Consider the following 144,179-nt stretch of genomic DNA (forward strand, 5'->3'; position numbering starts at 1 on the left):
TCACACCTATGCTCATGCGCCACTTCCTGTAATACATAAAACTGAGTGGGTCAGGCTTGGGAGCCTGGTGAGCACATAGGGTTTTCAACCCACAATAAATAAGTTTATTAATTTCATCAATCAACAATAACCCGATTACCCGTTCCCGTTATCCTCACTTTACGTCCCTAAACACCTATCATAAGGGACCTAGCCTAAGGATCATCATCGGGACGGACACTACTGCTAAGGGGATTCCTCAGCAATAAATGTTCTAATAGGCAACCATGTGGGGGATGGAGTACACCGGTGAACACATCGTTCACAACACCTACAGGTTGCGAGCCTGCTAGTGTTCCACTGGACTGTCTAGAAGAGTCCATGGTCGTCATCTATACTCCGCTAGATGACTGGATCAACAACAACAACATCGAGGCCTCTCATCATTTTATCACACATCACCTATTACATCTACCCATGTTTTTCCCCAACATTTTCGTAGATATAAAATACATATACAGTTTAAATCATTGAAAACATATATAATAACGTTCATCTAGCATAGATAGCAAGTATTCAGATAATATGCACACATAGCACGTAAAATACTTCATATCTATGTGTAAGTTGAAGGTAACTATGCACTCACTTGATTAGGTGGTGACCCAGCACTCGGACAGCGCTTCGATACTCTCAAAATGATATTCCTTCGATAAAACCTAGTATCGATACCACTAGGGTTTAGTTTAATGATAACCGCGACACATTAATTAGTTTGACTATTATTAAGCATTAATAATGCTCAATATAACTCATAATAATAGCCCAAATAATTATTTTAAGGACCTAATAACATTCCTATAATTATTTGAAAGCTATATTAAAAATTGCGTACGCGTAGCATACTTACAACGAATTTTATTGAAAACCGGGACTCAATTGGAGCAGCGTTTCGAAACCGAAAAACTCCTTTTTCTCGGGACTACGGGAGTCTCGGGGCTTCCTTAGGGTGCTAGGGGTTCACCTAGACCTTAGGGAGGCTTCAAAACCTTAGAGAGAGAAAGATTTTAGAGAGAGAATGAGAAATGGTGTGAAAAATCCGGAGAAGTTCGCACCTATTTATAGGGGCCGAAGGTCGCCTCTACGCGGGGCGTACCGAGGGTACGCTGGGCGTACTGCTCGGATAAGGGCGCCAGCTTCGCACCAGCTGGCTCGCAACACCGGAGGCGCGAGGCGTAAGGACTTCCGACGCGAGGCGTACTCGGACGCGGGGCATTTGCTTCGTACGCGCGGCGTAAGGCGAGGTGTCGTGGCACGATCCGGAGCGAAGCCGTGGTCAGCAAGCGACGGTTCAGAAGCGGCCACGTCACCCGATTCGCAACAGGTCTCGTATTTTCGAGTCCTAACTTCAAAAATTCGTAACTTTCGCATACGAGCTCCGTTTTTGACGTTCTTTATATCCATGCGAAGGTGGGAATGTACTCTACAACTTTCGTTTAGACTTTGTCGGCTAATTTTGGCTTGATTTTAAATTTTATATTATTAACGGGCCGGGACACAATTGGTCCGTTAAATCCTCATAACTTCTTCATCCGACATCCGTTTTTACCCATCTTTTTCTCGTTACGCTACTCTCAACAAGATCTTCGATTCTCGTTCAGGTCGTGTCGGCTAAAAACCGCTCGATCAAACATTCGAATTTCGGGTAGTACACTGCTAGTCCGAAACTTCGAGAAAGCGTAACTTCTTCATACGAAGTCGGATTTGGGCGTTCTTTTTATCGATGTTCTTAGTTTAACATATTCTACAACTTTTGTTTAGATTTCTAGGGCTAAAAATTCTTCTATCGTAAATTTACTATTTTATGTCTTCCGGTGCCGTGCCGGTTTTGCCGTAAAACTTCGGCGGGCCATAACTTCTTCGTTATAGCTCGGATTTCGGCATTCTTTATATGTATGGAAACCTTGAGACGTATTCTACAACTTTATGTAGAGATATCGGGATTATCTCACACTTTAATTTTGATGCTCATTTTTATTCTTTGTTAATTGTACATTTATAATAAACACATAAACACATAGTTCACATAATACTCAAATATTTCATATTTATTACTTCAAAAAGAGTTACAATAGTTGACCTAGACTGTTATATTGACAAAATGCTTAGCCCTGAAAACCCGGGCGTTACAATTCTCTCCCCCTTAGGATGATTCTGTCCCGGAATCATGCATCAGCAAACAGATGTGGATAACGACTCATCATGTCATCCTCTGTTTCCCAAGTGAGATTCGGCCCATTCGAATGTTTCCATTGGACTAGCACTAAGTCGACCATCTTGCGTCGTAACTTCTTAGTCTTACGGTCAACAATTTCCTCGGGCTCTTCGATCAGCCTTTTATTTTCATCCATCCTTAACTCTGAGATTGGAATTATGTCGGGAATATCTCCCACGAATTTCCTCAAATAACACACATGGAAGGTGTTATGAATACCATTGAGTTCTTCGGGCAATTCCAGCTTGTAAGCTTGGTTCCCAATCCTCTGAAGAACTTTGAACGGTCCAATAAACCTTGGATTCAACTTTCCTCGTTTCCCAAATCGTATAAGTCCCTTCCACGGTGAGAATTTAAGTAAAACGAAATCCCCAACTTTGAAGGTTATCGGTCGTCTTTTCTTGTCAGCATAGCTCTTCTGACGATCCTGAGCTGCTAACATTCTTTCCCTAATCACCTTCAATTTCTCAGCAGTCTCATGGACTATCTCGGGGCCCATAAACTGCTTCTCTCCGGCTTCAAGCCAACAAGACGGCGTACGACACTTTTGTCCATACAAGGCTTGGTAAGGTGCCATCTTGATGCTCGAGTGAAAACTATTGTTGTAGGAAAATTCTACTAGAGGTAAGTGTTCGTCCCAATTCCCTTGGAATTCGAGGGTACATGCTCTCAGCATATCTTCCAACGTCTGAATCGTTCTTTCGCTCTGACCATCAGTTTGCGGATGGTAAGCAGTACTCAAACACAACTTCGTACCCAACTCCTCTTGTAGACTCCTCCAAAACCTCGACGTGAAACGACTATCACGATCTGACACAATCGTAAGAGGGACACCGTGAAGTCTTACAATTTCCTTCACGTAAGCATTTGCGAGCTTATCCATAGACCACTTCTCGTTGGCGGCTATGAAGTGTGCACTCTTGGTAAAACGATCCACGACTACCCAAATCATGTCGTGTCCATTCTTCGTTCTGGGCAGTTTAGTCACAAAATCCATGGTGATGTCTTCCCATTTACCCATGGGTACAAGTAAAGGTTCTAAACTCCCATACGGTTTCTGATGTTGTGCCTTAACCCTTGCACATGTCACGCACTCAGCCACATACTTCACAACATCGAGCTTCATCGTCGGCCACCAGTAGTAGGGTTTTAGGTCCCCATACATTTTAGTGCTACCGGGATGAATCGAGTACATGGTCTTGTGTGCTTCTTCCATTAGAAGATCTCTTATTCCTCCCGTCTTAGGTACCCAAATTCGATCTTGGAATACCTTCAGTCCTCGACTGTTCGTACCGAACACTAACGTTTTTCCCAAACGTTCTTCCTTTCGGTCATTCTTTTCTAAGGCTTCTTCTTGAGCTTTCCTGATACTTTCCACAATCGTCGAGACGACTTCAATTCTTAACGCTCTTGGCCTTTTCCTTTCAAGATTGACTTTCCGACTGAGAGCATCAGCAACAATATTTGCTTTACCTGGGTGGTAAAGTATCTCACAGTCGTAGTCCTTGAGAAGTTCTAGCCAGCGTCGTTGCCTCATGTTCAACTCCTTCTGATTAAAGAGATACTGGAGACTCTTATGATCAGTGAAGAGCTTGTACTTCGTGCCGTAGAGGTAATGCCTCCATATCTTTAAGGCAAATACTACCGCTGCCAACTCCAGATCATGAGTGGGGTAGTTCTTTTCGTGCTCTTTCAATTGTCGAGATGCATATGCTATCACCTTTTCTCTTTGGGTCAGAACACAACCCAACCCGACTCCAGATGCATCACTATAAACTGCGAAATCTTCGACTCCATCGGGTAGAGAAAGTATCGGTGCTTCACATAACTTCTTCTTCAGCTTCTCGAACGCCTCATTGTGTTTCTCATTCCATGTATATGTAGCTCCTTTATGGGTCAAAGCTGTTAATGGAGCAGCTATCGAAGAAAAGCCCTGGATAAATCGTCGGTAATATCCGGCTAATCCTAGAAAGCTTCGAATCTCCGTGGGATTCTTCGGACGTTCCCACTTCATTACAGCCTCGATCTTTGCGGGGTCAACCATTATTCCCTCTTGGTTAACAACATGACCCAAGAATTGGACTTCCCATATCCAAAAGTCGCATTTGAAGAACTTTGCAAAAAGCTTCTCCTTCTTTAACACTTCCAACACTTCTCGTAGATGCTTGCCATGCTCCTCCTGGCTTTTCGAGTAAATGAGAATGTCGTCGATGAACACTATCACAGATTTATCGAGGAATGGTTTACAAACCCTATTCATCAAATCCATGAATGCTGCGGGAGCATTGGTTAGTCCGAATGACATAACCAAGAACTCGTAGTGTCCATATCTTGTTCTGAATGCAGTCTTCTCAATATCTTGCTCTCTCACCTTCAGCTGATGATATCCTGACCTAAGATCGATCTTTGAGAAGTAGCTTGAACCTTGCAGCTAATCGAATAGGTCATCAATCCTCGGCAATGGATACTTGTTCTTCACCGTTGCCTTATTCAGCTCTCGGTAGTCTATGCACATCCTCATGCTTCCGTCCTTCTTCTTCACGAATAACACCGGAGCTCCCCAGGGTGATGAACTAGGTCGAATGAAACCGCTATCCAACAGCTCCTGAAGTTGTGTCATGAGCTCCTTCATCTCCGTCGGTGCTAATCGGTAAGGTGCCTTTGCTATCGGTGTTGTTCCTGGTAATAAATCTATACGAAACTCTACTTGCCTATCAGGTGGTAATCCGGGAAGATCTTCGGGAAAGACTTCCGGATAATCGCACACAACCGGTATATTCTGCACCTCTTTCTTTTCTTTCTTAGCATCGATTACGAATGCCAAGTATGATGCACATCCTTTGGACAAACATTTCCTGGCTTTCATCAGGGAGATGATTCCAGAATTTACTCTGCGTTTGTCCCCATACACCATAAATGATTCCTTTCCGGGTGGGTTTATCCTAACTATCTTCTTTCGGCATAATATCTCGGCATCGTTGGCGCTAAGCCAATCCATACCCAAAACGATGTCGAAACCGTTTAACTCTATGGGTAGTAGTTCCTCATGGAATTCGTTTCCGTTTAGGTCAATGACGATGTTCCTAATACGATTACTAACAGGTACGAATTTGCCACTGGCAACTTCTACAATCAGGGCATTATCTAGTTTTTCTACAGGTAATGCTAATTTCGCACCAAATTTATGCGACACAAAGGAGTAATTGGCTCCGGAATCAAATAGTATATTTGCAGGTAAACCATTTACAAGAAAGATACCTGAAGCGACGTCTGCTGCCTCCTTTGCAGCCTCGAGCGTCATCTGGAAGGCTCTCGCCTTCGGCTTTGGTGGTATGTTGGGTCTTCCTGCCTCCTTCTTCTTCGGGCAGTCCTTCAAAATGTGCCCTTCTTCATTGCACCCATAACAGGCCTTCTAGTTGAGGGTGCATTCGTTGGCATAGTGCCCAGGCTTTCCGTATTTGTAACAAGTGACTCCTCCATCACACTTCCCAAAGTGCTTCTTCTTGCACTTGTCACACCACTTTGCTTCTGATCCTCCTCCTCTCGAACCAGACTTTGAGAATCTACCTTTCTTACCGGACCTCGAGGATCCGTCAAATTTCCGTTTCTCTCCCACTTCCGCTCTCTCCAGACCCTTCTCTCGTATCTGGGTCTCCACATTCTTAGCAGCCCAGATGGCAGATTTTAGAGTGGTAGTTTGCTTGACCATTGGACCGAAGTCCGCTGGTAATCCGAGGGCAAATTTGTTAACCTTGGAGAGTTCAGTTGGGACGAGGTGAGGAACAAGCTTCATTTTCTCAGTAAAGCTTGCAGCGTATTCAGTAACGCTCATTCTTCCCTTCTTTAGATTCTGGAATTCGTTGCTGATCTCCAGAAGATCCTGCTCAGAGCAATATTGCATCTTCAACTGTACCAGGAAATCCTCCCACGACATTTTGCTTGCTTCACCTTTGGGCATTGAATCAGCTAATAGCTTCCACCAGCTTAGTACTCCAGATTTCAATAGAGGAACTGCAAGAGCAGTCTTCTGCCTATTGCTACACTCGCAACTCTCAAACATTGTCTCCATCTCAAAGATCCAGTTCATGACTTCTACCGGCGTCGGGCTTCCGGATAAACTCGGTGGCTTGGATGCCATGAAATCGTTGTATTTGCATCCACGTCCATCATTTCCTCCATCCAGGTGGTTTTGCCTAACTATCGGTGGGTTGGCTTGACCAATAGTCCCACTGTAGTTTCCTTCTTCAGTATGCCCTTCGTTCAACTCGGGCTGTTCGAGCTGAATAGTCGCTTCCTCTCGATTTTGCTGGAGCAAACGCCTGGTTTCCTCCATTTGACGATCCAACATTGCCTGGATCATCGCTTGCACTCCGGCCATCGTTATTGGTCCGGCAGCGGCTTCCACAACTGGTATTTGCTCGATCACGGGGAGTTGGTGTCTATTCCCATTTGCGTTTATGTTTCCGCTATGGGTCCTTACCATCTTGATCTATTCACCGAATAAGGCGAATTTAGATCTTTATTTAGGAGAGACGTTTTAAATCGTCCTTATCACTCCGAAACGTTTACATGCTAGTTCTAATAGCGTAGTCGTACGTTTAGAATCCTAAACACATAAGGTTTCCAGATCCGGTCGGCAACAGACCATAGATCCGAACAAAATAACAGCATATCATGCATAAAGCATTTAGCACCTATAAGCATTTTAGGCACAATTCCTAAAATAAGCTAGTGCTCAAACCTCACAATCATCGCTTAGCATTCTAAGTTTAAGTCTAGAAATCCTACAAATTCCTAGTTCGCTTAAACTAATGCTCTGATACCAACTGTGACATCCCCAAAATCACGGCCAGAAAAGACCGGTTTTGTTTATACTTTATTTCAAAATCAGAGTTATCTTTTAATAAAAGAATTGCGGAATTTGTCCCAAAACAATAATATGATAAAGATTTATCAAAAGCATTTCCATAGAAATGTATTTCATTAAAAGACTCGGGATGTCATGTTCGTACAGATCAAAAGTATAAACAGTACAATATAAGCCTTACTACATTATTTCATATCTACAGGCCTATATCTGTAATCCCTCGTCCAAAACATCACACCTATGCTCATGCGCCACTTCCTGTAATACATAAAACTGAGTGGGTCAGGCTTGGGAGCCTGGTGAGCACATAGGGTTTTCAACCCACAATAAATAAGTTTATTAATTTCATCAATCAACAATAACCCGATTACCCATTCCCGTTATCCTCACTTTACGTCCCTAAACACCTATCATAAGGGACCTAGCCTAAGGATCATCATCGGGACGGACACTACTGCTAAGGGGATTCCTCAGCAATAAATGTCCTAATAGGCAACCATGTGGGGGATGGAGTACACCGGTGAACACATCGTTCACAACACCTACAGGTTGCGAGCCTGCTAGTGTTCCACTGGACTGTCTAGAAGAGTCTGTGGTCGTCATCTATACTCCGCTAGATGACTGGATCAACAACAACAACATCGAGGCCTCTCATCATTTTATCACACATCACCTATTACATCTACCCATGTTTTACCCCAACATTTTCGTAGATATAAAATACATATACAGTTTAAATCATTGAAAACATATATAACAACGTTCATCTAGCATAGATAGCAAGTATTCAGATAATATGCACACATAGCACGTAAAATACTTCATATCTATGTGTAAGTTGAAGGTAACTATGCACTCACTTGATTAGGTGGTGACTCAGCACTCGGACAGCGCTTCGATACTCTCAAAATGATATTCCTTCGATAAAACCTAGTATCGATACCACTAGGGTTTAGTTTAATGATAACCGCGACACATTAATTAGTTTGACTATTATTAAGCATTAATAATGCTCAATATAACTCATAATAATAGCCCAAATAATTATTTTAAGGACCTAATAACATTCCTATAATTATTTGAAAGCTATATTAAAAATTGCGTAAGCGTAGCATACTTACAACGAATTTTATTGAAAACCGGGACTCAATTGGAGCAGCGTTTCGAAACCAAAAAACTCCTTTTTCTCGTGACTCCGGGAGTCTCGGGGATTCCTTAGGGTGCTAGGGGTTCACCTAGACCTTAGGGAGGCTTCAAAACCTTAGAGAGAGAAAGATTTTAGAGAGAGAATGAGAAATGGTGTGAAAAATCCGAAGAAGTTCGCACCTATTTATAGGGGCCGAAGGTCGCCTCTACGCGGGGCGTACTGCTCGGATAAGGGCGCCAGCTTCGCACCAGCTGGCTCGCAACACCGGAGGCGCGAGGCGTAAGGACTTCCGACGCGAGGCGTACTCGGACGCGGGGCGTTTGCTTCGTACACGCGGCGTAATGCGAGGTGTCGTGGCACGATCCGGAGCGAAGCCGTGGTCAGCAAGCGACGGTTCAGAAGCGGCCACGTCACCCGATTCGCAACAGGTCTCGTATTTTCGAGTCCTAACTTCAAAAATTCGTAACTTTCGCATACGAGCTCCGTTTTTGACGTTCTTTATATCCACGCGAAGGTGGGAATGTACTCTACAACTTTCGTTTAGACTTCGTCGGCTAATTTTGGCTCGATTTTAAATTTTATATTATTAACGGGCCGGGACACAATTGGTCCGTTAAATCCTCATAACTTCTTCATCCGACATCCGTTTTTGCCCATCTTTTTCTCGTTACGCTACTCTCAACAAGATCTTCGATTCTCGTTCAGGTCGTGTCGGCTAAAAACCGCTCGATCAAACATTCGAATTTCGGGTAGTACACTGTTAGTCCGAAACTTCGAGAAAGCGTAACTTCTTCATACGAAGTCGGATTTGGGCGTTCTTTTTATCGATGTTCTTAGTTTAACATATTCTACAACTTTTGTTTAGATTTCTAGGGCTAAAAAGTCTTCTATCGTAAATTTACTATTTTATGTCTTCCGGTGTCGTGCCGGTTTTGCCGTAAAACTTCGGCGGGCCATAACTTCTTCGTTATAGCTCGGATTTCGGCATTCTTTATATGTATGGAAACCTTGAGACGTATTCTACAACTTTATGTAGAGATATCGGGATTATCTCACACTTTAATTTTGACGCTCATTTTTATTCTTTGTTAATTGTACATTTATAATAAACACATAAACACATAGTTCACATAATACTCAAATATTTCATATTTATTACTTCAAAAAGAGTTACAATAGTTGACCTAGACTGTTATATTGACAAAATGCTTAGCCCTGAAAACCCGGGCGTTAATAATAATAATTTATTTCTCTCAAATATCAGTTGAAGGGACCTACACCATATGACCAAAAACTTCCGGTATCCACTACATATTTATCTTACCTTGATCATATGTCTTGCTCCTCCATTACCATCTCGTCACCGTCGATGAGCCCTCTTGTGAAACCTACGGTCTGCCACAATTACCGCTTCCCTGAAGCCATCAAAGGAAATGTGGAACAACTCTATTCAAAGCCCATTCACTAGCGTTTTCTTCATCAACATTCAATTTGGGTTTTCTCTAACTATACTCAGACCGGAAATCTCTGCATCGCCACTGCCTGCTTTAATTTGAAGAACCCTAGACCATACCTAGACCACTAGCGCCGTTTGCTCTCTCTCCGCTAAAAATTCCATCGTCAAACTCCTTCGAACAAACCTTATAGGGGTATAAATCTTCGAACCCATCTCACCAATCAAGCGTCTTAAAAAAAACTTCTTGAGAATCAAATCCATAGCCTTTGACGATATCATGTCCAACTTCACGATCATCAAAAAGCTATGATTTCCTTTCAACGTATTCTAAAGATTTGATATATGTGATTATGTTTTTTGGGTTGAATGTAAAATCCAGGTGTGATTTCGGTATTTGATTTGTGAATTTGATTTCTTGTTTGAGTAAATTTATGGGTTTGATTTATGTGTCTCATTTATGTTTTTTATTTTTGGGTTTGAAAGACTTTTTATTACTATGTTGTGGATTTGATTCTATTATTTATTGGTTTGATTCCAATCAAGGATCAATAGGTGTTTTCCGGTTAATTGAATGTGTGATTTGATGTTTTATTCTGGTTACAAATTAATTGAATTTTCTTTTCAGTAGCAAAAGGTAAAGACTGATAATTTACTTACACAAGAGGAAGAAGATAGGGATGTACCAGAGGGTGAAGTAAGGGGTGGTAACTTTACCAAATAATTATTTTAGTAGATTAATGATAAAAAAAACCAATAAAAAAGAAAATAAAAGGGCAATATAGTCTTTTATACCTAACAGGGACCAAAAGTGTAATAAAACCAAATTACAGGGATGGTCCAATTTAGAAAAATAAATTAAAGACCAAATACACAAATTAACTTAAACTACAGTGACCATTCGTGTAATTTACACACCCTTTGCATCCAAATGAATAGTTAAGATGCAAAATTCTATAAAGAAGGTTCGTGTTGAAAATCGTGACAAATTCGAAATATGTGCTTTTTATGATGATTTTGTTTTATTTCTTAAATTTTTTTTATCTTTTCTAATTTTGTTAAAGAAAAAACCTCAAACTCAATCCAACCAACTCCTCGTATCATCCACCAAGAGCTTCTAGGTCAGTGATATCAAATGTTGTTCTCTTTTTCTAAGGAAGAGAGTTAAAACATAAATGAATTAAAAAAATTATTTAGAATTAGATTTGATTTACCAATAAAAAATAAAAGAATAACTAATATCATCTCATATCTACATTCATCACGATTACGATTGAAATTGAAATCAAAGAATAATTTACAAGTAGATTAGACTAAAAAAACCCTCATATTATCCCCAGACTTACATCCATCTAGATCTGACAATGGAGCGAGTGTGGAGCGAATCGGACTTGATCAAAACTTATTAAATAAGTTTCAAATGTTGATCCAAATCCGACCCGTAACCTGCGGGACTTTGAATAATTAAACCCATACTCTTATCCACTAGATCAACGAATTTTCAACATTTTTATTCCACCCATTTACAATATTACGATTTAGCTATAATTATGCATTACACCATATATAACATGAATCCCTAAAAAGTAAAACGAGACAACATTCATTCCAAAATAAACTTTAACTATAGCTTAATAAATAACATTTTCAAAACAAAACAAATGTACTATTGCAAACTTGTATGATTTCACATAGTTATTTTTGGAGTCAACTAGAATTCAGCAATTAGGAACTGGGAAGTAGAAGTGGAACAATCGAACTCGTCGAGTCTTGTACTAAACATTGTATCGGTGATTGACAAAATGTATAACTTATAAATAATAAATTTATATTTTAAAATTTTAGACAGGACGAGTCATACACAGATTGGATCGATAGTGATCCATATCCGACCATTTTAATAAAATGGTTAACGGGTACGGGTCGTTAACAGGGAATGAATCATAAAATATGATCAAAACCCATTAACTTTGTACGGTTTGGAGCGGATCAGGGTCAAAACCCTCTCCAACCAGGTCTACATCCATCCCGATCACAATTGAATTCTCAATAAATTTGAATAGGACCCTATACTTTTAGCACATATTCTTTATGACAACATAAATAAATCTAAATTGTTTTTCTAATGTACAAAATACAAAAAAAATATATTTTTTTTAGTAGAAAATCTAATTATTCTTAATTTCATCTATGTTTTAAATGAGAATTAAACTCTAACGATCAATTTTATTAACCGATTTATTATCATGAAAAACCTAATTAAGATACACAACTTCTTAGTTTTGCAATTTTAGAACTAAGAATATGCACAATTTGCTTCAAACATATGTGTTTAGTTGAATCAAAGCAATTTGTTCGAGAATTATCTACTTGACATACATACTTAAATATTAAAATCGAATCATAAGGTTTGATTATCTATTTGACGTGAAAAATCAATTATCTATGTGCTGGTTTATATGTTTTAATAATATATTATAAGTTACAACCATGAATAGTAAATAGATGTTATTATATAACATTCCTTTGAATCCTATGTAATCATTGGTATTTTTCTTATTGCTTAAATTTTAGTTCAAATTATTGAATGAATGTATTGATATACTTATTGTTAAATATTTTTAGGACCGTTTAAATTAAATTAAATATATATTGTTATTCAAATTTATTAAAGAAGTTATTTAAAATATTTTTATGAAATTGACTCAAGATTTCTTAAATGGGATAATGACTTGAAAGGGTAACGAACTTTCGATTTTTGTCACATTTAGTCACTAAACTTTTTTTCGTTATCTATTTACCATTGAACTATTGAAACTGTTGCCGGTCATAAGGGTAAAATGTGAACAGTTTCAATAGTTCAATGGCAAATAGATAACGAAAAAAAGTTTAGTGACTAAATATGAACAAAATCGAAAGTTTGTTTCCCTCTAAAAAGTTCAATGACAAAATGTGAACAAACTTCCTCTTGTATTATGTTTTAGCAAATTATTTATTTTTATTAAATTGTAGCAACATTTGTTGATGAAGAAATTTATGAAATAGGAAGAAAAAAAAAAAAAAAAAACAAAACAAAACCCTGAAAATATATTTAAAAAAAAAACAAAAAACCAAAACCAAAATACAAAACCAATGGTTTGACATTTTCCAAAATAAAAAATCAAAATTTCCAATCTGATTTTGGTTTTACAAAAAAATGAACCATTCTCACCGATGTGATTTATGACCATTGGTTTGGCATGCGAAATTTGTGACATCCCATGAATATGTAGTTACAACATCGTCTGAACTTGTAATTCATAGTAAGGGGTTAAAGTATCATCGCATGAATACGTAGTTACAACATCGCCTGAACTCGTAATTCATCACCTACAGGTTATGGGCATGTTGGTGTTTCCATTGTGTTGTCTAGAATAGTCCGTGATCGTCATCTATACTTTGGTAGATGACTACATCGCCACATTGTTGGTTAAGGTTATGGTATCTCCTTTCATCCTACATCACATATTCATCATCATCTATATACCTAATTATCATCACCTTTCTATCATCACATATCTCTAATCATTTTATTTTATCACACACCAACTATTTCATCTACCCATGTTTCATCCGCAACATATTTGTAGATATAAAATAAATATACCGTTTAAATCTTTTAAAACATGTATAAAATCATTCATCCAGCATGGACAGCAAGTATTCAAATAATATGCACACATAGCACGTAATTTATATAAAATACTTCATATCTATGTGTAAGATGAAAGTAACCATATCTACCATAAAAATCCCATAAATGCTTCCTAACTTTGAACCCCAAGGTTTACTCTACTAAAGCTTCATATTCTTGGCTCTCTGAACCTAGAATGGTCCAGATCTATCACACCAAAAAGCTCAAGATAGCTCTTCCTCTCACTCTACACACTCAAGCTCGCTAGGTGTAACGACCCAATTTTCATGTCCAAAATTACATTTTTTTTAAAACATTACTTTTAGAAAACATTAATAAATAAAAGTATTGTTGATCACGCCATAACACATCGCAAAACATGTTTTAATATTCAAACCATACAATCCATCAATTATCAGAGTACAATCCCAGTGAATCTCGTAAATGCGGAAACCGAAGAGTGTGTGTGTGACATGCTGCTACCGTGCCGGCTCCTTTCCCCTAGCTGAGGAGGTACCTGAAACCAAAACTGAAACCGTAAGCACAAAGCTTAGTGAGCTCCCCCATAATACCCCATACCATACAGCATAAAACAAAACATGCAATTAGGAGATACGGGCCCCGCCCACACTCGTGAGGATACGGGCCCCGCCCACACCTCACTTTCTGAGAGATACGGGCCCCACCCACACTCGTGAAGATACGGGCCCCGCCCACACTTCGCTACCTGGGAGATACGGGCCTAGCCCACACTCCATTCTCGGAGGGATACGGGCCTCGCCCACACCCAACCGTCAACATATATCATACAAGTATCACGCAGACAACAAGTATAAACAGTTCTATCATACTGGTATATATATCACAATCAACTCGACTAATAGATACGGGCTCGGCCCACACTATAATACTAACGTCACATCTACACGGGCCGGCCTTGGTGCCTTAGACCCATTACTAATGAAAGGAAACTCACCTCGAAATAGCTGCTGGTCTGTGTGGGAACTGATCACCTACTACTGCTGCTGCTGCTCCGGAAACTCCCCGGCTGTAATTCCCACAATATACTTAATCATACACTGCTAACTATCCTTTGGGTAAAAAGACCATTTTACCCCTGGTCTAGCCCTAAGTCAAATCGAAGTCAATTATTAGTTTACCCGACTCGCCGAGTCCCTAGCAAACTATTGTCCTGGGTCCCTGATTCTACTCGTCGAGTTGGGCTATAACTCGACGAGTTCATCTTCTAAACTGACGTTCACCCTCTTCATCCTACTCGCCGAGTTGTATGAACAACTCGTCGAGTTCATCTTCATCCGAGGAACACTTTATGCTAAAACTCGCCGAGTTGTATGAACAATTCGCCGAGTCTGTTCTTGATCTATGAAGATTGCCTTGGACTCGCTGAGTCAGGGCATTGACTCGCCGAGTCCTATCATGGTTGAGTTCAGCTTCCAACTCACCGAGTCACCCCCTGTGACTCACGGCTCAACTCGATACATCTTAAAGGGACCGGTTCAGTGACTCGCGACCAGACTCGTCGAGTCACATAGATGACTCGCCGAGTCGCAGCCATGCATCCATCAAATACACCGATTTGCTCGATTCCAGTCCATGCCATTCACAGATCTGGGCTTCTAGGACACAAATCACACGTAAAGTTTCCAACTTTACGTGTAGATATTCACCAATATGAATTTTAAGGCTCAAAGTGCACCAAAAGGGGTAGATCTAGGGCTTTCATGCAATATGACCCCATAAAGGCATTAGATCCAAGTTCCAGGGACTAGATCATGCCTAGATCTAAAGGCTAACAACTTATTATCACCCACAAAGCACAAACAAGCTTGGGGAAGAGCCCAAGAAGGACTCCAATGAAGCAAAAAGGGATTACAAGCTTGAAAACAGAGGGGAAACGAGCTATACCTCAAGGAATACGTTGAAATGACACAAAGATGGCTGATCTCCTTCTCCTCTTCTTGATCTACTCCTCTTTCTCCTCAAAACCTCCAAGAACACACCAAGAACACTTCAATCTCCCAAGGGAATAAGGGAAAACGATGTTGGGGGAGTTCTGGGGGTGAATGGGGACGAGTTGGGGCAGAGTGAGGGTTTAAATAGGGTGCAAACCCTTGAAACTTAGGGTTTCATCCAGCAGCGGTGACTCGCCGAGTCCAGGATATGGACTCGCCGAGTCGCCCACTTAAATGTGTCCTGAGTCTCGTCCCTACTCGGCGAGTCGGACCTTATGACTCGCCGAGTCCAAGGCTAAAATAGGGCAATGCTCAAATAAAATTCACATACCGGAAACCAGGTGCTACAAATCTCCCCCACTTATTTTAGACTTCGTCCCCGAAGTCTGCTGCCCGGTCCTGAAACAGCTCGGGGTAATGCTCCATCATCTCGTCCATCGGTTCCCAAGTCCATTCCGAACCCTTGCGGTGCTGCCATTGCACCTTTACTAGCTCTACCCTCTTGCTTCTCAACGTCTTGGTCTTCCTGTTGAGTATTGCGACTGGGCGCTCAATGTAATTCAAGCTGTCATCAACCTGAATATCCTCCAACGGTACTACTGCTGAATCGTCCACCAGGCACTTTCGCAACTGCGAAACATGGAAGGTGCTGTGGATCTGACTGAGCTCGGCTGGCAGATCCAGCCTATACGCCACCTTGCCCACCCGGGCTGCAACCCTGAACGGCCCGATGAACCTTGGGCCCAACTTGCCCCGCTTCCTGAATCGAATGACACCTTTCCAAGGCGACACTTTCAGGAGGACCATATCCCCGACTTGGAACTCCAAGTCGGATCGACGTCTATCGGCGTATCTTTTCTGCCGACTCTGTGCAGTCTGAAGTCTGCTCCGAACCTGATGGATCCTCTCGGTCGTCTCTAGCACCACCTCGGTGCTTCCCATGACTCTCTGGCCAACCTCACCCCAACATATCGGGGTTCTGCACTTCCGCCCATACAACATCTCGAACGGTGGTCGGTCAATACTCGCGTGATAGCTGTTGTTGTAGGAGAACTCAGCCAAAGGAAGATAGGTATCCCAGCTACCACCGAAATCCAGCACACACGCCCGTAACATGTCCTCCAAAGTCTGGATGGTCCGCTCACTCTGACCATCTGTCTGCGGGTGAAAGGCGGTGCTGAAATGCAGACGACTGCCCAACTCGTCATGGAATTTCTTCCAAAATCTGGAAGTAAAACGCACATCTCTGTCCGAGATCACCGATACTGGCACTCCATGCCGTGCCACAATCTCCCTGATATAGATGTCGGCCAATTTTTCGGCCGATATGCTCTCCTGAATTGGAATAAAGTGAGCGCTCTTGGTCAATCTATCCACGATGACCCAAATCGAATCCACTCCCCGTGCGGTCCTGGGAAGCTTTGTGATAAAATCCATCGTGATATCTTCCCATTTCCACAGTGGGATATCCAACGGTTGCATCTTGCCATGCGGTCTCTGATGTTCAGCCTTGACCTTCCTGCAGGTCAAACACCGCTCGACGTACCATGCCACATCCCGCTTCATGCAAGGCCACCAATAATCCGGACGAAGATCCCTATACATCTTCGTCGCCCCGGGATGGATAGAAAATCGGGACTTGTGCGCCTCCTCCATCAAAATCTGACGCACGCCACCGTGATACGGCACCCACACCCTACGGTGTAATGTCAAAAGTCCTCTGCCATCATAATCAAAGGAGGAAACCTGACCCACCACACGCACGCTCTTCCGATGCTCCTCCTTGATAGCCTCCTGTTGAGCCTCCCGAATTTGCTCCAACAGGGGAGTCACCACAGTCATCCTCAAACAGACGTCCCTGATTGGCACCGTCTTGCGGCTAAGCGCATCGGCCACCACATTGGCCTTCCCCGGGTGGTAAAGGATCTCGCAATCATAATCCTTCACCACGTCCAACCATCGCCGCTGCCTCATGTTCAGATTCGGCTGGTCCATGAGGTACCTCAAACTCTTGTGGTCCGTGTAGATGGTACACCGAACCCCGTAGAGGTAATGTCGCCAAATCTTGAGGGCAAAGACCACCGCCCCCAACTCCAAATCATGCGTCAGGTAATTTGCCTCGTGAGGCTTGAGCTGCCGTGAAGCGTAGGCAATGACATGCCCTCTCTGCATCAGAACTGCGCCCAACCCCGAAATGGATGCATCGCAGTAAACCACAAAATCCTCGACACCCTCAGGCAGGGCTAGGATAGGCGCCTCACACAATTTCTGTCTCAGCATCTCAAACGCAACCTGCTGCTCGGGTCCCCACCGAAAGACCACGGCTTTCTTCGTCAGTCGTGTCAGGGGTACGGCTATCTTGGAGAAATCTTGGATAAATCTCCGATAGTAGCCCGCCAATCCCAGGAAGCTCCGAATCTCAGATGGAGACTTCGGAACCTCCCATCTCATCACGGCCTCGACCTTGGCCGGATCAACCAGAATCCCGTTCTGGTTGACGAGGTGTCCAAGGAATTGCACCTCGCGCAACCAAAACTCACACTTGGAGAACTTGGCATACAAGCTCTCCCTCCTCAGGGTCTCCAATACCTCCCTCAGATGCTCCTCGTGTTCCTCCCGAGTCTTGGAATAGACCAAGATATCATCGATAAAGACTATCACAAACCGATCCAGCATCGGTCTACACACGCGGTTCATGAGGTCCATGAACGCGGCAGGAGCATTGGTGAGCCCAAACGACATCACCACGAACTCGTAATGACCATAGCGCGTCCGAAACGCAGTCTTCTGCATATCCTCCTCCCTGACCCTCATCTGATGATACCCCGAACGCAAGTCAATCTTGGAGAACCAAGATGCTCCCTGAAGCTGGTCAAATAGGTCGTCAATCCTCAGAAGCGGGTATCGGTTCTTCACCGTTACCTTGTTCAGCTCCCGATAATATATACACATCCGATGCGACTCGTCCTTCTTCCTTACAAACAGAATTGGGGCTCCCCAGGGTGAACTGCTCGGCCGAATAAATCCCTTGTCCAGCAGCTCCTGTAGCTGCGTAGACAACTCCTGCATCTCGGGAGGAGCCAACCTATATGGTGCTTTGGCTATCGGAGCCGCACCGGGAATGAGGTCAATCCTGAACTCCACCTGTCGCTCCGGAGGTATCCCAGGTAGTTCCTCCGGGAAAACATCAGCAAAATCTCGAACCACCGGGACCTCGCTCACGGTCGCCTTACCCGCCTCCCGGGTATCCATCACATACGCGACATAACCCGCGCATCCCTGCTGAAGGTAGCGCCTAGCCCTCGCTGCTGAGCATACAGCGGGTCCACACTGCGGTCGCTCTCCATGAATCACTAACTCTCCCCCGCTTGGGGTCCTGACTCGCACTAGCTGCTGCGCGCAATCGATCACTGCCCCATTAGGGCTCAACCAGTCCATACCAATAATCACCTTGTTCCCACGCAATGGGATGGGAACCAAGTCTACCAGGTAACGCTCCTCAAACAGTCGCAGAACACAATCCCGAAACACCATCGATGCTCGCACCGATCGATCGTCAGCAATCTCTACCTCTAACGGGCAATCTAACTCGCCTGAAGTCTCATGAAATCTCTTGCTAAGAGCAAGAGAAACGAACGATCGGGATGCACCCGAGTCGAACAATACCTGAACCGGGATGCCGTTCACATGGAACGATCCTAATACACATGTATACACACAGAGCACATATCAATACCATAACATCATAAAACAAAAGGTAGAAGGAAAGAATCATACCCGTCACCACATCGGGCGCGGCGCGTGCCTCCTCGGCAGTTAACTAAAATGCCCGACTCCTCACCACTGGAGCCTCTGCCTTGCCCTGCCGACCATCCGTGATCCGCAGGGTCGCTGGAGCCGGCGCCTTCACTGGCGCTGCAACTGACAACTGGGGGCAATTGGCCTTCTTGTGGCCCCTCTGGTTGCAGTGAAAACACAGCAACTCGGATGTCTGAATAGCTAAAGCTGGAGCAGTACAATCCCTGCTAAAGTGCCCTGTCTTGCCGCACTTGTAGCAGCCTCCTGATCCCATCCTACATATCCCCACGTGCGTCCTGCCGTATTTCCCGCAGCGGCTAGATCCTGAATGACCTTTCGGTCTACTGTCTGGTCCCTTGGGCTTCTTCCCCGAAGCCCCTCCTGTCTGACCGTCCTCCAGTTTCCGTTTCCGGATGTGCTCCAAATCTATCTCCCTCTCCCTAGCCCTAGCAATCATGGAGTCCAGGGTGGGGCAAGCCGAAAAACTAACATGCTCCCGGATGTCAGCTCGTAGCATATCATGGTAACGAGTCCTCCTCATGTCCTCGTCACCGGCATACTGGGGCACCAATAAAGCCCTCTCACGAAACTTGGCGGTGATTTCCGCCACGGTCTCTGTCGTCTGCCTCATGTCGAGAAACTCCCTGGCCAGCTGCTGAAGCTCGACCGCCGGCACAAACTCTGCCCTGAACCTAGCCACGAAGTCCGACCAGGTCATTGCCTCGATAGCCGAGGCTCCCAACGAGTCACCCACTGACTCCCACCAATCCCGGGCTCGGTCCCGTAAACACCCTGCTGCGTACCTCACCTTCGACCCCTCGGGGCAGAAGCTGGTCAACTGGGCGGACTCAATATCCGCAATCCACCGCCTGGCGACAATGGGGTCCTTCACCCCGTGGAAATCCGGCGCACCACTGCCCCTGAAGTCCTTGAAGGACAGTGTGCGAGATCCCGACTGGCTAGAGGCCAAGTCGCTCCTGAATGCTCGTAGGCGATCCTCCATCAACTCCATGATCCCTTCCTTGATCGACCCAAAGATGATGGGGGTCGACTCAAGGATGCCCCTAGTGATCTCCGACGTGATGAACTCACGTAGCCTCTCATCAATCGGCTCGGTGCCTGATCCCGAACCTGATCCCTCTCCTGACCCGCCATCTGTCGGTCTCCGTCGAAGTACCACCATTCTGCAAAACATCATAATAATCATTAGTGGTACTGCTACTTTCTGAGGGATCTCAACTACTTACAGGTTCCTTGGTCTCGTCTTGGCCTTCCTCGGTTCGGGTACGGATCCTCTGCTTTCAGTAGTACGGGCCCATACTACCTTCCATATATATCCGTACCTTCTCCGAGGAATTCCTCATCTCCACCAGCTCCCCTTTACTACTACTACTCTCTGATATTCTCATCCTAGGCTTGCCCTAGGGAAAGCTCAAGTTCAACACGACTGGTCCTCAGCTGCTGTAGGTCTCCTCATAATGCCAGTTAGCCACCACCTAAACACCATCACATGTGATGAGGACTAGATAATCCTTCAAGTAAAAGATCCGTCCCTACAACGGTTGGACTCAAACAAGAGTTGCGCAATAGGGCCAGTCCCAATACTTTGGGATTATTCAACCCTGATTACATGTGGTGTGACGTGTTTACCTAGTGGCTCACTCCCATTACTCAGAATCCCACCAAGCACGAAGCAAGCAGCATTCGGATAAGGGAAAAACAGACTCAAGCCAAAACTATTCTTATAACAAGAAACGACACTTAACATGGGATGCTAAGCTCATATTATCAGGCATAACCTAAACAAGCTATCCTACTGCTGTCTACTTAATTCTAGCATGCAATATTCATAAAGCTGTAACACATAAGCAGGCACATAAGGCATCACTCCTAGATCCTTAGCCTATTCTAGCATGCAGTTCTACGTAAGCTGATAAACATAACATAAACTTGTATGGGTACTATGGGGAATACTTACTTGAGCTCGGCCGGTCGCGCACGTCACACACTTCGCTCTTTCTTATGACTCCTTTCCGAGTTTTAGAAAACATTTTCTTTTGTAAAATCTTTCAATCCCTCGATTTGAGTTCAGACACTCCCAAAGGCGTGTCCGAATCCCTCAAACCAGGGCTCTGATACCAACTTGTAACGACCCAATTTTCATGTCCAAAATTTCATTTTTTTTTAAAACATTACTTTTAGAAAACATTAATAAATAAAAGTATTGTTGATCACGCCATAACACATCGCAAAACATGTTTTAATATTCAAACCATACAATCCATCAATTATCAGAGTACAATCCCAGTGAATCTCGTAAATGCGGAAACCGAAGAGTGTGTGTGTGACATGCTGCTACCGTGCCGGCTCCTTTCCCCTAGCTGAGGAGGTACCTGAAACCAAAACTGAAACCGTAAGCACAAAGCTTAGTGAGCTCCCCCATAATACCCCATACCATACAGCATAAAACAAAACATGCAATTAGGAGATATGGGCCCCGCCCACACTCGTGAGGATACGGGCCCCGCCCACACCTCACTTTCTGAGAGATACGGGCCCCACCCACACTCGTGAAGATACGGGCCCCGCCCACACTTCGCTACCTGGGAGATACGGGCCTAGCCCACACTCCATTCTCGGAGGGATACGGGCCTCGCCCACACCCAACCGTCAACATATATCATACAAGTATCACGCAGACAACAAGTATAAACAGTTCTATCATACTGGTATATATATCACAATCAACTCGACTAATAGATACGGGCTCGGCCCACACTATAATACTAACGTCACATCTACACGGGCCGGCCTTGGTGCCTTAGACCCATTACTAATGAAAGGAAACTCACCTCGAAATAGCTGCTGGTCTGTGTGGGAACTGATCACCTACTACTGCTGCTGCTGCTCCGGAAACTCCCCGGCTGTAATTCCCACAATATACTTAATCATACACTGCTAACTATCCTTTGGGTAAAAAGACCATTTTACCCCTGGTCTAGCCCTAAGTCAAATCGAAGTCAATTATTAGTTTACCCGACTCGCCGAGTCCCTAGCAAACTATTGTCCTGGGTCCCTGATTCTACTCGTCGAGTTGGGCTATAACTCGACGAGTTCATCTTCTAAACTGACGTTCACCCTCTTCATCCTACTCGCCGAGTTGTATGAACAACTCGTCGAGTTCATCTTCATCCGAGGAACACTTTATGCTAAAACTCGCCGAGTTATATGAACAATTCGCCGAGTCTGTTCTTGATCTATGAAGATTGCCTTGGACTCGCCGAGTCAGGGCATTGACTCGCCGAGTCCTATCATGGGTGAGTTCAGCTTCCAACTCACCGAGTCACCCCCTTGTGACTCACGGCTCAACTCGATACATCTTAAAGGGACCGGTTCAGTGACTCGCAACCAGACTCGTCGAGTCACATAGATGACTCGCCGAGTCGCAGCCATGCATCCATCAAATACACCGATTTGCTCGATTCCAGTCCATGCCATTCACAAATCTGGGCTTCTAGGACACAAATCACACGTAAAGTTTCCAACTTTACGTGTAGATATTCACCAATATGAATTTTAAGGCTCAAAGTGCACCAAAAGGGGTAGATCTAGGGCTTTCATGCAATATGACCCCATAAAGGCATTAGATCCAAGTTCCAGGGACTAGATCATGCCTAGATCTAAAGGCTAACAACTTATTATCACCCACAAAGCACAAACAAGCTTGGGGAAGAGCCCAAGAAGGACTCCAATGAAGCAAAAAGGGATTACAAGCTTGAAAACAGAGGGGAAACGAGCTATACCTCAAGGAATACGTTGAAATGACACAAAGATGGCTGATCTCCTTCTCCTCTTCTTGATCTACTCCCCTTTCTCCTCAAAACCTCCAAGAACACACCAAGAACACTTCAATCTCCCAAGGGAATAAGGGAAAACGATGTTGGGGGAGTTCTGGGGGTGAATGGGGACGAGTTGGGGCGGAGTGAGGGTTTAAATAGGGTGCAAACCCTTGAAACTTAGGGTTTCATCCAGCAGCGGTGACTCGCCGAGTCCAGGATATGGACTCGCCGAGTCGCCCACTTAAACGTGTCCTGAGTCTCGTCCCTACTCGGCGAGTCGGACCTTATGACTCACCGAGTCCAAGGCTAAAATAGGGCAATGCTCAAATAAAATTCACATACCGGAAACCAGGTGCTACACTAGGGTTCTCACTTATGGGAAAGGTAGTGGCAATTGAAGGCCATAAGTGCCTTTAAATATGGCTCGGGCCCAAAGATTTAGGGTTTCTACCGACAACGCAGACTCGTCGAGTCGCCTCACCGACTTGTCGAGTCCAATCATTAATCCGAGTCATCAGTCGCGACCTTACTCGACGAGTTGAGGCGTCAACTCGCCGAGTCTCTCTTCTTAACTCAAAAGAAAAATACTTAAATTATGATACCTGGAAATCCGGATGTTGCATTTTGTTTTTTTTTTTTTTATTTCATAGATTTCTTTATCAACAAATGTTGCTACAATTAAACAAAAATAAATAATTTTGCTAAAACATAATACAATAGGAAATTTGTTCACATTTAGTCATTGAACTCTTTAGAGGGAAACAAACTTTCGATTTTGTTCACATTTAGTCACTAAACTTTTTTTTGTTATCTATTTGCCACTAAACTATTGAAACTGTTAACATTTTACCCTTATGACCGGTAACAGCCGGTCATAAAGGTAAAATGTGAACAGTTTCAATAGTTCAATGGCAAATAGATAACGAAAAAAAGTTTAGTGACTAAATGTGACAAAAGTCGAAAGTTCGTTACCCTTTTAAGTCATTATCCCTTCTTAAATTAATTACATATCAAACATTCACTTATACCTCCATTTATACAAACATGTGATGAGAAACAAAATTAAAAACACAAGATTATACATATAACATATGTGGGTCTATTGTTATAGGATATCAAAGAGAGTTTTGAGATAATGGAAAAATCAGATTCATAAATATTAATGAAATAGATATGTGATCGGTTTTTTAATTTATGTGTTTTTTTTTTCGTTCTTTTTTCAAAATGAAAAATCATTGTTTGATTTTTTTTTTCTTTTTTTAAAACAACAAACAAATTAAAAGAATTCTACTTGTAATATTTCAACGAACACTTCAGTTTCAAGTTTCTTTACGAAGCAAAATCAACCTATAGAGATTCTCAGAAATTCCTTCCTCACATGTGTCACCAGATATTAAAAATAACTAAAACTTAATAACATTATTAGTTAGATTGATTTAATAAAAATGAAATTTTCGATCGACTTGATTTATAAAATATCAACACATTGGGTGCAATTTTGGACTTTTCAACTCACTCAACAGCCCACATATCTTAAATAAATTTACAGTCCACGCCCTAAAACAACCAACTCGCCGCACACTTTCACTGTTCCCTAATCTCCACCTCCTCCAATGGCGGCCTCCTCTCTTCTCCGATCTTCACCTTTCTTCTCCTCTCCCCAACAACGAAACCCCGGGACCATCAACAATAGCCCTAGATTCCTTACAGTCAAGGCTACAATCTCATCTTCGGACAAATCAGTCGACACAACGCCAGTCATCAAATCCCACCGCCGCCCTGCAGATGAAAACATCCGTCAAGAAGCCCACCGCCGCTGCTCCACCGAACCGAATAACTTCTCTGCCAAATACGTCCCATTCAACGCCGATCCTGGGTGCACGGAATCCTACTCGCTTGACGAGATTGTTTACCGATCCCGCTCCGGTGGCCTACTCGATGTCCAACATGATATGGAAGCCCTAAAGGAATTTGATGGAAATTACTGGAAAAACCTTTTTGATGGACGAATCGGGAAAACAAACTGGCCATATGGGTCAGGTGTGTGGTCGAAGAAAGAATGGGTGTTACCGGAGATTGATTCCGATGATATCGTCAGCGCGTTTGAAGGTAACTCTAATATGTTTTGGGCTGAGCGTTATGGCAAACAGCATCTGGGTATGAACGATTTGTGGGTAAAACACTGTGGTATTAGCCATACAGGTAGTTTCAAAGATTTAGGTATGACTGTTTTGGTTAGCCAAGTGAATAGGCTGCGTAAAATGAATCGTCCGGTGGTCGGAGTCGGCTGTGCATCCACCGGCGACACTTCTGCTGCGCTATCCGCTTACTGTGCATCTGCAGGTATTCCAAGTATCGTTTTCTTGCCTGCTAATAAGATCTCAATGGCGCAATTAGTTCAGCCCATTGCAAACGGAGCGTTCGTGTTGAGTCTCGATACCGATTTCGATGGTTGCATGCAATTAGTCAGGGAAGTAACTTCTGAATTACCGATTTATTTGGCTAATTCGTTGAACAGTTTGAGGATAGAAGGGCAGAAAACAGCCGCGATTGAAATCTTACAACAATTCGATTGGGAAGTACCCGATTGGGTGATTGTTCCCGGTGGGAATTTGGGTAACATCTATGCTTTCTACAAAGGATTTCATATGTGTAAAGAATTGGGATTAGTCGACAGGATTCCAAGGCTTGTTTGTGCTCAAGCTGCAAACGCAAATCCTCTTTACCTCCATTATAAATCCGGATGGACTGATTTTAGTCCAGTGAAAGCAAAAACTACTTTCGCTTCTGCTATTCAGATCGGTGATCCTGTTTCAATAGATCGTGCTGTTTACGCACTCCAAAACTCAAATGGGATTGTTGAAGAAGCTACTGAAGAAGAACTGATGGATGCCATGGCTCAAGCTGATTCAACCGGGATGTTCATCTGTCCACATACTGGTGTTGCTTTAACTGCTTTGGACAAACTTAGAAACAGTGGTGTGATTCGTCCTACTGATAGGACTGTTGTGGTGAGCACTGCACATGGGCTAAAGTTTACTCAATCCAAGATCGATTACCATTCCAAAGCCATTCCAGAAATGGCTTGCAGGTTAGCTAATCCACCTGTGAATGTGAAGGCTGATTTTGGGTCAGTTATGGATGTTCTTAAAAAGTACTTATTGAGCAAAGAATCAAAGAACTAAACCTTGTGAGGAGTTTTTTGGTTGATGTAAGTTGTGTTTTTGGGGTTGTAGATTAGGTGTTGTTCTTAGTGGTGATAAATGTTTTGGGTAAGCTGGGAAGGAAGACAATGTAACTTTGGTTTTCTATTTTAGAAGTGTACTTTTGAATTTGTTTATCATTGCAGATCGACTCATGATGAGTGCTTGTTTGTAGTCTGTGGTTGATTTAATTAAAGATAATAAAATGCCAAATTTCAGTCGTTTTATGTAGGTTTACTACCAAATTACTCGTTAAGCACTTAATCGATTTGTTGAAAATCAAAGGTATGATAGGACTTGTTCACTATAGCTATGTAGTAACATCACTGAAGGATTTCAAAACATAATCACTATAACATGAATGAAACACACATGCACAATAATTATATTTTGTGTGTTATTACAACGTTTGGAATTAAAGTTGATAAATCAGTTAAAATTGTTGGCATTGAAAAATAAATTAATAACGAAACTTCCACTCCAAATGACGCATGCACATGTATCTTGTGGATTGAAGATTGCATTGACTGTTGCGCTAGTGACAAAACTCCATTTTGTTGTCTCGAAAAGTGTATATGCTTAGGCTAAGATTAGTTGATAGATTGGATAAAAAAAATATAATTGTATTTCCTTTATGAAATGATGATGGAAAAATATTAAGCATATCTTTTAAAAGAAAGTTTTTATGTAGCCTTATAGTCTTTGGTAACCTTAAATATTTAAGAGAAGTATTGTTTGTGGGCTCTCTTTCTGGAAGCCCAGCCCAAAATGAAGCATTCGGCGTAGTGTAACATAACAACGGTGAACCGGCGAATGACCGGATCATTCTGATCCTCACACTTGGAAGCATGTGGTCGCAAACTGGTTACCGTGACATCCTTTTGCCGATGTTCTCTCTCTAAATCTCACCCTTTTAGAAACACAACCAGAGGAAAAGAGACGGACAGACTGTTGTGTGGAAATGGTTCTCTGCTTCCGGCGTTCATCTTATTATGATTATTAGGTAAACAGAATGTATATGTTGATTGAATTGATTCGATTATACTATTTTTCTCGGTATTCATTCACTCTGATTGCGTAAATGTGACCAAATTAGGGTTCTTATTAGTTTTTAACATGAGAATTAGTAAGGCTTTATATTCGTATGTTTTTACTGTTGTTGTACATTTTTTGAATGTTTTGTAGCCTGGATTTGATCGATCGCTAATATCGCTTGCTTTAATCGTTCATGCAATGTGTTTTTTCTTCAGTTTTGTTAAGATTAAAACAGTTATGAGACGTCTTATGTTGTAACTGAAGATTTCCCTTTCACTATGCGAAGTTTTAAGCCAATTTTCCCGCTTGTCCATGTAATTATTACAGTTTCCATGGCCTGAAAATCAATTGGTTACGTTTTTAATGTAGTTTTATGTGTACGGATGGATGAAAGAAGAAAATATTATTTTGTGCTTCATTTTTGCAGGCATGGATGTTACCATCTGATAACAAAACAGAAGATCCAACAATATGTGGGGTTTTGCTTCAAACGCCATTGCAGGTAGCTCTGGACTTAAAAACAATCCTTCAAGACCCCATCATCCCTCATCAGACTGCTCAGATGATGATATCTCCATAACCAACAGTGGAGAAGAAGGTTTCGAGTGCCCAATTTGTTGGGAATCCTTCAACATTGTAGAAAACATACCCTACGTTTTATGGTGTGGTCACACCCTCTGTAAAAACTGTGTTCTTGGCCTCCAATGGGCTGTTGTCAAGCTCCCAACTCTCCCAATTCAACTCCCATTCTTCATATCTTGCCCATGGTGCAATCTTCTATCTTTTCGCCTCGTTTACAAAGGAAACCTAAAGTTTCCTAGAAAGAACTACTTCCTTTTATGGATGGTTGAAAGCATGAATGGTGACAGAATCAAGTCGCATTCCTCCTGCCCGGACCACCACCTGCCGCCAGTAACCTCCTGGTCATGGAACCGTGGTTGGGCGGCTAACCGCGGGAGCTCCGCCGTGGGCCCGTGTACGCGTGAGTCTGATCATAATAGTCAAGATGCTAGTGGGACCCATTCAAACTCTGAAAGATTGCAGTCTTCGATCCGTAAGTCACTGATCTTTTTTGTTCACTTGACAGCTAAGTTTCCGTTGGTGTTTATATTTCTGCTTATTGTGCTTTATGCGATCCCTGCAAGTGCGATCATCTTGGCTGTGTATATTCTGATTACAATTCTGTTTGCTGTTCCTTCTTTTCTTGTTCTGTATTTTGCATATCCTAGTCTTGATTGGCTGGTAAGGGAGATTATAAATTAGGGTTATGTTTGGTTCTTGTTTCTAGTTAAAGTTTTGACCCTTTTTGTTCAGTTTGTTGAACCATCTGTTTAAGTAGATTTGAGTTTGTAATTGATCGTTTAAGATGAGAATTTAATCTGTGAGCTTTTTTTTGTGGGTTGAATTAATTTTGTTTCTTGTTCATGTCTTTTGAACTTATACTGTGTTTGACATTGAGCAACATCTTTACTACCAAAATGCTATTAGAAAATAATAAAATATTTATAATGACATTCATTCCATTTCTAATATGACAGAAAAAGCCAACAATGGTGTGTGTGTGTGTGTATATGTTTGTTAGTATATATATACACACACGAGACTAATATTTCATACGAGTTACTATCACTCAAAAAATTGAAATTGTTATTAAACTAACTTGTTCTCATAGTAAAATCGTTGTGACATGTAAACAATCATTTTGAGTTGTAATATGTGGATAATTATTTCGATAAAATAATTTGGTATAATGAAGGACTTTGTTATAAATTAATGCTCATATTACATAGTATATTACCAAATGTAACCAACACATATAACTAAATTTAATCAACTCGTATATTTATGTAATGACAAATATAAGTTGCATTTAAGGGATATATTTTCTAAACATCTATCTTTTTTTTTCAAAAAAAAAATGAATATTTATCTTTTGGGCAAAAACAACCTGAAATATAAAAAACCAAAAGAACTCCAACGAGAGAACAAAGGCAGTATCTACGACACAGAGAAAGAATAGGCCGTGCAGTGCTGATGCAGTTGAAGAACGATGAACACGTGTCCCAATTAACCCCAACTAAGAAGCCTGCACAGAGAATGGATGAGGGAAAGAAAAAGAAAACAACGATTAAGAAAAAACGAAAAATATAACAAATAATAAAACAGTGGAGAAAAAAATAGAGAAAATATTAAATAGATGAAGAAGTAAATATCACGAACAATAAAAGAATGTTGAGTAATATGAAATAAACAAGAACTACACTATTGGTGGCTAATATGGAATAACAAAAAACTATGTTGTTGCTAACGTCCATGTATATTAATAAAGTATACTAATAGGCTTCAATTAGCAACAATGTATTCATATTTGAACACTAAAAGTGGCTCATCATTCGGTCAATGAATAACCTACTAACACCAAGGTTAGCCAAGAGATGTCACAACCATTCCATCACCGTCTTTAACTTCAATGGGTGGTGGCAGCAAAGACCGTTGAGGGTTTCATGTAAATAGACATACATACCTATGTGGTGGTCTTAATTCATGTTGGTTTTATGATAACTCCAACACAAACATCCTAATATTTGCAAACACAAGATTAACAACAAACTAGTTTTCAATTAAAAAAAAAATGACATTTTGTCCCAACATAGATCATATATGTTTAATTGTTTATATGTTTTTACTTTTTAGGGTATACATAATCGTTAACATAATAAGTATATTCTTCAATTTCAAACATGTTTTTGTACGAGTTCCGAGCATTTTCGAAAACCTTGAGTTCAAAATTTAAAATTTTAAAAATTTCAAATTCGGTGATTATTTTCGAATTTTCTATGTCATAACACCCCTTAACGAAAATGGGGTGATGTTCCTTGCGTTAAGACAACGTTATGGCTACCATCTCAGTCATAACGGGAGCTTAACAACACCATAATGTATGCTTTAAAAGATGATAGTTTCGGTGATTATTTCTTTGGGTTAATATCATAAAAATCACAACCAATAATATTTAATTTATTATTTGAATTGTTTGTTTTTTAATTATACTTTAAATACCAGTAAATGATATTTTGAGTTCTCATTACATTTATTATGGTGAATTTCAAACAAATTAATATCGAATCATATGTGGCCTCCATCGTATCATATAACATGTCATAATTTCTTCATCGATAACGTTCACAATAATATATATAACAAAATACAATAATATATATAACAAAATTCGAAAGAATTTCATTTCAATAGTGTAACTAGCAAAAAAAAATATTACTGACATATTAATTACGATTACGATTGTAGTATGAATAAGCTAAAAAACTATGAGGGTACATTTGGTTGGCATAATGAAATTCGAGGGAAAATGATTTCAATCCCCTCGAATTCATGCGTTTTGTTGGACTTAGAGGAGGGAAAAAGATTTCTAAATAAAATAAACTTTCCACCACATGGAGGAAAGTGAATTCCTTCTAAAGTTGGATGGAAAACATTCATTCTCATCAAGAAAAATGGCAAATTACAAAAATACCTTTTGTACTTATCAGAAAACTCACTACCACCACCACCACCACTAACCACTGACCACCACAACCACAACCACCACCACCACCACCACCGCTACCGCCACAACCACTATCACCGCCAGCATTGCCACCACCATCCACCATCACTGCTGCCGCCACTGCCTCCCCCGCCACCACCACTACCATCGTCGTCGCCGCCACCACCACCATCACTACCAACGCCGCCACCACCACGAGTCGCCACTGCTATAGCCACCACCATCACCGTCGTTGATGTCGCCACTAGCTGCCGCTGCCACCATCACCACCACTTCCGCTGCCACAATCAAGGCCACCGCCGCCACCACCACAACCATCACAACCACTATCACCACCACCCACCATTGTTGCCGCCACCACCGCCACTGCCCCCACCACGATTTCCACTACCGCCGAAATTTTACTGTTTTTATAATTTTCATAATGTATATTTATATATAAGTTAGAAAACAATATAAAATTAAACAAAAAAGTGTCAATTTACATGAATTTCAATTTGTGAACCAAACAAAATCTGAAATGAAATCCAATTTTATTTCTTGCCAACCAAACAACATATGGAAACGGATTTAAATTCGTTTTCCAATTCCAATTCAAATTCTTTTAGCTACAGTTCTTTCATCCTAACAATCTTGTTATTATATTTTTTTTTAGAGAAATGTTTGAATTTGAAAAATTAGGTCGACTTTACCCTTACTAACGTACCTTTTGTAGATCCGATTAAATAGAACACACTGCATTATCCCGCTCAGAATTCCTCTTCCGCTTCAAAACCCTTACGAGAAAGGGGAACCCTCCGGAAGATCAAAGAGGGGCGAATGGAATTACAGACTCTTGCCGTTGAAGCAAAGCGCAAGGCACCATGCGTCGACGTCGAGGATGCATCCTGGAAGGTAGCCAAGTGTCAAAAGCTCTCTTCAGAAAAATTCATGGTCCGACTCGAGATTTCTTCCCCGGATTCGTTCTCAGTAAAGCCGTTGAGCGTTGATGGTTACAGGTTCCCTGGTGATGCCGCTTGCTTTGAAAAATTAAGCGAATGCCTATCTAATGTATGTTATCTCATCTATGTTCTTCATTGGGTACATTCAAATGACAGTTATTTTTAAAATTGCTATGTGTAAGTCGATTAGTTGCGCATGTTCAATTCACCAATTGCTTAATGTTATAAGGTGGTGCCATCACATTACACACAAAACCATGGTAGTGGAGAGGCCTGTGTGTTCAAACTCACAGATTATGATGCAGTTCTTAAGTCATTAAAGAACGAGCGCATTGATTACCAAGACATCCCTTACATAACTCGTAGAGCTGTAAGCATACTGTCACGCCCTTATATTGAGGGGCGATGGGAACCCTGTAGACCAGAACATCTATCTGATGAGAAAGTAGACGAATTAATGGGGAAACTTCCAAAGTCCTTGTTGGAGGTACTTCTCCCTTTCCAATTTGAAGGTGTGAAGTTCGGATTGCGTAGGGGTGGCAGGTGTCTCATTGCTGATGAAATGGGCCTTGGGAAAACACTTCAGGCCATTGCAATTGCAAGCTGTTTCATGAATGAAGGTCCTGTATTAGTTGTTTGTCCTGCTATTTTGCGATATACATGGGCAGAAGAATTGGAGCATTGGCTTCCATCTTGTTTACCCTCTGATATTCATTTAGGTATCTCAACTATTCCTTATTGCCTTATCTTGTTGTTCAACAATTAGTAATGATACAACCATACTTCTTGAGAAACTTTTGGTAGCTGATGATTCTTCAATCACTTCATCTTCTCCAGTTTTTGGTCATGAAAACAATCCTATAAACTTAGCAAGGACTCCAAAAGTTGTGGTTATTTCTTACAAAATGCTCTCCAATTTGAAGAAGAGCATACTACAACAACAATGGGCTGTCATGATTGTTGATGAATCACATCATGTACGCTGTACAAAACGCGTATCATCAGAAGCAGGAGAGGTATAGTTTAATATTATATTGGCATTTGGTTGAACTAGATATCTAATATATTCTATCCAAATAAATCTTTTGAATCCTTATTCTCTTCCCTATTATTCACAGACACAGGCCTTGCTTGATATTTCAACAAAGATCAATCGTATAGTTCTACTCTCAGGGACCCCTTCTTTGTCAAGGTTGTGGCAAAAGTCAAAACAGTCTTTTAGTGTTCCATTCTATGTATCCTAATTTCTTTTGTTGCATATTTCTCCTAGGTGCTAATAGGCCGTATGACATTTTTCATCAAATAAATATATTATGGTAAGTTTTCTTTTTCTCATAGTAGTTTGTTTAAATTCATGGATAATTGTTGACAAATCCTGCCTTTGACTAGGCCTGGACTGCTTGGGAAAGACAAGCTTGCATTTGCAAAAACCTATTGCTCCATGAGTACTTCCCGAACTTATCAAGGGATTGTCTATCAGGTAGCATTTGTTTGGGTGTTATCCACATTCCACACATATCTTTCAGAATTCTGCATATCTTTTACATTCTTTTTGATCATTTTAGGATTTCTCAAAGGGTATTCGCTTGGACGAGTTAAATGTGCTACTGAAGCAGACTGTTATGGTCAATCACAAGCTCTTTCATTGTTTGCTTTATCTTCCTTTTCATTAAGATCTTGAAGCTTAGCTTCAGTATTCATATTCTTATATGTGATTTAGATAAGACGATTGAAGGAGCATGTCTTGATGCAATTACCACCAATACGAAGACAAATCATAAACTTGGTTTTGAAGCAATCAGATATCGATTCTGCAATAGAAATCTGTGGTATGCCAAATGATAATGCTTTTACAGTAAATATTGCCGAAGATGATGAACGTAAGATTTCGTAACTCCATTTGTTTGTTGCAAATTGCAAATTGCAACTTCTAAATTCTACTCATTCACCCGTAAAAAATTATTGTTAATCTAATTTCCATGCTTTCAGTGGATGATGTTGATGGCAACCCTTCAAAACCATCCAATCAAGCTATAGGTATCGCAAAACTATCAGGATTCAAAGAGTGGTTACTTATGCATCCAATCATGGCTGAATCTGATGATGATGAAAGTACTGGATTAAGTCAAAGCTCTCATAAGATGATAATTTTCGTTCATTATCATAAGGTTACAGATAGATTAGAGGAATTCCTGTGTGAGAAAGGGATTCAGTTTGTACGTATTGATGCACGCGATGCATCTGCCAGAGATAGACAACAAGCTATCCATTCTTTCCAACATTCAAAAGAGGCAAGCAAAATGTCTTCTTACATCAAGGATTACATTACAATGTTCATGAAATTATAATATTCTTACATGAAGTTTCTTATATAGTATATACTGTATAGTAGCAGTGTAACTTGAGAATTTTCAGGTTAAAATTGCATTGGTTGGGATACTTGCTGGGAGTAGTGGACTTAATCTGTCAGCTGCACAAAATGTGGTGTTTCTAGAATTACCTGAGAGAATATCTGACTTTCAACAGGTGAGTCAAAAACTCAAAATGTGGTGCTTTTGGAGTTTCTAGGTGTTGTGGTTGCTTGATGGAGTTATGGATCTTTGTAGGCTGAAAGTCGAGCACATAGGCGTGGTCAAACTAAAGCAGTCAATGTTTATATATTTTGTGCCAAGGTGAGATACATTACTTACTCTTCTATCTATATAGTTTTTTGGGTCCATTTATGATCAAGTGTTTTGAACTATCAGTGACTTTTTTACTTTTATTTCAGAACACTCCGGATGAGTCTCACTGGAGAAAACTGAATAGAAGTTTGCATCGTACTTCATCTACTATAGATGGGAAGTATGATTCATTGAAGGAGATCATGGTATCTTTTCTTTATTAATTTTTGGAATTTACTTTCAGTTACTAAGTTTATCATATGTTTTCTTGTGTTTCTGTAGGTTGACGATGTTGCTTTACTTGAAACTGTTGAAGAAAGAGAAATGGATAAAAATTTGTTCTTTTCAGGGGAATGTAATGATGAATCTTCTGGCAATGAGCTAGTGAGATGCTCTCAGTATTCATATAGTGGACAGATTCAGTCTGATGAAGTTTTTAATGGAGCCACAACTTCAAGAAGTAAAGATGCAAACCAAGATATTTTGGAAAAACCAGATTCTTCACACATGTCACGAGAAGCTGACACGTGTAATCCGATAGAAAAACCAAGTGAAGAGGACCCTGTTGACCAGGATGAAGAAGAAACAGGTTGCATCTCATCGCATTCTCTTCGCTTCGAGGTAATTAAATTCATAACCCAAATTTTAAAAATAAAAAAAAAAAAAAAAAAAAGTAATTGTTTTATTGTTTATAGTTAATTTGATTTTTTCCAGGTCAGCAAATACACAGGAAGAATCCACTTGTATTCATGTATCCAAGGAGTAGAAACAAGGCCTACCCCATTGTTCAAAAATTTCAAACCAGAGGAACTTGAGACAAAAGATCCAGACAACTCGGCTGATTCAATTTACAAACCTGCCCTTGTAAAATTTCTCAAAGAATGGAACAGTCTCAGACCTATTGAGCAAAGAAAACTCTACAGCAAGCCTCTACAACTTCCTTTGTCTGTTGAGTTGTGTTTAATGGAAAGCCAAAACCATGACAAAGATGTATATCTCAAAATTCTTCTTCATTTTCTCGATATGATTACGAGGGCGTTTACGTCTTTTGCCAAAATGATAGATAATTAAAGATCTTTTTGGGTGGGAGAGAAAGTTGCAACTTTTGTCCCTTTGATATCAGTCTTAAATCTTAATGCAGTACAAACTGTAACTAGAGGGGCCTAAATGTATGCATGCACATAGTTGAGGGTGGTATTTAAAATTATTATTATCCAACAGGGTTTGCTAAAAGGAGGAAGTAAGAAGCGTGGTACATCAATGGATGATATAAGCCACCCCCTCCCTGCAAATGCTAAATGGAGAAAGGTTTCAATTTTTCATGGCAAAAAAGAGAGACGATACATGCAGGGTTATACACTCATTAACGAACCACTCTGTAAACTTTGTCAAAAAATTTGCATGTAAGTCTCAGTGGCAAACTTGTAATTAATTAACATAAAGATTTTGACCATAAAATGCAATGCAACTACTAAGACAACATATTTCCAGGAAGAAGAGTGCAATGGAGCCTGAATTCTTTGAGGATTTGTTTTGTGATTTGGAGTGTCATGAAGAATATCGGTTAAGAACTAGTAATAGACTACTACGAAAAGTCAGTAATTTGATTCCAAATAAATATCACCATGAAATATTATATTTTATTTAAAAAATGAAATTTAATTTACAGATGCTTGCCCAAATTGAACATGGCGTATGTACAAATTGTCATCTTGATTGTCGTAAGCTTGTGAAGAACATCAAACCTTTGTCTCTTGAGAAGCGTAGAGAGTTTATTATGAGAGAAGCACCGAAGCTGGCTGCACGTAAAAATGCGTGAGTGTAAAATCTTGAAAACACGTAAATTATGTTTTTTTTTTTTTTTTTCAGTTTTTAATATGATAATTCCATTTTGTGATTTTGTGTAGACTTGAAAAGCTCATCAGTGATCCTACAGAGGGGAATGCATGGCATGCGGACCATATTGTGCCTGTATATCAAGGGGGAGGTAAATAAATGCAAGAAAAAGAATTCCTATATATAGCAATGTTATAGTTGGGTAGATTTATAATAAGAAAAAGAATAATTAAATATGTTATGCAGGGGAATGTAGACTAGAGAACATGCGGACTCTTTGTATTGCGTGTCATGCTGATGTCACGTTAGCTCAATGTTGTGAAAGACGCTCAGAACGAGCAAAGGCCAAGAAACAACTCAAGCGTTTGTTGGCCAACATCACTTTAGTAAACAACTGCAAGGAAAAGGTAAAACAAAAATTATTCAAATATTTTTTGAACATCGTTTATTTAGTTGGAAAAAAGTAGGGACCAAGTGTTAACCTTTTTTTATTTATAAGAATGTATATTTTGTGTGTATATAACATTTTTTATGTGTAGATGTGTAACTATATAAAAATATTTCAGGAGACAGACGATGATGACCTACTAGTTGTGAATGTCCCGGGAAGTGCCTACCATACCATACAACAAACATAAATAGGTGTACAAGTGAATTTTTCCTTGAGATTTTTTTTTTGTTATAATGTAATTTTTGTATGTAACTTGTGCGTTGAAACTACAAATAATGGTTACTAATGATATATATGTTGATTATAAGCAAATATTAGATTACTTGGGTTGATTGGTTTTAAGAAGAATATGTTGGTTGATTTTTTCATAGGCACGCATTTAATTGGTTTGTTCATAGAAACCATAAGGTCTTTGATTACTTGGGTTGACTGGCTTCAAAGTCCAATCAATGCAATTATTTTGTAATATATATATATATATATATATATATATATATATATATATATATATATATATATATATATATATATATATATATATATATATATATATATATATATCAAGGTTGTAAAAAACGTTCGACGTTAGCTAGTCGGTGGGCTAGAGTCAATGGATTAATCGGCTAGGCAGAGATTTATCAGAGGATTAATCGGGGCTCATTAATTGTTAAATTGTTGAATTTTAAAAAATTAAATATGACTAATATCATTTCAAAATTTGTAAATACCACTAATATGATAACAAAATAGGTTAATATGATTAATACAATTCTAATCATGCTTCAAATAGTTTCCAATTAAATAAAACTTCTTCAAAATGTTAAAATTTCATTGTTTTATAATGTTTCAAAATAAAACATCTGTTTTTAACTATGTATGTGTATCGATTTATGGATTTGGATCTAAATCTGGACACCAGAAACATCAATTTTATCCCTATTTGATTTAGTTTTTATTTGGATTTACAGGTATGGTTTGAACAACTTAGGCATGACCATTTTGATGAACAACAGAATTTGGAGTAAGTTGTAGAAGGAGGAACAACCGTTGAAGTAGTAAAAGTAGGAAATTTTTTATTTTTTGTGTGTTTGTATAATTCTCTGTTTTATTGGGTATGGGTGTCTGTTTTTCGTTTATGTGTTTTTCTTAAGGGAAAAAGGCCTTGCTCATGATGTACAAAGGATTATAGAGCAGGTTTGTCACTCCCATCTTTTTTTTGTTTTAAGAAATCAACCCAAAACCTTGTATTCCATGTCTCCTTATATCGATTTTTGTATCCTATTTATTGGTTCCATGTCTATCAGTAACTGCGTTGGATATGAACATGATGACCAATTTTGATCAACTATCTGGTTTTATCAACGTTTAAGTAAGAAATTAGAAATGATATCAAGCACAACTAAACCTGATATACTTTTTAATAGTTTAATAATTGTTCCACTTATTTTTATTGGAAATTTGTAATTGATTCTTCTGTTTGAATGTGTATAGTTTTGTACGTGAAATGCATGGAGACAACTTATTGCTTACTGTCAAACTCTTCCTGCTTCAAACCATATTTCATACAAGTGGTTTTTTTTTTAATCGGTTTCATATGAACCGGTTTGGAACCTAATGGAACCTGTTTGCAAAATTCACATATTTTTATTGATGAACCGGTTTAGGCTTGAATGGGTGTAACTTTGTTGATCTAACCTGAACCGGTTTGGAAAAAAAAAACCGGTTTGTGCACCTCTAGCTGCAGTTAGGAAAACTTCAGACCATTTATTGGAACTATGGTGGCTTCCTGATATTCCATTTGTCTTTGCAAGCTTTCTGGTCACAACGGTTTTCAAGTTGCTTTAATTCTTATTGATTTCACTTAAATATTGTTGGTTTTCATCTATATCTGGATTCTGACATTTTTTAAAAATTTATTAATTTTTTTTCCCAAGGAAGCACAATTAGAGTCTTACAAATGTTTGCTATGTCCACTCAAAGTTATATATATATATATATATATATATATATATATATATATATATATATATATTCATTTTTTCTTTCTACTAGATTGTTTTTATTTTATATTATTTTACTGTTGATGCTTTTTGTGTATGCACTTGGGAGGGGACTGTTGGTGATCAAGCTAGAAATGATCACAATAAAAAACTGCATAGGTCTGAAACAGAGGCGAGAATGCACACATAAAATTTTCTGAATTCTTCTTTATTTGACACTCTCCAAACAAACTACAAACTGATTGCAATTTATAGACTCTTATCACATTAAAATCTGAATTAAAAGTGCTTTTAAAACTACCAAACTATAACTGAAAACTTTAACTACCAGGTTAACCACAATGTGGTAACCGATTATTCTCTTTATTGCATTATACTCAAATTCAAATCAGAATTAACTCCAATACTCTCCCCCTAAGTCTGAATAGGGTCTTCAAGCTTCTCAACTCCCAGAAGACTTTTCATCTCAGCAAACTTCACTCGGGGTAATGCTTTGGTCAGAGTATCTGCTCGTTGCTCCTCTCCACTTATATGCTCCACACAAATTAATCCATTTTCCACACACTCACGGATGAAATGGTATCGAGTCTCAATGTGTTTGCTCCTACCATGGAATACAGGGTTCTTCATGAGTTCTATTGCAGATTTATTGTCTACATATAACTTGACCTTTCTAACCTCCCAGCTGATCAATTCCTTTAAGAGGCTTCTTAACCACAATGCTTGACAAGCCGCTGATGTTGCTGCCATGAATTCTGATTCACAGGAAGACAGAGCCACAGTCCTCTGCTTTTGTGAACTCCATGTGACCAGATTTCCTGAGAGATAAAATGCCATTCCAGTTGTGCCTTTGCCATCATCACGATCCATCCCGTGACTACTATCACTATAACCCACCAAGTTTCCATCTCCTCCTTGTCTATACATAAGACCATGATTAATTGTACCCTTTACATACCTCAAAATGTGTTTTACTGCCTTTAAATGACTTTCTCTAGGTGACTCCATGTATCGACTGACCACCCCAACTGAGTAACTAAGATCTGGCCTTGTATGTATCAAGTAACGCAAGCTCCCAATAAGACTCCGAAATTTAGTAGCATCTACTGTGGCTTCATCTTCACTCTTGGTCAAGCTAAGTTTTGGTTCCATTGGATATTTTGCCTCATTGCAATCTGCCATACCTGCTGCTGTTAGCAATTTCTTTGCATATCCCATTTGACTGATTGCTATACCCTTTTTACTTTGTTTCACCTCAATTCCAAGGTAGTAGGTTAGCAATCCCAAATCACTCATATCGAATACTTTCTTCATTTGGTTCTTGAAATCAACTATATTTTCTTCACAACTACCTGTCACAATCAAGTCATCTACATATACACCAACTATTAGCACCGCTTCTGCGTTTTGAAGTCGGTACACGGCCTGTTCTTGGGGGCACCTGTGAAAACCCATATCCTTGAGTGTTTTTTCGAGCTTAACGTTCCACGCTCTTGGAGCCTGTCGTAGCCCATAAAGGGCTTTATTTAATCGGTAAACCTGATTTTCCTTACCTGCAATAACAAACCCGTCCGGTTGTGAAACATATACCTCTTCTTTTAACTCTCCGTTTAGGAAAGCGGATTTCACATCAAGATGGTGAACTTTCCAGCCTCCCATTGCTGCAAGAGCTAGGAGTACTCGAATTGTCTCCAATCGTGCAACAGACGCAAACACTTCATCAAAATCAACCCCCTTTCGTTGTACATACCCCTTCGCGACCAACCGCGCTTTGTGTTTTATTACGTTTCCTTCTGGATCCTTTTTTAATTTAAATACCCACTTCAGTCCAATGGGTCTATGTCCACGTGGCAAATCTGTCAGATTCCACGTTTTATTTTTTTCAAGTGAGCCAAGTTCAGTTTTCATTGCTTCTAACCAGTCTTGATCCCGTGTTGCTTCCAGATAGGTGGAGGGTTCTTCACCAACAAACATTCGGTCTAGTTCTTCATCTTCAATTGGGTGAGTTTCACCATAGATCTCAGGTAGAGATCGAAACCCACGCACAGGGGTATTATCAAACATGGAAGGGCTTATTCCTTCGCTGTGTTCAGAAGATGTGTTTGAAAAATCAAACGTAAGAGGAGTCGAGTTTGTTGGATTACCTGTGCTCGTGCTTGTTGGTGTCGCTGAAGGAGTAACCACCGGCGACCGGAAAGAAGGATTTTCTTCATCACCCGGGTTTTGATACACTTCTTGTCCATCTGTCGGTGAATTAAAAAAACTTCTAAAATGCCCAGGTTGTTCATCTTGCTCTCCATTTTGGGCTTCACCCCATCTCCACTTAACTTTCTCCTCAAATATGACATCTCGGCCCATCATTATCTTATTCTCTTTAGGGTTGAACAATCTATAAGCCTTACTACCTGGTTCGACCCCTAGATACACCACCTGGATACTTCGATCACTTAGCTTGGTTAATTGATTTGATGGCTTCTTCATGTGTGCAAGGCAACCAAACACTTTGACATGCTGAAACGTTGGTTTTTTTCCTTTCCATCCTTCATACGGTGTCATATCTTTTACACCTTTCGTTGGCATTCGATTTAGAACATACACTGCATGACGAACAGCCTCCCCCCACAATCTTTCAGGCATACTCATAGTCTTCAAGAATGATCTCGTGGCTTCAAGAACGGTCCGATTGCGACGCTCAACTACACCGTTTTGCTGGGGCGAATACGGTGCAGTTAATTGCCTTTTGATGCCTTCTTTGCTGCAAAATTTCTGAGAAAAATTAGGAGGTGAACTCCCCTCCCCGATCTGTCCTGAGTACCTTTACCTTGTATGGACTCTCATTTTCAACCTGAGCTTTAAACTTCTTGAAGGTTGCAAAGGCTTCGTCTTTTGATTTCAGCATATGTACCCACATGTATCTGCTAAAATCATCGACCATTAGCATGAAGTATCTGTTACCTGCCAAAGTTTATGGTGTTATTGGACCACAAAGATCAGCGTGAATTAGCTCGAGAGGTTTACTTGCTCGCCACATTGCTTCTTTTGGGAATGGTTGTTTGACTTGTTTCGCGACCAAACACCCATCGCAAACTTGTGTCGGGTGTTTTATCTTTGGCACACCTTCTACTAATCCTTTCTCAACCATTGATTCCATAACTCAAAAGTTTACGTGCCCCAACCTCGCATGCCATAGCCAAGCCTCGTCATCAATACTAGTTGCCATACAAATCGGTTGTGAAGTTTTGAGAGTGATCTTGTACAACCGGTTCTTGGACCGTTGTACCTTCATTATCAATCTTCCATGTTCATCATGTACTCGTAGATACTGATGCAACATCTCAATCTTGTATCCTTCTTCTGTCATCTGCCCTAGACTCAGGATATTACAATGCAAAGCTGGAATGAAATATATATCTGGTACAAGTATTTGATCACCATTCTTGCACTTAAACAAGATTGTCCCTTTTCCTTCAATCTTCACTTTAGAACCATCGCCAAAATGCACCTGTCCGGTCACCTTCTCATCGAGTTCAGCAAAGAAACTTCTCATGCCAGTCATATGATTACTGGCACCATTATCCAAATACTAAAGGTCTTCACCACTGCTCTGCTGTCCCGGGAACACCTTGTCTTCATTTAGTAACACCATGTTGTTTGACTCTTCCCCAAGGATACTCAACAGAAGTGCTTCTGGTTCATCATCACGATTTTGAGTTTGAGTCAAGTTTACTTCATCTTTTCTTTCCTTTGGAGCTTTGCATTCTGATGCATAGTGACCATATTCTTCACAATTGTAACACTTTATATGACTTTTATCCCTTCCTTTTTGACGATTATTGTGTGAGTCATGAAACTTTGTAAAGCTTCCACGACCACCTCTGCCCCGTGTACTTCCTCTACCTTGTCCACCACTTCGACCACCTCTATCATGATGTGATGATCCACGTCCCTTACCACTCGAGAAGGACCCCCCCCCCTTTGAAGCCTTTTGATTGTTTTGACCTTCTGATCGGGTGAACAACAAACTTCCTTCCCCGGTTGTATTATTGCTTCGAAGTTTCAGCCGATCCTCATAGGCCTTGAGCCTTCCTACAGCTTCCTCGAATGGCATCTCATCCACATCTGAATATTGTTCAATGGATGCTACTAGTTGCAGGTAGTTATCTGGGACGGAGTCAAGTAGTTTTCTTACGAGCACACTATCTTCAAGGGTTGTGCCAAGACTGCTGTGCTTCGAGATCATTGCACCTAGCTTTCCCGCGAACTCATCTATAGATTGCCCTTCTTTCATCCGTAGGGTCTCAAACTCACTCTTGAGAGTGTGCAATCTTGCTTTTTGAACTCTATCAGCCCCGAGAAACCTTGTTTTTAAAGAATCCCACACTTCCTTTGTTGTCTTCTTCTTTGCCACCTGTAACAAGATGTCTTCCGGTATTGCTTGGAAAAGATAAGCCTGAGCCGACTTATTCTTTTTCTCATCCACAGCTTCTCCCTCTAATGGTTCAATGGATTCCCATACTCCCTGGGCATCCATTATAGCTTCCATTTTGATCGCCCACGTGGTGTAGTTCGTGGGAGTCAACATCGGACATTGAAATGGCACTCCACCATTCTCTCTTGTAACAAGTTGGCTAGATGACGACATGGATTTGTAACGGATATATTTGGGCATGAACCAAAAGCTCTGATACCAAGTGTTGGTGATCAAGCTAGAAATGATCACAATAAAAAACTGCACAGGTCTGAAACAGAGGCGAGAATGCACACATAAAATTTTCTGAATTCTTCTTTATTTGACACTCTCCAAACAAACTACAAACTGATTGCAATTTATAGACTCTTATCACATTAAAATCTGAATTAAAAGTGCTTTTAAAACTACCAAACTATAACTGAAAACTTTAACTACCAGGTTAACCACAATGTGGTAACCGATTATTCTCTTTATTGCATTAAACTCAAATTCAAATCAGAATTAACTCCAATAGGGACAATCTGGACTTTCAATGAGTCCTGGGGTTATAGAGAATGATTAATTTATGGTCGTTGAAATATCTGGGTACATTTATATTCAAAATCTTGTCAAATCTATATGGACCAATCTAGTAAAATAACATTTCATTAATTATTGTTAAGACAAAACAATGCACCAAAAGAACATAATCGGAGAAAAGAACGTAATCTCCGAAACAAAACAATGTGCCAAAAAGAACATAATCGCGGATACGAAAAAATAACATGCCGGAAAAAAGAACATAAAAATCGTGGCTTTTTGGATATGCATGTCTAATGCATGTCCCAAACACTAACTAGGGTGAAAAATGAGAAGATAACACAAAATCTCATGCAAGAGTCATAAAACTCTATCATATTCCAGATCTAGTATCTATAACACTCAAGAGACACTGAAAATCCATAAATTTGGCAACTTTATGGATTTCAACCACTACATCATCTCGGATATGAAGGATTTTGTAACACCCTGTTTCAAATCGTTTCCTTTTTGGGGTGGTGATCAAGGATTTGGGTATTAACAGGCTTATAACCCTTTAAGAATTGAGATTTGGACTCATTTGGGGGTGGATGATGTAATTTGGATGATTCGGGTTATCGGTTTGTGTTTGGAGCCAAATGGGTATTTTGGTAATATGTCAGCTCGAGCCTTTATGGGACTTGGATTTTCGCTCAGGATATGGTAAGGTGGGTTTAAGTTGATTTAAGCGTAGAGCTTCTTGTTACCTTTTCATGGATTTAATGATCATCAGAATTGGATTGATAATGTGGAAGTTATGGCATTCGGAGTATATTAAGGTTAAGGGGGTAAGCAGTACACGATGCGTATATATGTGTACACATTGCGTACTAGTTCTAAATCCGGTATGCAGGGCGTACAACGGTGTACGTGGGGCATACTGATGCGAGGCAGGATCGCGCCTTCGGGTACATACGTGAGGCGTACAAGGGTATACGCGGGGAGTACGTGCAACTTAATGAAAATGACCGTAGATCCGGGCTAGTCAATTTAGAGATAATAGGGGTCGAAAATGACTTTTCGACAAAATATTATTTAGAATAAATAATTTAAACCAAGTTTTAGCATATGTCACAAGGTATCCGTACATATAACGAACGCTGAAATCCGAGTTATAATGAAGAAGTTATGACTCGTCAAAGTTTCGCGACGGAACCGGCACGGCACCGGGAAGCGTAAAAAGTGAATTTATGATAGAGCGAGATTTAGCCTTAGTGATCTAAACGAAAGTCGTAGAGTATGTTAAACTGAGAAAATTTATAAAAAGAACGCCCAAATCTGACTTCGTATGAAGAAGTTATGATTTTTCTAAGATTCAGCTTAGTAGTGTACAACCCGAAACTGGAATTTTAGTTCGAGCGGTTTTTGGCTTATGCAGCCTAAATGAGAGTTGAATATATCATTAATAGGAACTCAACGGTAAAAAAACAGACAAAAACGGAGTCCGTATGAAGGAGTTACGAATTCTTCGTCGTCATTTAACAATCTAAACGCCTCGTACTGTTAAATTTAAGATCGGTCGAGAATTAGCCGACGGAGTCAAAATTAAAGTTGTAGATATTAAATTTACCTACGCGTGGATATAAAGAACGTCAAAAACGGAGGTCGTATGTGAAAGTTACGGATTTTAGAAGTCGGAAGTGTGCTGTGCGAAAATGGGTGATGTGGCACAATCTTGGCCATTGCTTTCTCCCCAAGTCTTGCCACTAGATGGTGACATGTGGCACCAAGTTCAGCCATTTTCACCCTATAAATACCACGTCTCCCACCCTCATTTTCTTCACACCTTTCCCATTCTTTCTTCTCTTTACTCTCTCTCTAGAACCTCTCTCTAGCCCCGAAATCCCCCGAAAAGCCTAGGGAACCTCCCTAGCACGAGGTGGAAGCCTCGGAGTGCTCGACGACTCCGAGAAGAAGAGCTTTTCGGCTCGGAAACGCTACTCCAAGCAAAGCCTGGTTTTCTATAAAACTCGTTGTAAGTGAGTTACGCCTACGCTATTTTTAATATAGTTTTTATTTAATTATATTAACGTTATTAAGAACATATAATAAATACTTGGGCTATTATTATGGGTTATATAAGTATTTTGTTAACGCTTATATAATAGTAATAATATCTAGACTATTAATTAGTCTCGGCGAATAATAGACTAAAATCTATTGGTGATAATATTAGGTTTCGTCGAAGGAAATTATTTTAAAGTAAACGAAGCGTTGTCCGAGTACCGAGTCACCACCTTCTCAGGTGAGTGCATGGTCCCTTTCATCTTACACATAGATATGAAGTATTTATTATATAATTTACGTGTTGTGAGTGCATAGTCCCTTTCATCTTACACATAGATATGAAGTATTTTAATATAAATTACGTGTTATGTGTACATATTGTCTGAATCCTTGCTGTCTATGCTGAGTGAAAGATTTTTATACATGTTTTAAATGATTTAAACTGTATACGTATTTTATATCTACAAAACGTGTTGGGAAAAACATGAGTAGATGAAATAGTTGTTTTGTGATAACACGATGGGAGACATCAGTGTTGTCAGTGATCCAGTCATCTAGTGGAGTATAGATGACGACTATGGACGATACTAGACGGTCCAGTGGAACGATAGCAGTTTCGTAACATGTAGGTATTTTTGAACTAGGTGCTCATTAGGTATTTTTGAACTGAGTGTGTTCACTACGTATCTTTGAACTGAGTATGTTCACTAGGTATTTTGAACTAAGTGTGTTCACTAGGTACTTTTGAACTAAGTGTTTACCAGATGTTTCGGACTACGTGTTCACCAGATATATTCTATAAGCCTTGGTAATGATGGACTTCGTTTCGATTCCTTAGGATGATCCTTAGGACTAAATAAACGAGGAATAGCTGATTCTTAGGGTAGATCCTTAAGACTAAAGAAGATAATGGGGATGGGTAATTGGTTTGATTGTTTGATTGTTTAAACATAATAATTATATTATTGTGGGTTGAAAACCCTATGTACTCACCAGGTTTCCCAACCTGACCCACTCAGTTTATTTATATCACAGGTGTTGATACGAAGTCACTTTACACTGAGAGATTTTAAAGAGATGTAGATCACTAGTGTAAATAAATGTAAGTTCTGTTTATGCTTATGTTTCTGTATTGACGATGACATCCCAAACGTTTTAAAATGAATAAAGTACGTTTCTTCGGAAATTTTTTAATAACGTATTTATCATGTTTTTCTGGGAACAAATTCCACAACATTTTTATTAAAAGAAGAACTCTGATTTTTATAAAGCATAAACAAAAATTGGTCTTTTCTGGCCGTCAAAATGGGGATGTCACACTATATAAGCTCATTAAGTCTTTAGGGATGGCCTCTTTATCAGCCTCCAAATTCTCAAAACCCTAGAAATTGTCCTTTAGCCTTCATGATGGTATTTTGAGCTCATGGTATCCATTTTTGGTTTTGTTGGGACATTTCGAAGAAGATGGAGTTTTATGCAGGGTTGAGGATCAAGGAAGAGCTTATGGATCTAGATTATGTGCTTCATTTCAAGCTTGTTTGAGGTAAAAAGCTTTGATCTTGTTCATGGATGTCTTAGGTCTAGCATTTATGAGATTTGGTTCCTTTTTGGCCCATGAATGTGATCTAGTGGCTTGATGCCACTCCAAGAGCTTTGAGTTTCCCCTCTTAGTGTTTATAAGGTTCAAGGTCCATAAAGTTAGCACCTTTAGGGTTTAAACCCATTCATGATTAAATTTGGATCCTTTTCATGATGGTAGAATGCTATATTTTGAGGTTGGGTCTTCTTGGGGCATGCAAAGTCACCAAGTCAGTGACTTTATGGTTCTAGACATTTATTAGACTCACATTTGTGGTTTAGACTTCCGGAACTATGCATTAAGAGGTTAAAGGAAGGATTTGATTTATCGGGTGAGTATGGTGGGCGACAAGTCTGTACGGCGTACAAGCCAATCTGCGAGTACGCTTAGCGTATAAATGGTAAGTCCCGTGTATTCTGCCGGGAAGGTTTTTCATGTTGGGCTTCGGTTCGGGCCATCTGTTGGGCCTAGTTATCTTGGGCCCTGTTGGACCATCAGGTTTTGGGTTGTTAATTATTTTGTGAAGGCCCACAATGGGTTTGGGCCCAATTTGAAAAATTAGGCCATATTTTAGGCCTTGTGGATTTTATGGTTTGGGCCTAAGTCTTGGTCTAAACTAGGTGAGGGGTAAATTGGTCTTTTTAATTTACCCCCGAGTATGGATTATGGATATGGTTTAGGACCCAAATGTTGATTGGGTGTTGTTTTGATTTTTTAATAGTTCGAGGATCGGTCAGCCAACAGCCAGAGATTTATTCGCGGGATTTAGCAATGCGAGGTGAGTTTCCTCACTATGTTTAGTAAGTTGAATGCACCAATATAGGGGTGTAAGTGAGTCGAGCTACTCGGGATAGACTCGTTAAAAGTTCGACTCGAGATCGAATTAAACGAGTTTGAGCCGAGCTCATGCCTAAATATGAGGCTTGTTTATTAAACGAGCTCGAGCCGAGCTTCAATTAATGGGCCCGTGAGCCTAGACGAGCCTATATATACATACATACATACATACACGCTCACACACACACACACACACACACATATATATATACATACATACATACATACACAAAGAGGCTCGTTTAGGCTCGCGAGCCCACTAAATTGTTCATGAGCCGAGCTCGAGCTTTATTTTAAGGCTCGAATCGAGCTCGAGCTTCCTTGAATTAAACAAGCCGAGCTCGAGCTTGGTCAGGCTTGGGCTCGGCTCGGCTCATTTACACCCCTACACCAATATCAACCCATTGTTTGCTATGTAGAGTGCTAGTTGTGTAAATGCCCAAAAAAATGAACAAGGGGCCCAAAGCGTATAGTTTATAAGGCTGTAAACAAAAAGGGCTATCAACATTTTCTAACCACACCCAAAAGTTTTATACATGTTTTTAACAAAAGTAGGGATTAGAAACATCCTATTCTATACTAAGGGGGTTGGATGAACTCATCCCCTTTCCATTCTTGACAGCTACCACCTTTTGCAACTTGATCTCTGTTATCCTTTCTGAAGGCTTCCTCCTTCTAACTTGATTTACTTTGCTCCTCTTTATGGGCCTCCTTCTGACTTGATTCAATTTTTGTGTGATAGGTATTTCTCTCTCACCATCCATCAGTTCATCATTTACCATTACCTCACCCATCCCCAGCTCATCTATGCCATCCTCCTCATTCATCATTTCCTCATCTCCAAGTACTTGAGTTATAGGGAGTTCTTCAACTGTTATTTAGCTAGCAATTCCAACATTCTGTAACAAGCATAACAAAAAGGCCATTTAACAATATTCAACATCGCAAAATGAATAATGAGAAAGCATACTTGTGACATAACAACATCCACATGTTCAATAGGTTGTACTTCTGCTTCACTCTATCCAAGACCTTCAATTTGCTGTAATTCTGCTTTACTGAGTCCAAGACAGTCCATGATCTCTTCTCTAGTGTAGTAATATTTCCTTAGTTTGTCAATTGTTATGCTTATGTCCATGTGAAAATCTGGACTTTCATCTTTTTCACTCACAACATTTGGAATGACTACATGTTGAGGCTCACATTTAGAAAACTCAGAAGTACCCTCCCCATATTCTGTTTGGACTCCTTCACCAGATCCCCTACAACCACCTCTATTTCCTCTTCCACTAGATCCCCTACCACCACCTCTACTTCTTCCTCCACCAGCCCTTCCACCAGCTCTAGATCCTCTTTTAGTTCCTAACCAATTAAGCAAATTAGGTTCCAACCTAGGCCTATCCATTTTTTTAGGTTGAGGTTCAGGAACCACTCTAGGATTCTTGCATGATGTTTTATTGTGTCCCATTTGTAGACAATTTTTATACTGGACAGTTCTACCCTTGCTTGAGACTTAAGAGTAATTGTCGTGATTTTCCGAAACATGTCTTCTTTTTTTAACACTAGGCCTTACTGACATCTTCCTTTCAATGGGTGGAAGGGGCTTAGTGTAACTTGTTTCTTCCCATAAGTTACTTCCATTAATTGGGAGTATATTCTGATCATAAGTTGCCTTGTAATTATTTTTTGTTGAACCAACTACTTATAAAATTAATTGGATCTTGATTGGTGTACAATATTTCCACTTGTGCATGCACACAAGGTAACCCTGAAAGTTCCCATAATCTACAAGCACACTTTTTTTCCTTCAAGTCAACTCCATAGTTTTGAAATCCATTCCTTACTTCATATTCATTCACTCCACTCGAAACTGCATACCGACTTCTGCAAGTACATAAAATAGAACATAAGATGTAAACACATATGATAGAACATGTAAAAACAAAACAATTGAAAATACTTACTTAATGTCTTCTCTAAATTCTTCCATCTTGTTACCGCGGAAGGAAAAACTTCACTAACCCAGTTTTCAGCCAATAGTTTCAGATTGAAAGCCTTTTCCATCATGTAAAACCTATTATCTTCAAGCATAGTCAGTAGAGGTTTCTTTCTTGCGTCTATAATGATTGCATCGAAACACTCAACAATCCCATTCTCTACAGCCTCACAAGCTAAGCCAGTAGAGAAATATGTCCTGCACCATGAAGTTGGTTCCCTTGCCATGAGGTGATCATAAGAAGCAGAACTTATTGCCCTGATCCTTTCCATATTAAAATTGAAATATCCTTTTGTGGTAGATTTTGCAGCAACCCAAAACATGTTTCTGAACTCCAATCCACTATACACTTTTCTGAAATTGGCATAGATATGCCTGGCACATTGCCTATGCTCAACATATGGTAGAATATCCTTACTAGCTTCAAGAAGACCCTTGATCATGAAAAAGAAAAGTTAATTAGCAACATCATACACTATTGTATATAATGAAAAATAAAGAGATAGTTACTTTACCATGTGTTGGTCACTGATTACACACACACCCCTTCCACCCTGCAATCCAATATCATCATTAACCAAATCCAATTGTTATTGTTCTCTACATCAACAACTGCCCATGCTATACGATACACCTGATTGTTGACATCCCTACCTATTGTAGTTAACAACTCACCCTTACATTGTCCCTACAGAAAAGAACCATCCAATCTTATTACCCTACAACATCCCCTTTTCCACCCCTCTTTTATTGCTTTAAAGCAAATGTAGAATCTATGAAATGTTGTGGTATTATCAGGGTTTACATTAACTGTAACCCTAACTGTGTTGTCTAGATTGGATCTTAGTAGCTCATGCCCATAATCCCAAACTCTTGCGTAGTGGTCACTCAATTTCCCATGAGTTAATGACAGTGCCCTCATCCTTGATCTATAACAATTTAACGATGAAATTTTGCAATGAAATTTACTTTGTATAATTACCTACATCTCCTTACATTTTAAATTAGGTTTCCTAATCAACTCCTTCACAAATTTTCTAGCTAACCAGGTAGGATCCATAAGCCTTGAATTGTTAAAATTCCTAACACATTTATGAATGTCCATAATCTTTTTGACTTGGAAAGACCTTTCGGTACTCATCAAGAAGCCCTAACCACAAATGGACACTTCTTTGGATCACTTCCACATATTGCCACTAGTCTAACATTATCACATTTTTTTAAACGGATTTGAAAACCCTTACTAACAGCATAGTTGGTTAAACACAATTTCAGTTTATGTGGGGATTCATACCTTTCACCAAATGTTGGTCTCATTTTGTTCCATTTCACCTTTGGATTGTAGGTGGAATACTCAAATTCCTCATCACTATCTTTCTCGTTACTACCTTCCAGATAATCTTCATTTGATTCTTCTTTAGTGATTCCAGTTTGAGCATCGTTTCCAGTTTCGGCATCATTTTCAGCTTTTAAAATCATATATTGTCTCGTAATCGTCTTCTTCACATAGAATATTGAGAAATTCGTCTTTGCATCGGGAAACTTGTTTCTTTTTGAAGTACGCATCCAACTCCACATTTATTGTATCAAAATCATGGATGTCGTCCATGATTTCAACTGCACGAGGGTAAAAGCCCTAGTTTACTGAGGGAGAATGTGAAACGAGAGAGTTAAGTTGTACTACGTGTGTATAAATGAGATCAATTAAACCCACGTAAGCAAGTCCTGACCACATAAGCAATTTTTATCGGCTAAATGATGGTCGCTGGTAAAATAGGGCCAAAATGTTCGATTTACTCGGTTTCTTGGGTTTTTTTTGTTCAAAAACAAAATTGGGACAAAAGTATAACTTTTCCCAAAAGTTTGGGACTTTTTTGAAGATTCCCCTAAAGAAAAAATGTAAAGTTAAAAAGGACCACTTATAATTTACTAAAAAAATAAGCTAATTTGAAACTGCCCTAGATGCACTACCCTACCACATTTCCCCTAATCCCCTTTTTAACTCTTCAATTTTATGTTGTTGCTTCGAATTTAACATGAGATAGTGGTGATTCCAGAAGGATTGCTTTCGATTCATACAACCGAAAGAGGTAAGTGTGTTTCTTTTGCTTTGTATTTTGCTTAATCCTGATATCGGTTTTCGGGTTCTTTGTGTGTGAGATAAAGAGCGTAATCGTTGAGTGCTTAACTGGTTTGTGATCGAATTTGAATTGATTTTGATTAAATTATGAGAAAACTATATGAATGGTAACAAGATCGTGTGACATTTTGGCCCAGCTAGTATTTAAAAGTAGATTCATGCAGTATGACTTAGATATTCAAAGCTATTGCATATAACTATATAGCTGATGGATTTCTTTAACTACCGTTTCATTATGTGAGTCCTATAGTGCCATAACAAAAATTGAAGGTCTTGTCATGGGTTCAAATTTCAATTAAGAAATAAAGAAATCCTTTTTTTTTTTACAACAGATTACTCAACAGGTCAACATATAACAGAAACTTAGAAACATAAGTTTTGTTTAATGATGCCTAATGTTCTAATTTGCTAACCTTTACTTTCGTTTTGTTGGTAGTGTAAGAGTAAGGAATATTGCGATTACCACTTGCTTCCGAAATATGATAATGAGATCTAAAAATAGAAAAATGATTAGATGAACCTAAACCATTTGATTATCTGTGGAAGGTTTAGTGTGATTCAAACACGTAAACAGTAAAACATATTTCCAATTTTGGCTACAAAAGAACAGAAAAGAAAGATTGCTAAACTTGCAACTAGTTCACACTAATTATGAAAACAATAAGCATAAGTTTTGATTCTAAAAATAGAACGTTTTATGTTCTTGAAATCTGAATCAAAACAAACCATTTAAACGTGGATTATTCTAGATGAATCTTCTATCAAGAAAGATACTCCTTGTTGAAAATCAACTTGTTTTTTGTTGGTTCCCACTTGTTAGTACTTAGTAGTTAACAGTTAGTTAGGGTCTGTTTAAATTGAAATCTAATTATGAAGAGTTTTTAGTCAAGAGAATTTTAGTTTAAGTTTGAATTGTTACTAGTTAATAATTTTTGAATATTTGACAACTTCAGACCCCTGTTCTTCCTCTTTGTATATTCAACAAACAACAACACTCCCAACATTCCTTATGGTAAGTGAGTCACCATGATTATGTGCAATTTAATGACTAAAATTCATATATTATTATTATTATTATTATTATTATTATTATTATTATTATTATTATTATAAATCAACATGCCTGAATTGTTTTCTATTTCTTTAATAATGGTAGGTGCGCTTACAGATTGACTCGTTTCTTAATGAACTAACTAAAGCACACTACAGAAAAAGGCTCTGTGTGGGTTACTCTCAAACACTATAAGTTTAATTTTTTTTTTCCAATTAAGGGTATTAATTGTCAATTTGATTATATGTTCCTCATCTGACAAGTCTAAGGTACAAAGAAATAAGATGGCAACTGCTGGTAAAGAAGTTGAGAACAAATGTCTTGTTAGAGAAACTGATGGAAAGAAGAACATTTCCACATTGGTAATTATTAAAAATCTTTCTTCTTTTTTGTTATCTTGAATTTTGATTGAGATTTCCTCATTGTAATATAAACAGGTTGGAATGAAGGATCATCAACGTTTTCAAGCATCTTATGCTACTATTTTGAAGACACGAATGACTACTTTGAAAAAACGAGAGAAGAAGGACAAGAGAAAGGCTGCATATGTTGATAAAGAAGCTACAAGTGTCAAAGAAACGTGCGACTACTGCTAATAAGCCCTAATCTTATCATTAGGGTTGTGATTTCTTTTACATCTCTTGTTGCATACTTTCTTTGAAAGATAATAGTGTTTGTTATATTTGAAGAATCATAGACACAAGTGAGTGTTATACTGACAGATACTCGGGTCCTTTTACAAGTGAGTTTTTGTTGGATAGGTTTTTTGCTTTTCTTGATCCTAGGGACATTGTGATTTTACAAACTTGGTTGCTATTTTTATATTTTCCATGCAAATTGTAGGACTTCTAAACATGGCTCTTAAAAGATTGATAGCATCTAAGACCAAGTTATCCTCACAAACATGTTATTCCTTTAATATAAAAAGCAAAAGAATGTGATTGAATTTTATTTCATATCCTATCAACCAAACCTATATAATTTATTCTTTTGATTTTGCCTATAGATGTTATGGGTTGTTCGATAGTTGTTGATTCTCTCTAAATTTGACTGAATAAGAGGTATATATGAGGAGCTATGACTGAGTCAGAGACTTTTAAGTGTGATATCAAATAGTTTGAATCTAACCGAGCACATTTAGTTTTTACTGGCTTACATATCAAACAATCTTTTAATATTTGTTGACTAGGAGGTTAAAGATATATTGAGATTATAAATTTACAATCATAAATATAATATAGCAAAAGTTCAAAACTAAGAGAAATTACTATTGCAACTTTCAAATTAATATAGAGTATAATATAATGTGTAATACCACCAATTCGACATTTCAGTCTTTTTTTGTAAGTAGGACTGTGGCAGGGTGCAAACGAAGTAGTTCTTTTAACATTGGGTACTAAAATGCATTTACTTCAAATTATAAGTTAAAACATAAACTCAGAATATCAAACGGAAGGGAAAAATCACGCATAAACCCTTTTTTCTCAATCGCCGGATAAGAATGGCGACAGCTGTGCCGACGCCTTCTCGGACGGAAATCATCGCACTTTTCCGGTCGCTTCTCCGTTCAGCTCGCCAGTTTCCTGACTACAACATCAGGGAGTACACAAAACGCCGTACAATTGATGCTTTTCGTGACAACAAGACTCTATCGGAGCCGTCATCGATCGCTGCCGCCTTTACCGACGGCAAGTCTCAGCTTCAGCTTGCCGAAAGACAAGCTGTTGTTTATTCACTCTACGCTCCGAAGATCAAAAGCATCATGGATATCAAACACTGATTTGTTTAAACGGTATTTGTTTTTTTTTCCTGTTGCTGTTAGGGTTTCTGGCTCGATTGCCATTTCATTTGCATTGAGTTTGTAGACTTCCGGAGTAATGTATTTATAGATTTTGAGCTTATATTAACTCTAATAATTTGCGTACTTTCTAATTTACTGGAAATATAAGTTTCTTTCAATTTCCAATACATACCGGCAATCATCTGTTTGAAAGTTCCTATTTAGAATCCTCCTACAAAAAAATATATATATAAATAGTGAAGCTACTAGAAGTTGTTGAAGATGTTTGAAGGTACTCGAATGGTGTAGAACTTTCAGGTGCCAACCTTCTTCGTTAGGAGTACTTGTAAATTTAGCTTCAAAGTTCCTGTTGAATTTCTAGAATCCGAACCTCACAGTCACAGCAGATATGGATAAACGAATTCCTTCTCCTATTTATATAGGACCATGTACAGAGTAATAATTAATAGTTAGTCGTGTCCATCACAAGGTACATAAACAAAATTTATTCAAACATTTTGAAAATCAATGAGCATAATAAAGCTTTATAATGATCGCTTGTAGTTAGACACAGTAGCAACAACAACTGATTGTATAATACGATGATACTATATTTAGGACTTAGGAGAAAGTACATAAAACAGTAGATTTGGTCTACTACACAACATAATAATAGAATTCAGTTATGCAGAGGGTTAGGTCCACCAGGAACAAATCGCTTCTGTATGTTGAATCTTGTATCCATAGGAGGAGGTAGAATAATAGTCTCATGTAATATTCGACACCTGATGCAACAAAAGCAATGAAGAGGCTGATGATGATTCTTATTTTTGCCTTGTTGTTGATGTTTATCGCTCAGAGTCCTTCCTTCCACTTTCATTGCTGCAATTAGGCAACAAAGAAACACAGATGCCAGAATCTTGTGTCCAAAAACTGACCTCTTCATGTTCATGGTGGAGTGTGGAGTGAGAGTGAGAGTGATGGTTTGTGGGGGAGTATATGTTATGAAGGAGACGACTCATAAATAAGATACATTGGGGTCAGGTCACAGGTGGATTAGCCTAATTCTGGAATGTGTTTTTTGAGCTTGTTTAATGTGATCTGATTCTGGAGTCTGGGGGAGTTTGTTGTAATTTTCGTTTGTGTTTGATATATTGACTTGAAGGAAACAGTAGTGTAGCTGATTGCAGGTATGATGACAACCTACAGTGTCAATGGCATTTATGATTGATGACTAGTCCTAATAAGGACAAACAGATATCGTTTTTGTGCCTTCTGCACTTATATACACACGTATCTCTATTGTTATCACTTTTTGCAGGGTGAAAAAAGCTTACTGTTTTTTTTTTTTAACTTCAAAACTTTAAGTTAAACAATATAACCTTATGTTATTTTTAATCATTCATTTGATATTCAAGGAATGGGCTGAGGAGAGGGGGTTGACTGCATTTACTAAGAGAGTCAAAAAAGCTTAACAAAAATGGTCATGTATAAAGCTGCTATAATCTCTTTTTGTTGGTTGGTTAAAATTTTGAATGCTTCATTCTTTTCAATTTTTTCTTTCTAAATCGTGTTCTTATGTGGGGGTGGGTCTTTAGATGTGATGATTCTTTTGATAATCATATCAAGTGTTTAAAACGATGGTATATATATATATATATATATTTTGGTTGATTTTAGAAGTCAGTTATAATAGTTTTGCTTTGGCAAACATGGATCGTAATTTGGCTTAAGAGTATTTTCTTATAGTCATATATTTTTGATTATTTGCAGAAACATTAACTAATTCCTAAAGTTGCAATATTGATGTTGAGAATCTTGTTACAAAATCCTTTATATTTTCCTTCTACAACTTTTGCTTGCATTATATTGTTTGTAACTTATGAGCATTTTGAGAAGGTGTTTTCTAGGCTGCCAATATATTCTAATAAACTACTAATATTCATATGAACACTGTCAAAATATCTTCATCTTCATAAAAGAATAAATACGTATGGAGTAAAAACTTAACGGGTAAGTTGCATTAGTTTCGAAATAACAAATAATAAAAACAAATATTTTTGAAAAATAAATGGATTTAAATCAGTTTGGTGGGTTAAATTTTAATTTAAACGTATAAACAAAAAATAAGAGACCCAAAAAAACGTTCGGAGTTGATGTTTTCGTTTATATTTTTAACTTATATACTGAAAATCAAGTTGATTTGACATTTATATTTTTTACTATGTTCTCTCAATCATCATTTTGAATGATTAAAGACATAAGTAAAAATATAAAAATATTACCTCCTTTTGAGAAATATATAAAAATTGACAACCGCGGTGTAGAGATGGCAAAAAAAACCGTACCCGAGTTGACCGGGTAAATCCTCGATTTGACCGAGAATGAGTATTACCCGAATGAAAAAATCAGGGATCGGGATGGGGATGGTTATACCTGTCGGGTACCCATACATGTATCCAAAACTGATCCGATGGGTATCCGATATATATATAGTATTATTTATGTTTTTATTTTTAATGAATCCATAAATATTAATGCATAAGTGTAAGTAAGTCACTAGTCATAGTAAGGTTTTTCAACAATCAAACATGTAATTTTTGGAAGATTTTTTTTATTTTTGCAAAATAACGGTTTAATTTGTAAACTTGAATATTACTGTTTATTTCATTTTTGCAAAAAAACGGTTTAATTTGTAAACTTGAATGTTACTGTTCATGTTGGAATAAATTCGGTGATTATAATGCTATATATTATTTCTTTTAGTTTTTGTTTTGTTGGGTAATATATAACTATACATTATTGGGTGTTGATGTGGACACTCCACTCTAATCTAGTCTAATACACTCTAATCTATATAGGTTGTTATGTTACCTAATATTTTACTAACTTTTACTATTTATTATCTTATTATTATATAATCATTTTATTAACTTTATTTATTTTTCAATTATTTGGCACAAACTTTTAAAATTCATGGTAACGTTGATCAAGTTATTGAATTATATATATATATATATATATATATATATATATATATATATATATATATATATATATATATATATATATATATATATATATATATATATATATATATATATATATATATATATATATATATTGAAATTGGAATCGAAGCAATATGTGTTCGTACTTTGACGTAAATGAGATTGGTTCCAATCACAGACCAATTAATTTTATTAAGTTTATTTTTCAATTATTAATTATTTCTTACAATTAACGATTTCTATTAATCTTATTATTATTTAAATAATAGTTTATAAATAAATAGTAACAAATATGACTTTTCTTTTTCTATGTACGTCGTATTTTTTTACAGTAACATGTTTTAGTTTTTAACTTATTATTGTGATTTACATATGTTAATACAACTATTTAAAAAAAAAATTGGACCATTTATTCGTACGTTTATAAGATAAATAAGAAAATAACGATATAAATTTCAAAAAAAAAATACTCTAAACAAATCCTCACCAATCTTTTTTTTCTTTTAAATTTTAAATATTACATAGCAAAAATTTGATACAAAACAAGCAACAACTAATCACTTATAGTCATAAAAGATCTTTCAGTAGGTTTCAGATGCTTATAAAATTCTAGCCGTGACTTATATATAGTTTGCCATTCGGTTGCTGACGGGGCTTTGTTGCGGATCCACAATGCCGCAATGGGAGGCATTGGGTACTCTCCTTCCAATTGTACCATCACATAATGATTGGTGTACACAAGTGCAAACGTAAGGACCCGATGATTTTGAAACTCTCTAGGACCTCTCCAAAGAGGGAAAAAAGTTACGGGGCCTTCAGTGGTCAAAAAATGAACGATCACACCAAACCTGTTGGCTATCAAGATGCCTGTCTCAGGCATAAGCATCCAATGTTCTGTTGGTGCTGACTCATTTTTCGTAAAGAAAGACAATGAAGTAACTACTTCATCACATCCAACGAAAACTCTTGTATAGTCGTCATATGAACAAAATAACTCGTCTAACAATTGTTGACGAATGTAAAGCCACTGATCTTCACCATATCCAAGACAAACGGCTACTGATCGAAAACCACAATTTCCATCACCCAATACATTTTGTATATGTGTGATGTATGGATGAAATATAGATGGAATTTCATCCAACAATGAATTATGTCCCAATGGTGGTTCCTCGTTTAAGTCAATCTTGTATGAACATTGGCCTATCGGATCCTCGTTCATGTCTGTCTGGTATGAACACTGCCCTAGTGGTTCCTCGTTTAAGTCTATGTTGTATGAACATTGACCTATTGGTTCCTCATTTAAGTTTATGTTGTATGAACATTGGCCTATTGGTTCCTCGTACGAACCCATGACGAATGAACTATGTCTGGCCGGATCATCGTTCAAGTCCATAAAGGATGAACTATACCATGGTGGCTCCTGGTTTAAGTCTGAACAACTGTATCTGTGAGTAGCTTGACTTTGATGTTGGACACGCTTTATTTTTGGGCGTCCACGGTTATTTTTCTTAACCAAAGGTTCATTGATCAAATTCGTTGATGGATCAGTTATCTCATCCATTCTCCTTAAATAATTATATTTGATATGATCTGGTTGAGTGTTGTATATCTCTTTAAACCTTTGCATACGATGATCAACATTAAGATCACCATATTCCACAGATATAGAAGGCGTCAAATCAAGCTTTCTCCAAAAAGCATCAACCGAATCTAATGGAATAGGTGAACCTATAGTTAAACAAATAAAATATCATAAAGTGGTTATAAGTATAAAAATGTCAATTTAATCCAATAGATTAAACATACCTGTACCGACATACATCACAAGTTCGTGAGCACATGGTAATCCAAAACATGTCCGCAATTGACATCCACAATTCTCAGGAGTTGGTACAAATCTTTTTGACCGATGAAGCTCTTCCAATATTTTATCCATAGCATGCACTGAAACACGTTTTCGCAGTACTTCGAATATCTGATCCTTAAACCTTGGCATATAAGTGATTATGCAGCGTGTGAAAGTTTCTTTGATAGCGGTTTCTTGTGATTGTACAACTTTTTCAATAACATGTATGAATTTGTCCAAATCACATTTCGCAGATTCCAGGTGTTTTTTCAGCTTGGCGTGTTGGCTCTCGACTCTGTTTGTTGTTGAATTTCCAAAACTGACATGTTTGTCAGTCCACAACGATACAAATCTTTCAGCATACTTCCCCAACCAAACAGTATAAAGATAATCAAAAACATCTAAAACGTGAAAAAAACAAATTAGTTTGAATGAATTAATAATAATTGTTAAACAAATTAAGACTTCAACAAATATAAGAATAATACCTGCATGTTCGAACAATAATGTTTGAAGGTCTGCATAATTTTGCATATATGCATTTAGTGTTGGAGATTCGACTAACTTCGTCCACTTTAGATGAAAAGAATTCCAAGTCTTTTGTGGTTTGATTCGTTGTCTGCAATGCTTTGTTATATCGTTGAATATATGCCACCTACAAAGTAAATGATTACTTTGTGGAAAGACATCTCCACATGCTTTCATCAATGCCAAATCTCTATCAGTGACGATAACACGAGGAAAAAAAGAATCGTTAATCGTCAATTTCAAACAAGTCAATGCCCATATATAGTTGCTCGTTTTTTCATTATGCATGAATGCAAAGGCTATGGAAAATGTCTTGTTTGTAGAAGTGACACCAACAATTTCTAGAAAAGGAAGATTATACTTGTTTGTTTTATATGTAGCATCCATCAACACCACATATGGAAATGCTTGCCACATCTTTAATGATGTTGGATGAATAAAAAATAGATCTTCTAACTCGTTAGTAATCGTGTTTGCACGATACTGTAAGTTGTACCCTTTAGTTTGCAAAATGTGCATAACATTCTGCATCGGGGTTCTACCTTCTCGCCGAGATCTCCCCAACTTCTGGACAAAATTATATATAGTTCTCAATGAAGACACATTATTTTGATTTTGCGCTTTTAGTGTTGGCAAAATATTTCGCGGTTTCACATCCAACTCTGTCAAATCTTGCACCAAACGAGCTTCTTTATCTGAGAAACGCATTGCAAAAGGATGACCCTCCATGTACATTGATGGTTCGTGATTGTGTTCGTCACGTACGACCCTTAACTTCCAACCATCGTGTGCTTTCAAATAATTTCCTATCAATTTGAATGGACAATTAATTTTTTTTGTTTGCGCATCTTTATTCCTGGCTACGCCACCACGATCACAACCAAGTACTATTTTAGAAATGAAGTCCTTAGTTATTGCCTTTGATCGTTTAGTGACGATAACGTAACCTTGTGAACGTGCCACATTTTGCACCCACATCATTAAATCCCCACGAGAACTAAAGACCTAACAATTGAAAAAAAACCATGTTAAAAAACCAATAAAATACATCAATTAATTACGAATAAGTAAATAATAAGATTAGAGATATACTTGGTCCGTTGAAAATTCCGAAATATTTTCCATTTTTTTCCTGCAAAAATAAAAAAACAAAATAAAAATATTAATTAATAACCTAAATTTTATTTAAAAATATATATTATTTTATAAGTTTGTGTTAAGTAAATGTAAAGTGATCATGAGAACTTCAAATAGCATAACCAAAACAATTATTTTATAACCACAACAATTATTTTATAGCACCACCTGATTAATAACCAAAATAATTATTTTCGTTAATTAAGTTTAGAAAATGGACACCTTGGTCCATGTTGCCATTGGGCCCATCCTTAGGCTTAAAGAATTGTCTAATATATTTATAAAAAAACCCTAGTTTTCCCTAAATCAGTTTCCACACCATCTAACATTTCGTATCCCTCTTCCATATCTATCTCGCCGGATTGTAGACCTCATTGGCCACCATGTTGCCGCCACAATATATGGCACGTTCCTGTCACTATCTCGACGGAGCATTGCAGCAACCAACTCGCCGTCTCGTCGGATTTTCGATCTTGTTGGCCACCATGTCGCCGCCGCAAAATGTGGCCCGCTCTCTCTCTCTCTCTATGGAGCACTGCCACCACCAACTTACCTTCGTTTTTTTTTTTTCCGTCGGAGAACTGCCACCACCAACTCGAATGGCAACATCTGACGAACAACATATAAATGAAGATACGAAGTTGGAAAGAAAGAACTTACCGTTTTCCGGCGAACAACGACTCCGTCGACTATTTTCCGGCAAACATGTTTTCTTTTCCGGCAGCTTGTATAAACTTTATTGATTTTGTATTAAGTTTACTGTATTAAACTTCTATTAAGTTTACTGATTAAGTAAACAAACTTATAGCCATTGTAAATTTAATTAGTTACTGTTTTTTGTGTTTTAACTTTGGAAAATAAAAAATTAAGCATGGGAAAGTGGAGATTCTTTTGTAATAACATTTAATAGAAAAATTATATAAAAAAAGTAGAAAATTATGATATATAAAACAGGAAAGGGGAGATTCCTTCATAATAACATTTAATAGAAAAACTATATAAAAAAAGTAGAAAATTATGATATATAAAACAGGAAAGGGGAGATTCCTTCGTAATAACATTTAATAGAAAAACTATATAAAAAAAAGTAGAAAATTCATAAATGGATTTCATGACCCGATAAAGTTTGTTTCTTAATATTCATGGTTTAAGGCGTGGAAAATAAAAATTAAGCATGGGAAAGTGAGTAATTTTCTTGGAAATAGTTCTGGAATATAATCAAAAAGCCAACAAAAATTTGTCAAACATTCTACTAAAAAGGAAGTCAAAATAGCGTAGACTGGAGTGTTTAGAGAGTGGAGTGTAAAAATAATATGCCTACATTATTTTTTATAAAAGCTCAAAACTTTGTAATGAGAAAAAAAATACCTAATTACCCATTGAAAATGGGGATAAATTTTTAATCCCTCATGGGGATGGGGCCAAGTATGGGGAACACGAAACCGATATACCGGTACTCGTTGCCATCCAGATGAGTGAATTTTGCATTTGATAGATGTCATAAAACTGCAAAAAGAAAGGTATTAACTACCTCCACCAACCACCTTCTAAAATGTTAAAACAAAACAGCTTTAAAGGGTTGTACCATGCGTACGTAAGATTTGTACTATAGTAATGAATTCATGTTTTGTCTCCGGATCTTGTGTTCCATCATTGTCTCCATATGCATGGGTAACTGAAGTTTTATCTTAACCAAAGTTTGTTCGACTCTTCAACATAAATCACTCAAATTAATTAGCATACGAAATTACTGCGAGTTATCTTTTTTTTTTTTTTTTTTTTTTTTTTTTTTTTTTTTTTTTTTTTTTTTTTTGTAAATATCCAAAACTACTTTGTTGTATAACTAGGTATGAGGCCCGTGTATTACACGAGTTTATTAAAAATAAAAATTTAATATCAATATTTAAACTTTAAATTTAAAATCAATATTTAATATCAATATCAATTTGAGAGCTCTCATTAATTATGACATTTATTACATTATAAATATATCAATTCTTTTTCAAGGAAACATTTATTTCTCTCAATATTGTAACCGAAATAAGTTGTGATATGTGAACAAATCAGAAAATTACATGTGAAAATAAGTAAATTTTAAAAAATCTATTAAAATGTCATGTGTCCAAATCAATGAGGACATGACATGTGGCAGAAAATAGGTTTTATTTATTAGTATAGAAGCTTGAGGGTGTGTGGTAAAGGTTGTGGTTTGTCATCTCACTCATGACACCCTACAGCCTAAGTTGGGGAAACATATTTGCAATGAAAATTTTATGAATGCATTTTTAGTTTATATATATATATATATATATATATATATATATATATATATATATATATATATGGGAAAAATGAATATGTGGTTGTTATGTACCTAGACTTATGTATAGAACCTTTTAAATGATGCAGTTTTAAACAAAACAAATCCAATTTCATTTTATCTTTGTTTTGTTTTAATAGAATAACATTGAATTAAGTTCAATTATGGAATGAAAAAGATCAATTATATATTTTTTTATTGCAAATGATTATTGAGTTTATAAAGAAAAAAAAATAGTTTTTAACGAATATAACTCAAACATTTTGTATTTCAATTTAAAAACTATATCTAATGATTTTATAAAAAGCTTGATTGAGTTATGACATGTTCTTTTATATTTTATACTATTAGTTTTCATTTAGAATTTAGTAGGGTTGATTAAATTGTCATGACTTTTAATGCTTTAAGTTCTTATACACAATGAAGAAAAAAAACATAAATTTGATCGATTTAGTAAGTCACATGATTAATGAAGAATAGTCAAAGAGATATCATGATTAGTTTGGATATAAATGGATCAAAACTACATTATTTGGAGGGTTTTATATTTAAACTTAGGTACATAACAGCCACATATTCTCTAAGCTCTCTCTCTCTCTCTCTCTCTCTCTCTCTATATATATATATATATATATATATATATATATATATATATATATATATATATATATATATATATATATATATATATATATATATAGACACACACACATACGGTCCGAATTTGATGATGACTCCAAATTTGGTGAGGACTGTGAGTATAATTCTCGACCAATCATCTTCATTAAGTGCATTTATGTCCATGTAAAACCAGAATTGGTTGGGGCTAATAAGGAGTTGAAATCAAGTGTGTCATCGGGCTACTAATAAGCTACTGTAATAAGGTGTGTCATAGGGCTACGAATCATATCCTAGTCTTCTTCGTCTCATCGACCTGAAAAGCTATTCCATCCTTGAAGAAACGATTACATATATCATCGTAGGATCCTATAATCTGAAGTTTCAAATTCGATCAGATTAGTTTACATTAATTATAATAACTTTTGTTTGATTGATTTCATTGAGAAGGTTAATTACGAGAATATGTTAAGTTTTTTTTTTTCTAATTACGAAAATCGGTTTTTGAAATCACATTAGTTCAATTAACAAAACTTTTTGTGCTTTTATGGAAATAACGTTAATTCAAACTGATATTCGATATGAATTAGTGTAATTGCTTTTTTTTTTTTTTTTTTTTTTGAAAAACATGATTTAAACTTTGCTTCATGGTTTTTCATATTTAGGTTAAAAGTCGAATTTTTAATTTCAAAAATGATTTAAATCGTATGGAATCATGAGGAAAACGAAAGCTTTTCCAGTTCTTTGATAAAAGCGTTGAACCAAACTGAAATTCTATGTTAAAAAAAGGCTATTTTGAAAAAGTATGTTCTCGTATGCTATGTTTTTACTCCTAGGTTAAAAAAAGCTTCTAATCATTTGATTCAATTTATAGATGTGCTTCTTTGATGATCCTTATATATATATATATATATATATATATATATATATATATATATATATATATATATATATATATATATATATATATATATATATATATATATATTCTGATTCCGGTGAGGACTCTTTTTTCGGTGAGGATTCGTAATGACACTTTAAAAATTTTGAAAAAAATTAGAAAAAATACAAATCATAAAATAACGCATAGTACTATATTGGAGAAAAAAAATTGGAATTTTTTTTTTTCTTTTTATCATTAAAATTGAATCATGAATAATAAAAGGTGAACCATAGATCATAAAAATGATCCATTATTTAATTTTAATAATCCAAATTTTTTTCCCAAGTTTTTTTCTCCAATATAGTACTATGCTCGGTTTTATTATTTGTATTTTTTTAATTTTTTAAGATGTCTTCACAAGTCCTCGCCGAAAAAAGAGTTATCACATGATCCAGTTTATATATATAATTCATACAGTTATATTAAAGGTTGATGAAAAAGTTATTAATACAAGTTTATGAAAATATTCATCATTTTGGATCATAAACCATCATAAGTTTAAGAAGATATACAATCATGCTATATGTATTATCAATTGTATCTAAAAATCATATGTTTGGAACTAGATTTAATGCCAAAAATTAAATGATAAAAGGGTTATCAACTTATGTTTTATGATGACTTGCAATTGTTTAATGAAACACCTAAGAGAGTTCATGATTTTCTAATCATGTTCATTTTCCGATTCTTTTTGTGTTTAGTATGTGTCTTTGGGATATGTTTTCATTTAATGGTGTGGATATTTACCGGTTTCATGGTGTTGTTCCTGAACTTACAGATGGCTTGATGATTCTACTTACTCTATAGTTGATGCTCTTGATTTTAAAAAAATTATGTTTGGTGATTTTTAAATGTTTGTATAAGTTTGCTTGTAGTAGCTCCCTTTAGGTGTTGAGGTGTTTTGGTCGTGGTTGATTTGAGTATGTAAACTTGAGCATTTTTATGGTTTATCACATGTTTGAATCAAAACGGTTGGTATCAACTCCATATTTTGATATTTCATGTGTTATCACATGTTTGAAACTTTGAATCATAAAAGTGTTGAAATTGAAGCATTAAGTTATTGATCATAGTACGAGTTTTGGATCATTTTTTTTATCATATCATTGCATTTATTATACCTTTTGGGATTAGATAAAATCATTTATTTATTTGTTTATCAACTTATTTGTAACATTGTATAATACATATTTCAAATCGGATCATTGTAGAGTTTAGGATCATAACACGTTTGTAGATATAAAATTGGAGCATTTGTGGTGTTTTGGATCATAACATATTTGCATCATATAATTTTGGATCACAAAAATCAAGTTACTATTTGTATTTGGATCATAATACTTTTAGATCATAATGTAACATACACATTTAGTTATCGTGTTTTGTAATGAATAATATTATGAAATATTATATGGAATTTGAGTATTGAGTTCTAATAGATAGTTTTTACTTGAAATGAAGTAAAACTATGTTTAGAATCACTCGAAAATTATTGAAAGTCCTATTAGATTCCAATCAAATGTCAAATATTAAAATTTCACGAAAATATAAAATTTGAAATAAACAAAATTTTATTATTGAAAGTTGTAAAGAATCTCGTTAGAAACATTTAGGTGAAAACCTCATCGAAATTCGAGTTATAACGAAAAAGTTATGACCAATCGAAGATCCACGACAAAACCGGCAAACACTGTTTAGCGTAAAAATTGAGTTTTCGATAAACTACTTTTTAGCTTTAGTGATCTAAATGAAAGTCACAGTATTCGTTAAACCGGGAATTTTCATAAAAAGAACGTCCAAATCTGACTTCGTATGAGGAAGTTATGATTTTTCTAAGTTTCGGAATAACAGTAGACAACTAAAAATTCAAAATAAAGATTGAGTGATTTTTAGCCGACGCAGCCTAAACGAGAATCGAAGGTCTCGTCAATAGTAGTACAATGGTAAAAAGACAGACGAAAACGGACATCGGATGAAGAAGTTATGAATTTTTAACGGACTTTTCATGTCCCAGCCTGCTCAAAATATAATAATAAAAATAAAGTCAAAATTAGCTGACGGAGTCTAAACGAAAGTTATAGAGCATAATTTCACCTACATGTGCATATAAAGAACGTCAAAAACGGAGCTCGTATGCGAAAGTTATGGATTTTTGAAGCTTAGGACACAAAAACCGAGAAAAAAATCCAAATCCGAGGAATTTCGCATGGCCAGACTTCGGCCACGTCACCCTCACCCGCGAAGTGCCCCGTGTCTGATGCCGATGAGTCACCTAAAGTGAGGTCCAATCTGGCTCAACAACGTGTCGCATCTGTGGCGCGTCTAAAGTGCGACGCGTGTCTCACATCCGAGACCGACGTCCCCCCCCTGCATCCAACGCGTGTCCTCGCCACTTGCCTCGCTTCGCTGCTACCACGTGCTTCTCCCTTCCCCCCCCCCCCCCTCGGTCTGAAGTTTAGCCTTTAAATAGGTGAGTGCGAACCCTCCCGACTAATGTTAGAAAATTCACACTTTTTCACCCTTAAACCCTATTTTAAGCCACTTTTAATCCCCCGAAGCCCCGGGATCATACCCAACACCCGAAATGCGTTTCGAAGTGCCAAAAGATCCTGAGAAATTTATCATTTCGGTTTGAAGCTCAACCCTCGCAAGGCCCGGTTCTCAAGAAAGCTCCCGGTTAATTTTCATCGAAGAAAGTTAATTATAGTAACGAAGTACTGCCCAAATTACTATTTTAACCTCCACTTATTTCACGGTGAGTTCAATATATAGGAACAATTGTATGTTATGTGTTATATGTGCTATGTGCTTTTCCGTGTTATTATTTCATGCTATTATGGTAGCAAAGCTTTACCTTTGACCATGTGATTAGTGAAATGACTTAGATTCACGATGGTATTGGTATGTAGCCTCTGGCCGTGTAGAGCATGCCTCGTAAGAGAATGATTTCTACCCTTATGGCATTGGCAGAAGGTTAGATAGGGCTAAAAGCCTAAAATCTACCAAAATGTTTAATCAGAAAGTGTATGTCTTATGTACCATTTGGGTCGAAACTTTATTGATGTATATCAAGTATTGAAATTGTTATGTCTCATTGATTGTATATCTTTGAATCAAATCATTGATTGATATGGAAAGCTTGTCACATGATTCACATATGCATTTGTTGTTCCTTGTTCCTCTTTGCTTCTGCCATATGAAAGTATATATATGACATAACGTTATATTGCATCTATTATTGAACTCACTAAGCGTCACCGCTTACCCCTCTCAGTGTTTAACAATTGCAGGTAATAAGCATCCAGTATAGTCTTATATTGTTGGAAGATATAGATTAGTTTATACTATTACTTTTATACTTGGGTTTATGTATGTACATAAATACTAGATTCCTGGGTAGTTATGTAATATACTAAAACTTAGTTGGTTTGTATCTAGTCTTTTGTAATTAAACTATCAATGTAAAATATTATTTATAAATATGTATGTAGCATGCTTTGAAGTAATTTGGAGTAACTTGGAATAATAATGTTTCAATTATGAAAGTGTGGGTCTTTCAATCATGGTATCAGAGCAGTAGTGTAAGTGAACTAAATACCACAGATTGGTATTTAGACTTAAACCATGGGAAGTTCAATATATGAACGGTTTCATTGTAAGTATATGGATACAAACCATAGGAATGATTTGAGTGGGGTATTGGGTAGTGATAAACCCTAGTATTCAAAAATATTAAGTTACTTTAAAATTTAGAGAATTAGTTTAACTGAACTAGGAATTTTGAGAATTTCTAGACTTAAACATGGATTGCTAAGGGATGATGATACGACGTGTATCTGGTATATTTTAGGTTGAATACCTAAATGGAAAAAAACAGTAAATATTAGAGGAGATATGCCCTATATTCTAATTGTGCTAAATGATAAATGTATATAACATGCCTTAGGTTGCTAACTTATATTGCTATTACTTGAGAAAGTTTAAGGTCTGTTGCCGACCTTGGTCTGGAAGAAGAAATTTTAAGTATTCCAGATTCTAAAATTTATGTGTTATAACTGATAAGAAACTTTTCGAAGTGATAAAGAGACTTATGATAGTTGACATCGATAATTTTATAGATAAACGATCGAGGGATATCGTAAAATAATATTTATGAAGTGTTATCGTAAATAGTGTATCAATACCTATAGAGTGGTATTGTATATTTAAAGTGTGTTTGATGAAATAATAACATCTTTGGAAGAACGATGTGCGTTTGAAACACATTTGGGCGAGATAAATGTGTTGGTGCAATCTATGAAGTTGTTCCACCGCTATCCAGATTAAAGCAGTGATGGGTTATAGAGTAAGAAGAACCGAAGATGGTGATCAATACTTCGACAGTATCACAATTGATGTTGTGAAAAATTTATAAGAATTAAATGAAGATCAAAGGAAAGGCTAATGAAATTTTCATACTCAATAGGCCAAGACTTTGCTTAAACATTTTGATGTAGTATGTAGTTTAAGTAGTAACCCTATACAGGATGTTTAAACTTAGTATTTAATAATACTGAGTAACGATTGACTTCTATCACATCCTTATGGAAGTTCCACTGTGTGTTAAGCCGACTTTAACATACATGATTAGGATGGTGAATTAAGTCATTTAGTGGTAAAAGGTTAAGTAACTTACTTGTCTAACTAAGGTATAATGCTTAGTTGAAGAAGGAATACACCCATAGTATTGTATGAGAAGAGATATTGTAGTTAGGAATGACAGAGAACCAAGTTGAAGCTAGTAGAGCTTGCTGAGATGCAACTATAATGCGCACTTCCTAGGATAGACTCCTATTAAGTAGACATAAAAGATACAACCATGAGAAGAAAACTTACTCATATATCAGTAGAAGATGATGCAGGTAGTTGAAGACCGTTTGTCTCCATGCTGCTAGAGTAAATTCTGGTATAGTATGTCTTGCAGAGTAGACACTACCCGAGAAAGAATTTATATGAAGAATTGGAAGTAAAATTGCTATCAACCTATGAAAAAGTATTAGAATATGCGAGAGCGAGCATATGTATGAGAAGAATCCTAGAAGGCGAGTATAGGTATTCCAAGATATGTTTGATAGAAACGTGAAATCCCTAGTTGAGTCTAGGAGAAATTGTCGTATGTACTTGTTTGAACACATTTGTGTGTGATAAGTCGCTTTGTGGAAACTTTTCAATGGTGACATGGAAAACTGCAAGAGAATACTTGGGATGAGTATGGGTAGGTGTGAATAGTAGTAAAGGCCTATATTACTGGAAGTACAGGACTAACACTTGGATCAGGGAAAGTCACAAGGTTAACAAGAAGCTAGAAATTGACCGTTTTTGTTCGAGTATGTCATTACCTTCGTTTCGGTGATGACTAAGAAGATGATTTCCGTTCATACCTTAGTGGTCATAAAGAATCGAGTCCAATTAATATAAATCTACGAAGTGAGTCGATTGGTTCAGAGAACCATGTTTTGGTAGTGACGAAACTTCATTCGGAAGATTGAAGAAGGAGATTGTTGTTGGATTAATGTCTAAGTCCATAACTATAATTGGTAAGACTTGACCCGACCCGTCATGGTCCATTTGGGTTGCATGGCATCATGCATTTAGATAGACTATAATGAGAGAAATAACACTTAAAGATTATTAATATATTATAAGTTCTAATATATTAATAGGATTATTTAATTAGTATTGATCAAGAATTAATTTAGAATTAATTAAGTGATCAAAAGAAGACTAATTAAATATATGGGTTGATTGTGTAAATCATCCATACTTGTATAGTGGGCTAATGCTCCATGGATTATCAAGTTGGGCTAAAACCCATAGGATGCTCCATGGATGCTCCATGGAGTATTTGAACCCATGGATCCAAGGAAATGGAAAGCCATGGCAATTAGGGTTTACCCTAAGTGTGACACTATATAAATATCATGTTGTTGGGAAAAATCAGCACTATGTGTGAGTGTGAGGGCTAGACGATTTCAAGGAGTGTTCTACATTTCTCTCAAGGTTATTCCAAAAGCATATAATGTTGTGTGAACCATTTGAGGTGTCACACTTGGGGCACTAGGCACTCAAGCTTCATGAAGATAATCTACATCAAAGAGGTATGTAATTCTAACTTGATATATTCATATGAATCATGTTATTATGCTAGTTAGGATGAATAACTTGGAAAGTTCATATTTGCATGTATAATAGAGAAAACATAGATACAAGGTATTTAGGGTTGCATGTACACTTAGGAGTGTTAGAATGCTCAAAACCCAACAATAGTATCAGAGCCTAGGCTTGTTTTCTTGTTATAATTGCAAAACTACTTAAAAAATCGAAGTTGTTGTTGTCTGGGCATCAGACTCGGCGAGTCCATCAGGAGACTCGGCGAGTCCATGCCTAAAAAGTGATCAAAACAATCCAACTCGCCGAGTTGGTTCATGCACTCGACGAGTTGGATCCCCAGACAACATAAATTCGACTTTTTTGGCTGGAATTGGACTAGGAACATTACCCTAAGATGTTCTTGAACTTATAAACTTGTTTTTGATGTGGTAATGTTCATGCTAATCCAATTTCAAAGATAATTTTCAATAGATTCATGTTTTGTATTAGTTTAAGGTTTAGACTAATTACATGAAAAAGTTTAATTTGAATTAACTTGTTCTTATGAGTTGCTTAGATTAATAGAAAGGTTGATTGATTGAGTGTCTTTGATCCATTTTAATCTAAGAATTGAGTGTAAAATGTGCTTGTGTAACTTATCCTCAAGTTACATGAAGAGTCACATTAAAGTCTCTTAAAACTCATAAATATTGGCAAAGGTTACAAAATGAAGAGTTTTGATTTCATTAAATATTTTTATGACTCCATAACTTATTCTCAAGTTATGGAGGTTGAAGAGTCACTTCATTAAATCATTAAAATGTGTAACCTTAATTATTTCCATAAGTTACAAATAAAGAAAAGTTGTATTCATATTTTTAGTTTAAAGTCTTCCATAACTTGTCCTCAAGTTATGGAACTTGAAGAGTTTTTGAATTAAAACTACTTTAAACTCATAAGTTATGGAATTAATTAGTTTTGAATAGTTTCAAAACTTGCCCTCTAGTTTTGGAATTTGAAAAGTTTCACTTATGAATACTTTAATTCCAAGTTAGCCCTTAGAATTTTTAAAGTTAAAATTCAACCCTTATACTTTATAATATTATAAGTTAATAATATTTATATATATATGTATAAGAGTAAAGTTAGTCTTACCGTTAGCAGGCCTCATTCACGAAGCCGATCTGTAAGGGGGGGTATAAGGTTACTGCCTATAAAATGGCAGTTTAAAATGTGTCATCTCTCACCCACCGCTTCCTTGATTGGTGGAGGGTCGTTAGTCGAACGGGTAGGACAATGACTATAATTCTCCCTTCATTTAAAGTATTACTGATAAATACTAAGTAACTAAACCTTTTATAAATACCCAATCTTAGTTACTTAGGAAAAAGTGAATAAGGTGCAAACCCATGAAATTACACTTTGCACTTTGCTTAAGTCGTTAGTGGAGCGTGTGTGGTTAACCGACACACTAACCTGGACTTAACAAGGTAGGCAAAGGGTAACTTAATATTTATCATAGTATCGGTGGAGCCTGTGTGGTTAATCGGCACATCGATTAAGGGGTAAATATTAAGGGTACCCAGTATATTTGCATGGTTACTTCACACCTTGTTTTATGATCCTCGGCATCCCAGTCACAAAACCTGAAGGGCACACTCGAGATTGAAACATGCAATTGAAAAGTTCAATGAATCTCAAAAGATCTAGGAGTTTCAAATCCAATTAAAACCTAATAATACATTTTGTTTATCTTGGTGGAAATTGATGAATCATCATCCACCTACCTTCAAATATTTTATAGCTTGGATTACGGCATCCCTCTTCTAAGTTATAAAATAGTTTATTGGGCCCTAGCCTTAATATTTCATATTGGGTGTCATATTAAGGACTTTAAATCAACTATCTTGAATATCTCCCAAAAAGATGTTTGGTTTAGACATTTATGATCTTCCCAAATCTCTTGAAACAAGCTTTCCTAAATAAAGATGATGTCCCATGGATATCATACTTCTTTCTCCTCCTCCAATTATTCTCCCTAACCAAAAAGTCCCTAAAAATTTTAAGGTCACTCAAGCCCAATTGGCAAGGCAATGTCTAGGTGTAATCACATCTTGGAGATGTAGTCACATATTGACAAGTCGGGAGAGTTGGGTGTCAAAGTCTTGAGAAAGTTGGTGGCTCAACTACTTTCTAAGTCACATAGTGAGATCTTTTGGGAATCCTATGAAACAGACTAAGACAAGACCCTTAATGATCTTATCTATTTGCTAAGATCAACTTCCTAAAACGCTGTGGACATTGACAATGATGACATTGGATATCCAGTAAAGCTCTCTCTTCCTAATGGAAAGGGATCGGCCATAGTCAACTCGGTTGACCAAATGGTAAAGAGAAATGCTAAGTTTGAGATAGTCACATTATCAAGGGTCCAAAGGTAACTATTGCCAAAGAAAGGGGCATTGGTTGTGAAGGTGTCAAATTTACCTAAGGATGTTAAAGTTAATAAGTTTGGCTCTACTTCAGGTAAAGTCCATTATCTAAGGTGTTGTTTGTTTTTTCGAAGCGAAAATTCATAAAGTCTGCAGACCACCTCTTCAATCCTCTGTAGCAGAAGAGGTGGAACAAACGGCTGCAGTCTATAATAAGAAGCATGTTTGTTTTTTAACATTTGCAGACTGCTGCAGTAAACTAAAATTTAAATAAACTAATTTTATAAACTGAAAATAATTCTCAACACTGAAATTTAATAATTCTAGTCTTAAAACATTGAAATAATAATAACAAGAACATGTAAAAAACAACAATATAAAACTTTTTTTAAAAAAAAACATAAAAAATGTAAAAGAAGCTAATAGTTTTATTCTAGAAAAAAAATAATTTTAAAAAAAACATTAAAAAGGAAAATAATAAAAAAAAATTAAGAAAGTATTGCAAACGCTGTATACAAAGTTCGTAAAAAATTACACACGTTAAAAAAAATGTAACTGAAATTGAAAATATTATTAATAAAACGGTAAAAAAATTAAAAAAAAAAACAAATTAAAAAAAATCGTGGAAATTATAAAAATAAATTGTATCACATCCGTAAATAAAAATTTAAGAAAATCAAAGTTTAAAAAAAAAATTAAAAAAAGTTATACAAAAATTCTTAAAAAAACACTTAGAAAAAATGAAAGCTGAAGAGGTTAGAAGAGGCAAGTCAAGTGTTGCGCCACGCAGCACACGCGCAGATGTTTTGTAGTCTGAAGTCTTCCAAAAAACAAACTGTTGCAAGAGGGAAAGTGTTGCGCGTGTGCTGCGCCGCGCAGCAATAAGTGGTTTGAATAGGTTTTTATAGAAAAACAAACAGCACCTAACTCTATTAAGTACATGCTGATTCTGATCGCGAAGATGGATTTCAATCGAATGGTTCGATGATCAGAATTTTGGGCTATTACTTCAGAGTTATGATATTTATATTGCTTAGGAATAGATAACAACAAGGTTTTCATATGGATTGTAAGGATAAGTTTTTCCGTAAAGTTTTAAAATAAAAGGAAAAGGTTTTGATTTTATTTATTCTAAGTATCCTTACAATGGCATTTGTGAAAAGTTGTTGCTTATAAGATTCCATTGATAGCAATATTGGAAAAATGGATTTGATTCTTTCGGTTGTGGTAGTGTCTAATATTACCAAATAAGGAAAGATTCTCATCACCCAAGGTTCAATTGGACCGAAACTTGGAATCATGCAAGTTGTATAGTATGATGAATGAGAACTTTCAGCTTGGAAAATTAAGACTAATTCCTTATGTGAATAAGGAAAGGACTAAGGGATCGAGTACACATTCTTGTGCACTGGTCAAGTCCACCACAAAAGATCGATAAGATTATTCGTCATAATTTACTAAAGCTCAGCAAATATGGTTATAGTTACAAGCTTAAGTGTAATTTTGTGACATCGGAAAAGGTTCCAATGTATGGCAGAGCGAATAAGAAGAATCAAATTAGGCCGAAGGATAAAAGTTTCTCAAATCTGAAAAGATGGGAGAGTACTTTAGTATCATGTTTATGATCATCTTAATGATTAAGATACCATATCACAATTGATCCTCTAAAGTCATCTTAGTGCATTCTTATGACTAAGAAGAGGAGTCATGAATTGTTGAAATGGTTAAATCAAAAAGATGATTCATACATCGTTCCAAAAAAATTCTTAGAGTTATACTCTAAGAATGTAACTTGAGTTATACCAAAATGTCTTATAAAAGCCCTAAATCACCCCAAAGAGGGATCTAACAAATGAATGAGCAAGGTTCAAACTTTATACCTTTTGTAGACTGCAAATGATGAACCAAAATCGAATCCTTCAGTCTCCTCTTGATCCTTCTATGCTCTTCCTTCTTCCTTGAGGTCAAAACTCACAAGAATCACTCAAAAGCCTTAGATTTTCTCAATAACGGCTAGGGTTTGCTGTGAAAAGTGTTTGGGAGCATAAAGGGGGAATGGAGGCTACATAAGGTTGTTTAAATAGGGTGCAAACCCCTAGATTAGGGTTTTAGTCCAGACAACAGCTACTCGCCGAGTCCAGGACTCGACTCGGCGAGTCCATGACTTAAACTCGGCGCCTCATCTCGCTTCTACTCGATGAGTTGGTCCTTCAACTCGTCGAGTCCAAGACCAAAAATGCAAAATAATTAAAGATTTATGTAACACCTGGTTCCTGGTACGTAAATCTTAATTGAGTATTTTTCCTTTTTAAGCCTTGGACTCGGCGAGTCATAGGTCCGACTCGCTGAGTAGGGACAGGACCCGGGACACGTTTAAGTTGGCGACTCGGCGAGTCCATATCCTGGACTCGGCGAGTCACCGCTGTTGGATGAAACCCTAAGTTTCAGGGGTTTGCACCCTATTTAAACAACACATCCGCCCCAGGCTAGCCCCCATTCACCCCCCAGAGCTCCCAACCCTCGTTTAAGCTTGTTCTTTGAAGAGTTGAAGCATTTGTTGTGTGTTCTTGAAGGTTTTGAAGAAAAAGGGAAGTAGATCCAGAAGAAGGGAAGCCATCCAAGCAACATTGTGTTCTCTCAGCAGTTCCATTGAGGTATATCCCATTTTCCCCCTGTTTCTATGCTTAAGGCTTCATTTAAGACATTCTTGAGTCATTCCCCAAGCTTGTATGTGCATAATATTTCGAAATAAGTTGATTAGTCTCTAGATCCAAGCATAGTTGAGCTCTAGGAGCTCAGATCCACTACCTTTATGAGCCTATATTGCAGATAAACCTTAGATCTACCCTTTTGGTGCATTTTGAACCCTAAAAACCCCATAGATGGATATTTACACGTAAAGTTGGAAACTTTACGTGTTATTCATGCTCTAGGAGCCCAGATCTACGAATGACATGGATTGGATTCGAGCAAAATCGCATTTTTAGCTCTTGCATTGAGCGGACTCGGTGAGTCGCTCATCTGACTTGGCGAGTCCAGTCACGAGTCTCCGGGTTTGTCCCCTTTTTGTTACGTCGAGTCGGGTGGTGAGTCCAGGAGGGACTCGGTGAGTTGGAAGCCAGAACTCACCCATAGTGGAACTCGGCGAGTCAATGCCCAGACTCGGCGAGTTCAAGGCAATCTCCTTATATCAAGATCAGACTCGGCGAGTTGTTCATACAACTCGGCGAGTCACAGTATAACTCGTTCATCGGATGAAGATGAACTTGGTGAGTTGTTCATACAACTCGGCGAGTAGGATGAAGGACTTGAACATCAGTTTGGAAGGAGAACTCATCGAGTCGACGCCTAACTCGACGAGTAGAAATAGAATTCAGGACAGTCGTTTGGACATGGACTTGGCGAGTTGGCCAGTCGGGTCAACTGGAATTGACTCTGACTTTGACTTAGGGCATGATCAGGGGTAAAATGGTCATTTTACCCAAAGGTCAGTTAGCAGTTTTTTACTAAGGATTTGGTGGGAATACAACTGGAGGATTTCCGGAACAGCAGCAGCAGTCAGACTATTCCCACGAAGATCAGCAGCTACTCCGAGGTGAGTTACCTTCCAGTAGCGGTGGGTCTAAGGCCACAATGCCGGCCCACTAGTAGGATATGTATGATAGATGATTGTCTTTGTGATATCATCTAGGTATGCTACTACCTGATATGTTATATGCTAGCATGATATGTTGTATATGATAGTAGTAGAGTTCGGTTGTTAGGACTGAAGGGTAGTCAGACACCCCAGATACGTCTTACAGTATGTGATGATATGTTTGTATGATGGCTTGTTATGTTATATGCGATAGAGGTAGTAGGAGGGGACTAGTCCCCGAGTTCGGTTGTTAGGACTGAAGGGTAGTCAGCACCCCAGAATGGCTTGACACGGGTAGATCAGCACCATAGAATGGCTTGACATGGGTAGGAAGACACCCTAGAATGGCCGCACGGGTAGTCGGCACCCCAGAATGGCCGTACCGGGTAGTCAGGCACCCCATAATAGCCTGGCAGTATGTATGTTATGTATTGTATGGTATGTGGTATGATAGGGGAACTCACTAAGCTTTGTGCTTACAGTTTACAGTTTTGGTTCCAGGTACCTCTTCATCGAAGGGGAAGGAGCTGGCTCGGTAGCGGCACATCATGCACACACATTGGTTTCCGCATTTACTAGATTTCCTTGGGATTTATACTATGATGTTTCGATTGGTTGTATGACTTGACTTTTGAACATGGTTTATGTTGTGATGTAGTTTGGTCAAACAATGTTTTTATCTATTAATATTTACTAAAGTAATGTTTTAAAAACGAAATTTTTGGGACGTGAAAATTGGGTCGTTACAAGTTGGTATCAGAGCCCTGGTTTGAGGGATTCGGACACACCTTCGGGGGTGCTCGAACTCAAATCGAGGGATTAAAAGATTTTGGAAAGAGAAAATGTTTTCTAAAAGGGTTAAGTAAAGGGTTTTAAGAAAGAATAATGTGTGTGATGTGCGCAACCGGCCAAGCTCAAGTAAGTATTCCCCGATGTACCCGTACAAGTTTATTTATGTTTATCAGTTTTTGTAGAACAGCATGCTAGAATAGGACTAAGGATCTAGGAGTGATGCCTTATGTGCCTGCTTTATGTGCTTAAGTATATGAAAGAGTTTCATGCTAGAGCTGAGTAGACAGTAGTAGGGTAGCATGTTTAGGTTATTCCTGATAGTACGAGTTTAGCATTGTATGCTAGTTCAGTTCTCTCTTCGAGGATAGACTTGCTTGAGATTGTTTTTCTTACATCCAAATGTTGTTTGCTTTGTGCTATGTGGGCCTCTAAGTGATGGGAGTTAACTGTTAGGTGAATATGTCTAAGTCACATGTGATCAGGGTTGAATAATCTCAGAGTGTTGGATTTGACTCTATTGCGTAGCTCTTGTTTGAGTCTTAATCGTTGTAGAGATGAGTCCCCTACTCAAAGGATTATCCGAGCCTCAGCACATGTGATTGTATTCATGTAATAGTTAATTGGGATCACCAAGAGGCCTTCAGCAGCTGAGGGCTGGGATGGGTGGAGTTAGAGGTTTCCTAGGGTAAGCCTAGGATAATGAGTAGCGGTGATTAGCAGTAGGGGAAGGGACCTGGTCGAGTCGAGGCGGTCTTTGGGGAAGGTATGGATAGATGTGGAAGGTAGTATGGGCCCGTACTACTGAAAGCAGAGGATCCGTACCTGAACCGAGGAAGGCTAAGATAAGACTAGGGAACTACAAGTGGATGGGATCCCTCCAGGGGTATCAGTATCACTAACAGTTGTTATTTATTTGTATTTCAGAATGGTGGTACTACGCCCGAGACCAACAGTTGGCAGTTCAGGAGAGGGATCGGGTTCGGGATCAGGTTCTGAGCCAGTAGATGAGAGGCTACGCGAGTTCATCGCGTCAGAGATCACTAGAGGTATCCTGGAGTCGACCCCCATTATCTTCGGGTCGATCAAGGAAGGGATCATCAAGATGATGGAGGATCGCCTCAGGGCTTTCAGGAGCGACATGGCATCTGGCCAGTCGGGATCTCGCACGCTGTCCTTTAAGGACTTCAGGGGCAGCGGTGCGCCGGAATTCCACGGGGTGAAGGACCCCATTGTTGCCAGGCGGTGGATTGCAGACATCGAGTGTGCGCAGTTGACTAGCTTCTGCCCTGAGGGGTCGAAGGTGAGGTATGCAACAGGGTGTTTACGAGACCGAGCTCGAGATTGGTGGGAGTCAGTGAGTGATTCTTTGGGAGCCTCAACTATTGAGGCTATGACCTGGTCAGACTTTGTGACCAAGTTCAGGGCAGAGTTTGCGCCGGCTGTCGAGCTTTAGCAGCTGGCCAGGGAGATTTTGGATATGAGGCAGACGACAGAGACTGTAGTGGAGATTACCGCCAAGTTCCGGGAGAGGGCATTGCTGGTGCCCCAGTACGCAGGAGATGAGGATATGAGGAGGACCCGCTACCATGACATGCTACGGGCTGATATCCGGGAGCACGTCAGTTTTTCAGCTTGCCCCACCCTGGACTCCATGATTGCCAGGGCGAGGGAGAGGGAGATAGATTTGGAGCACATCCGGAAACGGAAGTCAGAGGAGGGTCAGACAGGAGGGGCTTCGGGGAAGAAGCCCAAGGGATCAGACGGGAGGCCGAAAGGCCAGTCAGGACCGATCCGCTGCAGGAAATGCGGCAGGCCGCACGAGGGGGTGTGCAGGTTGGGATCATCGGGCTGCTACAAGTGCGGCAAGTCTGGGCACTTTAGCAGGGATTGCACTGCTCCGGTAGCAGTTATTCAGACATCTGAGTTGTTGTGTTTCCATTGCAATCAGAGGGGCCACAAGAAGGCCAATTGCCCCCAGTTGACAGTTTCAGCGCCGGTGAAGGCGCCAGCTCCAGCAACCCTGCGGATCACGGATGGCCGGCAGGGCAAGGCGGAGGCTCCGGTGGTGAGGAGCTGAGCATTTCAGCTGACTACCGAGGAGGCACGCGCCGTACCCGATGTGGTGACGGGTATGATTCTTTCCCTCTATTTTATTTTTATGATTTTATGATATTGATATGTGCCCGGTATACGTATATGTGTTAGGATCATTCCATGTGAACGGTATCCCAGTTCAGGTGTTGTTCGACTCAGGTGCATCCTGATCGTTTGTGTCCCTTGCGCTTAGCAAGAAGTTTCTGGAGTCTTCGGGCATGTTGGATTGCCCTTTGGAAGTAGAGATTGCGGATGATCGATCGGTGCGAGCATCGATGGTATTTCGGGATTGCATGTTGCGTTTGTTCGAGGAGCGCTACCTGGTGGATTTGGTTCCCATTCCGTTGCGTGGGAACAAGGTGATTATAGGCATGGACTGGTTGAGCCCTAATGGGGCAGTGATAGATTGCGCGCAGCAACTAGTGCGACTCAGGACCCCAGGTGGGGGAGAGTTAGTGATCCATGACGAGAGGCCACAACGCGGACCAGTTGTATGTTCAGCAGCAAGGGCTAGATGTTACCTTCAGCAGGGATGCGCAGGATATGTCGCGTACGTGATGGATACCCAGGAGGCGAGTAATGCGACCATGAGCGAGGTTCTAGTGGTGCGAGATTTTGCAGATGTTTTCCCAGAGGAGCTTCCTGGGATACCTCTGGAGCGACAGATGGAGTTCAGGATTGACCTCGTTCCTGGTGCGGCACCGATAGCCAAGGCACCATATCGGCTGGCTCCTCCCGAGATGCAGGAGTTGTCTACGCAGCTGCAGGAGCTACTAGACAAGGGATTCATTAGATCGAGCAGTTCACCCTGGGGAGCCCCGATTCTGTTTGTGAAGAAGAAGGACGGGTCGCACCAGATGTGTATAGATTATCGGGAGTTGAATAAGGTAACGGTGAAGAACCATTACCCACTCCCGAGAATTGATCAGCTTCAGGGAGCATCTTGGTTCTCCAAGATTGATTTGCGTTCGGGTTATCATCAGATGAGGGTCAGGGAGGAGGATACGCAGAAGACCGCGTTTCGAACGCGCTATGGCCACTATGAGTTCGTGGTGATGCCGTTTGGGCTCACCAATGCTCCTACCGCGTTCATGGACCTCATGAACCGCGTATGCAGACCGATGTTGGATCGGTCTGTGATAGTCTTTATCGATGACATCTTGGTTTATTCCAAGACGTAGGAGGAGCATGAGGAGAATCTGAGGGAGGTTTTGGAGACCCTGAGGAGGGAGAGCTTGTATGCCAAGTTCTACAAGTGTGAGTTTTGGTTGCGCGAGGTGCAATTTCTCGGTCACCTTGTCAACCAGAACGGGATTCTGGTCGATCCGGCCAAGGTCGAGGCAGTGATGAGATGGGAGGTTCCGAAGTCTCCATCTGAGATTCAGAGTTTCCTAGGATTGGCAGGCTATTATCGGAGGTTCATTCAGGATTTCTCCAAGATAGCTGTACCCCTGACACGGTTGACGAAGAAAGTCGTGGTCTTTCGGTGGGGACCCGAGCAGCAGGCAACATTTGAGACACTGAGACAAAGATTGTGCGAGGCGCCGATCTTAGCCCTGCCAGAGGGCGTAGAGGATTTTGTGGTTTATTTTGACGCGTCTATTTCAGGGTTGGGTGCGGTATTGATGCAGAGAGGGCATGTCATTACCTATGCTTCGAGGCAGCTCAAGCCTCACGAGGCGAACTACCCGACGCATGATTTGGAGTTGGGGGAGGTGGTTTTCGCCCTCAAGATTTGGCGGCATTACCTCTACGGGGTTCGGTGTACCATTTACACGGACCACAAGAGTTTGAGGTACCTCATGGATCATCCAAATCTGAACATGAGGCAGCGTCGATGGTTGGACGTGGTGAAGGATTATGATTGTGAGATCCTTTACCACCCGGGAAAGGCCAACGTGGTGGCCGATGCGCTTAGCTGCAAGGCGGCGCCGATCAAGGATATTTGCATGAGGATGACTGTGGTGACTCCCCTGTTGGAGCAGATTCGGGAGGCTCAACAGGAGGCTATCAAGGAGGAACATCGGAAGAGAGAACGTGTGGTGGGTTAGGTTTCCTCCTTCGATTATGATAGTAGAGGACTATTGACACTACACCGCATGGTGTGGCTGCCGTATCACGGAGGCATGCATCAGATCTTGATGGAGGAGGCGCACAAGTCCCGATTCTCTATTCATCCCAGGGCGACGAAGATGTATAGGGATCTTCGTCTAGATTATTAGTAGCCCTGCATGAAACGGGATGTGGCATGGTACGTCGAGCGGTGCTTGACCTACAGGAAGGTCAAGGCCGAACATCAGAGACCGCATGGGAAGATGCAGCCGTTGGACATCCCGTTGTGGAAATGGGAAGACATCACGATGGATTTTATCACAAAGCTTCCCAGGACTACGCGCGGAGTAGATTCGATTTGGGTCATCGTGGATCGATTGACCAAGAGCGCCCATTTTATTCCGATCCAGGAGAGCATCTCGGCCGAGAAGTTGGCCGATATCTACATCAAGGAGATAGTAGCACGGCACGGGGTGCCGGTGTCAGTGATATCAGACCGAGATGTGCGATTGACTTCTAGATTTTGGAAGAAGTTTCATGACGAGTTGGGCGCTCGTTTGCATTTTAGCACTGCCTTTCACCCGTAGATGGATGGTCAGAGCGAGCGGACCATCCAGACTTTGGAGGATATGTTGCGGGCATGTTTGTTAGATTTCGGTGGTAGCTGGGATACCTATCTTCCCTTGGTTGAGTTCTCATACAACAACAGCTACCACGCGAGTATTGACCGTCCCCCATTCGAGATGTTGTACGGGCGAAGGTGCAGAACCCCGATATGCTGGGGTGAATTTGGTCAGAGGGTCATGGGGAGCACCGAGGTGGTGCTCGAGACGACCGAGAGGATCCAGTAGGTTCGGAGTAGGATTCAGACTGCTCAGAGTCGGCAGAAAAGTTACGCCGACAAGCGTCGATCCGACTTGGAGTTCCAAGTCGGGGATATGGTTCTCCTGAAGGTGTCGCCTTGGAACGGCGTCATTCGATTCAGGAAGTGGGGCAAGTTGGGCCCGAGATTTATCAGACCGTTCAGGGTTGTAGCCCGGGTGGGCAAGGTGGCGTATAGATTGGATCTGTCGGTCGAGCTCAGCCAAATCCACAGCACTTTCCATGTTTCTCAGCTGCGGAAGTGCCTAGTGGACGATTCAGTAATAGTGCCTTTGAAGGATATTCAGGTTGATGACAGCCTGAATTACATTGAGCACCCAGTCGTAATCCTCGATAGGAAGTTGAAGGATTTGAGGAACAAGAGGGTGGAGCTAGTGAAGGTGCAATGGCAGCACCGCAAAGGCTCGGAATGGACTTGGGAGCCGGTGGATGAGATGATGGAGCATTACCCCGAGCTGTTTCAAGATTGAGCAGCAGACTTCGAGGACGAAGTCTATAATAAGTGGGGGAGATTTGTAGCACCTGGTTCCTGGTACGTAAATCTTAATTGAGTATTTTTCCTTTTTAAGCCTTGGACTCGGCGAGTCATAGGTCCGACTCGCCGAGTAGGGGCGGGACCCAGGACACGTTTAAGTTGGCGACTCGGCGAGTCCATATCCTGGACTCGGCGAGTCACCGCTGTTGATGAAACCCTAAGTTTCAGGGGTTTGCACCCTATTTAAACAACACATCCGCCCCAGGCCAGCCCCCATTCACCCCCCAGAGCTCCCAACCCTCGTTTAAGCTTGTTCTTTGAAGAGTTGAAGCATTTGTTGTGTGCTCTTGAAGGTTTTGAAGAAAAAGGGAAGTAGATCCAGAAGAAGGGAAGCCATCCAAGCAACATTGTATTCTCTCAGCAGTTCCATTGAGGTATATCCCATTTTCCCCCTGTTTCTATGCTTAAGGCTTCATTTAAGACATTCTTGAGTCATTCCCCAAGCTTGTATGTGCATAATACTTCGAAATAAGTTGATTAGTCTCTAGATCCAAGCATAGTTGAGCTCCAGGAGCTCAGATCCACTACCTTTATGAGCCTATATTGCAGATAAACCTTAGATCTACTCTTTTGGTGCATTTTGAACCCTAAAAACACCATAGATGGATATTTACACGTAAAGTTGGAAACTTTACGTGTTATTCATGCTCTAGGAGCCCAGATCTACGAATGACATGGATTGGATTCGAGCAAAATCACATTTTTAGCTCTTGCATGGAGCGGACTCGGCGAGTCCAGTCGCAAGTCTCCGGGTTTGTCCCCTTTTTGTTACGTCGAGTCGTGTGGTGAGTCCAGGAAGGACTCGGTGAGTTGGAAGCCAAAACTCACCCATAGTGGAACTCGGCGAGTCAATGCCCAGACTCGGCGAATTCAAGGCAATCTCCTTAGATCAAGATCAGACTTGGCGAGTTGTTCATACAACTCGGCGAGTCACAGTATAACTTGTTCATAGGATGAAGATGAACTCGACGAGTTGTTCATACAACTCAGCGAGTAGGATGAAGGACTTGAACATCAGTTTGGAAGGAGAACTCGTCGAGTCGACGCCTAACTCGACGAGTAGAAACAGAATTCAGGACAGTCGTTTGGACATGGACTCGGCGAGTCGGGTCAACTGGAAGTTGAATCTGACTTTGACTTAGGGCATGATCAGGGGTAAATGGTCATTTTACCCAAAGGTCAGTTAGCAGTTTTTGACTAAGGGTTTGGTGGGAATACAACTGGAGGATTTCCGGAACAGCAACAGCAGCAGTCAGACTATTACCACGAAGATCAGCAGCTACTCCGAGGTGAGTTACCTTCCAGTAGCGGTGGGTCTAAGGCCACAATGCCGACCCACCAGTAGGAGATGTATGATAGATGATTGTCTTTGTGATATCATCTAGGTATGCTACTACCTGATATGTTATATGCTAGCATGATATGTTGTATGTGATAGTAGTAGAGTTCGGTTGTTAGGACCGAAGGGTAGTCAGCACCCCAGAATGGCTTGACACGGGTAGGTCAGCACCCTAGAATGGTTTAACACGGGTAGGACGGCACCCCAGAATGGTCGCACGGGTAGTCGGTACCCCAGAATGGCCGTACCGGGTAGTCAGGCACCCCAGAATAGCCTGTCAGTATGTATGTTATGTATTGTATGGTATGTGGTATGATGGGGGAACTCACTAAGCTTTGTGCTTACAGTTTACAGTTTTGGTTTCAGGTACCTCTTCATCGAAGGGGAAGGAGCTGGCTCGGTAGCGGCACATCATGCACACACATTGGTTTCCGCATTTACTAGATTTCCTTGGGATTTATACTATGATGTTTCGATTGGTTGTATGACTTGATTTTTGAACATGGTTTATGTTGTGATGTAGTTTGGTCAAACAATGTTTTTATCTATTAATATTTTCTAAAGTAATGTTTTAAAAACAAAATTTTTGGGATGTGAAAATTGGGTCGTTACAATTTAATAACAAAATATGTACCAAGAACCAGGTGCTACAGATTTTGACCAATTTCCGCTAAACAACCTAATTGTAATCGGTTTGAGGCCGCCAAACGATTAATTAGCCGCCAAGGCCGATTTCTGCAACACTAGGTTATACTGCTCCGTGCGGTAGCCAACAAACCCTAGAGTATTCCATATATGACTTGAGGGTATGGCAGGGCATGCCAGAATCATATTGAGGACCCGGGAACATTCCAGATACGAGTTGAGGGTCGGGCACGGTATGCCGGACTCGTACTGTAGGCTCAGGAGCATTCCAGATACGAGCTGAGGGTTGGGTAGGGCATACCGGACTTGTATTGTGGGATCGGTGGCAATCCATATGTGAGCTGTGGGCTCGGAAGGCAATCTAGACTCATACTGTGGGCCTATGGGTAATACAATATGTATAGTTGTGGAACCAGTACATGTTGTTATTTGTATATGTGTTATGTGCATTGTATCAGTATTTTGGGGGAACTCACTAAACTTTAGGCTTACATATTCAATTTTTGTTTCAGGTACATCATATGATCGCGGTAAGGCAAAGGCGTGATCATATAACTCCTCATGTTTATGACTTGTTTCTAGGATACTCTGATATTATACTATTTTGAAAACAAGTTTTGTAATAATTAATGGTTTTGAAAAAATTAAATTTGGCATGATTTTTATGGTTGTTACAAGTTGGTATCAGATCCTTGGTTTATCAAGAGCAAAGCCATTGGTGTCAGGTTTTGGTGCAGTTGCAGGTGCAGGTGTAGGTGTAGGGTTCTCTTTTAGGGTTTCAAAGGGCTTGAAATCAGTATAAGGTTTATCAAGAGTTTCAACAAGTGATGACGGGAAGCTGTTGGCAGCAACTTCTGCATGACTTTTGGCAACTTCTTTCAAAAGTAATTGTTTATATAACGCAGCAACTCTTGAGGTGTATTTGGCTTCAATTTCCCCTCCATCTGTCTAACCATGTTGCTTGAAGAACACATGAGCTCGATTGTTACCCCCAAAACTCATCATCTTTAATTGATCTGGTGTCCATGAATCTAAATTCGTTGACCTATAAAACTTCAAGTTAGAATTCTTTTGATTGTAAGAAGTAGATCTTTCCTAATTTACAATATTGGCATTCCAACTACCATACCCCCTTGCAAGTTTTTAACAAACCAATATTATCATCCAACTTAAAAAAAGTTGCCTCCTGATGACAACTAAAGTCAACCAGGATAGATAGGATGGGGTATTATTTGTTAAGTGTAAAATAGATTCTTGTTGGCCAAAGGAAAAGATCACAACTTTCTTAGTCCCTAGTTCTCAAGAGAGTTTTCCCACTAGAGTAACAAGTCCTAAATTACTCATTGGTTATGCAACATTATGCCATTCAATTAAGCTAAAAACCTGCTATAAGAATTATGTAAGATCCTGGATCGATTCATCATTTCTATAGAGGAGCAATCATCAAAGAAACACAATGAACATCATCGAATACAAGGGCCATGTTCACATGATTTTTTACACCAAAACCCGACACCAATGATTTTTATGGATGTTACAGCAAATGCTCCTCACTACGATGTCTGAAGATATACGACAGTTTGTGAACACAATGAACATCATCGAAGAAACATGTATGTCAAATGCAACAATAGAAGGACGAGTGCAAATGACTGATAATGAGTTTAGCCTAATTGAGACCTGTATGAAATTATTTGAAAATCATTTTGACACTGTTAGTTTGTACTAGATGCAAAATCTCTGTAATCATGTAAATATACTCTAATTTTAAATATTTTAATGTCATTTCAAACTTAATTATATAAAAGAAATGGTAGGGTTTTCTAAAATGGCAATGTTTTTCATTAACATTAGTTAAACGTCGGTTACAAAACTTTTACATACTTATATTGGTTTCCACGAATTATGAAATTGTATGAGATACATATTTTGTTTGTGGCCGATAAAATCTTTTCTAATTCTAACATCTTTTAGACTATCCCATTATGCTTGAAGCTCATCAATCTCTGCATTTGCATCTTGAATCCACTTCTCAACTTCTTTAACTTTTTTCATAGTTTCAGTAACCCAATTTCCCTATTTTTAAAGTCTAAACAATTTTACTTTGGTTTTGGCTGTTAAATTAATAGGATGTTAAATATGTTGTGTATACGTTAATGTTCATTTGATGTATGCTTTTTCGGTTAAAAAAACCTAATTTTATGATCTATTTTCTCTTTATTTTTAGCTTTTATTTTTCGAGTTTCCACTTTAATTTCTAAGAATATGATGATATTTGGGTTTTAAAGATCTTTTTAGTATGTACATTACTTATTCTTTATGATCCAGTAGAGTTATAACATTGAATTTACATATAGCATAAAAACTTCATTTCATTATTTGATTGTGGAATATCATGACTTATTCATTCGTCGTTCCATTCCATCCGATCCAACCGATTTCCATTTTGGTATGTATTTATTTTACATCTTCCATATGCAGTCACATATAAACCCATTTTTCTTTTAATTTTTATTTTATTTTACATCTACCTCTATAGTGTATACAAATTAATTGTTGACATCCTTAGTTGTGTGTTGGGCAAAAGAGTGAGCAAGTGGATGCTTTATATTTTGTTTCAAATGAAAGAAAGAGTTATGATGGTTTTTGTTGATATATTTTGATGTTTTGCATTTTATTTTAAGTGAAAGAGTGAAACAAACTATGGTTTGTGTTTTGTGATTTAATATGTTATTTTTATTATTTTTTAACATGGATATAATCTATACGCCATGGTTTAGTTCATCGTGAACTTTTTAGCATGATTACACGTAATGGATTTTAAGTTATAGTATTTTACTAAAATATTAAAAAGAAATTGTTTTGATTTTAATAAAAAATGAATAGAGTTGAATTACTAAAATAAAATTATTAAAATATATAAATGTCCAATTATTTACTGCAAATATTAAAAAGAAATTGTATTGATTTGATAGAAAATTAAATTATTGTCTAAAATACATTAATAGATAAAAAATTATTAAAATATATAAATACCCAACTGTAATAATGCATGATCTAAAAAATTGACAATTAAACGTTATATACTCGAAAATATTAGGATGATGTTTTCATTTTTCAAAATTAGATATACAGACGACAGTAGTAGCACACAGTAAACGATTACTCGAGTTCAAGACTTGCAACTCTCTAATCTCCTCTTTTGTTCAGATCGGCGATTACTGTGTACTGATCACCTCTTTCGTTCATCTGAGATTGGCGATCCCATCTCTGGACTCAGATTCGTATTTCGCAGTTCCCCCAAAAGCCCTGTCACTCCGTTCATACCTCTCAACCTTCGCCACCGCCGGCCTCCGGCTCCGAGTTCCAGCATCCAAACTTCGGGTACGAAAGCACAAAACCCTATCCCGCCATTGAAGCCGATCACAAATGGACATCAAATACCTTTGGACCGGTCCTTAATCTTCTCTTCATTTTGTTTGGTTGTTCGTGAAGGATGCAAGGTTGAGGGAGGGTTTTCTTGCTGTAGATTGGAAAATGGAAGGTTTCAAGTCTAAATTTAGATTAGCAACAATTGTCATTCTTTCCATTGGAATTGGTCTACTTGCCGTATATGATTTATTGAAGCCGATTACAAATGGTTGTAACATGACATACATGTACCCAACTTACATTCCAATATCAGCTACAGAAAGTTCATCTTCTTCAAAGTATGGACTGTATTTGTATCATGAAGGCTGGAAAAAAATCGATTTTAAAGAGCATCTTAAACAACTTAATGGGGTTCCTGTTCTTTTCATCCCTGGAAATGGAGGTAGCTACAAGCAGGTGAGTTATGTAACTTTAGCTTGTTTTCTTTTTCCTTTTCTCCCCCTATGTTACTAATACGTCTTTTTATTTTAAACTGATTCTCACAGGTCAGGTCCATAGCAGCAGAATCTGATAGGGCTTATCAAGGTGGCCCACCTGATTCTATGTTGTACCAAGAAGCTTCCTTAATGCTTGAGGAGGGAGTAGATATGGATGAAAAAGATATTCCAAAAGTCACCCAGTATACTCGCAGGCTTGACTGGTTTGCAGTTGACCTTGAAGGTGAACATTCTGCAATGGATGGCCAGATACTTGAGGAACATACAGAATATGTTGTATATGCCATTCACAGGGTATATTATCTTTATTATATATCTTTATATAAATCGCCTATAAGTAATAATGTCATATTGATTGTAGATTCTGGATCAATATAAAGAATCTCGAGATGCTAGAGAAAAAGAAGGTGCTTCTGAATCTGGTAGTTTGCCTAACAATGTCATATTAGTTGGCCACTCTATGGGTGGTTTTGTTGCTAGAGCTGCAGTTGTGCACCCTAATTTGAGAAAGTCATCAGTTGAAACTGTTGTCACCTTATCAACTCCACATCAGTGAGTTTTTCTTGGACTTTCTGATTATCATTGTGTCCATAATCGTTATGTAATTTTCTTTACTCTTGGTTCAGGTCACCCCCCATTGCATTGCAGCCATCATTGGGCCACTATTATGAGTACATAAATCAGGAATGGAAAAAGGGTTATGAGGCTCAAACATTATCTCGAGTGATTGTTGTCTCCATTTCTGGTGGTGCTAATGATTATCAGGTGTGATTATTTGACATCAGTCACTTGTACAAACCCTAAAAGAACCCTAACTAAAAGATGTGTTCTTTCTGATTGTAAGTAGGTAAGGTCAAAGCTAGAATCAGTTGATGGTATTGTCCCATCTACTCATGGTTTTATGATCAGTAGCATGGGCATGAAGAATGTATGGCTATCAATGGAGCACCAGGTTATCTTATGGTGTAATCAACTTGTTGTGCAAGTGAGCCTTACTTCCCAACTTTTTTATATTTTATAAAAAGAGGGTCTATGTCTATTGTCTAATTTGTTAACTGGGTTTCAGGTTTCACATACTCTTCTTAGTTTGGTTGACCCTGAAACTGGTCATCCCATTTCTGGGTCAAGGAAAAGACTATCAATTCTTACAAAAATGCTTCATAGTGGAAGTTTTCCAAAGCAAAAATCAGGTTTACTTCAGCAGCATTCATCACATCTTCCTTTACACAAAGAGAGAAAATATGCTGGTGCGTTTTATATTATACCATTTCTATTTTAGTAAAAATAACTGGAATAAGAATAAAGATCTCACTTGTTTGGCTTCCAGGGTGTCCTAGTAAACTACAATGGAGTGATGAGGGACTTGAAAGGGATCTTTACATCAAGACACCAACAGTAACTATTTTAGCAATGGATGGCAGAAGGCGTTGGCTGGACATAAAAGAACTGGTTAGTTAAATATTATTATATATATGCTTTAATGACAAGAAAGAAAATATACTATATTTGATGCTAAGGCAAGAACATACATATAATATAAGACTATAAGTTATAATCTCCTATTGTCAGGGGTCAAATGGAAGAAACAAGTTTGTTCTTGTAACAAACCTTCTTCCTTGTTATGGGGTTAGACTTCATCTTTGGCCTGAGAAAGGAACTTCTGCATCAGATTTGCCTCTCAGCAAAAGGGTTGTTGAAGTGACATCAAAGATTGTGCAGATTCCTTCAGGACCAGCACCAAGGCAGGTATGTTATTAATATTTCCACTTTTGCCCTTTTTGTGCTTTAATTCTTATAATAATATGAAGGGTATGACTGTCATGTCATGTCTATATATAGATTGAACCAGGAAGTCAGACTGAACAACCACCACCATCAGGTGTTTTTTGGTTGGAATCAAAGGATATGCATGGCTTCAGATTCCTCACTATCTCAGTTGCACCAAGCCCTGTAATGTCTCCTTACACTATGACATATGAATTTTGTTGAGATCAAGAAAGGAATGGAATGTAATGATTCATTCCATTACCTGGCTTATTCCATTCCATCCAACCAAACATACCCTTATTATCCATAACAAAGATTAAAAGTGATCGTATAACTTACAGTGATTTTTTTAAATATCCAGACTGTTTCAGGGAGACCTCCACCTGCAGCTTCAATGGCAGTTGGGCAGTTTTTCAACCCACAAGAAGGGCGTAAACAGTTTTCTCCTCACTCATTGCTTCTCTCTATGTATTCTCGGAAGGTTAGTTTACTACTTTCATGAAATACTCACTTCACTTCTTGATGATCCATTTAAGTTCAAGTGACCCACTTGGATTAAAACATTTTCAGGACATTTTCATTAAGGAGGATCACCCTATTGCAATGAATATTACATTCGGTATCAGTCTAGGGCTTTTTCCTGCTAGAGTGTCTCTGGAAACAACAGGCTGCGGGATAAAAAACCCTGGACTTCCTGTTGAAGAGGCTGGAGACATGGATAGTGGAAGTAAGCATTTTTTTTTTTCCCTTTATATATATATATATATATATATATATATATATATATATATATGTCCTGATGGTTGTTATTTCTTGATCTGAAAGGTCTTTGCAAGCTTCGATGCTTTCCACCTGTAGCCCTTGCATGGGACCCGACAGCTGGCATTCACATTTTTCCGAATTTATATTCTCGTATGATTGAAGTGGATTCATCACCTGCACTTTGGACCTCAGCTCATGGATCTGAAAAAACCAATGTTTTGTTACTGGTAAATTTACATTTATATGTTATGTTATCAATTTTGTAAATTCTATAAACTATTTAAATTTTTTTTAACCCAAATGTTATTGATATGCAGGTGGACCCACATTGTTCTTATAAAACTAGTGCTGCTGTTTCTCTAACTGCTGGTGCTCGTAGATTTATGCTTTTATACGCCTCCCAGGTGAGCATTTTATATTGATTTTGGTACAAAGGAATGGAATGAGTCATTACATTCCACTATCATGTTTGGTTGGCTTGAAGGAATGGAATGAGTCATTCAAAACTAAATGAAAACAATGTAGTAAAATAAAATTGATTTTTGTGATGCAGATTATTGGATTTGCATTTGCTGTAGTTTTTTTTGGTCTGATGAGGCAAGCGAATGCATGGGAGCTTGATCTGCCTGTTCCTTCGTTACTATCTGCAGTGGAATTGAACCTTGGAATGCCGATTCCGTTTCTTGTCCTTGCTGTTTCCCCCATTCTTATTGCTTTGTTTTATTCATGTCTAAGCACATCCCCATTTCCTGCGGTTTCTAGCTTCTTTTTTGTTTCAATCATTTGCTACTTAATAGCAAATGGGATCATAATCTTTTTGATATTAACCACCCAGATACTCTCCCATGTGGTTGCTAGAGTACATGTTTTCTTTAAAACAAGGTCCGTTAATCTCTCTCAACATTTGTGTTTTCATCTCTTAACTTAGTATGACTGACTGGATAGGTTGTACTGTGTTTGACATGTATTGAACCGAGACCTGACACACACTGATGCCAATAGGACAAAAAGTACATATTTTGTCCCACCTGGAAAGAGGTGTACTAGGTGGGACAGGGGCACTTATGTCAATGGGACATGAACTGGTTTTCGATCTTTCATCTGTGCAAAAGACGAATATGCCCTCTTATCGTCAATTGTAAATCGCCTTATACAGCTTGTCCATTCCATCCTTTCTAACAAATGCATCAGCCTAAATGACTTGTTTGCCCTTAACTATCTTTCATGGATAATTTTGCAGGTGGAAATGGTGGATAGGTGATAACTCAAATTCCACTAACTTTTTCCCATTTAAGGTAATTACTATTTAATTTTTAATTAGTTATCCAAATACAGCTTCTAACCTGTGTAAATCTCTGAAACCATTTATGTTCGTATTATTTGTACGACAGGTGGCAAGGGTTATAAATGTCAATTCATCATTAGCCACATCACTTGTTGCCATTGCTTTAGTTTGCTTTGTCCATCCAGCTTTAGGTCTCCTTATCTTACTCTTCTCCCATGCGCTGTGCTGCCACCACGCCTTATGCAGGTAAAATTCCAATTCTACCCCTACCTAACATATGCAGTTTCCATAATAACATCTCGCTTAATCGTTTGTTTTTCTGTATGTCACAGTTTTTTTACCGCTTCCAGCAAGGCTCGTAGTGAGGACTTATTTGGATTTGGAAATAACAAAAAGTCATTTAAATTCAAGAATGAAGAATCGGAGGAGGGATTGCCTGTGGATGAGAACAGCTCCAGTACCCCGGACTCTACACGAAGCTATGGTGATACACAACTTGAGATATTTCACCATAGACATGGATTGTTAATCTTGCATCTTCTTTCACTCCTCATGTTTCTTCCTTCACTTGTCGCTTGGTTTGAGGTATAATTCAGTATCAACTAAATTACAAATTTGGCCCCAAAAATTACATCTTCAGTCCAAATTTTTATATCGAGTCCCAATGTTGTCCTTAGGTTTGCATTTTGTTGCAGTATTTGGACTAAACCTGCAATGTTGAGTAAAACATAGGGACTATATATATTCATTCCATTCCTTCTCCGATTCCCATTAAGTTTAAATGACAATTTTACTCTTACATTAAAAAAGCAAATTTGACAATGAGAAAAAAGAATAAGAAAAAGGGGCAAATAGGTAAACTGTTGGTGTCTCCCTTTTTGTTTTGCAGAGGTTAAGTATGGGGCACAACTTTCCATGGCTGTTGGATTCCATCCTGTGTATGGGTGTAGTCCTCCACGGAATCTGTGATTCCAAACCGGAGTTCAATGTGTTCTTTCAGATTCCGGGAATGAGAGGGTATGAAATCAGACAAGGATTTGTATACCTTGTTGCAGGATTCGGTTGCTATCTTTCAGGTTTGGATTTGGCTCCTTACAAAGCTTTTTATGGGATGGCTGTTATTGGAGTCATCTCATTTGTTTTCAGAATTATAGAGAAAAGAAACCGAAGAGGTGGAGAGCCTTATTATAGTAATAGAAAGCACTCTCATCGACACTGATAATTGGCATTTTTTTCCCATGGTTTTGTACTTCATTGTACAATTTAAATGTAATAAGTTAATGATAGGAACTTGTACTACTATACTATGGTTTGACTTGACACTCCAACAATTTTGACTTTTCCCATATTTTTTGAGAGAATTTGTTTGATTGTTGTGAAATTTTGTGTCGTTTCATTATAATACCATGACATAAACAATAAGAGAGAATTTGATAGATGTTTCCAGGACTTGCATCAATAATGAGAAAACACCAAAAACTATCCAAGATTCATTCATCTCAAATTCACAATTTATATCTACAAAAATAACTACACATTCAGATTTCATGGGTTTCTGCCTGTTTGACAAGCATTGCATTTGCAGCATGCTTCCTACCAGCAACATGAGAATCATACACAGTAGGGCTGCTACAAACAACATTGCACACCGTACAAATCCTTAAAGCATCCAATGCTCCTCCTCCTTGCAAAATCTTCTGCCTCTTTGCCTCCATATCCTCATCACCTCCCACTCTCTTTGTCTTCCTGTCACTTCCATTTCCATCCACATTTACAACTTTACCCTCTTCATTTTGCAACATCCCTCCTCCTTCCACTGGTTTTTCCAAATTCTTTTTGTGTTTCTTTCCTGATAGGTGGGTTTTGAAGACATCGTATGTGTCACAACTGATCCCACAAAGTTGACACCACACGGGTTTACCTTGTTGTGAATTGATAAGGGTCAAGGAAGGATCCGGTATTTGGTCTGATTCTTTTAGTTTCTTGAGGTGTTTCTTCCCTGACATGTGTGTGCTGAGGACTTCAATGCTGGAGCAGTTTATTTTGCAGAGTTGACACTGTATGGGGTTGGGATTATTATTCGATTGAGCCTCAGGCTCAGGAGTAGGACCCTTAGGGTCTGATTCTGATGTGGTGTTAACAACCCCATTCTTACCCACAAGCTGCATCATTGCCTATTTCAAAATTTTCTGTTTCTTATTAAGGCCACATTGTACTTTGAAAAATCTACCTACTTGTAGCAGTAAAATTTGCAATCACATTTCTATAATTGGGTAAAATTTCAAAGTACAATTCTATTAGTATTATAGAGAGGAATGAAAGTAGGTAGCTACTTCTTGCACTTACCTTTGCAGAATGCTTTTTACCAGCGAGATGAGCCTGGAAGGCATTTTGATTATTGCATACCGCATTGCAAGTTTCACAGTAGAGAAATTTATCAACTGATGCTCCATTTTGCAATAACTTGTGCTTCTTATTCTCCAATTCTTCTACTGAAGTTTCACTTGCAGTGGGTGTGGGTGTTAGTGTTGGTGGTGGCATTTTTGGTGAAATGACAGATGAAATGGCAAGTTTTTGCATATTCTTCAAGTGTTTTTTACCTTGTTTGTGTTTCTCAAGTACATCTTTAGTGTCACAAGTAACATTGCATACCTCGCATTGCATAGACTGGATGCTTTTGGGCTGAATTCTTGTTGTTACTATGGCATCATTCGCAACATGCTGAGTCACATCAACAAAGTTAAATAAGTTTTATAGCTAACGTAACTGATTGATTCAGTTATGATGCTAAAAGTGAGCTGTGATTGATCATTGTAATTCTTTATTGCTCTAAACACTATTCAAGACAATATTTTGTTGATATTATTTTAACCTAGAAAACTCCTCACATAACAACATAAGATTATAATCTATATTGATAAGTGGCAGAATACACCATTTTAATTGAAAATTAAAGTGCATACATCTGAATCTCATTTGATTGTATTTACACATTTGAAATCAAAATGAAATGCGTACACATTCCATCAGAGGAATCATGAATTTCTATATGCAATCTTTAACATCAAGATTGTAGATGATAAACCAGACAAAAAAATTACATAGATGGATAGATAAAACTTTACATGTTCGTATGTAGTTGAATCAGTAGTCTGTGGAATCATCGCACTCTGTGGCCCTGCAGCTCTGTCAAGCTCACATGCGGGTCGGGCTCCCAACCCATCGAATCCATGCGAACCCTCGTACATTGAGATTGAGGCATCAGCGTGAGGAGAGTTAGGGTTAGGGTTAGAAAATGAGCTGGTGATATCTAATTGTTACTGTGCTCCGGACATTTGGGGTTCAAAGTCAATACTTTTGGTTTTACGAAATTAGGGCTTTAGATTGTGGAATCTGCAGAGTCTGCGAACGACAGAATCCGAAAGCAGTTCTTGTTTTAGGGGGTGTTTGAGAAAATTTTTTAAACCTAAAAGATTGGTTGTAAGTTCTTTTTTAGTACACAAAAGCTAAAATGAGTTTTAAAAAGTGTTTGGGTAGTATTTTTTGATTTTTGAGTGTGATTTAGCTTTAAAAGTTCAAAAATTACAAAAAATCACACTTTCTTAACTTTTGAAAACTCACCATTTTCTTCTTTACAAAAAATTATTTTGAAAAAAACTTTTGCATCATCCAAACATTTTTATATCATTTTAGAAAAGTTAAAAGACAAAAGTTATTTAAAAAGTTTTTCCAAACACCTTCTAAACTCAAATAAACGAACCGGTTCCAATCTGGCTCGTTTAACTCTTTAGTTTGTTAACTCGATCTGAATAAAGAGAAAAACATTGAAATTGTAACTTGTAAAGCTTGATTTTAGATATGGAAAATTAAAGACAAAACTAAAAATTTGGTCCTGCGGTATTCAAAAAACTTTGGATAAGATCCATGTGGTATTCAAAAAACTTTGGATAGAATCCAAAAAGTTTCCGACTTGCATGCAAGGTTCAAAATCAAAAAATTTATATGATTTTGGTCCAAAAAACTTGAAAAGACGGTTATGCCCTTTGATTTTCTTTTTTTTCCTTTTTTATAATTATTTTAATACCATTTTGATTTAAAAAAAAACAAAAAGAATTTGCTACCAACCTCTGTGTGTGTGTGTCTCGTTACATCCTCACCAAAAAATAACCCATCTCAAGAAGAATCGGAAACAAAAAATTATCGCTAATAAAACTCCAAGAAGTGTTATTGGTTTTGAAGAATTCTCTAGTATTTTTCAATCGACTACCTTCTTGGAAGCGTAGATCCAAATCCCACATCAGCCAAGATAGAGGCGGTGGCTACATATCCGATGAACCATGTTCATGTTGTCAGCGACATCACTGAGCTACCTCCTAAGCCTAAAGCTACTGTCCCCCAGCCAGATATCACAAAACATATTCAATCCAAGATTCAGGGTTGCCAAAAAACATATTTCCATGCCTCTCTCTAAGAGCATTCAGCCAAGCCTAAAGATCTGCAAGAGCTCAAGGAGCTGCTTAATCCAATCTCTAGGATCACAATTGATGCATCCAAATCTCTTACAATTTTCCATTATTTTAGTTCCAACTCCTTAATTGTGTCTATTTGCTGAATTGGATGTCTCAGGAAAGAAAATTGGAATCGTATGCTTTCAATGTTTTTTTTTTTTGAAAGAGAGTATGCTTTCAATATTGATAATTCTGAATAAATAAATCAGAAAAGGAAGAAGGAAAACAATGCAAATGCACTCCAGGTGCTCGGTGAAACACCTGAAAGAAAAGTACCTTTAGATATTTCAATATATGAAAGAAAAATACCTTCACTGAGGTTCTGGAAATAAAATACTCCTAAAATACAAACACATATCACAAAAGAAAAGTGAAGGGAATCGGGAATGAGTTTATTGTTCAGCCAAGAAGAAATCTGGAGTGAGAGCCACCCACAAAAAAGAATTTCAATGGATATTGCAGTCAGCCAGTCATCAAAAATAGATCAGAAGAATATTAGCCTTATTAAACCTGTTGAGAGGAATACGATTGACTTTTGAAGTTGGGCAAAAAAAAAATTAAAGAATTTGGTTTTTTAGCAAATTCTTTTTGTTTTCATTTTTTAAAACTCAAAATAGTATTAAAATAATTATAATAAAAAAAGAAAATTAAAGGGCATAACCGTCTTTTTAAGTTTTTTTGGACCAAAATCTCAGAAAATTCTTGATTTTGGACCTTGCATGCAAGTCGCAAACTTTTTGGATACTATCCAAAGTTTTTTGAATACCATAGGGACCAAATTTACAGTTTTGTCAAAATTAAATGACACTATACAAGTCAAATATGCATAAGAGCTTGAATTGAGAAAAATAATATAAAGTTAGTGAATTATATAGTTTTTGTTTTATCGGAGATTTTGATTATGCAAAATAATAATAGCAAATTCCATAACTAACATGAACTGTTGATTTTAATATTGGGTTATTTTTTTACACTCTGTTTCTAATTTGTTTCATTGATGATCATTTAACCGTTGTCGCTTAATCTTTGATAATGTGTTAGCTGACGTGTCAATCTTTGATAATGTGATAACTGACATAACATGATGATGTGATATTTTTTTGGTAACATCACATTCTTGGCGTCAGATTTAAGAAAAAAAATGTAAATTGTAGTGACTTTAAGATAATTATCTAAAATATAATTATTTTTGTGCAATTTCGTATTATCAATTTCAAAATTAAACTTATACAATCATATTTCTATGTATGCATGTTATGGGAATGCAATATTTCTATGTATGCATGTTATGGGAATGCAATTGGCTTGTGCATTTCACACAAGATCCTTGATGGGATTGTATTGTGTATATTTTTGAAAGAGTGGAGTTAGAAGAAGTCATGTATCCAAAGTTAATGATACCATATCTCAATCTAGCGATAACATTCAAGCCTAAATACAAACCTTTTTGTACAAGCCTTGCCCTTACTTAACAATGATAGAGTTAGACCCGATAATGTGTCTCCAAGCTACGAGCTTGTCGTAGGAAGAGATATGGTACATTTAAGTTTCGATACACGACTTCTTTAGCTCCACAAGCCATGTTACTCCACCCTTTCAGAAATATGCACAATGCACCCCAAGGATCTTGTGTGAAATGCCAAGCCAATGGTAACCCCACCACATTTGAAATTGTTCACTTGAACACGTTATATGATTACATGTACTAAACTTATTAAAGCTAGGTTCAAATGGCAAAACATGTTGATCAAATCGATGATCAAGATGCTTTGGGAACTCGTCAATACGATAATGAATCAACGCTCTGACATATTTAGCATCAACATCATTACAATCGATAGAAATATCATTCTTAATTGGTCGTGCAAAAGGATAAAACTAAGTCGAGGTTTGAGATATAGATTTTTCTGAGAACCAATAACATGTCTACGACTCGGGTGTGTTATCTCAATTGGTATTGGTGTAGTACAAGATGATTGGAACATAGGGAATGATGACGTGTTGATTTAAGGAAGAAAGATCGAATGTGTTTAAATGAGATGGAGTTGGGGGAGTAGGTTAATGTTCTCTTTGGAAATGTTTTCCGCAGAGAATTGTGGTACAAGTCCAGAATATATTGTTAAGGCAAAATATATAAAAGACCTTAGGCCATTTTATATTGTTAATATCACGATGAGATGCATGAATATCAAAACTTATATTGTTAATATTATGATAGATATGCATGAATATCAATGCCAAAGATCTGATCACACGTGAATATAAAAGCCTAACTATTTTTTTACTACATTTTGGATAACTATAAAAGTCATTATTATTATTATTATTATTATTATTATTATTATTATTTTCAATTTTGACACTCATAATATAATTACACCAAAAAATATCACGTCAACATGCCATATCAGTTATCACGTCATAAAAAATTGTTACGTCAGCTTGCAACCGAATAAATGGTCTAACATTGAAACAAATTGGAAAACGAATCGTCCGAATCAAGAAAAAAAAATAACGCAATTGTCAAAAATCAAATTTTTGTACAAACTTAAAAGACTTTTGTAGAATTTCCCGAGCAATAACAACAAAAGTAAGTCAATAAACATGATCCACTTCCATAGATACAAAATAAGTGGGATAAACATGATGAAATAAACATATATTTCTCTTGAATTATGGTTACATGTGTCAATTTCGATTCTAACATATTAATTTTGTAAAACCACCTTCCCATTTCCAAAACACACCACACCCATTATTATATAATCATCATAACAACCTTAGTTATCCATTCTAAAACCTTCCAATTTTGTGACGAGATTCTTCTCAAAGCCACAATTTTCATCAAATTTCTACAATAACACATCCATCCAGATTACTAAATAACAAAAGGGTTCATGTTTCTTGACCAGTCAATCCAGTTTCTGCCTGTTTCACAGCCATTGCAGCATGCTTCTTACCAGCAAGATGAGAGTTATACACAGTCGGACTGCTACAAACAACATTGCACACAGTACAAGTTCTTAAGCCATTGGATGCAGCTCCTCCTTGAAGAATCTTCTGCCTCTTTGCCTCCAATTCCTCATCACTTGCCACTCTCTTTGTCTTCCTGTTACTCCCATCCACCAAATTTACAACTTTACCCTCTTCCTTCCCTTCATCTTGCAGCATCCCTTGCTCAGTGTCAGGTCCAATTCCTTTTTCTGATTTCTCCAAATTCTTCTGGTGTTTCTTTCCTGAGAGGTGAACTCTGAGCATCTCATAAGTGTTGCAACTGATCCCACAAAGTTCACACAACAGCGGGTTACCTTCATGTGAAATGACGGATTTGCCCTCGGTAGACTCCGGATTCTGCATACGTTGGGTGTCCAGTGAAGTGACAAAGGTCAAGGGCAGATCTGATATTTGCTCTGATTCTCTAAGTTTCTTGAGGTGTTTCTTCCCTGACAGGTGTGTGTTGAGTAGTTCAAAGCTTGTGCAGCTGATTTTGCAAAGTTCACACCTCAAGGGGTCAGGATTCATCCGAGCCTCATGACCCTTGTTTGATGTGGGGATAAAAACGTCATTTGTACTCGCACCCTGCATGATTGCCTGCATACCATTGTACTTTGAAAAATCTACATTTTGCTATTTCTTGCATTTAATCCTAACAATCATATATGAGTGTAACTTTCTTTAAGTTTACCTTTGAAGAATGCTTTCTACCAGCAAGATGAGCCTGAAAGGCATCTTGATTATTGCATACCACATTGCAAGTTTGACAGTAGAGCAATTTAGCAACTGATGCTCCATTTTGCAATAGCAAGTGTTTTTTATTCTCCAACTCTCCTACTGAAGTTGCAGTAGCAGTGGGTGGTGTCACTTTTGGTCCAATGACAGATGAAATGGCAATCTTTTGCATATTCTTCATGTGCTTTTTTCCTTGTGTATGTTTCTTGAATATGTCCCTATTTGTACAAGTAATATTGCATACCTCACATTGAATGGGTTCTATGCTTTCAGGCTGACTTGTTGTGTTCACTACATGCTGTGTTTCATCACCGATGTTGCCAGCTGCCTGAAAACATGTCCAGGTATTACATTCACATTCACATTTCACCAAAATCAAATGAATACTGAAAACCAAAAGGCAAAGACTCTAAACGGGAGATTGTTGATGGATTACTTGAATCAAAGTTTGCGATTAGAAGGGTAGTTTTGAATCAAAGTTTGCGATTAGAAGGGTAGTTTTGAACTTTCACTTCTCAGAACAGACGAGGATCAATGTGGGACATTACTAAAGTTCAAGAGTAAAGAACAATCACACAAATTTGTAACATTATTTCCTAAGAATTTAGAAGAAACGATCATTTCATGATACAATTCCTTTTATCTTGGAAATGAAAGTCCATGCATTACGTTCTTATGTGATTGTATTTACACATTAAAACAAAATTGAAAAGCGTACACATTTCATCTGGTGAATGGAAGAGGAATTATGAATTTCTATATGCAATCTTATACACCCAGGTTGCACGAAAACCATATATCGGTGATAAACCAAATAAAAAGAATTACATAACTAGATATAACTTTACATGTTCAAATGTAGTTGAATCGGTTATCTGAAAAATCACCTCATTCTGTGATGCTGCAGCTTCTTCAAGCTCAAATGCGGATTGCGTTTCCGACCCATCGAATCCATGAGAATACTGGTACAGCGAGGCATCAGCGTTAGGGGGGTTAGGATCAGGGTTAGGGTTATTAGTCGGGTATGAAGTGAAACTGCGCATAGTTGCCTGCTGATCTCCGTACATTTGGGGTTCAAAATCAATAATTATGGTTTTCCGAATTAGGGTTTTAGTTTCTAGAAATCTACAGGTCCTGTGAACGACAGGATCAGAGACTCGGAGTTTAGATTATTGAAAATTCCGAAAGCAGCTTTTGTTCTCTACAAACAGACCGAGTCGAGTTGGCTCGTCCAACTAACTCGTTTAATTTGTCTTAATAAAGTTTAAACTCATTGATGATGAGGCTTCTCCGAGTTGCTTCGGGAACGGATTAACCGTTCCCGTGAACACCGGGCCAAGGCCTAAGCATGTCGGGCTCAGCTCGGCAATTTGGTAGAGATTTACCGACGAGAGAGGATACCCAATTTCAAAATGTAGAGATTTACCGATTAGAGAGAATACCTAATTCCGTAAATATAACTGTTTTTTTTTTTTTTTTTTTTTTTTTTAATTTCAAATTTTAAACCCTCAATCTTCAACTATAAATTTCCTTATCATTATTCACTCTTCACTCCATTCAAATCTTCTTAATTCTATTATCTTAACTTTCTTATTTTTCCATATTTTTCTACATCTCATCACTAAAAATGGTTTGTGTTTGGTTTCCTGATCTTACTCGTTCGTTTATGGATTGATGTAGCAGAAAATCCTACCTATAATGACATCCTTCCGACTATTTTTTGGAGGAGAGTCACTAACATATACAACCGTCAAATCCTTCAATCACAAAGAAAATATTAACTCTACGCTAAATGGAGAAACACAAACGCACTCGCAACTCAGTTTACCATTTTGTTTCGTAGGGTGATGCATGAAGCCGTAAATGGTGACAACGAAAATACTTTGTTAGAGAATATTGTTGAGGCTTACCGTATTGAAACTGACAAATATTTCAGGTTTATTGAGTTTTGACAAATTATGAGACAGTACCCCAAATGACGTCAATTTTGAAGTCTTTGTCTTCTAATTTCTAGTGGGTTGTGTGTTTGAAAATCTAGTGTGATGTTTATGAATTTTTAGTGGTCTTATGATATTTTTTAATTTCTATGTTTTTTTTAATGGAATTTAAGTTTCTAAAAAAAATAGTATGTTTGAAATATTTATTTTCTAAATTAATTTAAAAAAAATATTTAGCATAACAAGTGTGGTAACCCACATCATGCAAATGACAAGTTTTAGCTAAAACGTGGTAACAATGATGTGGCGTCTTCGTGCACGGTGACAAGTGTGACACCACGCCCACTAGTCTGAATGAGTGCAAACAAACATAGCTGAATACAAGTTTGACTATGCTCGAATACAAGTTTGACTCGACTCGTTAAAAATTTTAAGGCTTGAACTTAGTTCATTTTGGCCTTATCGTATGGAGCTCGAGATTGGCTCGTATAGGGTATACCTTATTTTTTTTTAAAAATTGTATTTATTAAATAATTATTTATTTTAATACATAAAAATAAAAATGATGTTGTTATTATGTATAGAGTAAATTACATGAAAGTTCCTTATGGTTTGAGGTAACTTACGCGTTTGATCTATATTTTTTTTTTAACTCGAACAGTCTTTTTGGTTTGTTTTTGTTGCATCGTTGGTCCCTACCATACATAAAAAGACTACTTTGCCTTTACTTACTTTTTTTTAATTAAATTGTCATTTATTTATTAATTTTATTATTTATTTAAACAATAAAAAATTAAAATGTAACCAATGTAATGTCCAAAAACACCAATAAAAAATTTCATTTTCAAACATCAAATTCATAATATTTGTTCCAAAACCAATCATAGTAAAATGCATCTCTCAAACATAAGAGTAAAACAATAATAATCTTTGTGGAAAAGCCATCAGGGGAAATTGTGCAATCAAGTCGAGTCATTCCCTTTGGAACTGAAGGTACTTAAAAATACTTAGACCACAAATTGTAAACACAAAGGTTAGTAAGTTCTCCAAAATACCACGTACCATACATAAGATAGTGCATGTTATGGGCCAAGTTATAGTCTTACAGGCACTCCATGCCATGGGCCAGCTCATGGTATTTCCTTGCAATGCCGATGGCTATATCCTTTACATACCAATGTCAGGGGTCACTACGTGGTCTTCCATGCAAGTATAACGAATACAACTAGCATCCTACATACAAATGCCAAGGGTCATATCCTGGTCTTAGATATAATTGCCAAGAGACAAATCCTGGTCTTTCATATAATTGCCAAGGGCCACATCCTGGTCTTCCATATATATGTCAAGGGTCACACTCTGGTCTTACATACAATTTCCAAGAGCCAAATCATGGTCTTTCATACTATTGCCAATAGCCACACCCTGGTCTTCATGCAAGTATCACAAAGATAACTAACATCCTACATAGTATAGTGAGAAGACTCACCTTGTAGACATAGTCAACAACTAACAACTCTTTTTCTCTCTCTTTCTCTCTCTCTCTCTCTCTCTCCCTCTTTCTCTTTCTCTTTCTCTTTCTTTCTTTCTTTCTTTCTTTCTTTCTTTCTCTCTCTCTCTCTCTCTCTCTCTCTCTCCCCCTCTCTCTCTCTCTCAATCAATGCACGAGTGTTATACACCTCATAATAAACCATAAAAGGTAAACCCTTAGTCATCCTTCTAAAACTATCAAATTGACTAAAAGTCAACCAAGTCAAAATCAACGGTTAAAGTCAAAGTCAACAGTCAAAAATCCTCATCAGCTGACCTTTACATTGTGGCCAGCCCATGGCCACTTCGTGCCCAACAAATCAGTCTTGATCTAACAGTTCAATTGCAGATAACTCGATCCCCATGTCGCGGCACACATGCCTCTGCGTCGTGGCTAACTCCAGACAAAATAGTTGAAGACTCCCATATTGCCATGTCGTGGCACCCTTCATGCCACGTCGTGGCCATTGGCTATGAACAACTTAATTAATTGAGTCCTTAATCCATTAATCCTTCAAATCTAACTTTCCAGAAAGCTTTTATGAACCCCAAAGGCTCATAAAAATCCAAACTTTATGGACATACATGTAATGTCCCATTTTCACAACAAAACTTTTTACTTTTTATTAAGGTAAAACTTCCTAATTTATTAATCCATTATTTAAGAAAACAATTTATTCCAAATTACTTTCATTAAAATCATAGTATTGTAGAAAATGCGGAATTTTAATGTTGTTGATGAGTGTGTACAATCTTGCTTTCGCCTTCCCTCAATCACCGAAGATACTTGAAAAAGTAAAGAACTGGGTAAGTGTAACACTCTAAATTTTCAAACAAAAATTCCATTTTTAAAATCACATAAAACCCAAAATCACATTTCTCAAAAACCACAAAATGTATGAGTTGTCAAAACACAAGGCAACAAATGTTTGATAATATTCCAAAATCCTCAAAACATAATCTCTAACTGGTGGTGTACAATCAAGCCGGCGCCTTCCCGCAATCCTGAGAGGTACCTGAAACACATATCACACAACACTTTAAGCATGAAGCTTAGTGAGTTCCCCAAAATACCATACATAAATAATTAGCCTCGCATGGCTATATCTCGATAAGGACCCTTTGGTCAGTGAAGACCCTCCGGTCTTCACAACTCGGGTTGGACCCTCCAGTCCTGTATCTCAGTGAGGACCCTCCCGTCTTACAAAGACATAATAACTCAATAAGGCACGGGATAATATAAAACATAAAATCACAAAGACATGATGCATAACATATCATATAACTCAGTATAAGCACATAAGACCCTTCGGTCAATAACTCAGATAAGACCCTCCGGTCACACAATATTACCACTTAGGTAAGTATAGTAAGAAGACTCACCTCGCAGAGCAAAACAATATATCCCACACTCGAACTGTTAGTCTAGAATCCGCCCTCCATAGTGAAACGACCCAAAAATACGACCCAAAAATTTTTGTTTTTAATATAATCAAAACTGTAATCAGAGTATCATATAATAAAACCATGCGTGATGTATTCCAAAACATGATAAGATACTGTGCGGAAAACTGTATCATACTACATCAAATCAAACAACTAAATCAATCCCAGGCTAAAGCTGAGGCGGTGGTGTGTGCGATGCCGTCATCCCGAGCTCTTCCCTTTGCTTGCGGAAGTACCTGAAACCAAAACTGAAACTGTAAGCACGAAGCTTAGTGAGCTCCCCCAAAATACCACATACCATACAATAACAATATCATATAAACACATATCGGGCCTTGCCCACTGCATCGGGACAAGCCCGGAAACTGCATCGGACCGAAGTCCGGAACTGACTGGGACCTTGTCCCCTGCATCGAACCAAGGTCCGGAATTAACTGCATCGGACCGAAGTTCGGAACTGACTGGGACCTTGTCCCCTGCATCGGACCAAAGTCCGGAACTAACTGCATCGGACCGAAGTCCGGAACTGGCTGCATCGGACCGAAGTCCGGAACTGACTGCATCGGACCGAAGTCCGGAACTGACTGCATCGGCCCGAAGTCCGGAACTGAGCATAGCATAGCATATCATAACAACTAGAATGAACACATATACTGCATACTGCATCGGGCCGTAGCCCGGAACACATAATACATAACACATAAAACATAGTTCACAAATCCTGTCTGAGCCACGAAGGCATCAAACATACTAACTACTGCATCGGATCAAGTCCGGAAACTACTGCTATCTGGACGGGCCGGCATTGTGGCCTTAGACCCGTCCCTACTGGAAGGAAACTCACCTCGTAAACTGGCGGCTGAGTGTGTGTCTCTGAAAGCTAACGACTGCTGCTCATGAATCTCCTCGGCTACAAGTCCATGAACACACTCAATCAAATACTAAACATTGCACTTGGGGTAAAATGACTCTTTTACCCTAGGTCAAAGTCAACTTACTTTTGGGGCTGACTCGCCGAGTTGGGCCGCCCAACTCGCCGAGTCTCACTTTCACTTCCAACTCATACTCACTGCGACTCGTCGAGTGTGGCATCGACTCGACGAGTACCCTCTTGATCCAAGAACTCAGACAATCTTCATCCGACTCGCCGAGTCGGATGAACAGACTCGACGAGTCGTTCTTGATCCTAAGGAGATTGCCTTGGACTCGCCGAGTTGTATGAACAACTCGTCGAGTCCCTCCATCACTGAGTCTACCCTCAACTCGCTGAGTCCACTCTCTAACTCACTGGGTGCACTCGGCACTGCTAAAAACGAAGGAATCGGGGACTCGCGACCCGACTCGCCGAGTCGCTCATCCCGACTTGCCGAGTCGCTGCCATGCAGCTAGTTTTTACTCGATTTCTCTTGAATCCAACACATGCAAATGATAGATCTGGGTCCAATAAGCTGTTTTACCACGTAAAGTTTCCAACTTTACGTGCACAACCTCAAGAATAAGGGAAATAAGGCTAAAAGATGCACAAAATGAGTAGATCCATGGCTAATATGCAATGTAACTCCAAAAAGACAGTAGATCTGGGCTCTACAACACCCCAACATTCAGATCCAAAGGTATTTCGACTTATTAAGACATTCATGCAAACATAAGGCTTGGGACAAACATCAAATAGCTCTTAGAAGAGCTCTAATGGAAGTTTAAAGCATATAACAAGAAGGGAACTCCGAAAATACCTCAATAAACTCAGATTTGCCCTTGGATCTTTGCACTACAACTCGTTTCCTTGCTTCTTTCTTCTTCTCCTTCTTCACACCTTCACAAAATGGCACCAAATCACTTATAAGCTCTCAAGGGAGGATTAGGGTTCTCTCACTGTGTTCTCAGGGTGAAAGTGGCGAGAATGAGGCTATAATGTGGTTTAAATAGTGGGCAAACCCGGGGATTTAGGGTTTCACCCAGACGGACGGACTCGCCGAGTCCGGGATATGGACTTGCCGAGTCCCCGGCTCCCGCGTGCACAAAATACGCGACCCAACTCGGCGAGTTAGGCTAGAACTCGCCGAGTCCCTCTTGAAAACTTAGACAATTAACAATTAATTAACATACCGGGAACGGGTCGTTACAAATCTCCCCCACTTGTCTCAGACTTCGTCCTCGAAGTCTGCTACGGCTGGATCTGCGAATAACTCCGGGTAGTGCGTTCTCATCTCTTCCTCAGCCTCCCACGTCCATTCAGATCCCTTCCGGTGCTGCCACTGCACCTTCACTAGCTGAATGACCTTGTTCCTCAAGGTCTTGATCTTCCGATCCAGAATCGCGACCGGTCTCTCAATATAATTCAGGCTGCTATCAACCTAAATATCCTCTAGGGGAACGACTGCTGACTCATCCACCAAACACTTTCTCAACTGCGACACGTGGAAAGTGTTGTGGATCTGACTAAGCTCCTCAGGAAGATCTAACCGATAAGCAACCCGACCCACCCGGGCCATAACCCTGAAAGGACCAATAAATCTGGGGCCCAGCTTGCCCTTCTTCCGGAACCTGATGACACCTTTCCAAGGTGAGACTTTCAGAAGAACCATATCTCCCACCTGGAACTCCAAGTCCGAACGCCTCCTGTCAGCGTAGCTCTTCTGCCGACTCTGCGCAGTCTGCAGCCTACTACGGACCTGCTGGATCAACTCAGTCGTCTTGAGCACCACTTCAGTGCTCCCGATGACTCGCTGACCGACCTCGCCCCAGCAAATCGGGGTCCTACACTTCCTACCATACAGCATCTCAAAAGGAGGTCGATCCATACTCGCATGGTAACTATTGTTATACGAGAATTCCGCTAACGGAAGATACATATCCCAACTGCCCCCAAAATCTAGAACACATGCCCTAAGCATGTCCTCAAGAGTCTGAATCGTCCTCTCGCTCTGCCCGTCAGTCTGAGGGTGGAAAGCGGTGCTAAAATGAAGACGAGTACCCATCTCGTCGTGGAACCGCTTCCAGAATCTGGAGGTGAAACGAACATCTCGGTCTGACACCACCGATACCGGCACTCCATGACGTGCCACTATCTCTCGCACATAGATATCGGCTAACTTTTCCGCCGATATACTCTCCTGGATCGGGATAAAATGGACACTCTTCGTCAACCGATCCACCATTACCCATATCGAATCCACTCCACGTGCGGTCCTGGGAAGTTAGGTGATAAAATCCATGGTGATATCCTCCCATTTCCACACGGGAATGTCCAACGGCTGCATCTTGCCGTGAGGTCTATGGTGCTCCGCCTTGACCTTCCGGCAGGTCAAGCATCTCTCAACGTACCAAGCGACGTCCCGCTTCATGCAGGGCCACCAATAATCAGGTCGAAGATCTCGATACATCTTCGTCGCCCCTGGGTGGATAGAAAATCGAGACTTATGAGCCTCGTCCATCAATACCTGCCGTACTCCACCCCAGTACGGTACCCACACCCTACCATGAAGCGTCAACAAACCCCGACTATCGTAATCAAACGATGCTACTCGACCCACTATCCTCTCACATTTCTGCCTCTCCTCCTTGAGGCCCTCCACCTGAGCCTCCTTGATCCGCTCCAACAGCGGAGTGATCACTGTCATCCTCATGCACAGATCCCTGATAGGGGCCGCCGACACTTTGCGGCTTAAGGCGTCGGCCACCACGTTGGCCTTCCCTGGATGATAAAGGATCTCACAATCATAATCCTTTAGTACGTCCAACCACCTCCTCTGCCTCATGTTCAGACTCGGCTGATCCATAAGATACCGCAAACTCTTGTGATCCGTGTATATAGTACAACGGACCCCATACAGGTAATGTCTCCAAATTTTGAGGGCAAACACAACTGCCCCCAGCTCCAAATCGTGGGTAGGATAGTTAGCCTCGTGAGGCTTCAACTGTCTCGAGGCATAGGCTACCACATGGCCTCGCTGCATCAATACTGCTCCCATACCTGTGATCGAAGCATCACAGTAGACTACAAAGTCCTCTACTCCTTCCGGCAAGGTAAGGATCGGTGCCTCGCACAATTTCTGTCTGAGAGTCTCGAACGCCGCCTGCTGCTCAGGCCCCCAACGGAATACCACCGACTTCTTGGTTAGTCGGGTGAGTGGCACTGCTATCTTGGAGAAGTCCTGAATAAATCTCCGATAATACCCTGCCAACCCTAGGAAGCTCCGAATCTCAGATGGAGACCTCGGGACCTCCCACTGCATCACGGCCTCAATCTTGGCCGGATCTACCAGAATACCCTTCTGGTTGACGAGATGGCCAAGAAACTGCACCTCGCGCAACCAGAACTCACACTTGGAGAACTTTGCGAAAAGTCTCTCCCTCCTCAAAGTCTCCAACACCTCCCGCAGGTGCTCCTCGTGCTGCCCCTGAGTCTTGGAATATACCAAGATGTCATCTATGAATACTATCACCGACCGATCCAGCATCGGTCTGCACACGTGGTTCATGAGATCCATGAACGCAGCTGGGGCATTGGTGAGCCCAAAAGGCATCACCACGAACTCATAATGACCATACCGGGTCCTGAAAGCAGTCTTCTGTACATCCTCATCTCTAACCCTCATCTGATGATAACCGGAGCGTAGATCGATCTTGGAGAACCAAGACGCTCCCTGAAGCTGATCAAACAAGTCATCTATCCTCGGAAGTGGGTAACGGTTCTTCACCGTTACTTTATTCAACTCCCGATAATCAATGCACATACGATGCGACCCATCCTTCTTCCTCACAAATAAGATCGGCGCTCCCCAAGGCGAACTGCTCGGCCGAATGAAACCCTTGTCTAACAGCTCCTGAAGCTGCGTAGACAACTCCTGCATCTCAGGGGGAGCTAGCCGATATGGTGCTTTGGCTATCGGAGCCGCACCAGGAACTAGATCGATCCTGAACTCAACCTGTCTCTCTGGAGGTATCCCCGGCAAATCCTCGGGAAACACATCCGGGTAGTCACGAACAACAGGAACATCATCAATCGCCGTCTTGCCCTTCTCCCGGGCATCCAAGACGTAAGCTACAAAACCGGCGCAACCCTGCTGAACATAGCGCCTCGCCCTCGCGGCGGAACAAAAGATCGGTCCTCGCTGGGGCCTCTCGCCCTGAATCACTATCTCTCCCCCGCTGGGGGTGCGAACCCTCACTAGCTGTAGCTCACAATCAATCACCGCCCCATTGGGGCTCAGCCAATCCATGCCCACAATAACTTTATTCCCACGCAGGGGAATAGAAACCAGGTCCACTGAAAACTGCTCATCAAATATCTGAAGGGAACACCCTCTATGTACTCTGCCGACCCTCACGGTCCTATCATCTGCTATCTCAACCTCTAGTGGGCAATCCAGCTCCTCGGGAGCTCTGCTAAGTCTCTTGCTAAGCGCAAGCGATACAAATGATCGGGTAGCCCCCGAATCGAACAATACCAAAGCAGGGATGCCGTTCACCGAGAACGATCCTAAATAAAACATATCATCAAGTAATATTCAAGCAATATAATATCAAGAGATGAAGGAAAGATTCATACCCGTCACCACATTAGGAGTCGCTCGCGCCTCCTCTGCGTTCATCTGAAATGCCCTGCTCTTCGCCACCGGCGCATCAGCTCGGCCCTGCCGGCCATCCGTAATCCTCAGGGTGGCAGGGGCAGGTGCAACCACCTTCCCTGCTGCAGCTAAACTGGGACACTGGGACCTTTTGTGTCCCCTCTGATTGCACTGAAAGCAAATCAGATCTGATGCTGAAACCGCAGTAGCAGGGGCCGTACAATCCCTGCTCATATGCCCAATCCGACCGCACTTGTAGCAGCCGGAACTCCCTGCCTTGCACGCCCCCTCGTGCATCCTCCCATACTTGCCACACCGACTGTGGCTCTGCTGACTCCTGGACCTGTGATCTGAAACCTTGGGCTTTTTGCCCGCACTACCTGAACCCGAAACCGCCTCCGGTTTCCTCTTCCTCTCCATCTCGAGATCAATCTCCCTCTCCCTGGCTCTAGCAATCATGTCGTCCAGCGTTTTACAACTGGACTGGCTCACAAACATGCGGATATCACTCCGCAACATCTCATGATAACGGGCCTTCTTCATCTCCTCATCGGCTGCATACTGAGGAACAAGAAGAGCCCTCTCCCTGAACTTGGCGGTGATCTCCGCCACTGACTCGGTAGTCTGAGTAAGATCCTGGAACTCCGTGGCTAGCTGCTGCACCTCAATGACCGGTGCAAACTCCACCCTGAACCTGGTAGAGAAATCAATCCAGGTCATAGCATCCAACGCCGCATCATCCCCGATGGCGTGTCCGACCTCCTCCCACCAATCCCGTGCCCTGTCCTTCAGTAGACAGGACACCAATCTGACCTTGTCCCCCTCGGGACACCTGCTAGTGCGGAAGGCGTTGGCCACATCCGCCAACCATCTAGTACTCGCTATGGGGTCCCGCGCCCCATGATAGTTTGGAGCTCCGCACGCCCTGAACTCCCTGAATGTAAGAGTGCGCAACCCCATCACGGCCGCCATCTCAGCCCGAAAAGTACTCAATCGCTCATCCATCAGCTCTAAAATACCCTCCTTGATCGAACCGAAGATCACAGGGGTCTGCTCTAGTATGATGCGGGTAACCTCAGAAGAAAGGAACTCCCTAGTCTGCTCATCCATCTGTCCGACCTCCGGGTCTGATCCCGATCCTGATCCCCCTCCGGCATCTGAACTGCCGGCTGCTGGCCTCGGACGCAAAACTACCATTCTGAAACATATCATAACAACATCAGAACACTGAAATATTTCAAGGGATCATGATACGACTACTAGCTTCCTGGTCTTGTCTTGGCCTTCCTTGATTCGAGTACGGATCCTCTGCTTTCAGTAGTATGGGCCCCTACTACCTTCCACATCTATCCGTACTTTCCTCAAGAACTGCCTTGACTTCCCCAAGTCACTTCTACTACTGCCATTCTCTGCTATTCTCATCCTAGGCTTGCCCTAGGGAAACTTCAAGCTCGACACAACTGGTCCTCAGCTGCTGAAGGTTTCCTCATAACGCCAATTAGCCATTACCTAAACACCATCACATGTGATGAGGATCAGATAATCCTTCGAGTAAAAGACCCGTCCCTATAACGGTTGGACTCAAACAAGAGCTGCGCAATAGGGCCAGTTCCAGTACTCTGAGATTATTCAATCCTAGTCACATGTGGTGTGACGTGTTCACCTAATGGCTAACTCCCATCACTCGGAACCCCACTAAGCACAAAGCAAGCAGCATTCGGACACGGAAAACAGACTCAAGCAAACTATTCTCATAACAAGAAACTGCACTAGCATAAGATGCTAAGCTCCTGCTATCGGGCATAACCTAATCAGGCTATCCTACTGCTGTCTACTCAGTACTAGCATGTAATACTCATAAAGCTGTAACACATAAGCAGGCACATAAGGCATTCTCCTAAATCCTTAGTCCTATACTAGCATGCTGTTCTACTAAAACTGAAATTGAACAAATAACTTGTATGGGTAATTTGGGAGTACTTACTTGAGCTCGGCTGACCGCATGCACACACCTCTATCTTGTTTAAAGAGGATTCTTCCTTTCTAAGTACTTTCAAAATTTTTTTTTATATAAAACGTTTTTATTTTAATAAAATCTTTCATTTCCCTTAGTTTGAGTTCAGATACACCCGGAAGTGTATCCGAATCCCTCAAACCAGGGATCTGATACCAACTTGAAACGACCCAAAAATACGACCCAAAAGTTTTTGTTTTTAATATAATCAAAACTGTAATCAGAGTATCATATAATAAAACCATGCGTGATGTATTCCAAAACATGATAAGATACTGTGCGGAAAACTGTATCATACTACATCAAATCAAACAACTAAATCAATCCCAGGCTAAAGCTGAGGCGGTGGTGTGTGCGATGCCGTCATCCCGAGCTCTTCCCTTTGCTTGCGGAAGTACCTGAAACCAAAACTGAAACTGTAAGCACGAAGCTTAGTGAGCTCCCCCAAAATACCACATACCATACAATAACAATATCATATAAACACATATCGGGCCTTGCCCACTGCATCGGGACAAGCCCGGAAACTGCATCGGACCGAAGTCCGGAACTGACTGGGACCTTGTCCCCTGCATCGGACCAAGGTCCGGAATTAACTGCATCGGACCGAAGTCCGGAACTGACTGGGACCTTGTCCCCTGCATCGGACCAAAGTCCGGAACTAACTGCATCGGACCGAAGTCCGGAACTGGCTGCATCGGACCGAAATCCGGAACTGACTGCATCGGACCGAAGTCCGGAACTGACTGCATCGGACCGAAGTCCGGAACTGAGCATAGCATAGCATATCATAACAACTAGCATGAACACATATACTGCATACTGCATCGGGCCGTAGCCCGGAACACATAATACATAACACATAAAACATAGTTCACAAATCCTGTCTGAGCCACGAAGGCATCAAACATACTAACTACTGCATCGGATCAAGTTTGGAAACTACTGCTATCTGGACGGGCCGGCATTGTGGCCTTAGACCCGTCCCTACTGGAAGGAAACTCACCTCGTAAACTGGCGGCTGAGTGTGTGTCTCTGAAAGCTAACAGCTGCTGATTTCTCTTGAATCCAACACATGCAAATGATAGATCTGGGTCCAATAAGCTGTTTTACCACGTAAAGTTTCCAACTTTACGTGCACAACCTCAAGAATAAGGGAAATAAGGCTAAAAGATGCACAAAATGAGTAGATCCATGGCTAATATGCAATGTAACTCCAAAAAGACAGTAGATCTGGGCTCTACAACACCCCAACATTCAGATCCAAAGGTATTTCGACTTATTAAGACATTCATGCAAACATAAGGCTTGGGACAAACATCAAATAGCTCTTAGAAGAGCTCTAATGGAAGTTTAAAGCATATAACAAGAAGGGAACTCCGAAAATACCTCAATAAACTCAGATTTGCCCTTGGATCTTTGCACTACAACTCGTTTCCTTGCTTCTTTCTTCTTCTCCTTCTTCACACCTTCACAAAATGGCACCAAATCACTTATAAGCTCTCAAGGGAGGATTAGGGTTCTCTTACTGTGTTCTCAGGGTGAAAGTGGCGAGAATGAGGCTATAATGTGGTTTAAATAGTGGGCAAACCCGGGGATTTAGGGTTTCACCCAGACGGACGGACTCGCCGAGTCCGAGATATGGACTCGCCGAGTCCCCGGCTCCCGCGTGCACAAAATACGCGACCCAACTCGGCGAGTCAGGCTAGAACTCGCCGAGTCCCTCTTGAAAACTTAGACAATTAACAATTAATTAACATACCGGGAACGGGTCGTTACACATAGCCTCCAATATCCACAACTTGATCAAACCCTAAAGTCAATGGAAGTCAACAGTCAAAGCTGACCCAACTCATCGAGTGCAACTCATCTACTCGTTGAGTTCCTCAGTGCTCAGTAAACCACGAAAACCCGAGTTAACTTGTTGAGTTGCTAGCCAACTCATCGAGTCCATACAGAGTCCAGAATATTGGGGAAAACCCAAACCACTCGTCGAGTTGCTCCACCAACTCGTTGAGTTTACTTTTTGTCCAAAGTGGGAAAACCCGACTCGACTCATCAAGTTGGGTGCCCTAACTCATCGATTTCCTCATTCCTTTCTCATTAAACTTATTCCAATCGATTCCAATGCTCCAAACTCCAGATCCAGCGTCTTAGGATGAAGTTACCATGTAAAGTTGCTAACTTTACGATCATGCAAGGCCTCACAAGGTGATAACACCCAAAACTAACCTCAATAAGGGTTTAGGACATGAAGACGGGTCAAAGCTTTGTAAAGCTTGAAACTTTATGTACATGGGTACTAGAGAAGTCCAGATCTGAAACTCATACCCTTTGGGCAAGCTTAACTCAAGAATGGCCCTCATTTTTCACCAAAAGCCCATAAAATCATATAAGAAGATATCTAAGGAATAGAAAGATAAGGTAGAGACTTTTTAGCTCCCACTGGATGCCAACATGATGTAGATGCTGGATCTACAAGCTTTCCCTCGTTTCAAGCCTCTAGGTCCTCAAGCCTCTTCAAGGAATGCTCTAAAAACACGCTTTTGGCCTTAGACATACACACACACACACACACTTAGCTTGCTAGGGTTACTCTCTGTACATGAAAGGTGGTAAGGGAGGCGGGGTAAAGGACTTAAGTTCCTTTAAATAGGCTGGACATCCGAGAAATTAGGGATTCATCACACAACCTCAACTCGTCGAGTCCATCCCTCCAACTCGATGAGTAGGCTTCCTAACCCACGCATCCTGAACTTCTACACGACGAGTTGGGGCCAACTAACTCGTCGAGTGGGCCTTTCAACTTGCACTAAATGTTCAAGTTCCACATCCAGAAATCGGGATGTTACAATTCTCCCCTACTTGAATTAGATTTCACCCTCGAAATCACTCTTTATCAACACATCGATCGAAACAAATAACCCGAGAAGCACCACCATCGGGAAAATCTCACATCATATAATGGTCTCCTTCCCAAGACATCTAAATCTAACAGGAACTCCCAACCCAAAAAGGACGGACCTCCCATGTCGTTGTAGTATCATCTCTGACTCTCTAGAACCCGAAACATGTAGTGGTCTATCTCCCCGAAAGACCGCCCATGTAGAATATCACCATAAGAACCGCTCATTGAATATCAGATCGATAAAACACTCCCAACTCTGATTACCTCTCACAGTTGATGGGGACTAGTCTTTGATCATAATTAGTTGTTGATTACTCATGTTAGACATACTAGTCGGTTTAGATCGTAACTCAAAAGGAACGGAAGGGTCACATCTCACCAAGGACTAACCACCTGTACTGCTATCAGAACCATTCTGAAGAATGAATCTCAATACTCTACTTTCAGAAACTAGAAGAATGACCATGCCCAGTCGGAACTATCCTCTGATCTCTACAATCACAAGCCCCAACTTTCTTCTCAATATCCCTCCCAACACTGAGTACCAGGTCAACTTCCGACCCAAGATTTGAACCTTTGAGGCTACCCTAACACATCCAAAAATATGAATTCACAATCGTTCTGTCCAACCAAGCTGTCTCAACTAATCACACTGGTCTCACGGTCACCAAGTTCACTTTGCCCTAGGCGATTACTACAACCGAATTGAAATCGCACCTCACCTCCGATCTCTTTCGTCTACTACTTGATGCTTCATGTGTGTCGTGGTTCTCCTCAAACCAACAAACCAATCCACCCAGGTCTAATATGTCAGACGGGAAACATCCCCACTCACAAAGAAATCCATCAGAAAACTCTGAAATCCCAACCTGCCCGTCCTCCATACAACTAGAGCCTAAACTCGACACAAGAGTCTGACCCTACACATAATTGGAACCAACCACATCCAATCTGTTACTCAACTCATGACCTGAGATCCACGAATCGATGCGTATATTACTCCTCCCATCCTTTTGATTTATGACAACTTCTCTATCCATTGAGATAATACGGTTTCCAACCATCACAAAGACCCTAGTCTCTCCCCTAGTCCGGCCACCATGTTCCCATGGTCTTATTTGGCAAGGATACCCGGGCCTAAGAACCCCTCTATGTCACACACTGGCTAGTAAAGTTTATGGATCCCCGTAGTTTTACAACACTCTCTCACTGACTAATAAGTGCTACGGCTCCTCGCAGTGTTATGACACTCTCTCACTGCCTCGTTAATGCTACGGTTCCCCACAGTCTTACGATACTCTCTCTCGTTGACTTATGAATGTTACGGATCTCCACAGTCTTACGGTACTCTCACTTTGACTTATGTATGCTATGGCTCCCCATAATCATATGATACTCTCTCTCTCTCTTTCTCTCTCTCTCTATCTCTCTGTGACTCATGTATGCTACGACTCCCTGCAGTCATACGATACTCTCTCTCTGAATCATGTATACTACGGCTCTTCGTAGTCTTACGGTACTCTCTCTAAATTATGTATGCTACGGCTCCCCGCAGTCATATGATACGCTCTCTTCGACTCATGTATTCTATGGCTCCCTGCAGTCATACTCTCTCTCTCTCATGTATGCTACAGCTCCCTGCAATCATACTCTCTCTCTCTCTCTCTCTCTCTCTCTCTCTTTGACTCATGTATGGTATGGCTCCCCGCACTCATATGATATCTCCTCTGAGTACTCATGTATACTATGGCTCCCCGCAGTTATACGATACTCTCTCTTTGACTCATGTATGTTACGGCTCCCCGCAGTCATACGATACTCTCTCACTCGCCATCGGCTCATCCCATAGTTTTTCCCTGACAGTCCTATGTGATTAATCCCTCATGGATCCGCTCACTCTCTTATCACCCCACAATCTCATCATCAAGTCTTCACCACCCTGAGTTCACTATCTTATGCTCTGTGGTCCAACATAGTTAGGTGCACACACCTACCCAGATTATGCATCACTACTCTTGACGAAAGTTCTCGTAGACAAGGCACTTTCCTCAGTATAGTCATACCCTTGGACAATTACTGTTTGGCGGCAATTAGCCGATGGTCTTACATCTGGAAATATAGTCGCTTGATGTTCTACTTTCCGTCTAACAAACCCAAGTCTCATAATAATCCAACAACCTAGGGCATCATACTCAGATACCTCGATACATCATTACAGAATATCACGATAGCTTGTCACAACCACTGATCTTCCTCTCATACAACTCAAAACCTTGAAGTACTCCAACTCATAATTTGAAATGCGGAGAAATCGTCAATGACTAATAACGCGTTGACGACAATCTGAAGCCCCATCCTCTACTGATCAAAACCCATGCAAAACTACTCATACCAAGTCTGAAGTTGATTGAAAAATCAACTACTGCCCTTACCGGAGTACAAATAACAATGTAAACGTCGAACTATCAGTCTCTCTGCGTGACAACCCGATATTTCGAGGCAATATGATGGAACGCAAGTCAAATTTATGTCAAAATTTAACTTTCCTAAAACCTTATTTGGGTTAAATAAAGTAGTAGGAATCGTGTCAAGGTTTTCATACATATAAAGAACCCAAAAATCCGAGTTATAACGAAGAAGTTATGGCCAATCGAAGATTCTCGGCAAAACCGGCAATACTGATAAACGTAAAACGTGAAGTTACAATACAATAGATTTTGGCCTTAGGTATCTAAATGAAAGTTTTAGATATCATCAAACCGTAAACGTACATAAAAAGAACGTCCAAATCTGACTTCGTATGAGGAAGTTGTGATTTTTCTAAGTTACAGATATAACAGTAGACAGCTAAAAACTCGAAATAGAGATCGAGAGACTTTTAGCCGACACAATCTAAATGAGAATCCAAGGGCTCAACAATACTAGCGCAACGGTAAAAAGTCTGACGAAAATAGACGTCGGAAGAAAAAGTTATGGAACGTTAACGGACTTTTCTTGTCCCGACCTATTAAAAATATAATATTAAAAATAAAATCAAAACTAGCCGACAGACTCTAAACGAAAGTTGTAGATCGTAGTCTCACCTTCACGTGGATATAAAGAATGTCGAAAACGGAGTTCGTATGAGAAAGATATGAATTTTTGAAGTTTACTAATTAATTCAAATATAAATTTAATTAAGGCCCGGTATTATCCGAAGAACGAGTCAGCGGTCCGATCCCCGATACGCCCAGCGTACTCGGATGCTAGGCTCGTCGCTCTGATGTTTCGACCGAGGATGCGCTCATGCATGACGCATGAGTTCGCAGCGCGTACTCTCGTACGCCCCGCGTAACGAAACCTCTCAGACCCCTATAAATAGAGATGCGAGGGTGCCGGCCAAATTTGCTAATTTCTTTCCTTTCTCGCGCCGAAGCTCTGCGTTTCAACCCTCGGAGTCATCCCAAAGGCCCGATTTTCATATCCAAGGTGGGAAGAAAGTTTACACTCCCGAGACTCCCGAGATTTCCCGAGAATCTCGAGAGATCCGCTTTCTCGAGTAGAAGTTCTGCTCGGTTTTCGTCACGCTTTCTTCAATCAATCAAGTGAGTTCATACCCCTATAAACTACACTTTTAAATGTTTTATAAATACTTTTATATGCTTTTAGGGGGGGGGGGGAATACAAGTTAAATACTCGATTATTGTCGTGTGTTATATAATAAAGTTCATTATACGCTTTTTATCAACGGAATCATATGTGATTTATAACAATTATAGGGAAAACTTCCGTATGAAAAATATATCACGATAACATCATAACTTTTGAAATGAAAAGTGTTGTTATATATATAAATCAAACACTCTGCTTATACTGTATGTATATGTGTCCATCTTTGGTACTACAAACATATGATTATTTTGGCACGAAAAACATCAATATTTTGGGATACTTGTTGTTAATAAATCAATCATATGGGATTTATAACTAGTATACAAATGGATTTACTACAAGTTTAGCAGTTTTACTAAACATATTACTTCAAATGACTTTCTTAAACGTTTTTACATGATTAAAGCTCTTTATCAAACTATCTTACACACTGTAAGCTTCCTTTCAAACTCGGTTACAAAGGTGTTTTCAAACAGTGGTTTTCCGTGTACTTAAACTGTCTTATCAAACAAAATACTTTCAATTGTTTTATAAACTGACATCAAGTCACAAATTATTTATTAGACTTTTCAACGGTTTTACAAAACTTCTTTATGCTTTTATATTATAAATTACATGCCTCTATATGTATAGTTATATAAGAAATGTTTAAAAGACTTAGGAAGGCTATCCACCCTGTTTCCTTTTCCTCGATTTGGATGTGGTCTGGTGGGATATCGGGTACTCCACCGAAGGTCGTTTAGATATTAGTTATATATATCATGTGTACATATATAGTCATAAATGTTCCATCAGTTATTTCAGTTCCGACACTCTTAAGTAGCAAGGGTGTACAAACTTACTTGGACACTCATCAATTACATTCTAGTAAACTATTATAGGAATAGTTTAGGGTATACAAGACTTTATCCCTATTACAAGAAATTATACCAGAGTCAGTTCATTCATGAGTCTAGACTACATGCTATATGAAGGGATACTCTTTCAGAGATTCCTCTTACATGGATATATATTTAGGGATACGTTTACAGAGATTTCCACTTATATGAATATGTTTACATAGATACGCTTAGATGAGTACATTTACATAGATAATATATGATGAGTTACTATTGCATATTATATGTGTAGATATTGTTATATAGTTCTCCTTCTTATCTTTACCTTGTGATACAATCACATCATCGACGAGATAGATTGGACTTTATATCCTAGTACCAAAGGATACTTTGTGGGACTAACCGTTCCTAGAACCACTGTTAGCTACAGAGGTAAATGAACATCTACGGATATTTTTGGTTGATACCATTACAGGTATACTTAAGGGACTAACTATTCCTAAACCCGACTGTTAGCAACAGAGGTAAATGCACATCTACGGATGTCTACGGTTGAACTATTTACGGCGAGTTTCCACGTCGTGTGTATCTTATTACCCAAGGATACAACATACGTTATTATTATATTATTATTTTTAGTTTTATAATAATAGTTAAATAGGGAAAAACCATCACATTTTCAAGTAATTCCTATTTTCAAAACAGCCAGGTCTTGGTTAAAGACTACTTCCAAAACATTTGGGTCTTGGTAGAAGACTACTTTTATACTAGTAGGAAATATGGGATTTTCTAGGGTTTCATACTTATACTAAACGTTTCATCAAACATTCACTAGTCTTTCATAACAACTTTTCAAAGCAATAACATTGAAATACTTATGAACTCACCAGCTTAAATGCTGATCTACTCTTTCAAAACAACTTGTATTCTCAGGTCACCGGCAGACAGGTACGATGACCAGGTTTTAGAGAAGACGGAGCAGTCAAGACTCATCTCTCATTTTGATTAGTTATCATGTTGTCTTGTACTATGAAAGAACACACTTGTAATCAAAATTATACTATTAATGCAATGGATGATGTTGTTGCTTATTTACTACTTTACATTTGTTGTGATACATTACATGATGTCCTTCGCCCCAGAACGTTTCCGCCGTTCTCGGTTTTGGGGTGTGACAGATTGGTATCAGAGCATTGTTTATAGCGAATTAAGTATATAAACCCATAAAAGATATACTAACTATAAATACAATGGGATTAAAAATACTCTGACCAAGAGTTATGCTTTTAAATAATAAAATACTTGATTGAGTATACGTGCCTGCATTCATACTAAAATCCGTGTCACAAAGACAAGAACAAAAGTATTACGATTGTTGAATATCACAGGTAAGCTCGGGGATGTATGGTCAGTCCCGGGAATGGCATAGCCTGATCAACTATGCTGGTCCGCGGAGTGATTAGCATATGCCCAAGAATGGTTGTGATGTGGCAACAAGTCTAAAAACTTACCAACACTACCACAATGAGAACATTATAACAGAACCTAAGTATAAAATACTATAGGAGTATTTTGTGTTACTATAATTACTTACTTGAGAACTAAGAAGGATCTTCATTACTAAGTTGATGGTTGCTAAGTGGATATACTAAGGTTATATGTAACTAGGATGTCATAGACTTAGAATCTGTGAAATTCTGCTTTACCCCTGTTCCTTGTGAATTTGGAGTTGAGTTCACTTATTCGAAAGTCTATCCTGTTTTGATTACATATAACTGGTATGCACTTTACAAATAATGATGTAACTAATGATGATTATCTAATATTTATCTAGATAGTTCGTCTAATAATTATTTCTTTACCCAAATTCTAGTGTAGATAACATGGCTGGACACCATCCCCAAGACAACCCGTACTTCCCGAACGAAGGCAGTGCTGGATGGTTCAGAGAAGAACCAGAGAATGATTATCCACTCCCTTTTGAATGATCACCATGCTGAAGACCTTTCGGATGATGATAATTCTGAACCCGAGGATGAGAAACTACCCCTAGTAGCTCCTAATTCAAACCCTAACCCTCGTTCAGCTCTTCAAGGCCCGACGCCTCCTTGGGTAGAATGCTTGGAAACATGGAGAAAAGAGCAAGATCAACCTATGCTGTTTAATGGATACTGAAGCTTCTACCACTCAAGTGAAGGAATCTCAGCAGATAGAGTTCTACAAATCATAATCCGTAGAGTTTCCCGAAACGAAATTCAGGGCAGGATAACTTTTCAACGTATCAAAGAGGTTAATGCCAATGCAAGAATGCATACCATTCACACCAATCACCTTGATCACCGGTGAGAGATCTAAGAGAAACCATGAGACCCTGCTGCAAGCACTAGCTAAAACCCGAGTCGAAGTCATAGAGTTCCAAGTACGCCAGAGGGTGTACGAGAGATACCTGCTTGATATGAAACATTAACTAAGGGCTCACCATATGGGTGACCATCGCCAGTAGGAGATACCTTACTTCCTTCTTTGTTTTAAAGAACCATGTTCATGTCTATGTGCTGTGTAGTATTTTCTATGTGACTACCTTGTACTGTAACTACTTTTAGTAAAGTCTTTATGCTGTCAAGGACTTTTCTACTCCGGATATGATGTATGACCTACCGCAAGGTCAATTTCCCCAAACCTATTACATCTTAAACATCAATGATATCAAAAGTCGACTAACTTCCATGTTACTCTTTGTTCAAATACCTTCATGTTACTACCGTTGGAGTCTATCTGAAACCCCATCTAGTCAAGTTATTGGACTATGGTAATTTAACTCCAAAATCATTTTCAAGCCTCTTTTAAAGGTTGGATCATTTTATCCACCAACCTATAATACCTCAGCTTGAACGATAAACGTTTAAAGACCATTCTACAAACATACTTCTACTCTGAACTAGGACTGCATCATAGGGATGTAGGTCAAACTATCATGAACCTACTTCTAATCTGTACTAGGACTGCATCATAGAGATGTAGGTCAAAACTTCAGGAACATACTTCTACTCTTTACTTAAGCGATCGAAGTACATCCAGGTTCAACCATTCTCACTCACAAATTCATTTTCTTTCCATGTAACAGAATCATGTCGCCGAAGAAAAACGATCAACCCATCAACCAAACACCAACTCTTCAGATTGATGCAGCTACCTTTCAAGCTGCAGTCTCGGCTGCCGTGTCAGCTGTTCTGACCCACCTTAACGCTAACAACGCGAATGTTAGCGGGATTGTTAACAATAACTCCAACCCAAGTAACAATCAAATACCTCAACGGGCAACAAACTACCACGCGACCCTGAATCCCAAACCCAAGAATAACAAACGAAAGTTCTGGAATAAAGCTAAAGGAAAAATCACCCCAAGGGGCGAGCAAAAGACAACATGTGGCAACCTTCGCAGCCACGACATTTGTACCTCCTACTACCATCTCTTCTGGTATCCCAATTGTCCCTACACCAGCTCGGCAGTATGCCGGAAACCTACTGAAATGTAATAAGTGCAGCTTCCATCATCTGGGTGGTTGTCGTCCGTTACACTGCTTTAAATGCAACAAGAACAGACATACTACCAATTGCTGCCAGACTCGGACCCAACACATTACTTCAAACACCAATGTCGAAATCTCTCGAATATGCCATCTATGTGGCATAATGGGACACTTCAAGAGGGACTGTCCAACAGAGAAGGACGACGGTGAATCCGGAGGAGTTTGACCTCAGAATGGAAAGAAGCAGCGAAGGACCTCTACTATAGTATAGATTCACTTCCAGTCGTCAGTATTATGTATGTCTTTTTAAAAACATGTTTAAAACTAGTGCAACTAGAATCTTATCTTTTGCAGGATCCCGTCGGTATAGGGATGCTCGTACTGCGTATACTTACCTTTTGTAGTATACCTTATTCGCAGCAATAGTCTTATAGTAGTCTAAAGTGCTGTAACTCTGTTGATGGTTGCACGGTTGTGTTTTGTCTGTAAATGTCTTAAGTTCAATTCTAATGTCTTTAAGTTTCCTTATGATTCCGACATTATCACACGACTTGATTCAATTTGATCCTCACAAAAACAGCTTCATACGTACATCTCTTCCTCCGAAATCATCTTTCTAGCAAAGCCGTCATTCCAGAACACCAAAGTACTCGTGCATAGAGCACTTACTGTTTCTCATCCTTTCCGAAGAAAAATTTAACAAACCACCCCGAAGTACCACTCATGCAGTACGTCAAGTTCAATCCAAAGACCCACAGTTTCAAGCTTATTTATATACGGCCCGTATACTCGAGACTGTGATTGATGAATCTGGTATGGGTTCTACTATGAACTTCAGGATGGAGACTGCCCAAGACTACGAGTGATCGTGCTGCCATGAAAATAAACTTAGAAGCAGCCCAATGCATGCCCTTTCGGTCGATTGGGACAAGGAAGACAGATAGAACAAAAGTACCTATCCTTTTCCCTTAATTCATGAGTAACCATACCTTATTTTGGACCTTCACGACATCTAATCAAGCACCAGGTTTTGACTTCATAATCAGTATGAATTGGTTTTGTTCTTATGCAAGAGGAAAGGTCACTGCCTATACCTCAAGACAGCTTAAGACGCAGAAAGTTAACTATACAACACATGATCTTGAGTTAGGGGCAGCGGTAATTACTTTGAAGATCTAGAGACAATACTCGTAAGGTACAAGATGTACTATTATCACAGTCCACAAAAAAAACATTCAACATACGTTCGACCAAGAAGAGTTATCATGCTAGTAAAGTCAAACGAAAGAAGCAAAGTCGTGTACCGATAGTGAAGGGTTCGCTGGAATGCCAATTGAGGAACCGAGTTCACTTAAGAAACACGAGAAGCAAATAAAACTTCTATCCATAGCATGTTTATCAATTCTGTTTAAACTATAATTTCGGGACGAAATTCCCTCTAACGGGGGGATGATGTGACAACCCGATATTTCGAGGCAATATGATGGAACGCAAGTTAAATTTATGTCAAAATTTAACTTTCCTAAAACCTTATTTGGATTAAATAAAGTAGTAGGAATCGTGTCAAGGTTTTCATACATATAAAGAACCCAAAAATCCAAGTTATAACGAAAAAGTTATGGCCAATCGAAGATTCTTGGCAAAACCGGCAATACTGATAAACGTAAAACGCAAAGTTTCAATACAATATTTTTTGGCCTTAGGTATCTAAATGAAAGTTTTAGATATCATCAAACCGTAAATGTACATAAAAATAACGTCCAAATCTGACTTCGTATGAGGAAGTTATGATTTTTCTAAGTTACAGATATAACAGTAGACAGCTAAAAACTCGAAATAGAGGTCGAGAGACTTTTAGCCGACACAATCTAAACGAGAATCCAAGGGCTCAACAATACTAATGCAACGGTAAAAAGTCTGACGAAAACGGACGTCGAATGAAGAAGTTATGGAACTTTAACGGACTTTTCCTGTCCCGACCTATTAAAAATATAATATTAAAAATAAAGTCAAAACTAGCCGACGGAGTCTAAACGAAAGTTGTAGATCGTAGTCTCACCTTCACGTGGATATAAAGAATGTCGAAAACGGAGTTCGTATGAGAAAGATATGAATTTTTGAAGTTTACTAATTAATTCAAATATAAATTTAATTAAGGCCCGGTATTATCCGAAGAACGAGTCAGCGGTCCGATCCCCGATACGCCCAGCGTACTCGGATGCTAGGCTCCGGTTCGTCCACGTCGCTCTGATGTTTCGACCGAGGATGCGCTCATGCATGACGCATGAGTTCGCAGCGCGTACTCTCGTACGCCCCGCGTAACGAAACCTCTCAGACCCCTATAAATAGAGATGCGAGGGTGCCGGCCAAATTTGCTAATTTCTTTCCTTTCTCGCGCCGAAGCTCTGCGTTTCAACCCTCGGAGTCATCCCAAAGGCCCGATTTTCATATCCAAGGTGGGAAGAAAGTTTTACACTCCCGAGACTCCCGAGATTTCCCGAGAATCTCGAGAGATCCGCTTTCTCGAGTAGAAGTTCTGCTCGGTTTTCGTCACGCTTTCTTCAATCAATCAAGTGAGTTCATACCCCTATAAACTACACTTTTAAATGTTTTATAAATACTTTTATATGCTTTTAAGGGGGGGGGGGGGGAATACAAGTTAAATACTCGATTATTGTCGTGTGTTATATAATAAAGTTCATTATACGCTTTTTATCAACGGAATCATATGTGATTTATAACAATTATAGGGAAAACTTCCGTATGAAAAATATATCACGATAACATCATAACTTTTGAAATGAAAAGTGTTGTTATATATATAAATCAAACACTCTGCTTATACTGTATGTATATGTGTCCATCTTTGGTACTACAAACATATGATTATTTTGGCACGAAAAACATCAATATTTTGGGATACTTGTTGTTAATAAATCAATCATATGGGATTTATAACTAGTATACAAATGGATTTACTACAAGTTTAGCAGTTTTACTAAACATATTACTTCAAATGACTTTCTTAAACGTTTTTACATGATTAAAGCTCTTTATCAAACTATCTTACACACTGTAAGCTTCCTTTCAAACTCGGTTACAAAGGTGTTTTCAAACAGTGGTTTTCCGTGTACTTAAACTGTCTTATCAAACAAAATACTTTCAATTGTTTTATAAACTGACATCAAGTCACAAATTATTTATTAGACTTTTCAACGGTTTTACAAAACTTCTTTATGCTTTTATATTATAAATTACATGCCTCTATATGTATAGTTATATAAGAAATGTTTAAAAGACTTAGGAAGGCTATCCACCCTGTTTCCTTTTCCTCGATTTGGATGTGGTCTGGTGGGATATCGGGTACTCCACCGAAGGTCGTTTAGATATTAGTTATATATATCATGTGTACATATATAGTCATAAATGTTCCATCAGTTATTTCAGTTCCGACACTCTTAAGTAGCAAGGGTGTACAAACTTACTTGGACACTCATCAATTACATTCTAGTAAACTATTATAGGAATAGTTTAGGGTATACAAGACTTTATCCCTATTACAAGAAATTATACCAGAGTCAGTTCATTCATGAGTCTAGACTACATGATATATGAAGGGATACTCTTTCAGAGATTCCTCTTACATGGATATATATTTAGGGATACGTTTACAGAGATTTCCACTTATATGAATACGTTTACATAGATACGCTTAGATGAGTACATTTACATAGATAATATATGATGAGTTACTATTGCATATTATATGTGTAGATATTGTTATATAGTTCTCCTTCTTATCTTTACCTTGTGATACAATCACATCATCGACGAGATAGATTGGACTTTATATCCTAGTACCAAAGGATACTTTGTGGGACTAACCGTTCCTAGAACCACTGTTAGCTACAGAGGTAAATGAACATCTACGGATATTTTTGGTTGATACCATTACAGGTATACTTAAGGGACTAACTATTCCTAAACCCGACTGTTAGCAACAGAGGTAAATGCACATCTACGGATGTCTACGGTTGAACTATTTACGGCGAGTTTCCACGTCGTGTGTATCTTAGTACCCAAGGATACAACATACGTTATTATTATATTATTATTTTTAGTTTTATAATAATAGTTAAACAGGGAAAAACCATCACATTTTCAAGTAATGCCTATTTTCAAAACAGTCAGGTCTTGGTTAAAGACTACTTCCAAAACATTTGGGTCTTGGTAGAAGACTACTTTTATACTAGTAGGAAATATGAGATTTTCTAGGGTTTCATACTTATACTAAACGTTTCATCAAACATTCACCAGTCTTTCATAACAACTTTTCAAAGCAATAACATTGAAATACTTATGAACTCACCAGCTTAAATGTTGATCTACTCTTTCAAAACAACTTGTATTCTCAGGTCACCGGCAGACAGGTACGATGACCAGGTTTTAGAGAAGACGGAGCAGTCAAGACTCGTCTCTCATTTTGATTAGTTATCATGTTGTCTTGTACTATGAAAGAACACACTTGTAATCAAAGTTATACTATTAATGCAATGGATGATGTTGTTGCTTATTTACTACTTTACATTTGTTGTGATACATTACATGGCGTCCTCCGCCCCAGAACGTTTCCGCCGTTCTCGGTTTTGGGGTGTGACACTCTGCAACTGAATCTTGACCTCGGCAACCTAACCATCTCTAGACTCAATCATTGGTACACCTGAAGAAACACGGACCGCAATCAGATTCCTGTCCAACGACCACCTGCCGTGAAGACACTATATCTCTCCTGAGCATATGCGACATGCATCATCTAGCTTTGTACGTTGCCTTGACTACCACATGACCCCAACCTCATATATTCAGACCACAGATCCCCATAACCCAACTTCTGTACCACGTCAGACTGATGATCCTCCCCACATAATACCCAGTTCTCACCCACTTAGGGTTCGAACCATTGTCCATTAACCTACCAACCGATCACACTACAGATTGGCTCACCAGATGTACCATTCCCAACTCATGGAACGTACACGCAACCCTCAATGACCTCCTAGATAATGACCCAATAACTTCATGCATCTCGAATCTCAGATGAAAACCTCGGAATCCTCCTAATGTGAATGCCTCTAGTCACCCCAAAATCTCATATTGACTCTTCACCGGACATCTTGACTGTCCTGAATTAGTTACAACTCTCAGCCTGGAATAATGAACTATCACACACACCTCATCTCCGATTCCTCACACAACATTCCATCGTATGAATTATCATAGATGCAAGAGGCCTCACTCTCACAGTCGATATACAATGTAAACATCTCCGCCCCGATATACTCCTATTGACTGCCTGGAATTGCTGCTAAAATATTCCTTACTATAGTCAACTAAGGCAAACCCTTGTCCTCATCCATCTCAGTCCCCACTGATGACTCTCTCACAATATAAGAAATACCTTGCAGCAAAAATACTCTGGTGAAAATATCACAATTATAGGCTACCCCACTGGGTTTACCTCCAAAGTCTGAAACCGGAAGCTCGTTATCTCTTTCGCTCCACACGGGAAGCGCAAATATTGTAATTCTCGTCATATAAACTGACATTTCAACCATTGGATGATCACTCAATCCAGACCTCAATCCTCCACAAAACATCATCTCCACTGTTCCTTGAGCCCTGCGACTCCAACTGGCACCTCACCAGTCAAACCCCTTAGGATTTGAACTTAATATTCCTCCTAAGGTATACTCCATTGAAGCTCGACCGACATGTCCCTCTAGCCCCACAATATACCATATCCATTCTTAGTCTAAACAATCATAATGGGATAATCGGTAAAGACAGAAGCACCCTCTGCTACAAATCATGGTACCCGAACCATGTTATCTCTTTTCCATCTGCTACTTAGAACCCATTGAATTCTCCCTATTTTGAGTATGGGTCCTCTGCTTTCAGTAGTATCGGCCCATAGTGTAACATCCTAAATTTTCAATACCAAAAATTTCATTTTTGATTTAATGTTTTAGAAAACATCCATAATAACAACTTGTCAAGTCATATCATTTCATAAACCACAACCACATGTCTCAAAACCATATTATAAAAATAGTAATAATTTTAGAGTACAATCCTAAGAATCTGATAATGTGGAAGTCCGGTGTGTATGATGTGCTGCTACCATGTCGGCTCCTTCCTATTCGATGAAGAGGTACCTGAAAACAAAACTGAAAACTGTAAGCACGAAGCTTAGTGAGTTCCCTCATCATACTATATACCATACATAACACATACTACCCGGAATATCTGGGTTCTCGACCTACCCTGTTGAGCATATCAGGGTGCTCAAGCTACCCCTACTAGGCATACCGGGGTGCCTAACCTACCCCTGTCAGATATATCGGGGTGTTCGACCTACACCTTCGGTTTATCTCAACCGGTTACGATGACTATTTCACCCCTACTACTACCACATAAAAGCATAACATAATCATACTGTCAGGCATACCAGGGTGCCCGACCTACCCTTTGGCCCTATCAACCGGATATGGGGACTATTCCCCCTACTACCACTATCACATAACATCATATCATGCTAGCACATAAAACATAACTGATAGTATCAAACTAGACAATTATCACAAAGACAATCATCTCAACTATAATTAACTACTAGTAGGCCGACATTGGTGCCTTCGACCCACTTCTACTGGAAGGTAACATGTAACTCACCTGAGTGTCGTGAAGTGTTCGAACTGTCCTCACTACCGGGATCAACTCCTCTCAATTCTTACACATAACAACCTTCCTTAATTCACCATTACATACTCTTACCCTTTCAAGGGTTACTCAGGTCAAAGTCAACATTAAGGTCAACACCTTGGTCAAAGTTAACTCTTGGTCAAAGTCAACATTTTGTTGACTCAACTCGCCGAGTTGACCCAACAACTCGCCGAGTTCCCTAATCCTTAAAATGCTAAAACCTCAACCCTACTCGCCGAGTCTTGCAAGAGCTCGTTGATATTTGCATATTTAGATATATTTTTTATGTTGGATTTTTATCATTTATTGGCTAATTAATTGCATATTATGGACAAAAGATACTTAATATTGTTCAAATTATATTTTCAGTCAAAAAAAGAAGCTTGGAAGCAAAAGGAAGCAGGAGATATGAACGAAAGCTCAGGAATGAAAGAAAGAAGAAAAAGGCTTAATTCTGAAGCTACTCGGCGAGTAGGGTCATCTACTCGACGAGTACATGTGAAGGTTCATGAAGCAATACGTGGAATCCTTGCCGTACACGGGTTTTAAGTGATGAACTCGCCGAGTAGGTCACAGGACTCGGCGAGTAGCCCCTGTTTTGATAAAACTATAAATAGACTTCACAAACCCAAACTAAGGACTTCTCTGGAACCCTAGGAGGCTGATAAACGATTAGAGGTACTGTTAGGTCGGGAGGAGCTGCGGAATCAACCCTATATTAAGTTGTGAAGAGAATCAAGATAATTTTGGTTTATTCTTAATAACCTTTTGATTTGAATCATGTCTACATACTTTGATTTCGTTTTTAAGTCTATGTTTATTGCAATCATGAGCTAAAACTCATAACTTCTGTTTAGGGTAGATGAAGTTGTGAACATGGATTGATTATTTGATTAGGATTAATTTTAATTGGTGATTATGTTTTATTAAGCTTGTTAAAGAACCTTATGTGTTAGCAATAACTATTCTTCTGTTAATAAATCATTAATTAAGTTGTATGAACATCTCTTAGTTATTAATTTCATATGATTTATTGAGACCACATAGTTGTATGTCTAGGAATAGCGAACGTGAAACTAGAATTAACTAGAAGATAGTAAGTAAATGTGTGAGCTTGTTTGATGAACATCAACAAGAGGTTAATTGAAGGGCCAATTTAATTAACCATTACAAGTCTTATTTAACCCAAATCAATAACTTGGAAATCCGTTAATTTAAGTAACAAGCCACTGCTTGAGTTAATTTGTTTTCTAAGGATTAGTAATAGCGAATGTGAATCTAATCATCTTAGTCGGTAGCCAATGAAGAATTAATCTGATACATTGAAATCATCCATGGGAACAAATGAGTCGAACCTAAACAGAAGTCCTCTTTATTATTGAATTTAGTTAGTAATTCCGTGTTCTAGTTGTTAGTTAGTTAATTTGAGTGTTAGCTATTCTAATTAAGTTTCTAGTCTTGTAAAACTAGAGAAAACCCTTCGTTTATTACTTATTTTAGATAATACTAGTTTTTAGTCTTAATTTTCCGTTTCCTGTGTACGATACCCTACTTATTTAACTACACCACAATTGATAGGTCCACTGCCTTTGTGTGTCAATTTTATAATTTAAAGTAGGATTAAAACTAGTTGAGTTTCCAGGGAACGGTTCAAAAATTAGCACTAATTTCTATTTTTATCGATCCTTTGGGTGAGATTTATCTTGCACAAAGTTATTTTTTAGGTAATTTAGTTATTTGGATTAGTTTTAATAGTTTTCTGTTTTATAAACTTAATTAGGATTTTTTTTCTGTTTCTGGCTTGAACTCGTCGAGTGCAGTCGAAGCGACTCGGCGAGTCCATAACTGTTTCACAGTTTTTAGTTTTATTTTATTTTTGTTCTTTTTACGCGTTTTTCTTGTTTGTTTGCAGGATTTTCATGACCAGAGGATCCAACACACCCTTGGTTCCCCCTTTTGAAGACCCAGAATCTGATTTGAGGAAAAACAAAGGCAAAGACGTTGAAAGCTCGAATACACCTAAGAAGTCACCTTTGACTTGCTTGAAGACGGTTTTTGGGAAGAAAAAGAACAAGAATCCAGGAGAGACCAGCAGTCGAAAGAGCGAAGAAAGAAAGTTAGAGGATATTGAAGACAATCCAAAAGAAGCCGAGTTCGAATACGACTACGAAACCGAATACGAAGAGGAAAGTGATCAAGAAGGTGACTTTGACAACACCATGGTGAACATCGATGAAGTTCCCATGGGCGAATGGAAGAAGAGGATACGAGATGATACCATCCCGGGACTTGTGCAACCCGAAATTCCCGCGACTGCCACTTTTGAGCTTAAGGGTCACATACTTGTTCAACTCAAGGAGATCCCCTTCTACGGAAAAGACCACGAATATGCCTATAAACACTTGGATGAAGTCAATGATGTAGCTGATTATTTTAATGTTCCAAACATGCCTCACAAAACCCAGCTGCTTCGTATGCTTCCAGTTACATTCAAGGGTGCTGCAAAGGATTGACTCAATTCACTTCCCCCCGGATCCATCACTACATGGGCTAAGATGAAAGAAGAATTCATTGACCAGTTTTGCCCACCTTCAAAAATAGCCAAGTTGAAGAAAGCTATAGCCAACTTCGAACAACAAGTTGGAGAGTACCTTTATAAGGCATGGGAGAGATACAAAAGTCTACTAAGGAATTGCCCACATCATGATCTTAATAGCCAACAAGAAGTCTCCATCTTTTATGATGGGCTCAATGTGACTACAAGGCAGCTTCTTGTCTCGCAAGGACCGCTCACCAACTCGCCGAGTCCAAGTGTAAAACATGCAATTACTTAAATATAAATGTAACATCTGAATTTACATATTTATTTTTGAGGTTTATTGAGCAACTCGACGAGTTGGTGCTACAACTCGTTGAGTAGAGTCGGGTGTGGCCATGTGTGATTAATGATCTACTCGTCGAGTAGGCGCTGTGTGAGGAAACCCTAAACCCTCTGGTTTGGGGCCTATATAAGGACACTTATATCCTCATTTGCGGCTCCCCATCTGCTTATCTTCCCTGTGAGAAACCCTAATTGCCCCCTTGAGCTTTTGAGAGAGTATTGAGCCGTTATTTTAGATCTTGGGTGCATTTTTGGTAGAGAATAGGAGGATTTCACGCAAGGATCAAGAAGAGGTTGTTAGATTTATGGCTAAACATCCAGGAGCTTCTGTTTAAGATATAAAGTTCGTATCTTTTTCATTAGTATGGGTAGATCTCATGATGTTAGAGTTTAGGGCTTCTTTTCCATCTTATTTTGGGACCTTGAAGGTTTTGAGCATCTTTTTACATCAGATCTGGACCTTGTGAGGTCCCTAGAGTCGAAAGTCCCCTGTTTTATTGTAACGCCCCTAGATCCGGGCTAGTCAAATTAGAGGTAATAGGGGTCGAAAATGACTTTTCTACAAAAGATTATTTAGAATAAACAATATTAACCAAGTTGTAGAATATGTCACAAGGTTTCCGTACATATAAAGAGCGTCGAAATCCGAGTTATAACGGAGAAGTTATGACCCGTCGAAGTTTCGCAACGGAACTGACACGACATCGGGAAGCGTAAATAGTGATTTTACGATGGAGGAATTTTTAGCCTTAGTGATCTAAATGAAAGTCGTATAATATGTTAAACCGAGAAATCCATAAAAAGAACGCCCAAATCTGACTTCGTATGAAGAAGTTATGATTTTTCTAAGATTCGGCTTAGCAGTGCACGAATCGAAACTCGAATTTTAGTTCGAGCGGTTTTTGGCTTACGTGACTTAAATGAGAGTTGAAGATCTCATTTATAGGAACTTAACAGTAAAAAGACAAACGAAAACAGAGTCCGTATGAAGGAGTTACGAATTCTTCGCGGTCATTTAACAGTCTAAACGCCTCGTAGTGTTAAATTTAAGATCGGTTGAGAATTAACTGATGGAGTCAAAATGAAAGTTGTAGATATTATTTTTACCTATGCGTGGATATAAAGAACGTAAACAACATAGGTCGTATGTGAAAGTTACGGATTTTAGAAGTCGGAAGTGTACTGTGCGAAAATGGGTGATGTGACACAATCTTGGCCATTGCTTTCTCCCCAAGTCTTGCCACTAGATGGTGACATGTGGCACCAAGTTCAGCCATTTTCACCCTATAAATAGAACCTCTCCCACCCTCATTTTCTTCACACCTTTCTCATTCTTTGTTCTCTTTACTCTCTCTCTAGAACCTCTCTTTAGCCCCGAAACCTCCCGAAAAGCCTAAGGAACCTCCCTAGCACGAGGCGGAAGCCCCTGAGTGCACGACGGCTCCAAGAAGAAGAGCTTTTCCGCACGGGAATGCTGCTCCAAGCAAAGCCTGGTTTTCTATAAAACCCGTTGTTAGTGAGTTACGCCTACGCTATTTTTAATATAGCTTTTATTTAATTATATTAACGTTATTAAGAACATATAATAAGTAATTGGGCTATTATTATGGGTTATATAAGTATTATTTAACGATTATATAATAGCAATAATAGCTAGACTATTAATTAGTCTTGGTGAATAATAGACTAAACTCTAGTGGTAATAATACTAGGTTTCGTCGAAGGAAATTATTTTTTTTCAAGAAGTGAAGCTCTGTCTGAGTTCGGAATCACCACCTTTTCAAGTGAGTGCATAGTTACTTTCATCTTACACATAGATATGAAGTATTTTATATAAATTACGTGTTATGTGTGCATATTATCTGAGTACTTGTTGTCTATGCTAAATGAACGATTTTATACATGTTTTAAATGATTTAAACTGTATATGTATTTTATATCTATAATAATGTTGGGGTAAACATGGGTAGATATAATAGATGGAATATGTGTTGAATGATGAGTTGAGAGGTGTTATAGACCACGAGGTGAGGGTGAGAGGTGGACGATGTGAGAAGCCTTTTTCCCAAATGATGGCCCCATCATTCAGCAGAGTATGGATGACAACCACAGACTATTCTAGACAGTCCAGTGGAACACTAGCAGGCTCGCAACCTGTAGGTGTTGTGAACGATGTGTTCAACCAGTGTACTCTAAACCATGGTGATCATACAGACTTGATGCCTAAACCTTGGTGATCATGCAGACTTGATGCCTAAACCCTGGTGATCATGCAGACTTGATGCCTAAACCTTGGTGATCATGCAGACTTGATGCCTAAACCCTGGCGACTATGCAGACTTAGTGCCCGTTGTGTAAACCGTGGCAACGATGGACTTTGTGCCGATTCCGTAGGATGATTCTTAGGAATGAATGAATGAGGAATAGCTGATTCTTAGGGTAGATCGTTAAGATTAAAGAAGATAATGGGGATGGGTAATTGGGTTGATTGTTTGATTGTTTAAACATAATAATTACATTATTGTGGGTTGAAAACCCTATGTACTCACCAGGTTTCCCAACCTGACCCACTTAGTTTATTTATATCACAGGTGTTGATATGAAGTCACATTACACTGAGAGATTAAAGAGATGTAGATCACTAGTGTAAATAAATGTAAGTAATGTTTATGCTTATGTTTCTGTATTGATGATGACATCCCAAACATTTTAAAATGAATAAAATACGTTTCTTCTAAAATATTTTGATAACGTATTTATCGTATTTTTCTGGGAACAAATTTCGCAATATTTTTATGAAAAGAAGTACTCGGATTTTTATAAAGCATAAACAAAATTGGTCTTTTCTGGCCGTGAAAATGGGGATGTCACAGTTGGTATCAGAGCATTAGTTTAAGCAAACTAGAAATTTGTAGGAAATTTCTAGACTTAAACTTAGAATGCTAAGCGATGATTGTGAGGTGTGATCACTAGCTTATAATAGGAATGATGCCTAAATTGCTTTTACGTGATAAATGATTTGTTATGCGACAGTTTGATCGGATCTATGGTCTGTTGGCGACCGGATCTGGAAACCTTATGTGTTTAGGATTCTAAATGTACGAATACAATATTAGAACTAGCATATAAACGTTTCGGAGTGATAAAGATGATTTAAACGTCAATCCTAAATAAAGATCTAGATTCACCTTATTCGGTGTTTACATCAAGATGGCAAGGACCCGTAACGGAAACGTGAATACAAATGGGAACCGAAACCAACCCTCAGTGATTGAGCAAATACCGGTTGTGGTAGCCACTGCTGAGCCAATAACGATGGCCAGAGTGCAAGCGATGATCCAGGCGATGTTGGATCGTCAAATGGAGGAAACCAGACTTTTGCTCCAGCAATATCGAGAGGAAGTGACCATATAGATCGAACAGCCCGAGTTGAACGAAGGGCAGACTGAGGAGGGAAACTACAGTGGGACCGTTGGTCAAGCCAACCCACCGATAGTTAGGCAAAATGTCACACCCCAAAACCAAGAACGATGCAAAACGTTCTGGGGTGGAGGACGTCATGTACAGTATCACAACAATGAAAAGTAGTAAACAAGCAACAACATCACCCATTGCATTAATAATATAATGTTAATACAAGTGTGTTCTGTCAAATTATAATAGACACTAAAGCATAAATCAAAATGAAAGATGAGTCTTGAACGAGCTCCATCTTCCTTTCTCCTTGCATCGGTACCTGTCTATAATGACTTGAGGATACAAGTAATTTTGAAAGCGAGTATCAACTTTGAAGCTGGTGAGATCATAAGTATTTTAGTGTCTTAATTTGTATGTAAGAATTTGTATGTTTATGAACTGTAAGTATAAAAATGTTTGTAAAACAACTGTAAGTGTTTGAAAAACTCTAGGAATCCCTATGATTCCTACTATTTTATAAGAGTGTCTTCTACCAAGACTTAACTGTTCTCAATGTAGTCTTCTACCAAGACTTAATTGTTCTAAATGTTCGTTTCATGTAAAAGTGTGTAATTTTCCCAAGTGTAACTATCATTAACAAAATATAGTTTTTACATTTAAAGTTTAAGTGAAAAGATCACTAAATATATGTATAGGGAAAATTAATGTAGTACTAAAATGTAGCTCTATAAGAACTAATGCTATACTAACTACCTTAAACCGGATTTATATTAAGGTATTATGTGATTAATTGCACCATACTATTGACTGGTAACAACGACATACAAATGGTCGTAAAACAGAATGACGTTTTGCACCCACAGACCTGCAGGTCCGGCTGTAGTTAGCAACAAGGTGTAGGATAGTCAATCCAGTATAGATCTATACGCAAACTCACGCTCTCCCTCCAAGAGAATTCTAGCTACAACTCGGGCCATGACATTTAAGGCATGCTCCAATACAGTGGATCACAATTGTTAACGTATTCATGTATATGTAACGTAATGTTACTTGTTCTAGTATCGTTGTATATGTTCTCTTCCTAGTATAGTTGTATATGTTCTTCTCTAGTATAGTTGTATATGTTCTTCTCTAGTATAGTTGTGTATGTTCTCACAGTAGTAAGTATTGAATCATGAATGAACTGACTCATAGTATGATATTGTGTTCTAGTAATTGTTCTAGTATCTTCCTAAACTACCCCTATGGTAGTTTACTAGTAATCTAACTGGTACGTATGAACATGGATGTATACCCTTGCTACCCAAGGGTATTGAATGAACTGGAAGAACCTTTATGACTATATATGTACACATGATATATAACTAATATTTAAACGACCTTCAGACGGGTACCCGATATCCCACCAGACCACATCTCAAGCGCGAAAAGGAAATAGGGTGGATAGCCTTCCTAAGTCTTTTAAACATTTCTCATATAAATATACATGTATAGGCATGCAATTTATAACATAAAACCATAAAGTAAGTTCTGTAAAAACCTTTGAACATAAATATTTTCTAAGAAATGATCAACTTGATGTCGATCTATAAAAGGGTTTTGAAGGCATGGGTTTGATAAAACGGTTTAGTATAAAGAAACATTTGTTTGAAACACAATTATAAATAAGTTTGAAATGTAATATACAGAGTAAAATGTATAGTGTAATAAGGAGTTTTAAACATATAAAGTGTTTATGAAAATCATTTGAAGGAAACTGTTTGGTAAAACGGCTAATGGGTAGTAAATCATTTGAATGATGCTTATTAATAACATGTGATTGATATAATAAGTAGCATGATTCTACTTGTATCCCCCCCATAAAACATTTAAAAATAGTTAAAACATTGATTAAGGGGTATGAACTCACCTGCAGTAAGTGATTGGAATTGAACGGAAGGTTATCGTAAGGAATGATCGGACAAGTGCTTGGTGTCAAGTGAAGACTTTAGACAGACACAATGATCCTAATTACATATGAAGACATATGTACTTAAATAATTAGTGATTAAAACACTAATTATACAAGTATAAGCATTGTAATGCAAGGAAAACGCTTTTGGTCAAGTGTTAGGAGGGAAATGGGTTGCAACAAAGGAGTGCAATACCTCAAATGGGAGTTTATGGTCAAATGACCACATGCTTTGGAGTTTTCGGCCCAGGGGAGTAAACTCCTGGCCGTAAACTCACAACAAAGTCTCTAAATGAAGCTTATAATTAATACAACTCTAGTGGTGAATTGTTTCAAGGGTTAAACAAGTGTTTGGGTGTCATTTGACCCCTTTATAGGGGTTTACGGCCCAAGAGCTTGTCTTGGCCGTAAACTCCTTAATACTTGTGATTCCTTATGTTTTCTACGCTTTAAACACTTTAGGGGACATGTCTAAATTCAAGCCTAAGCCTTAGGAAGTGTTTGTGGCATCAAAACACCCCTAATATGGAGTTTTCGGCCCATGAAACAATTGGCCATGTGTTTGCAGCCGTGAACACCCATAGGTGTTGGTATTTTGATTGTTTTGAGTCCTAGACTCATCAAGGTAATTTGCTGTGCTAGTCTCTTGGCTCAATGAAGGCATTTAGGGCATTTTGGCAACCAAAAATGGAGTTCACAGCCCTGGAACATCCTTGGCTGTGAACTCACTTTCACCATTGATTTCCAATTGTTTTTGTGTCCTAAACATGCAATGTAGGCTTCTAGTTTGAGATCCGAGGCTTTGAGGGACATTGGGACCCTTTTAGCCCTTAAAATGGAGTTTACTATCCGCGTGTTCTTGGGCGGTAATCTCCCAAATCTCGGGGTCTTGATCCAATTTTGATGTTTTCTAGTCATATACACACTAGCATACAAGCCTAAGGTAGTTACAAATCACGGGGAAAAGGCTAGGTAGCATTTAAGCCACATATAGGAGTTTACTCTCCAAGAACGTTCTTGGGCGGTAAACTCCCGAATCTCACAGATTTGCTATGTAATATAAGTTATTAAGCACTTTATAAGCATTATAAGACAACTAGAGAAGTGTACTCTCGTTTTGGGATAAAAACCCGAAGATCCGTGAGAGAGAAAATGGCTTTTCTCTAGTTGAAAATGCGAATAATGAATGAAATTGGTTCAAAATTCTATTTATAGTCCTGAGATATATTTTTCGCAGAAAATATTTTTATTCCCGAAATGATTTATAATATAAAAGAGTGTTGGAATAACAGTGTTGCACGAAACCCTAGTGCATCCACTCTCCTGATATCTTCTTAAGTGTAAATCCTGAAAAATTGCCAAACTTATACTCGAAGTCTGGAATTTCACTAAAACTGTTCTACTTCTATTGGTTTCAAATGGTTTGTACAGAATGGAAATTTCGGGTTGTCACACAAAACCACCAGGACGGAGGAAATGACGAACGTGGATGCAAATACAAGGATTTCATGGCGTCCAAACCACCGAGTCTATCTGGAAGCCCGACGCCGGTGGAAGTCATGAACTGGATCTCCGAGATGGAGATGATGTTTGAGAGTTGCGAGTGTAGCAACAGGAAAAAGACCGCTCTCACGGTTCCTCTGTTGAAATCTGGAGTACTAAGCTGGTGGAAGCTACTAGCTGATTCGATGCCCAAAGGAGAAGCGAGCAAGATGTCGTGGGAAGATTTTCTGGTGCAGTTAAAAATGCAGTACTGCTCTGAGCAGGATCTTCTGGAGATCAACAATGAGTTCCAGAATCTAAAGAAGGGAAGGATGAGTGTCATCGAGTATGCTGCAAGTTTTACGGAGAAAATGAAGCTTGTTCCTTACCTAGTCCCAACCGAACTCTCCAAGGTTAACAAGTTTGTCCATGGATTACCAGCAGACTTTGGTCCAATGGTTAAGCAAACAACCACTTTGAAAGCTGCCATCTGGGCAGCCATGAATGTTGAGACCCAGATTATGGAAAAAGGTCTGGAGAGAGTTGAAGTTGGAGAGAAAAGGAAGCATGAAGGATCTTCAAAATCCAACAAAGAAGGGAAATTCTCAAAGACTAAAGAAGGAGGAGGAGGTGAAACCAAGTGGTGCGAGAAGTGTAAAAAGAATGAGTCGAAGAACACCGTGCATTGATGGGTGGTGAGGTCCCATATTGACTATCATGAGGTATTTTCTTGTAGCTGGTCCAGTCATAGGTTTTTCCTGATTCATTCTTCCATGAATTGCTGAAAGCGAAAAGAAGTTCATCAAACTTTAAGCGATAATTCAAACTAACTCTTCAAATTAACGAGTTTTTCTCTCTCGAATATTCAACTGGCCTATTAACTCTTTATAACGCGCTCTATTTTTTTTGACAAATAAGCCAGCAACCGTTGACGTTTTCCCAAAATTTTCCACAGTTCGGGAGATGTGGCGAGGATGTGACTTGCTACAAATGTGGAAAGACAGGGCATTACGCCAACAAGTGTGCGTCCAACAAGAAGGTGCGTTATGGATGTAACAAAGAAGGGCATATTTCTAGGGACTGCCCGAGGAAAAATAAAGCAGCAAGACCAGAAACGCCACCAAGGCCAAGGGCATTTCACATGATCCTCGACGAAGCAGACAACCATGCGAGGAATCAAGGATGAGGAATTCATATATGAAGATCAAGTTATGCAGTAGCCATAGTATCGTATGATGTAGCCTATTATAGGCATAGTCTAGGGTGAACTTGAACACCTATGTAATAATTTCGAGAAATAATAAAGCCCTCGTTTTGTTATTTGATGTGTTAAACTGTTATGTGATTTTTTCATGTATGGTGACTTGGAAAACTGCGAGACAATACTTGGGACGAGTGTGAGTAGGTGTGAAAGGTAGTAGATGCATATACTACCGGAAGCACGTGACTCACGCTTGGATCAGGGAAAGTCACAAGGTTATCAAGAAGCCAATAATTGGTCACTTTATCATCATAATGATGTGCTTTTCCCGGTGCCACATCAACAACATTCAATGCACATCCCGTTTTGATTTCAAATTTCAGAGTTACATATAAAAGGGGATTCAAGGGGTATTCATCCGTTTACGCTTACATTATCTCAAATACTCTTTGCAACTCAAAATTTCTCTATTCTTCATCTTGTTCAAAACCCTAAAAATAGCGAATGTGGAGAATGTTGCGGCTGAACCTTCACACACCACGGATGATGTTACTTCAGTACTAATCATGAAAATCCAAGGAACAAATTATCAGGTAGAGTCTAATGTGTCGTTGTATCCGGAAGAACTTAAGATGCTAATCGTTGCTCTGCAACACTCTATCCTGTCAAAAGCAATGTTTAACTCTTTTGTTGTTCTTATTTCCTGGTTATCACAAGCCGGATCAACTGCTACATATTCAAAGGCCTTGGATGCAGTTACATTTAACCTAATCAACGACAAAAAGGTTAGGTTAACTCAAAAGCTTTTTTGCAAAATTCTTGCTATCCCAAACTCTTCACCATGTGTGTCATTCACATTTCCACAAATAGTCCACATGTTCAATGAAATGGGACATCAACCACAGTTAACCAAAATCAATGATTTCAAGAAATAAGGACTTCCTTGTGTGTGGAATTTTCTGTTTGGCATTTTTCTTCGGTGCTTGACTGGCAGAAGGGTGGGTCTTGATAAAGGTAGAATGGAGGTATACGCAATGGTAGCAGGGATATATTATGATCTTCAAGTGGACTATTCGACTC

At 39.0% G+C, this 144,179-nt stretch overlaps 7 protein-coding genes and 1 non-coding gene across 11 annotated transcripts; 4 read left to right on the top strand and 4 right to left on the bottom strand.

Annotated features, from left to right (window-relative positions):
* Positions 1 to 24,535: 24,535 nt before the first annotated feature.
* On the top strand, positions 24,536 to 26,432 carry LOC144996887 (threonine synthase, chloroplastic-like). Its single transcript, XM_078956664.1, has one exon. The coding sequence runs from the start codon at positions 24,618 to 24,620 to the stop codon at positions 26,187 to 26,189; it is 1,572 nt and encodes a 523-aa protein (XP_078812790.1). The 5' UTR covers positions 24,536 to 24,617; the 3' UTR covers positions 26,190 to 26,432.
* A 588-nt stretch (positions 26,433 to 27,020) lies between these two features.
* On the top strand, positions 27,021 to 28,647 carry LOC144998359 (uncharacterized). Its single transcript, XM_078958142.1, has 2 exons — positions 27,021 to 27,210; positions 27,670 to 28,647. Exon 2 carries the CDS (start codon positions 27,714 to 27,716, stop codon positions 28,503 to 28,505), a length of 792 nt encoding a protein of 263 aa, XP_078814268.1. The 5' UTR covers positions 27,021 to 27,210; positions 27,670 to 27,713; the 3' UTR covers positions 28,506 to 28,647.
* A 2,893-nt stretch (positions 28,648 to 31,540) lies between these two features.
* LOC144997880 (SNF2 domain-containing protein / helicase domain-containing protein / HNH endonuclease domain-containing protein) lies at positions 31,541 to 37,022 on the top strand. The gene is made up of 20 exons (XM_078957738.1): positions 31,541 to 31,857; positions 31,978 to 32,467; positions 32,586 to 32,764; positions 32,867 to 32,940; positions 33,029 to 33,064; positions 33,138 to 33,228; positions 33,314 to 33,373; positions 33,469 to 33,628; positions 33,738 to 34,039; positions 34,164 to 34,274; positions 34,355 to 34,420; positions 34,519 to 34,617; positions 34,694 to 35,032; positions 35,126 to 35,401; positions 35,633 to 35,814; positions 35,903 to 36,005; positions 36,081 to 36,226; positions 36,319 to 36,398; positions 36,494 to 36,654; positions 36,814 to 37,022. The coding sequence occupies exons 1-20, from the start codon at positions 31,627 to 31,629 to the stop codon at positions 36,883 to 36,885; spliced, it is 3,258 nt and encodes a 1,085-aa protein (XP_078813864.1). The 5' UTR covers positions 31,541 to 31,626; the 3' UTR covers positions 36,886 to 37,022.
* Positions 37,023 to 55,796: 18,774 nt separating this feature from the next.
* LOC145045214 (PKS-NRPS hybrid synthetase cheA-like) lies at positions 55,797 to 62,454 on the bottom strand. Its single transcript, XM_078993558.1, has 8 exons — positions 62,445 to 62,454; positions 62,303 to 62,376; positions 62,196 to 62,251; positions 61,598 to 61,637; positions 60,466 to 61,510; positions 59,938 to 60,378; positions 58,996 to 59,859; positions 55,797 to 55,999 (listed from the first exon to the last, which is right to left on the bottom strand). Exons 1-8 carry the CDS (start codon positions 62,452 to 62,454, stop codon positions 55,797 to 55,799), a joined length of 2,733 nt encoding a protein of 910 aa, XP_078849684.1.
* A 26,719-nt stretch (positions 62,455 to 89,173) lies between these two features.
* LOC145048889 (phosphatidylinositol deacylase) lies at positions 89,174 to 95,124 on the top strand. Its single transcript, XM_078997520.1, has 18 exons — positions 89,174 to 89,888; positions 89,978 to 90,223; positions 90,291 to 90,481; positions 90,556 to 90,694; positions 90,777 to 90,914; positions 90,996 to 91,176; positions 91,257 to 91,378; positions 91,499 to 91,675; positions 91,769 to 91,879; positions 92,058 to 92,177; positions 92,267 to 92,423; positions 92,522 to 92,685; positions 92,776 to 92,862; positions 93,012 to 93,340; positions 93,699 to 93,753; positions 93,850 to 93,989; positions 94,076 to 94,328; positions 94,633 to 95,124. The coding sequence occupies exons 1-18, from the start codon at positions 89,598 to 89,600 to the stop codon at positions 94,960 to 94,962; spliced, it is 3,231 nt and encodes a 1,076-aa protein (XP_078853646.1). The 5' UTR covers positions 89,174 to 89,597; the 3' UTR covers positions 94,963 to 95,124.
* An 81-nt stretch (positions 95,125 to 95,205) lies between these two features.
* On the bottom strand, positions 95,206 to 97,214 carry LOC145048892 (uncharacterized). Of its 2 annotated transcripts, XM_078997525.1 has the most exons (4): positions 96,869 to 97,214; positions 96,344 to 96,464; positions 96,090 to 96,235; positions 95,206 to 95,917 (listed from the first exon to the last, which is right to left on the bottom strand). In XM_078997525.1, exons 1-4 carry the CDS (start codon positions 96,989 to 96,991, stop codon positions 95,282 to 95,284), a joined length of 1,026 nt encoding a protein of 341 aa, XP_078853651.1. In that variant the 5' UTR covers positions 96,992 to 97,214; the 3' UTR covers positions 95,206 to 95,281. The 2 variants fall into 2 exon arrangements, with proteins under 2 accessions (XP_078853651.1, XP_078853650.1); XM_078997524.1 differs by having other exon boundaries at positions 96,090 to 96,464.
* Positions 97,215 to 100,895: 3,681 nt separating this feature from the next.
* Positions 100,896 to 103,193, bottom strand: LOC145048890 (uncharacterized). Of its 3 annotated transcripts, XM_078997523.1 has the most exons (4): positions 102,829 to 103,193; positions 101,937 to 102,308; positions 101,560 to 101,842; positions 100,896 to 101,487 (listed from the first exon to the last, which is right to left on the bottom strand). In XM_078997523.1, exons 1-4 carry the CDS (start codon positions 103,045 to 103,047, stop codon positions 101,147 to 101,149), a joined length of 1,215 nt encoding a protein of 404 aa, XP_078853649.1. In that variant the 5' UTR covers positions 103,048 to 103,193; the 3' UTR covers positions 100,896 to 101,146. The 3 variants fall into 3 exon arrangements, with proteins under 3 accessions (XP_078853649.1, XP_078853647.1, XP_078853648.1); XM_078997521.1 differs by having other exon boundaries at positions 100,896 to 101,842; positions 102,829 to 103,192; XM_078997522.1 differs by having other exon boundaries at positions 100,896 to 101,842; positions 102,868 to 103,188.
* A 31,577-nt stretch (positions 103,194 to 134,770) lies between these two features.
* Positions 134,771 to 134,877, bottom strand: LOC144999175 (small nucleolar RNA R71). Its single transcript, XR_013660696.1, has one exon. It is a non-coding gene; the product is annotated as a small nucleolar RNA R71 (small nucleolar RNA).
* Positions 134,878 to 144,179: the final 9,302 nt, after the last annotated feature.

This window comes from Lactuca saligna, chromosome 5 (genome assembly GCF_052625555.1).
Source record: "Lactuca saligna cultivar CGN05327 chromosome 5, ASM5262555v1, whole genome shotgun sequence".
Lineage (NCBI taxonomy): Eukaryota > Viridiplantae > Streptophyta > Magnoliopsida > Asterales > Asteraceae > Lactuca > Lactuca saligna.

Bases quoted from the DNA above. Each gene is read 5' to 3' on its own strand.
- LOC144998359 (XM_078958142.1), top strand. From the start codon at position 27,714: ATGTGGGGTTTTGCTTCAAACGCCATTGCAGGTAGCTCTGGACTTAAA.
- LOC144997880 (XM_078957738.1), top strand. From the start codon at position 31,627: ATGGAATTACAGACTCTTGCCGTTGAAGCAAAGCGCAAGGCACCATGC. The intron at 34,421-34,518 runs GTGAGATACATT...CTTTTATTTCAG, and splicing joins TTTATATATTTTGTGCCAAG to AACACTCCGGATGAGTCTCA. The intron at 35,033-35,125 runs GTAATTAAATTC...GATTTTTTCCAG, and splicing joins CGCATTCTCTTCGCTTCGAG to GTCAGCAAATACACAGGAAG.
- LOC144996887 (XM_078956664.1), top strand. From the start codon at position 24,618: ATGGCGGCCTCCTCTCTTCTCCGATCTTCACCTTTCTTCTCCTCTCCC.
- LOC145045214 (XM_078993558.1), bottom strand. The intron at 61,638-62,195 runs GTAAGTTGGTGG...TTATTTTTGCAG, and splicing joins CGGAAAAAAAAAAAACGAAG to GAAAAAAATGGAAAATATTT. The intron at 60,379-60,465 runs GTATTATTCTTA...TTCACGTTTTAG, and splicing joins ATTATTGTTCGAACATGCAG to ATGTTTTTGATTATCTTTAT.
- LOC145048892 (XM_078997524.1), bottom strand. From the start codon at position 96,991: ATGTACGAGGGTTCGCATGGATTCGATGGGTTGGGAGCCCGACCCGCA. The intron at 96,465-96,868 runs GTAAAGTTTTAT...GATGTGACTCAG, and splicing joins ATTCAACTACATACGAACAT to CATGTTGCGAATGATGCCAT. The intron at 95,918-96,089 runs GTAAGTGCAAGA...ATTTTGAAATAG, and splicing joins GTAAAAAGCATTCTGCAAAG to GCAATGATGCAGCTTGTGGG.
- LOC145048890 (XM_078997521.1), bottom strand. From the start codon at position 103,047: ATGTACGGAGATCAGCAGGCAACTATGCGCAGTTTCACTTCATACCCG. The intron at 102,309-102,828 runs GTAAAGTTATAT...ACATGTTTTCAG, and splicing joins ATTCAACTACATTTGAACAT to GCAGCTGGCAACATCGGTGA. The intron at 101,843-101,936 runs GTAAACTTAAAG...AATGGTATGCAG, and splicing joins GTAGAAAGCATTCTTCAAAG to GCAATCATGCAGGGTGCGAG.
- LOC145048889 (XM_078997520.1), top strand. From the start codon at position 89,598: ATGGAAGGTTTCAAGTCTAAATTTAGATTAGCAACAATTGTCATTCTT. The intron at 90,224-90,290 runs GTATATTATCTT...TATTGATTGTAG, and splicing joins TTGTATATGCCATTCACAGG to ATTCTGGATCAATATAAAGA. The intron at 92,686-92,775 runs GTAAATTTACAT...ATTGATATGCAG, and splicing joins AAACCAATGTTTTGTTACTG to GTGGACCCACATTGTTCTTA.